This window comes from Callospermophilus lateralis, chromosome 14 (genome assembly GCF_048772815.1).
Source record: "Callospermophilus lateralis isolate mCalLat2 chromosome 14, mCalLat2.hap1, whole genome shotgun sequence".
In the NCBI taxonomy this organism is placed as follows: domain Eukaryota; kingdom Metazoa; phylum Chordata; class Mammalia; order Rodentia; family Sciuridae; genus Callospermophilus; species Callospermophilus lateralis.
Window position 1 is genome coordinate 29,853,609 of NC_135318.1, and position 121,896 is coordinate 29,975,504.

The 121,896-nt window shown below is 40.5% G+C and overlaps 1 protein-coding gene and 3 pseudogenes across 1 annotated transcript; 3 read left to right on the forward strand and 1 right to left on the reverse strand.

Moving 5' to 3' along the window:
• The first annotated feature begins 8,386 nt into the window (after positions 1 to 8,386).
• On the forward strand, positions 8,387 to 8,981 carry LOC143380144 (ganglioside GM2 activator pseudogene; annotated as a pseudogene).
• A 27,453-nt stretch (positions 8,982 to 36,434) lies between these two features.
• LOC143379956 (nucleoporin NUP35 pseudogene) lies at positions 36,435 to 37,430 on the reverse strand (annotated as a pseudogene).
• A 14,645-nt stretch (positions 37,431 to 52,075) lies between these two features.
• On the forward strand, positions 52,076 to 53,310 carry LOC143379957 (Fanconi anemia core complex-associated protein 24 pseudogene; annotated as a pseudogene).
• A 15,686-nt stretch (positions 53,311 to 68,996) lies between these two features.
• On the forward strand, positions 68,997 to 120,472 carry LOC143380151 (galactose mutarotase-like). Its single transcript, XM_076832918.1, has 7 exons — positions 68,997 to 69,227; positions 76,751 to 76,905; positions 81,249 to 81,455; positions 94,131 to 94,212; positions 116,138 to 116,279; positions 117,752 to 117,926; positions 119,288 to 120,472. Exons 1-7 carry the CDS (start codon positions 69,038 to 69,040, stop codon positions 119,363 to 119,365), a joined length of 1,029 nt encoding a protein of 342 aa, XP_076689033.1. The 5' UTR covers positions 68,997 to 69,037; the 3' UTR covers positions 119,366 to 120,472.
• The last annotated feature ends 1,424 nt before the right edge of the window (positions 120,473 to 121,896 follow it).

Here is a 121,896-nt window from a genome sequence, read left to right on the forward strand (position 1 = left end):
TTTGGTGCTTTCTTTTCTTCTCCCATGTAATTCTCAAGATTCCATCATCCAAGGAGCCTGTTCCACCTTGTTGAGCTCAAGCTCAGCTCCCAGATAAGGCTTTAGGAGAGGAATAATACGGCTTCCCACATGTCTCTGTTTTAAGCATAATGAGTTGATCTGAGAACCTAGATACCAATGGTGATAGATACCATAGAAATAAAGAGCAGAGAGGTGGAACAGAAAGGACAGACCCAAAACATCTGGGGTCTGGAAGCTGTGTTTTTGTGACACTGATATTTATTTTAAGCCAATGCTGTTATTTATCACATCATTCATAGCCTCTGTCCTCCTGGCAACATAAATGCTTTCTGCTTCCTTTTGCTATTGGGTCTTGAGAGGAGTAGAAATGCTGCCTTCAGCAAAGAAAGGTGCATATCATTGTCACTATTCCTTTTGTGTGTGTGCCACCTGATGTTTCATTGCATGTTCATGCACATTACTTTTCTGATTTGAATCTATATCAGGGGCAGATAGTATTCACCCATTTTTTTCTGATGAATTTGAGGTTCAGGAACTAAGTAACTTGTCCAGTGTCACATGGAAAGTGAATGACCAGAGCTAAACTACTGCTTCCTGCTTCCTCGAGTAGACCTCCCTTTGCTGTGACTGTACTGTGCAGTCATGGGAATTCCAGGGAGGCTGGACTGATCCTCTGGAGTGCTCAGAATGCCTGGAGAAGCAGCTGGCATATCTGCACAAAGCCCACGGGATAATGCGGTCAGCTGCAGAAGAATTTTATTAATTTTAGTACACAGATGCACTCTACTTTCTAGACTGACAGCCATTCCAAACAGCGCCTTGCCAGCCGCAGTGAACTTTAGGGCTCTCAGCTTAATCTGCCTGTGCTAACCCAAACACCAGGCTTGAGAATGGCTGCACAGCTGTCTTCATCTCCTCAAAGTATCATAGGACAGACTGAGCTCAGACTGAGTCAAATGCAATGCAAAACAGAACCCTGGGCATATTTGAGCACGTTCCCACCTCATCCCTAGGATTCTCCTTCAGGCACTTCTGATGCAGCTCAATAGCATTACCTACAGGTCCTGCCACTTCTTGACTCTGGACCTTTGCCTCTACTTCCCCCTCCCCGTCCCCTGACCATTTATCTTTACTTGGCCAAATCTGACCTACTCTTTGAGGTCAGTTCAAATATCCCTGCTGCCCCTCCACCAAATTTTCCAATTCCCTATTATTGAAAATTGGGAGTGATCTCTCCTCTGACACCTGCTAGTAACAATAGTACTAGTTTCAGTGAGGATTTAAAGGTGAGGACCCATGGTCTGTCAATTCAGAGAGCCATCAGTAAATCCCCAGACAGTAGAGTCAGCCAGATGCCTCTCCCCTTTCAGAGAGAGTCAGAACTGGCCCTCACAATACCAATCCAAGCCTCTCCCTCCAGTCAGCAGCTGGTATAGAGGATTGACAGGGAAGAGTGGACTGGTTTCCACAGAGGGGAAATTTACTTACTTTTTTGAATCCAAAGAATGGGGTGAGGGATCTCAGGGAATTTAAGACAAAAGAGAAGTGTTTGCAAGAAGGGAGCTGTGTTCAAAAGGGTTGTTTGCTTAGCCCTCTGACCTATTGATTTGGGGTGAGGGGCAGGGAGAAGAGGATGGGAGGGAGATGGTGGGGGAAGGGATATACTACCAGGAGAGAAGGTCCAGTATGGGGCTCCTGAGGGGTGTGGAAGATGGATCCATGAAACAATTTCTCATTTCTCCTTCCTCTCACCTCCCAACAAACACCATTTTGCTTTCAGTTTTAGGTAGTATTTGCCCTTTAGTGATTGGCTTATTTCACTTAGCATAATGTTAATGTCCTCAAAGTTCATCCTTGACGTAGAATGTGTCAGAATTTCCTTCTTCAGCCATAATCAGATCAATAGTCCACTGTGTGGATATACTGCATTTGGCTTATCCATTCACCTGTTGATGGACAACAGGGTTGCTTCCATCTCTAATTATGACTAGTGTTGCTACGAGAAGGAGGAATGTGCAAATACCTGTTCAGAATCCTCCTTTCAATTCTTTTGGATATATGCACCTAAGTGGAACTGCGGGCCTTTCACGGGGTGCACTAGTTCAGTTATCAAACACTGCTGGGTGCCAGGCACTGTGATTGGGGATTAGCTCCACTCCCAACAAGCACTGTCCTGCAGGGGAGGTAAAAATGATGACAACTTCAATTTGATGAGTGTGCCCTTGGCAAATGGTTACCTCCGGTAAGTAAAAAGGTAAAGAAGGGTGCCTAGCCTGGCCCAAGGGAGGAGGTGTCTTGAGGCCATTTGGCATCTAGCCTGGTCTCCCCTTAGGACAGCCTGCCCTCTTCACCTTTTCAAATCCCAGTGGTCACCATCTAGAGTCTCCTAGAAGAGGGCGCATCATTGCAGAAAGAACACTGGAAACCAGGATCTTTCGCCTTGTTATTCCTCATTAACATGTTAATGGTTTGAAGGTGCAAAAATAATTCTAAATGACTCCCAATAAACTTTATTTCTCTTGGAAAACTAAAAAAAAAAAAAAAAACCATACATGGTTCACAAATTTATTCTAAAATTAGATGCTAGTTATTGTATTTAATAACTGTGTTTCATATGTACAGGTCACTGTTCTAAGCACTTTGTATGTTTTAACTTAGACTCATAACAGTCCTATGTGGTAGGTGTTCGTATCCTTTTTTGCAGAGAGGGAAAATGAGGCATAGGGAGGTTAATAACTGGCCAGGGACTTAGGATAAGAAGTATTAGAGCTGGAATTAAATCTCTAGAACCCATGCTGTTGGCCTCCAGTGGTTTTTTACATGCCAAGAAAGTTGTTCCACTTCAACCCACTTGATCAACCAGAATATTTGTTACAAAGGTCATTACCTCTAAGGCTTCAATTCTTCACTTGTACTTTCTGAGAAACTCAGACTTAGGTGTGCCATATAAGGCTTAGTGTCCTGGCCCTAGAAATATCTGTAGGGGCTCTTAAAGTCACAACTTAGCTTCTGTTGCTAGATGCCAGGGAACCATGCTTAATGACTAACTTAAAAATTAAAAATAAATTTTAAAATCAATCAGTAGATACATAATAAACATAGAGGGAGAAACCTGACTCTAAGTGAGAAAAGGTTAAAACAAAACAAATAACTGTAATAACCAATAAAATAAATCATCATAATAAATCATAACCATAATATAAAATAAACTTTAAATAATATAACTCAATAAAATCATACTCAAAATTAATAATTTCTTGATAATCTGCTAATACTGGAATTCAATTTTCTTTGTTATTTCAAAACTCTTTTTACAGTTGCCTTTGGTTTAGGTCTTTTCTAAGCCATAAAAGAATCACTTCGTTTTAATTTTTGTACATTTTATTTGTTGAAGAAACTGGGTCACTTGTCCCATTGAATAACTAGGAAGACTAATAAAAATGGCTTTAGATTTCTTTGTGCTTCTTTTTGTCCCTAGGCTCTATCCCACTAGGGGTATTCAGTTGAAATACTATATTTTAAAGTCACTTGAAATTATTCTTCTCACTGTGATAATGAAATCAACTCGATATAGTGTTAGCTTCGTTTGTCTCCATTTGATTTTTATTGAAGGGGGCTGCCTTTTCTAAATACGATTTTGATTTTCCAGTACTCTAAAATATCCACATGGCCAAAAGTAAAGCTATAAAAAAGATAGAAGCAGAGAAATTTAACTTCCATATCTCAATCCTTCCCCATTCAGTTGTCAACCTCTTCTTCATCATAGACCTAATTAAAAAAAAATTAGTTTAGTTTTACCCTCTGGTTGTTTATATGTATACATTCTCATATTCCTCCTTCCTTTCTAATAAAGATAGCATGCTGTACTCTTCTGGCATATTTCTCACCTATCAGTCGACTCTGGGGACCATTCTTATTCTTTTTATAGCTGCACAGCAACTCATTGTGTGTATTCTCTATTATTTATTCAGTCAGTCCCCTACTGGTGAAAATTTGTTTCCAGTCTTTGCTATTACAGATAGTGTTGCAGACAACGACCTTGAACACATGTCATTTCACAATTCTGGTAGCTAAATTTGGGTTAAACTCCTAGAACTGTGGGTGTTGGATCAAAGGGAAAAGGCACATGTAGTTTTGCTAGACATTACAAAATCCTCCTCCACAGAAATTGTACCATTTTGAAATCTCATTGGCAATTTAGGAGAATGACTGTTTCCCAGAGTCTTGCCAATAGAGTATATTGTCAAGCTTTTGCATTTTTGCTTACGCAAAAGATAAGAAATGGTTTCTCAGCATACTTTAAATTTGAGACCCCTTAATGTGAGCAGTGGTGAAATTATTATCATTTGCTTTTCTTTTTCTGTGAAATGCTTCTTCATATATTTTTCTATTGGGTTACTGCAGCTTTTCTTCTGAGAAATTCTTTTTAGCCTTTGTCTATGATACAATTTACAATTATTTCTCCCATATTTTGTCTGACTTTTGATTTTACTTGGGTGTTTTTATATTACCATGGAGCCAAATTTATTAATATTTTATTACTTTATTAGTTACAGTTAGGAATGATTTTGCTTCTCTTAGGTTATAAAATATTTCACTTTTTCTTATTATTTGTATGGTGTTATTTTTACATTTATATCTTCGATTCATTCGAAATTAGCATGTTTAGTGTGAGGAATGGATCTAATTTTTTCTTTTCCATATGGCCATCCAATTGTAAAGCAAATGAATTATCTCTCAATGGAGCTTTTATAAAAATATGTCTATCTATCTATAATCTCTCCATTTAAAAGTTTGGAAAGATTTATCCTAAATTTTAAACACTGGTTGACTCTAGATGGTGAAATTATGAATTTTTTCTATGTTCAGTTTTGTTGTTTTTCCCATATAAGCAGATGTGCCCTGTGAAGGCTGGAACATTTGTTTCTGAGAGCATGTAATGCAGATATGTTGAAGTCCCACTGATGGTTTGTTTGTTTTTTGTTTTAAAGAAGATTGTCCATCATTCATACTTCGGAACTCAAACAGTAAGTGTTTGAGAATCTGCTGTGCTCTCTGAATCATGCTGTGTTGGAATTAAAAAAAAAAAAAAAAGCACGGTCATCTGGACAGACATCTATAAGGTCAAGTCAACTAAACTTGAGGGGCATGGATGTTATGGAGAAAGTTAAGAGTGGTGGCAGATTAGGAAGGGGAAAATTAACAGAAAAGAGAAATCTTGGTGAGCTGGTGACCTGAGAGGCTTCAGGGGGAATGTGTCTTTCAGTTAGTACTTGAAGTATGAATAGGATTCATTTATTTATTAAATTTTTAAAAAATTGTTTTAATTAATTCTTTATTTCTTTATTTTTTTTAGTCTATTAAAGTTTTTAAATCAATTTTTATTGGTACATTATGATTATACACAATGATGGGATCCATTATTCCATACTTGTACATGCACATAACATAATTTGATCAATTTCATTCCCTGGTACCTGTCCTTTCCCTCTGCCTGATTCCTTTCCTCTACTGGTCTCCCCTCTAATTTCATAACATCACCTCCTTCACAGTTTTTTTTTGGGGGGAGTACCAGGGATTGAACCCTGGGGCACTCAGCTACTGAGCCACATCCCTAGCCTTTTTCTATATTTTATTTAGAGACAGGGTCTCACTGAGTTGCTTAGCGCCTCAACTGTTGCTAAGGCTGGCTTTGAACTCTTGATTCAATTACTAGTTTTTAATGGATTAAAAATCATACAGACCACCGAGTCTCAGGTTAAGTTAAAAAGCTTGTTGGCAATAGAGGGAAGATAACCTTGGTTATGCTAACTGGCTCTATTAGCACTTTTTCTTTTTTTCCAATGTTGGGGATTGAACCCAAGGCTTTGAATATGCTAATCTCACACTCTTTCTGAGCCACACTCCCACCCTCTGCTCTTTTCACTAGACATACTAACATGAAGAGATAGTCATTTGTTAAAGCCAAAAGATAGTAAAACCTACTTTTCAACTCTTTCCCAAAACTAGCCCTAAAAACCCTCACTCTACTATAGCAACTAGAGGAAATAATGGACACTATTGCTACACACCTTCAAGTTATAGTATTTACCTTCAGGGGGTACACATTCTTAAGTATCCCAGTCCCCCAAAAGAGAACATAACTGGCCATGTTTGCTATTTTCGAAACTTCTATGGCAGTTAAGCCAACTAAATGATCTTATCCTATCTTCCATTCCATGTTCGTCCAATGAGGGAGCCATCATAATAGTCCTATCATTTCTGTAATATACATTATTGAAGTGTTGTAGTATATCATGAATTCAAACTGGATTCTTTATGTAATGTATAATCCTTTATTTAGAAATCCTAGGAGCTATAATTTTATCTTGGCATTTTACTTGCAAGCCTATTTATTAAAAGTTGAAAAACTTAAATTTTTACCTCATCAGCAAACAAATCACTCAATCTCTGCTGGTTAATTAGCAGAACGGAATGACCGAAAAACAGACTCCAAAATAAATTAACACCATCCCAATTTATTCAACTGGTTTTTCCATGGGAAGTCCTAACATTTGGAGGTCAAGCATTAAGCAAATATTATTAATACTTTAATTTTATAAAATTAAGAGGATACCAAAAGAGTATTCATATGATCTTGAAGTTCACATCTGCTAAATTTAAGAACACTATTTACTCCATGTTGAGAGCCACAGCCGAGTCCGAATGGCCCCTGGCATTTTGCCAGAAGTAATGGTTGCAAGGCCAGCCATTAAGATGATGCTGGATTGAAACAGGTTGTGTATTCAATTGTATATAGACCCCTGCTGTCCCACTTGGTGGCCCACTATGGAGTTCTCACAAGGGATTCCTGGGGAGTTCCTGTTGGTTGGTGTGCCTAGGAGGGCCGCCTGGGTCGCATTAGCGGGAGTTCGGAAAATAAAGTTTGTTCCTGCTTGAGTGGCTCATGATTTGTGCTCAGCCAGACTGCGGCAACTCCACAAGAATAAAATAACTGCAATAAACAGCATGAACCTCCATAATCAAGCTTGTGAATTTAAAACCTTGGGAGTTTTTGCTGTATAAAAAATAAGTACCAAAGATTCAAATTTGAAAGGTGTTTTATTTCTTGTACTTAAAATACTTACTCTTAATACACCTTCAAATATCAATTTACAAAGATTAATTCATCTTCAAGTCTTTCTTAAATATTTACTTTCCTCTTTAAATTTTGTTTACATACTATTTAAACACTCACAGAAACTGAATTATGAACAGCCAAACAATGTAAATCTTTCAGAAGTCTTCGTATTTTACAAACTTCCAACTAGAGTTGAAAAGATTGTCGATCAACATATCTAATATGCATTTACTTTAACAGTTTGACCAAGGTATTTCTTCTATAAGCTGAAGGGACCACCAAGGTTGGGCCAAACTCTCTTCAATTAGTTGAATTACCATATTTTTGCAAGATGAAGCACTAGCTAGTGAACTTCTATCCAAGGAATGCCTACTTTATAAGTTTCCAGAGATAGAATGGTAAAAAAAAAAAAAAAAAAAAAAAAAAACCTCACAGGGGAAAACAATGTTTAAAAACAGGAGAAATAAGCCTCATTATATTCCACAGTACAGAATTAGTTCTAAAGTAAAACGAAAGCAACTCAAACTTTCCTAAGAAATTTAACAGCAGTGTGATTAACAAAAACTAGAATTTATAACTCAGTCTACATAAGTTAGTTTCTGCCTGGGTAATTTAAAACCTGCATTAAGTTCATTACTTAACTAAGGCTTCAGGTGAGGAAGGCATGTAGTTCAACTTTCAATAGTTTCAGACTAAGAAAACCCAGAGCAGTAATTAACTTCTTCAAGGTCACATAAATTGTATGCTAAGACTCCTGACCCTCCTCAAGTCCTAGCTCAGTGCTATTTCCACTACTCCACCCAATTTAATATTATTCGCTTAACGCTTTATGTTTTCAAAAACAAATTTTTATAAACTGACTGAAGTGTATTCCAAGACTTAAAGACATTTTATGGCGCTGCACAAAAACCCAACCAAGACTTTTGGCAAAAGAGATATACTGATTAAATATACCTAAATATCCGTTACAACATTCCTATTTCCAACTTTCACACGAGTTGATTTTGAACGAAAACTTCCTGAGAAGAATTTCCTTTTTTCACACTACAAAGTTATACTCTGAATCTTTCAAATAGCTAGGTGCAAAATCAAAAACAAAAAAAAAAAAAAGAAAGAAAGAAAGAAAAAAGAAAAAAAGAAAGAAGAAAAAAAAAGAAAAAAGCTAAGGAAACGTTCTCAGCGGAAGAAAAAGTTCCTTTTTACAATGTGGTGCAGAGTTAACTCCGCGGGGATCCACCCTTCACAATGCATCCCTTGATGCGTACTCTGCTCCTGATCTTCCTGGGCTTGCTTCTTGCGGGCCCTGTGGCCTGGCCCGCACAGTCCTAAACTGTGCCCCGCCTCCAGCTTGGTAGCTTTTCCTGGGATAACTGTGATTAAGGGAAGGACCCTGCTGTGATCAAAAGCCTGATGTTGGAAACTGACCCCATTGTCGTTCCTGGGAATGTGACTATCAGTGTGGAGGGCAAGACCAGTGTCCCCCTCACTTTGCCTCAGAAGGTAGAATTAATGGTAGAGAAGAAAGTGGCTGACTTCTGGGTCAAGATTCCACGTGTGGAACAGCTTGGCAGCTGTACCTATGGAGACTTCTGTGATGTGCTTAACACTGTAATTCCCCCTGGGGAGCCCCTGCCCAGAGCCCCTGCACACCTGTGGACTTCACTGTCACTGTCCCTTCAAGGAAGGCACCTACTTGCTGCCCAAGAGTGACTTCACAGTGCCTGACCTGGAGCTTCCCAGCTGGCTCAGCACCGGGAACTACCGCATGGAGAGCATCCTGAGCAGTGGCGGGAAGTGTCTGGGCTGTGTCAAGATCTCTGAATCTCTAAAGGGCAAATAAAGTGGCAGCAACCATAACAGAATGAAGGGATAGAAAGGAGGCCTTTGTCTTCCTTGTCTTGTTTGCCAAGGCCCAGTTCTGACTCTCTGCCGTCTTAAAGCCCTTTTTTGTGATGATTCTGCTGCCCTCACTGAATATCCTTATGTGCCACTTACATTTCAAGCTGGGACAAGCAGCTCTGAACTGAGGGTGAGTGTGGCAGTTCCCAAGAGCCCAGGACGTCTGTGGGCTAGCCACATCATTCTCCTCCCCATCCAGATAACTTTCTAAGAGCTTCTTTTATTTCCAAAAAAAGGAAATCAACATGTTTGGGAACTTTAAGTTCAGACTGACCCAGTCTTGGCCTCCAGAAGTACCTTTTTAACTTTCTCTTTTTGTCACTAACTGAAAAGCAGAGTTCAGGGTATTAACATTTTTCATCCTACTCCAAGCCCCTCCTATAGTAAAGGGGCTGAAGTAGTTGATCTCCATCTGTTCCTCCATTAACTTCTGTAATTAATTTTGCATTCTTTTCTAGGTTTGCCTGACACTGGGGCACAGTGTATCCTGGAGAGGCAGGGTGTATGTGGTTGAGGTTTCCTTGCAGGAGTTGTTTTAGGAATGCTGTAGTTGTTTACAATCAGTCACAAATTCTGGTGACTTCAGGGCCAAGCAAGAGACATGCTGCTTCCAGGTGTGACCTTTGGATGAAGAAAATACATGCCATGGATACAATAAGCACTCCTCATACTATACTATTCTAAATAAATAAATAAATAACTGCACTGATACAAGGCAGCTGAGCTCCAGTCTGCAGTTGGAGATATGATATAATGGAGGATGTACTTCAGTCCATAAGGGCAATTGCATTCTAGCCAATGAGTGCCATATAAAAATGTTCTGGGTCTAGAAATGCCAGATAGTCACATTTTTTCCCCCTAGAGAGGCCAAAAATGCAGATTTTTAAATATGAGATTTTACAATTTTTATGTATTGGCAACTACTTATTCTTTTTTATACACTGTTGGGGCCAAATGTACTTGTCTGTGGAAATCTGGCCCATGGATGGCCAGTTTGCAACCTCCAAGATAAGACTGTCAAGACAACTCTACTAGCACCATTTCTCCCTCCATAGGGCCAAATCCATAGTGGCTGGCCCCAAGGAGATCTGCCAGTGCTGGAAGGTGGCCTCTCAGCAGTGACCTGCATGGGTCTTGAGGCTACCTGCTCCAGCATTGGAGCCCCATCAGATGAGGGACTGATGCTGAAGAATTGGCTACTCCAGCAGCTGCCTTGTGCAGCAGAGATCTGATGAAGAGAAGGTGGATTTTAGGTCAGGCTGCCTGGATTTGTCCACTACACTGTTGTGCTGTGATAGCTTTCTGAACCATGGACAGCCCCACATGCCAGGCTTATTTGAAGCCTGAATTGGCAATAAATCTTTTTTAACTTGAAAAAAAATGAATAAAATGTGGTGCAATCATATCTGTCACATTTCCGTGTATGAGAACACTAGAGACTGCTGACCAGAATTTTTTTTACACAAGCTCCAAGGAAAAAAGCTTTAAAAGACTTCCAATTTGCTTCTTACAGAGGATAAGGATAAAATCACTTTAATGTACTAAAATCACTTTAATGGACAACTTTGTAAGTTCCATTTAAAGTTTGGAATTACTCACAATTGAAACATACTAAATGTTCGAAGAACATCTAAGTCATTAACACACTATAAGTGCACCAAAAAAGGGCAGAAACGTTTGCTTCGCTTTTCTTTCCTTAATAAAGTGTCCATTCAACTGAAGCCGAGTTCCTGCTACAGATAATAAAATGGTTTGCACATTTCCTTCTGCTTCTAGTCAACATTTCCCCCATCAAAGACAAGACTCTAGGAAAAGTGCTTAATAGACTGGAGTTCAGTTCCTCCTTTTGCGGGGCAAATTTGGAGTAAATTACTAATGAAAACCTTAAAATTACTTAACAAGATTGGCTTTACTTTAAAGTAAGGGTGGACTAACACCTGCCAACACATTTTTGTAACCGAGCTATACTGAGCCATCATCACAAAACTGGGTAGCCAAGTATGCACGCCAGGCCTGCAAAGGTAAAAAAAAAAAAAAAAAAAATGTTTTAATGAAACCTTCAGGGGAAGTAAGCTTTGAGCGTGAAGGCGTAATTTGTCACTTAGTAGCTCTCTCCTCAGGACCGATGTGACGAGAGCCCTCCAGTGATGGTGCCCGGCGCGGAGATGCTGCGGCCAGAGGAGCCCCAGGGAGCACAGGTCCCAGAGGCGGCCCACGCCAGAGTTTTAAAAAACAAAGAGCAAGTCATGCTCCAAAGCCCCCCGCAGCGGAAGCGACGCCCCCCATCCCGCGACCCTCCAGGAGTTCAGAGCCTGGCAGCTGACTCCCGGCCGGGCCCGAGCTCGGGATGCGGGAAACAGGTAAAGGCAATAACACGAGTCCCAAGAGGGCCCGGCGCCGGTCCGCCGCGTCCGCGCAGCAGAAAAGGAAAACGCCGCGCGAGCGAGGCCCGGCCGGAGCCCAGCCGCACAGCCCAGCTTCCTCGGAAGCCGCCGGGCATGCAGGACACGGCGCAGCGCTTTGTTACCGGCTGCGAGAAGCTCCGGCCGCGGCCGCCACAGCCGCCACCGCCCCCGCCCCGGGGCGTCGCTTCGCGGCGATTCTCTCCTTCCTCGGCCGAGTAGTCGATCTCCCCCTCCTCGGTCTTGAGGCGCTTGGCCTGGCTCTCGTACTCCGGGTCCTCCTCGTACGTCTCCCTGGGGGAGGGGGAGGAGGAGGAGGAGGACACGGCCGCGGCCGGAGACACCAGCGGGAAAGCGGTGGGGGTGGCGCTGGGGTGCGGGCCTCAGATACTACCGGCCAGTCCCCGCCGCGGGCAGCGACTCTTCAGCTCCCCTTTATTACCGAGCCAACATTCAGCCTCTCCCTTCTACTCGGCCTCCACTCCCAGCCCCGGGGAGCGAATCTAAGGCTGGGGACGCGACCCAGCCTTCCCTCCTCCCCTAATCCGCTCCCGGCCGGTCTTCCCTCCGGTCTTCCCTCCTCCCCTAATCCGCTCCCGGCCGTCCAAGCCCCGCCCTCATTGCCGCCGCGCAGGATCGAATTCAGCCGCAGCCGTGGGAATCAACCCCCCAACCGGGTCCCGCTCCTTATTGGCAGGAGAGATAGTCGACCTGGCTTCCAATTGGCTGGAAGACCTGTTCGTCAAAAGCCATCCGCGGCCGGAATTCCTCCGGAATTCTCCGCCAGCCTGCGAGTCCTGGCAGCGCAACACCCGCCGCGCGCCTACCTGCAGCCATCGCGGCACCGCGGCCGTTGACGTTGTTACACTCTTGCTCCAGGGGAGGCGACCAGTGAATCTCGGGTGGCGACGAGGCGTGCAGTGGGGCCAGGGCTGCGGTTGTTAACCGCCCTCCCGCTAATTTAAATGCTTTTATTCTTTTTTTTTTCAAAGGAGTTTGAGGAAAACCTCTAAAATCCTGCACACATACCCTACACACAGCCCTAAAACTTAAGGGGATGAGGAGAGAAGAGGGTTTGAAAGCAAGAGTTTAGCCTTACCCTAGGTCGTGTGCAAAAACTGATAAAGTGCGTGGACTCTCAGTGCGGCTAATAGATTATTCGAGAAGAGCTGTAGACATTTACTGAGCTTCAGTCATCAGCGAGGAAGATTGCTCCTCACAGGCGCCTGTCAGTTGGATGGGTTATTTGTGATCTGAACCCGTTAATAACAGTGTCTCAGTCCTTGCCCATTTAAATGTCTTCAACTTCCCCTACAAAGTGCCATGCTCATCCTGATTCTTTTCTGGATGTTCTGTTTATGATTTTCGAAAGATAAGGAAACCCTATCAATTTTTTTCTGTTGGTCCACAGTTCTCTTCATCTGTGGACGGCCTCAAAATGAAGGCCTAATATATCTTTCAGGAGAGAAACTGGCAAAACTAAAGAAACGTAATTTCTCTTATGTTCTGTTGTCCCTCATTCCTAAATGTGGCCTTCTTTTCCTATTAGTGTGGATTGTTTCCTTCTCCAGCCTAATTCTTTCAGATACTTCAAAAAAAAAAAAAAAAAAAAAAGCTACTTATTGCTGAGAGTACTTTAACACACACTGTTTTGTACTTTATAATTTACATTGCTGATCATTTTAGAATGCAATTCCAAGCTTTTCCACAGCATTACACAGTTATAATCAAATTTGTGAGGCTACTGGTATATATTGACAAAATAGAACTAAAAAACAATTACAAATTTACTGTTTAAGATAAAGTGGGAATAAACAAAAGTATTAAAGAGGAAGCTGCAGAGCTGGCCACAGATAAGGAAATGTTGTGGGCAAAAGTGCTGCAATGGTTTGAGAAAATACCAACAAGGGATACAGTTCGGTTTAAAATCTGTCCCAGTCGGTGGCACACATCTGTAATCCCAGCAACTCCAGAGGCTGAGGCAGGAGGATCCCAAGTTCCAAGTCAGCCTCCACAATTTAGCTAGGCCCTAAGCAATTTAGTGAGACTTGTCTCTAAATAAATAAATAAGGGCTAGTAACGTAGTCTCAGCATCAAAGACCAGGAAAGAAGGATGAGTGCTTATCAAGGAAATTCCCTTGATATGGGGGTAAGGTATCTGTTCAGAAGATATTTTTATTTTGCTCAAAAAAGAAGACTAGGGGTATAGCTTAGTGGTAGAAGGTGTGCTTAGCATGGTTGAGGCCCTGGATTCAATCCTCAGCACCAAATAATAGCAGCACCCACTTAAAATGGTCTAAGCACTGACAGGGTCATGTCTATGAATTCTGACACAAACCTTCTACCAGAAACATTATTGTTACTCTGTCCATTATACAATTAAGGAAAACAACCCAGGAAAGGTTAAGAAACCTGTTTAGAGCTGAGATAGTAAACTAGAGAACCAGGATTGGAACCTACAGGATCTAATTGCAGGACCAATACTCTTCATCAAAAGAATGATGATTTAATAATTATTGTGCTTGTTGCTACCATGGGCATATTGTCCTAATTTATAGTCATTTATCCTGATACTCATTCACTAATTTCTGCCGAAGTTTCTAATTCTGGCAAGTGGTGACTAGATTATAGTTTTTACCATTTTTATTTGTATAAGGAAATTCAATTCACTTCTATAGGATATTAAAACTATAATATACTGGTTTAGTATTTTTAAATTTAATTTCTGTAGAAAAGACCCAGAAATTAAGTGAAAGTGTGACCATTTTCTGATGGATATATTATTTGAGATGCAAATTGGAGGTTTTCATACCCAAACTCAATTTCTAATATTGCTACTATGGGGGGTGGTGCTGGGGATTGAACTCAGGGCTTTGTGCATACAAGGCAAGCACTCTACCAACTGAGCTACATTCCCAGCCCCAATATTGCTACTATTTTACTGAATGTACAACACTTTTCCTGCCTTAATTTCTGTAAAAGTCAAATAAAACCTTCACACCTTACTGTGAGCCACATTTCTAAAGGATCAGAGCCACAGAGGTGTGTTATGATTAAGACTACATGTTTAACATGAAATCCAGCTATTCAGAAACAAACCAATTATTTTTATGAATTTTTGTGAAATCCAGAGTGCATTATTTCTGATGATACCACTTTCATTGTTCAACAGAAATCACCAAGAAAGAGCACAGTGGTCCATTGCTCAAAGAGTACTGTGGCTCTGTTGCCCCTTCTATTCAACCCACCTTAGGTTAGTTATGGTGAAAAACCACAGTTCCGGGAGGATGCACCCGGCAGGAAGTGCCTTGAGCACTATTAACTCAGCAGTGTAGTCAAGTGTAACCACAACTGCATAACCTTTGAGAGCTGCATATACATCTTGTTTTGGGGCCCCAACCTTCACAACATTTGGCCTATTTTTTAAAGTTTTAAATATCTAAAAAAATAAAATGGATTGTTCTTAGCAGTGCTCATACACCAGATAGTAACAGATATATTTCTTAACAGATAGGATAAATTCTTATCTGTTACCCTTAGTCTTAGTTTAGAAGTGATATTTAAATTGTTTTCACTTCTCTCCCTGACTCATGTGAATTGAGAGTACTTTTGATTTTAAAAAATAAATTGATTTAAAACTTATTCCTCTTTCCTAGTCTTTGATCCTGAGACTACTTAAAATAAAAGACAAAAGATGCTAAATGTAGCACATAACCTAGGTTATATAGATCTCAGCTTTGGACCCTTTCCTATCTGAGCAATGTCTTTGCATTCTGAATGTCAGGGGACATTGAAATGACACAGATCATATTTTACAAAATTGTATAATCGTTTCCCTTGTTCCTGTTTACTTTCCCAAACCAGTGCATAACTTTCTTCATCCTCACCCCTAAAATCAAAAAATCAATAGTCCATTTTTACTTAAAAACTGGACAAAAGCACATTACTTGTGCAGCCTGTCTTTACTAGCCACAAGTCAGCTATTGGTTTGACCTTGACCTGTGCTGTACAATATAGTGGTCACCTGTCATATGTGATTATATAAAGCAATGAAATTTAAATAAAATTTCCAGTTCCGTGTCTGGATCACACTAATGATCAAGAGCCACATATATAAGTGGTGGCCACATTGGACAGGGTTAAACTGGACTATAGCACAGGGAATGGTGTAGCTCCTTCATCTTTGTATCTTCAGCACCTAGAAAATTGCTTGGTACACACTAGGCACTGACTAGATGTTTGTTGATCTAAATTAACTTTCTTTTTATCTGGCTCCAAAAGAAACACATGAAACAAAGGATGTAAACTTAGCAAATTATGTCTCTGCAGGTGTCTTAGTTGCAAAGAACCACCCCAGTTGGTTTAAGCAAGAATTAAAGCACTTAAAGAAGAATTGAAAATGTTGATGGAGTAACTCTCAAAACCATGCCTCAGAACTAGAACCAAAAGAGTTGAACTCTTCCTCATTGAGAAGCTCATTATACAGCTGCAGCAGTATAATGCCATAGCCATAGCCTGGAAGCCACCATGGTCCAGAAGCTGCCACTTCCAAGGCCAGCTGCAGAATAATCACGTTGTACCAACTGCACAGGCAACATGGATGTACCATCCTTGCTTCCTTGTATTCACAAAGCTGGTAAGAACAAAAAATCCCTTTCACATGCCTATCAGAAGAAATATGCTGAGAGCCATTAGCCAAGTAGGTAATACAATTTCTTTGTCAGCCTACCCAATGTTGCTTAGAGGAGGGACTCTCCATATTGGACCCAGGTCATTTGCAGTGACATTGCATGTAAGGTGACCTTGCTCAAGGACCAGGGCGGATCTGGGTTTAGGGCTCTCCTTGGGTTTAGGGCAGTTCCAGGTTTAAGGTGTACCCTGCTGGGAATAGGGCGTATCCTGCTGCCTCAGGTGTGCCTGCTCCTGGAGTTCCTGTTGAGTTTTCACGGGATTCAGAGAGTATTTGGGATCCAGAACATGGAATTTGGCCAGAACATGGATTTCCCCAGAACGTGTTTGTAGAGGGCCGGTGTGAGTTCGGGAATAAAGAATTGCTGTTTGAATCTACAAAGCTGTGAGTGGCTCGTGATTTTGTGCCCAGCCAGACTGCGGCAGAAATAGCCTTCCAGACTATACATAGACTCTTATAGTTGGAACCTAAGTATTTACATAATGGAGAGCTGCAAGAGTCTGGAGGGGGTACAATTATGGCTTATCAGTCTCTATCGTGCAGGAAAGTAGTTGAAGAAGAATGAAATGGCTGTTGAGTGAATCCTCCTTATCCTCTGTATTCACCTAAAGAAACTGAGTGTTTGGTTTAAGTAGACCACACGTTCTGTTTTTGAGGTGTTTAAGACCAAGCTAGTCCAATTGACCTTGTTCCTATCTACTGTTAAGAGTGAGTTTAATCTCAGCTTGAAAGCAAAGCCTCTAAGATGGCTTCAGCTGTTCTGCCAATGACACCAGAACAACCAAAGGGAGGAGAAAGTTAAACTACGTGACTGTTTCCATAGTTGCAACTTTTCTGCAGGAAAGAAGGAAATCTTACAAAATGTTTGCAAATGTTTCTGCATGAATACCTTGTACATTTGCAGTTTAGACATAGAACTTTTGTTGTTGCTCCTGCAGATAGTAAGACAAAATCTGAACCTTTTAAACTAGATAGGGCAACAGTTCTACCTATTCAGATTTGAGTTATTTTCACACATTTCAACTACTCCTCAAATCCCTTCTCTGCCTCATGCTTCCCAGCCCCATTGATGAGCTTAGGGGACACTAAGTGAGAAGAGAGTTTTGTAGCCACATGGAGGGAAGTCCTACGTATAGTATAGAGTGGGGCTCTGAAAGGTAAAGGCACCGCAAGGCTACTTTCAGAGAAGGAAAAGAAGGAAGCCCTCAGAAGAGGGAAGAAGGAGAAAGAAAGCAGAGATTGCCAAAGACAAATTTCACCTACTTCACAACTCTGTCTGTACCTGGTGTTGTAGCAAAGAGGGAAGCTTGCCTACTGGCTCCAGATTATCCAGCCTCCATCTTAAAGATTCAAATATAAATCAGAACAGAATTGAGTTAAAGAAGACAAGAGCTCTAGAAATGAAATGAAGCACCAGGTTTCCATAAATTGCTGTTGTCTTTATTTACTTTCTGACATTTTAGAGGGATCTAGTTGTGATATGCCAGGCATCATAGTAAAGTTTGGAGACAGATTCAATGATTGATAATCCATTTAACATCATTTATACCTTATGAAATGATTCTCATTTTTAGCCTTCTACACCTATAAAATCGGACCCCCCATTCTGCTAAATCATGGAATCTCAGCTAGGCATAAAGCCAACCATCTAGAGACTACATTTCCCTACCTCCCTTGCAGCTATGTGTGGCCAACAGAGTATGAGTAGAAAAGATGGTGCATTTGCTTAAGTTGCTTGAAAAACAATTTACTTGCCCTTCACAATTTACTTGTGCTGAAATAGCTTCTACCATGCACAACACTGTAATGGCCAGGTACTTGGATGCTTTCTATGGAATGTGACCACACCCCACCTAGACCACACACTCCCAGATGTTACATAATAGAGACAAACTTCTGCCCTGCTTGTACACCTTATTTTAAGATCTCTTGGTTATGACAGTTTCTAGTGTGCAGGTAACAGTATATGGTAAGCCTCCAGGGAGTGGATCTGGATTGCTGGGAAACCACAGCTTGGCTTCTATATAGTCTCATATTTTCCATTTTTGTACCATACACACATATTCCCCAATTATTAAAAATTCATTGTCTAATTCATTAGTTTATTAATATCTTTGAATCCCTGTTAAATAAAACAACCAGTGCTTCTAGCTAAAGAAGCTAGAACAAATTTGTTCTTTTTCATTAGAACAAATCCCACCCACTCCTCTCATTGTGCATGTGTATCTGAATATGACTTTTTTACACATAACATGCAGAGAATTTAAGCATTAATTAAATAGTCTTATGGGTTAAAAAAAAAGAGTGGCTTTTTCATCCTGATTGAAAGAGCCAGACCCTGTGCCCCAGTCTCTTGTTATTTTACCACCCCTAGCAGATATTTCTATCAGAGTCTGATAGCAAAAGTAAAAGTCTTTAGATCATTAGGTATAATAAAAACTGTAAGAATCAATTTCAGTGTAGTGATTTTGGGGGAACACAAAGTTTCTTATGTTGTCATCTGCCCCAGTGAAGTCAATACATTCTGTTAGTCACTGTGTGTTTTTCTACTCCTACTCCTCTTTCCTTTCAACAAACATAATACGCGTTTTCAATCTGATCCTGAGGTGGGGACTGACACAAGGTGCTCTTATATTAAAGAAGGCTAAGGCAATTGTTACATCTTCTCCCCCTCAGGCTTACATGACATTTCAAACAGCATGGGTAACATAAATGAGGGGTAAAGATATGTCCTTCCTGTGCCTGAAATCACACTATCTATTCAAAAACTAAAACTGGCCAGGTGTGTAATCCTAGCTACTCAGGAGGCTAAGGCGGGAGTGAAAGGCCAAGGTTTGTCCTCAGATAACAGTGACAAAGATAAAGCACTTTACTGCAAGCTGGTGTTAGTTTATATAGAAAGTGAGAGTCAGTTATCTTAAAGCAGGAAGCCCCTGGGGCCAATCATAGTAAAGGTCAGGTCATCACCAATGGTGCATGCATGTCCACCCTGCATAAGATTCATGGGGATCACGAACTGTTCACAAGTGCAGAAGAGGGGAGGACCAATTAGAAGGTTTTCAAAACAACTTGTTATCCACCCACTGGCAATTTGCCTGCCACCATTGCATTAGGGGCTCCTTATCTGAAAGGCATGAGTTCTAGCTGCCCACTGGCAATTTGCCTGCTGCCCTGTTGAAAGGCCCCGGGGGAGTTCTCAGGGAGACTCCCAACAGGGAAGATCCCAAATTTGAGGCCAACCTGGGCAACGTAGACCCTGTCTCAAAACAAAAGATATAGATCAGTGGTACAGTGAATATAGTTCAGTGGTACAATGCCCCAGGGTTCAATGTCCAGTATAATATCATCATAATCAATGAAAATCAATAGCTATAATGCTCCCCCAGCACCATATTTTTTCACTTAGAAAATTATACTATTAGAAACTATAATCACAGGCAGATTTTAATTCAGATAAACTGTTTATAATTGATGTGTTTTGCCAAAGTTAGTGTTTATAAGGCCTGTGCTACACCAACTATAAGAATCATACAAATAAAAAACTTTGTCAAAGTAATTTTACTTAGAAGAATTTGTTTAATCCAGACTGTTGTCGAAACCATAAGCATAACATCATCTATGATATGAAGGGTAGAGGAATCATTAAATTATCAACTAGATTAGATGTACTAAGGAATAATTAATAATTATAAGAATCTTGTAATAAATAATAATTTTTAATAACAACACAAAAACATTTGTGTCTATGAGTGTGTGTGTGTATGTGTGTGTGTGTGTATGTCTGCATGTGTGTTTATATAAGGGTTATGGCACCACTGACATTTTGTAATCTTTTGCTAAGAGCTGTACAGTGTAGAATGTTTAACAGCCTTTGGACTATACCCCTAGTTTCCAGTAGCACCACCTACACCCCAGTAGTATCAGTCAAAAATGTTTCCACACTTCCACTTCATTTATGTAAAATGCATGTGTGTATGGACAAAGCTGGAAGGAAATTTGGAAAAATTTAAAAGAACATTTTAGCTAAGATGATAAAATTATTGGAACTTTTAAGAAGACTACTTCTATTTTTTGCAATAACAATATTAGGTGAGTTAAAATAAAACCTGAGTAATGTTATGATTCATGAACTCTTCTGAGGAGTTTTAATCTTTAAAGATTGCTACATGTTTTCATTATTAAAAATGATTTTTATCTTCCCACTATAATATCATCGAATTTTATTTAGATGATTGTGAAATCATTTTTTAAAAACCATAAAACCAAAAACTGGTATGTGATTCAGAGAGAGAAGAACAGAGTGACTCATTAATATTGGACATGATTCCCATTCTGCTGAATGCTTCTTGGAGCCTGCCCAAATTCAGAATTATCACCAATTCTGAAGGAAATTTTATGCAAGAAAATGAATTCATAATTTATTTCATCACTGATAACCAACACTAGATTTGAGTAAGCTAAATGTATGTTTGGCATCAATGAGAAAGTTACTTAAAACATTTGACAAGTCCCAATTCTATTTTTTAAAAAAAGTATTAAGGATTACAGCATGTAATATTTCCAGAACACAGTGTTCATTCTCTTCTCTAATGGATGTGAGTACAAGAATCAGAACCTCAATTATGAACATGTGCTGAGTAATAGAAGTATGTAACATAGGAAAAAAAAGAGAATGTAGGCTACTCTAACATTGTTGGAATGGGAAAGTATAAAACCATTGTTGATATATAACCTTTACGTTCCTTGCTCCATTCTAAAAGGTGAACTTGTTTTGCAAGTCTGAATTATGTTATTCTGAGAAGTGACCCAGTGGGCCTGAACCTTGGCAGAGGGGCACGTGTGAATGGTTGACACACACTGTCTTCTGTTCTGGGGCACATATTTGAATCAATAAAAAAGGACAGAGCTGTTTGATGCTTGACTTGAAGAGTTATGCCTAGAGGCATTAGGAATTTGTAGCCTAAGGAGGAAAGGAAAAGGGAGAAGATTATGAGCAGGAATCTGGAGACAGTGGAGAGGAAGTGTGGGGAGCAGGCTGTGCCCTGCCCGGAGTTACTCCATGATGTAAAGAACAGTAGTTTTCAGACTGCACCTGGCCCTGAATTGTTCCATTTTATAAAGCAGTAGTTTTCCATAAGATACTCCATTTGAGTGCAAGTGCTAAGGTAGATTGACTCTACAACTTGTCCAGGTAAAGAACCACCACCTGCCTGGAAAAACCATAAGGCACAAACTGATAAATTAATTGTGCTAATAAAAATGACCACCTGTGAACTTATGCAATTAATCAGAAGCCCATGAATGTGTGGCATATCAATCTCATAACAGAAAACCCAGGCCCATGAACTTATCAAACACAACAGACCACCAAATGAAGCCACTCCCTCATCTGAGACCCATAAAAGGAGGAGCACCCTGAGACTAGACACAGAGGTGCACTGATTCTGTTACCTGGTCACTTGTCACAAGCCTACCCAGGAAAATCACTGCAACAATGAACCTCGGATTTTCTGTTCTCTGGCTTCATGTTTCTCCACCCATGTCGACCACACACCAGCCCACTCCAATCTGACATCTCAAAGTGACATTCTGAAACTCCTGAGAGTCCAGACCCTGGCCTAGAATAAGTTCTGTGCTTTGACATCTCTGTACTCTGAACAAGTTCTTCATCTTATCTGACCACCTGCAGTGACCCTGCATTCGGTGTCTGTTCTCTGTTTTTGCTTTCAGTTCAGGCTCCTGAGCCCCTGCAGCCACCCTCATCCTTTCTTAGCCTTTCTTATCTCTCTCTCCCTTTCTTCCCCACCCACTCCACATATTTATATAAAATGTGATGTGGGACTTGAGTGTTTAGATATTCGTAGTTAAGATTAAACTGGGCTTTTGGTTATCAAGTGACCCAACTGATCAGGTTCAGTGAAATGCAACCAATAAAAGAGGTATAGACTGGAATTTATTGTTATTCAATAAATTATAACACGTGGAAAGACACAAACATGTTTGCTCCATGTTAATGGCATAGCTAGCTCATGGCTGGAGGACCTGTCCTATTACCCTTCCACCTCTATGCTAACCCCAACTAGTTTTGTTCTATGGACCCATTAAGTCTTGGAGAAAAGCAGTTAAAAGTTGAAAAAACTCTTTCATGCTTATGTTGTCAAACTCCTTGCAGACAGTGCTCTTTTGAGGCCCAGGTAGTTAAGGATAGAGAGGTCTGGGGGCATTAACTTCATTTCTGTATGGGCAGAGCAAAGCAAGTACAGCAAGAGCTGTGCAAGATGGAGAAGCAAAGTAGAAATTACATGGTCAGAAATTACAGGGTCAGTGCCTGCATCAAACATGGTTGGAACAGGGGACTCCCACCTGGACACCTGACCACCACAGAACAGTAGCAGACTTATTCTAAGAGCATGCAAAAAATCTAATCACAATTCCCAGGTGACCAGGTGAAGATTTTGTGAAGGGACATTATTGAAATCTCTGAGGTAAAACATTCATTGTTAATGTGACCTTTTGGTTCTGATGGGTTGACTAGGTAGCGGAACATTCAGATCACATCTGATTTATTAAAAACACTCCACCAATTCCCAGATTTATCTATCATAGATGTCACTACTTGATCAAATAAATATTTCAGAGAACTGGAGGGAGATCAGTAAAGTGAGGTAAAGAGACCAGGAAGAGGAAGGAGGAAAAGGAAAAGAGAAATACTGGGGAATGACATTGACCTAAGTGCATGATCATGTTGCATACACGTATGAATATGAAACAACTAACCCCACCATTATGCCCAACCGTAGTGCACTAATAAAACTATGGAAAAATATTTCAGAAAAGTTGACTAAAATGTTAAGTAAAATATAAAACAAATCCCTATTTTCTCACATATTAATTAGGTATAATTACGTAATCAGTCACCAGCCAATTCTTTTCTGATGGATGGAAAGTTCCAATAAGCTGTACTAAAATGTTCTGATATTGAAGGGCATTAAGACGAAAGATAGTACAGAGTAGGCTGGGCACTGCAGCCAACAGGGACATCCTTTACCATTATCCAAGGCCATCTTCACATCTCCCAGATTTGTTTTTTCTTTTGTGGTTCTGAGGGTCAAATCTAGGGCCTTGTACATGCTAGGCAAGCACTTTGCCGCTGAGCTACACCCCAGCCCCACAGCTATCGGATTTTCAAGCTGTTATTCATGAAGCCTAAAGAGTAAGCCTGTGGTAACACCACTTCTGCAGGTACCATGATCATTACTCCAAGAAATTTACTTACCACTGCATAGAACAAATGGTTCTGTATTGATTCTGACAGTTAAAATTGTTTTGTATTGAATGATGTGTTATTCTCTGTCAGGAACCATGCTGGCCAGCACACAAAGGCAGGATTCTAGTCCATCCACGGTAAATGAGCCTACAACAGATAACGCTCATTTTTTTAACAGCCTGATCCCTACATTGCTTAAGATAGAACTCTTCTCTCCCATGAGGAACCCAATCCCCATGTATCAAATGAGGCGGAAATCTCCGCAAGGGACACAAGGCAATCATTACAAGAGTGGGCAAGTGACCCAAGCGAACCGACCAGAGTTCCCCATTTCCTGGCTTCATTGATTACTTCAGAGATATGTATGTGGTCAAGCAGAACATTATCAGAATTACCCCCAGAAGTTTCTTGTTTGTTAGAGCTATTGGGAAAGACTGTACTCTTTATGGGTGTGCCAAGCTAGGAATATGGGACAGAAGGAAGCTTCAAGAAGGAGCTGGGGAAAAGGGAAACATACTTAATGCTATTACTTGAGACCTTTGGTCCAGCTATGTCTGAAGTCACCTCCACACTGATATCCTCTTTTTTTTTTTTCTTTTTTGCCATTTATGTTTTCCTTCTACCATCCACTCAGAAGCAGTAGGTTTAATTGTTTAAATATATACCAATTTACCCAGCTCATCATTTTCTGGGTTCCTGAGGTTTCTTCCAGGCAGCTTAGAAACAACTGATAAGACAGTAAGAATATGCAAGCACTTGACTTATTACCTTTGTTAACTTTGACCCGAAGTTAGGGAGACAGAAAATAGGTAGGAGGTACCTACAATCACTCTCAAACCAGCTGGGTCTAAATTATCTTTTTTACAGAAGAATCACAGAAATTCTTTTCCCTATGATATTACTATTTTTCTGTGATCAAAATCACTTCCAGAACTCCTTTCTGGATAGTCCCCCAAGGTTCAGTTACCTTGACTACCAATCATTTTGCCCCTAATTGTTGCTTGCTTCATTTGCATGTGGTCTTGTCATTATCTTCAAGAGGGTGTTCCATTGCCAGAACCACTAGAAGGGGGCAAACCAACTCAACGTGACTTGAATGAAATTTAAACCACACCAAGTTGATTTCCCACTGTATTCTTGCTCCCTTTGCTCTGTGTTCACATGTCCATGGACGTTTTGAAGTTCCTACCCATTTCTTTCCTTCTGTGTCTCTCTTACCAAAATTTCTGGAAGACATGTTCATTTGGCCCTAAATTTTCTAATGTAACTCAGTTTCCTTCTACAAACTAACCTAGATTGCTTTTCTTCCCTGTACATTATAGACTCCGTCTCTGAACTTCTACAGGAAGCCAGAACTGCAAAAGGTAGACATGAAGTATGACATCAAAATTAATGGGATTGAAGGACTCAGAGTGGAAAATGGTTGGACCTCCAGTCCCAAGCGCTCTCTCCAACTCTTAAGCAGCCAGATAAGTATTCCCTTCTTGGCTCACTGCTCCACAGAAGGGTGATTCATACATATTCTGACTAAACTAGACTCTGACTTTGAATACTGAGCCACAGAGAAACCAAAGACAAGTCACAGAGATGAAAACCGGAGTCTTACGTAAGAGACTACACACTGAACCAAAGAGGGTTTTGTTGTTATTCTTTTTAGATATACTGAACCATGGAGGTTTGAGGCATGTTCTTTTCATGCTCCCAGAATCCCAGTAACCAAGCATACACCTATGCCCTTCCCACCCAATCAAGGAGTGATTCCTCTCTGGAGAAACCAAACATTTCCCAGGAAAAAAGACCATTAGACTATGATATTTTAGGTTCCCCAATAATAAGGCTGGTTAACCTCCCAGTTATTCTACAGAAAAAGAAAAGTCCCTTCAGCAACACTCCTTGCCAAAGCACCTGGAGTTTCCAAGAAACATCAGTATGAGTTAGTCTTAAAAATTAATGCCATAGTCTGGCTGGGCAAAATAACCGGGGGGTGAAAAGCAACTTGTGAAGATTGAAACAGCGGGAGCCGCTTTATTATAGGACAGCAGAGGTATTTATACCTAACTGAATACACAGCTTTACCTCAATTTAGCATCATCCAGTTACAGCAATCAGTCATTAAGGAATCCTCATCATCTTAATAATTATACACAGCTTAACTTAATTATCATCTAGATACAGCAGTCAGTCAATAAGGAATCTCCATCATCTTAATGGCTCGCTGGTGTTGTAAGGGTAAAAGAAATTGAAGTTAAAGTGTAAAAGTTAAAGTGTAAAAGACCGGGCATTATAAAGTTTCTAAGCTGCAAGGCCTGAGTTAAAAAGTAAAGGACCAGGTATTGTTAAGTTCCTCTGCTACCCCCAAAACCTGAAATTCCTGTAGCTGTTAGGACAATACCCGAACTTCCCAGTAAATATTCCCACTGACTCTCTGGTTGTTTAATAACCTGGGACCCTGTGTAGCTTGTCACATAAGCATTCAGGCCCCAAAAACAATCAATTTAAATGTGTACCCCACTTAGAAGTGACCAATCACCCCCGCCCAATCTGTTCCCGCCAATGAATGTACTAATCAAGTCTAAGAATTGTTGTTCAATTTTCCCGGGCCTCATGATGATTTGTTCTGATGTATGCAAAAACCCGCCCTCCTCAAAAAGTGTACTTAAGCACTGCTTAACCTCAGCTCTGGGCTCTGGGCTGCTCTCCCTTCTTGAGTGTGCCTGGAGCCTCAGCGCACTGAATTGGATCCTCAATAAATCCCCTTCTGCTAATTGCATGAGTCAGTCTCCTGGTGGTCTCTTTCTCCGACGCTTCGCCGGACACTTACAGTGTTACTTCTAAAACCACCCCTCCTGGCAAAGTGCCAGGTGCCATCTTGACTTGTCTGTGGCCCTCATCATCTCCTCCTTTTGTTTACAACAAGTATGTGGCTTAGGGACCATGCCTGTTTTAGGTTGTCCAATACTACACATGGTGCTTACCGGTCATTGGATGGTCTGACCTCAAATAGTCAGCCTCCTGTCTTAGGTTGGTACCATTGTAATTGGATCTTACCTGTCTTTGACTGCCGGCCCAACACACTTAGCCATACTTGTGGATAACAACCATAGTGGTTTTTACACAAACATCATAAGTAATATGCTACAAGCAGAATGGGAGGATACAAAATGCCATGATACCAAGCCAATTGATGGCTCCAAGTAAGAAGCCCTTGGAAAAATTGTACCACAGATGACACCATCAGCAAAGGTACCCTGGCACCATTACAATTTGTTGTCTCAATAGATTACATCACAGTCTAGGTAAGTTCACAGTCCAGGTAAGTTCAAAGCTCAATAGATTAATTAAATCACAGTCCAGGTAAGTTCACAGTCCAGGTGAGTTCTGCAGGCAGCTAGCTTAAGCTGTAGCAGCAGAAACAGCAACAGCTATGATGATCCGAAGTCTCTCTGGTTCTCAGCAACACTGGAAATCCCTCCACCCTAGTCCTCACCGGCACTGGGATGAAGGCAGGAACTCTGACAATGATGGCTAAAGAAAATCCTGTAGCATTCCAGCAGGCACTAAGAAAACAACCTCTGAACAATTTAGTACATTATTTCAAGGTTTTTTACATTTGAAATAGGCCTTAATGGTCCTCATTATTCATTAGCCTCCAGGTGTGGGAGAACCATTGTAGATATTGACATTGGAAATGACCAAACTTCAGGGGCAGGGCTTCCTCAGCCACCAGCTGCAGCACCCTGCAGGGAAGTCCCATCAGGGGGATGGGCGGCTGGCTGGAAAGTCCCCACTGCTTGCAAACGCTGCAGCCACCTCGCTGCTTCACACACCCTCAGGTGACAAAAAGTATTTAGTAGTAGCCTTTTGTTGCAACTTTTTTCCTGATAGTCCTTCCTCCTCTGAACTTTCTTTCTCTTTCTGACTAGAGTTTCTGGGCTTTTATCAATGTATGACCTAACTGTTCTTGGTTTTACTGGGGTGCCTCCTTCCCTTAGTAATTTACTTAACACCCCTTCCATATTTTTGTAACAAAGACAATACAACACACCAAGATAAAACAAGACACAAACATACTATATCAATCCTCTCCATTTTCCTGAGATGGCCATCCTTCCTCTCACCCTATCTGCTTCCAGGGACCAGCAGATTTGCTCCTGTCCCATCTATCTCCAGGGACAGGTAGCCTACCTTGTCACTCACCCCCGAGAGTCCCGGGGCTCCCCGTATGGGCCACCATCTGTCTCAGTCTGGCTGGGCAAAATAACCAGGGGGTGACAAGCAACTTGTGAAGATTGAAACAGTGGGAGCCGCTTTATTGTAGGACAGCAGAGGTATTTATACCTAACTGAATACACAGATTGACTCAATTTAGCATCATCCAGTTACGGCAATCAGTCAAAAAGGAATCCTCATATTAATAATTATACACAGCTTAACTTAATTATCATCTAGACACAGCAGTCAATAAGGAATCTCCATCATCTTAATGGCTCACTGGCGTTACTTCTCAAACCACCCCTCCTGGCAAAGTGCCAGGCGCCATCTTGACTTGTCTGTAGCCTTCATCAAATTAATGGCTGGTCAAGCATTCCAGGTATTTGAAGAAAGTCTGCAGCACAGAAATCAGACCCCAAAGCAGAGAAAAATGAAATTCAATCTCATAAGCCAGAAAATTCTTGACATGAGAAAGAATCAACTTAGTCATAATTCCTGTTCATGAGGCTGTTTGATCAGAAGAGTTAGCCCTACAATGTGCGCACACTCATCAATTAGGATTCTATTCAACCACAAGTAACAGAAAATCAGACTATGGTTGAAATAACTAGCAGTTTATTTTTGTCATAGAACAAGAATTTGGAAGTAGCCATTGGAATTTTAGGAATTACATCCTATTCAAGTCTACAGAGGGAAAGATGGAGTCAAGGTTGGTGCCAACTATATCTGTCTCTACTGTATCGCCTTACTGGCCAGAACCATGTCACAGGGCCTCACATTTGACTGAGAAATCTGCCTGGTTAAGCCATTGCTGCCCAAACAGAATTAGGGTCATCCAACCAAAAGAAGAAGAAAACGGTCACCTAATAGTTAACTAGCAGTATTGATCACAGCTTCAAACTGTATTGCATGCTCGGATGTACACTTTCATGAAGCTTGGTACCTAGCATAAAGTCATAAATGATTTTTAGGTGGCAGTGTATCAGAGGAAAGACCTGAAAAATGTTTGTGAACCTAACAGTGGAGATTCTATTGTCTTTATCTTCCAAACTATAGAGTTTAGTCTATTTCTGACATCCCTTAATTGTTTTTCCTTTAATAATGCCTAGGAAGAATCTGTATAGCACAAAGTATGAGGTTAAGACAATTACATTCATGTAGCATTTTCCAGTCTCATTTCCCGCCTCTGACTTTAGCTTTGAATTTCTACACACTTCATTGTATAGGGGGAACAATGACTCACCAATAACATCAAGAATAGCACAACAAGTTCTTTGTCGTAAGAACTTTCAAAGATGAATCTATGCAGTTAATGTCTACGTAAATTCCAAATGTAGCTACAAGAAGCATATGTAGGTTCAAATGTTAACATTGTGCATCAATAGCTCTCATTCTCTTGTTTAACAAACATGCTGTGTGAAATCTCATTCAGCTGTATCCTGCTGGAACTCAATTGCAGAAATCTTGTTTTTTTCCTATTAATGAGTCCTAGAATAGTGCCTGGGAGATAATAGGGCCCAGTAAATATTTGTTAGTGAGTGAATCTCTTTACTACTTTTCTCTTTACCTCCCTATTCCACTTTCCATTTCTTTGCAGAAGAAAATTACAAAGTGTCAGACACATAAGGGATTTTGCCACAAAAAATAGAACTGCTCTTGTTCTATGTTATAGTATTTCCAATTTTCACAATCAATAAAAGAGTATTATTAGTCATATACAGGAAGTTGAATGTCTAGGAATTTTTAAATACCTAAAAGATATAATGAAAGAAAATAATTTGCAGAGTATTTGTTTGCTCCTCCTGCTTGTAAAAAGCATGTTTGTCATGGTTGTTTGAAAATGGACCCTGCCTGACCTCTGCCACAGGTAACTGCTTCTATATTCTTTTGATGGAAGTTTTAAGGCAGGGAGTGAGGTGGTCTTCAGACTGTGTTTAGAAGTCTAAGCGAGACACAGGTTTGAAGCAGGATGTTTTAAAGAGCCTCGCTTTTTCCCATTCTGTTTTCAGTCCCTACCAGCCACCCACTCATCTTGATCAGCTCTATTGGCTCAAGAATTATTTACTAATTGTCCTTCATGTACAACGCACGTACTAGGTATGTCAGAGAATATGAGCAAACCACAGTCCTCATTTGTCTGGTGAGAGATTATAATCTAGAATAAATAAAATATGTACATATTGTGGGGTGGCCATCACCCCGCCACGATAGTTTCCTGCTCAGAAGGTTGTGAACAGGAAAGTCTGAAATAATTAGTGAAGAAATAAGAGACAGAGCCAGAAGATAGGTTCAAAAAGGGGAGCTCCTGATAGCTCCTCCAAGTCCACACAGGAGCTGGAACTGAATGATTAGAAAATGGCTCTGTCTGGGCTGGGGTTGTGGCTCAGTGTTAGAGCACTTGCCTTGTACATGTGAGGCACTGGGTTCAATCTTCAGCACCACATAAAAATAAAGTAAAGGTATTGTGTTTATAAAACAAAACAAAATTAAAAAGAAAGAAAATGGCTTGGTCCTTTAAGGAAGAATACCTCAAAGGCAGGGATAAGGTTTCAGCGGGTGGAGTCTTGCTTCATGGTGTCTTGCAGTCAACAGGTTGATTGGTATCTCAGCAAGCCATACCTATCTCTGGTGCTGTGCGGAACTTGTGGCAGAGCTGAATAGAAAGTCACATGTACTGGGCAGTCTCAAACCAGCAGAGATGCTGCTGGGAGTTCCCAGATACCAGACTTTCCTATCCAGTGGCTTCCATTCCAACTGGGTTCACGCACATTTCACTAGTGGCTTCTGGTATGTACACTATTATGATTTTTTAAACTTGCTACAATAAAAATGTCACAAGAGTTTTAAGACAGTGAATCCAAGCTTTTATAAGGTCCTATCTCCCAAATGCTATGGAAGCATCTCTTATGTCCCAAGAGCAACTTGCATTAGGATTAGTGATTTGTTGTTTAAAGGAATATGTCAATAACCATTAAAGATACAAAGACCAAATATGGAAAAATGAAACTGATTTATTAGTTAGTTGTGGAATTACGGGTAAAATTTCCCCCAATGGTTTTAATTGACATTGCCATTATATAATGGTGTCTTGAATTTTTTTTCATGTTTAAAAGAAAAAGGTTTAAATTGTTGTCATACACAACTGAGCTCTAGGGACTGATTCCCAAGTTAGCCCAGCTGAACTCTGAATTAATCTCTTGAGGATCTAAGAACTCAGAGTCCCACAGAACATTATCAACTTTACATGATCATAGCAACATAGTTTTAAACACTCTCAGGATTTTTATATATCATATAACATGAAGACAGTTTTATACTGCTGAGAGTCAAATCTTTAAAAGGGAAGTGCTCATAGAACTGTCTTCTTGGGACTATTTGAGTTTTTTTTTCCTACCATCCTTTTGAAGTTGACAACAGTCCTGTGTGGGTCCACTGTCAGTTAACTAGATAGGAAGTTGTGTTAGTTAAACAGATGTTGTCAGTAGTATAATCTACTAATTTACCATGATCATTACCTGATTGCTTGCATTTAACACTTACCATCTGAGCCAAGGGTCCTACAATTTTGTGACTATAGTAATATCAGAATACAAGCCTCTTAGCCTTTAGCAGCCAGTAAACCTCTCCTGTTAATATGAACAGAGTGTTTCTGAGTCTATGTGGCAAGTCATGTTAAAGTGATGTTCTATGATTCTTGGTGATATCACAGAGTGTCCTTGTGTCATTCTTGGAGAAAAGGAGGACAGCAAAACACCATGTCCCTGAAGTGTTCCTCTCTGTTCCTAAGAACATGGCCAGTTAAGGGAACAATAAGAGCCAGTCGGGCCGGAATATCCAGATAAATACTATCTCAAAAGGTACTGGCTTTCCCTTATGTATGCTGGGAATTAGGGCAAGTCAGTGTTACCTGTAGAAAACTGCTGCTTTTGCATGCACACCAAGCTCCTAGGGTGCTGGTCATACAACAGGACAAGGTGAACTAATCTAATGTTATCACTGCCTCTGTAATCCAGCTAATAAAACTTCCCTCTCTGCAGTAACTGCTATTGAGCAACACACTGCAGAAAGGATAAGTGCTCATCCTGCCAGTTGCCACAGCATCATGAGGGACAGAAGTGCTACTTTCTGGCAAAGCACAAGAGGTAATGTGAGAAACACAGGTGCTACTTGTCCATCCTGTCACCACTAGACCTTCTTGGAAGCATTTTTCAATAAAGCTTGGGTCTCACATTTCATCTCCTCATTTCTTCTTTGGTCTCAGCAACCTGTCCCACTGCCGTAGCTCAACTGGGCTGTGGATACTATAGTCCTGTACTCAGCTTAGTGGCAGCCTGACTGGAAAAAATTAGTAATAATAACAGTAACATTTAAGTTTGAGAACATACTACATGCCAAGCAATCTATTAAACTGTTTACATTTGTTAACTCATATAGTTCTTACAGTAACCTTAGCAAGTAGGTTTTCTTGCTGTCCTGTTTTACCAATGAGGGCAGTGAGGCTAGGAGATTAAATAACTTGCCTAAAGTTACATTCTAATAAATTGATTGTTAGAATCAGATTTTCTTACAATGCATACAACAGAAAACCACTTGAGCTAAATTAAACTCCAACTCTAATAGAAAAAGGGAATTTTAGAACATAGGGATGTTACAAGAAACCCATGGGTCAGAAAGGAACACCAAGCATCAAGAAGGATTAGAATCAGGAAATGGAAATCCATGGGTGTCACTGTGAGTGCCTGAAATTCAAGTGTGTGAGGATACTTTTGTGGTTAAAAGTTAATTCATCTCTCTCTCTTTCTCTCTCATTCTCTTGCCTCTTTCTCTGTACAATTTCTTCTATTTAATTTTTTTCCTGTCTTCCAAGCACACAGTCTGCTTCTCCATACGTGCATGGCCAAACATAGTTGTGTCATAGCCTTCACTTGTTCTAAACCCAAGTGGTTACATTTCCAAATATTAGGAGACAGAATCTGATTAATGTTGTTTCCTCTTCTAATCTAACCAAACATGTCCAGTCAGGCATACTATACCAGCAGCATGACTGTAGGCACATTCCTGGAGGAAGTTCTCAGTGAAGGAGTCCTGCTGTCTGGGCAGATTCCTATAGGTTGTGTACTCCAGAGCTTAAGATTGAGTTAGAATCTGTGTTTTTCTGCAAAGCCAGGGTTCTTAGCCACCATATTATTCTTAAAAAGGAAAAAAAAAGAAAAAAAGAAAAAGAAATTGAACACCTATAGGATTTCCACATTGTTAAGATCACAGAAAACAGTGTATTTGTGATGTTTTATTTATTAAGCTGGGTGGAGATTCACTGTGCTACATTCTATACACTATATATCTTAAATATTAACTAATTTTAAACACAATTTAAGACATTGAGATTTTAGGTGAAAATTCAAACACTGACCAAGGACTTTCACTGTTAGCTATACAGTGGCCTGTTTAGGGTACCTCTCTGGTAGAGACCCACTTAAAAATGTTGGATAATATATTTTTTTAAAAACACGCAAACAAAGTGTTCTTTAAACGCAAGGTTGGTCTGGCTGGAATATAAAGCAAGTCCCCCGGGGAAAGGGAGAGAAGCATCTACAGAGGTAACAGGTAACTGAGTGTTTGCCCTAAGGGCATCTGCTGATCCTTGCTGATCCAGTGCTTAATCTTCAATAAATGTAAATCATGAGAGCAATAGGAGAAAAGCCTGAGTCTTTCCAAAGGTGAAGGATCAAAGCAGAGATCGCTAGGACTTGGGGTATGGCAACTTGCTTGAGACCCTCCACTCAATACCCAATGCAAAAAAAAAAAAAAAACAAAAACAAAAAAAACATAGCAGAGATCCCACATGAAGTTAGAATGTTCTAAAGATGACCCACTAATGGATGATATAGGGGAAAAAAATCACCCAGCAGAATGATGTGGAAAGATCTATCTATTTCAGCTCTGAGAAATCTTGAACACCAATAATGTACTGGCACATGGATCCTGGACATTCACACTGCTTATATGGCCTGAAACACCTCAATCTGAAAATTTAGCTGAAGGTGATCCTAGATTGTCAATGCCCCAAAGCACAGGGCAGGTACAAAAAAATTTCTTTGATAGGGCACACTTTAAAACCAGGCTTAGGGAGCAGGGTTGTGGCTCAGTTATAGATAGCTTGCCTAGCATGCACCGGCACCTCATTAAAGAAATAAAACAAATAAAATAAAGGTATTGTGTCCATCTACAACTAAAAAAATATTTTTAAAAAAAACAAGCTTAAAGAATTCCCACAGTGTTCCAAGGAACCCAACCTCACAACCAAAAATAATAGAACACATGAAGAAATGAACTACGTTATGCAATAGACATCAGAAACAAGAATCAACAAAATCAGGTTGCAAAAACTTTTGATATTGAAATCATAAATTATAGATTTATAAGTATATAAAAGATATTTACCATTGAAAATATGAACAGAATATATAAAGTGACAAAGCAGATTTAACAACTAAAAGTTAAGTATTAATGAGTTTATTAAATATTTTAATGATTGAAATTAAAAACTGTGTAGACTAATTAACACATTAAAAATAGATCAAAAGAGAAACAGTAAACTAGAAAACCACGGTTCAGATATTGTTCAGAATGTAGCACAAAGAGAAAAAAAGTTATCTTCAAAGAAAATGCTCCTGGGCAGGAGTTTTGGCTCTGTGTACGTGCCTGGCATGCACAAGACCCTGGCTTCAATCCCCAGCACTGCCAAACACACACACACACACACACACACACACACACACACACACACACCATAAACAAAAACCCTCTAGGTGTTATATTAAAATTATCTCTACTAAAATCAGAAATGAAAAATGATACCCTCACTGGTATCATATCTACCAAATATTGTTCTAGGGGTATATTCAACCCAAGAAGACAAGAAAGAATAATTGTAAAAATAGAAATAAAACTGTTGTTCCTCAGACATGATAGATGATAGACTACAGATCATCAGTTACTAGAATAAATAAAAATTTGGCAAGTTTTTTGGATACAAAATTAATTCATAGATACCAACAGCATTTCCATAAAGTGTGATAAATAATATATTTTATTTTTAAAATACCATTTAAAATAGCTATTAAAACTATAAGGAATCTAGACATAATCTAGTAAAGCATTTTGTAATAACTATATGTAAAACAATATGGTACTGTGTTTCCTATTTCTGTTATAACAAATTACTACAAACTTAATAACTGATTTATTTGTTGCAGTTCTGGAGATGGGAACCCAGGGCCTTGCACATGCTAGGCAAGCACTCTCTACCACAGGGCCATATCCCCAGCCCAAACTCAGTGTTTTCAAACAATACAAGTTTATTATCGTACTGTTGTGGAGGTCAGAGTCTGAAATGGTCCTGTGGATTAAAATGAAGTTGACATAGCTGCATTCCTTCCACAAGCTCAAGAGGAGAATCTTTTCCACTGCTTTTTCCAGATTCTTCAGGATGCCTGCATTTCTTGGCTCCTGGCTCCTCCCTCCATCTTTCAAGTGCCTCACTCTAACCCCTACTTCTTTTGTCACAACTCCTCTCTGACTTTGACCATCTTGTCCTCCCTCTTATAAGAACCTTGTGATTATCCCACCTGGATAGTTTAGTTGGAACATAATGTGCCCACAGGTGTGGGCACTAGGACGTGGATGTCTTTAGGGAGTCTTACTGTCTACCACAAATACAAATGGAAAGATATCTTTTCATAAATACAACATCATAGGGATGTCAGTTCTCTCAAGCTTATTTATAGATTCAATGCAATTCAGTGCAAATCACTATCCTGTCAGGTTTTTTCATTGAACCTACAGGTTTCTTCTAGTGTTTATATGGAAGAGCAAAGTGTCAAGTACAGCTAAGAAACATCTGCAGTAACAGTACAGAGATTTATTCTACTAAATACTAAGACTTATTATAAAACTATAAAATTTTAGACAATGTACTATTCATGAAACACAAGTTTCAACCAGTCATAGAAGCATACACAGTATGGTTACATTTACACAAAAGTTGAAGATGGGAAATATCAAGCAATATATCATTTAGGGATACATATGTATATGGTCAAGCTATAAAGAAAAGCAAAAAATGAAATTCAAGACTTTGGTAATCCTATTGTTGGGAAGGACAAGATTGGAGATATGCACACAGGCATCTTCAAAAGTATCATGATGTGCTATGTCTTAAGCTGAGTGGGGAAAATAGAGCTGTTAAGTTTATTATTGGTCATTAAGCTGTATAATATTCTATACACACAATTTTGTTTGAATAATGTTTTCATATTTTTGAGAACATGATTGACAAGTCTTATCAAGAAACTTTAGTAATTTTTTAAATAATATTTTGGTTTTAGAATACTGAAATGTGACAATTCACAAAGAAAATTAAACTACTAAATACTCTCTAAATTAAAAGACTATAATTCAAATTGCTAATTCTAATCTTTGTGTCTTGGCAGAAGTAGCTGGAGTTCCTCTTCATAGAATTCACCCACCATCTCATGATGATTACAAAGCCTCCCCACCAATTCAATTATTTAATTTATAGTAATCAATGCTCAGTTTTTTTGTGCTTAAACTTACATGGAAATCCTACTTACAGGAATTTTTTTAGATTTCTTCAAAATGTATCACAAGTATCGTTTACAGTGTAAGCTACAAATAAGATGTATTCTTAAATGAAGCATGAGATAGTACTGCCAAGAATGGTTATACAACTACCCAGGATATCCAGCAGTACTCTGATAACTCTGTTTTAATGTACCAACCTTCTCCTTGGTAATTGAGTTCTTAGATCTTACTATACCACCAGCCAAATATGTACTTCATTACTTTGGATATAAGACTTTCATCTTTTTGGATGTTCATCAGAAATTACTAAATGCTGTAGCAAGAGGTTTCATGGTAGAAATCCTGGGCTACTTATGATTGTAGTGGTGTGCCTAAGGTTTTGATGGGTGATACAAAGGCTAGAGAGGGAGATGACAAAGCACATCTATCCCTGTTTTCTGTAACACTTTTATTTATTCATCATTTTGCATCAATCATGACAGATTTTCCAAAGTTTCTCCCATCTTTGCCTAAAGCTTTCTGGACCTGCAGTTTAGATTGGTAACAAATATGCATCCAATTTCCTATTCTAGACATCACATGTTTTAAGATAGTCCCATAATATACAAATTGTAATAATATATAGAAAGCAGATACTTGTGGAAACCAAAACACAGTCACCTGAATGTCATCCAGGTCGTCTTCTGAAGTCAGGGAATTTCTGGAATATAAATAGAATCCAACTTGGCAGGAGTCAATGTCATCTTTTGTGAATGATCAATATTTGATGGACTAAACATACTTTGCCCTGTTCCAGAAGTAGTTTTTGTAACTCCAACCAGATTATTCTGCATTACTGAAATGTTTGGATGTCTTTTAAATTTCAAGGTGTTGGTATGAGCCCTGGGAAGGAAATGTCATCGTAGGTACTTCTAACTAGTAGAATTCCACTCTTTATGAGCTGGTACAACTGGTCATGGTGATGACCCACATGCAAGTAAAGGCAATCTCATTTCCATTACTCCTGCTGAAGAGCTACTAATTGATGGAGGTTGTGGAGTCACTGGACATGGAAAATCCCCCGTTACAATTCTAGATAAGAACTGGGAATCAACTCCAGACTTTGGAGACATTGGTGATGGGAACCCTCTCTGAATAAGGGAACTCTTACTGCTCCAGTACCATTGGTTCAGCTCCCAACATGGTTACCTGGGGTTCTATGATAAATGCTACCATCATGGCCACTACTAAACATCCTGGGATTTGGAGAGCAGGCTGTGCCCTGCTCAGTTACTTCATGATGTTTAGAGCAGCAGTTTTCAGGCTGCGCCTAAACCTGTGTTACTCCAGTGTATAAAGCAGTAGTTTGCCATAACCCACTCTATTTTGAGTTTAGGTGCTGAGGTGGAGTGACTCTACAACTTGTGTGTACAAGTAAAAGAACACTATCTGCCTGGTACAAACATAAGGCACAAACTGATAAATTAATCATGCTAATAAAAATGACTACCTGTGAATTTATCAAATTAATCAGAAGCACATGAATACATGGGCATATCCAACTCAGACTGGAAAAACCAGACCTATGCACTTATAGAACACACTAGACCATTGAATGAAGCAACCCCCTCACTCCAGGTCTATAAAAGGAGAAGCACCCCAAAATGAGACATGGTGGTACCCTAACCTTATCACCTGGTCACTCCCATGAGCTTTGCCCAGGAAAATCACCACAATGAACTTTCAAATCTCTGTCCTTGAGTTTCAGCAGAGTGCAATTTCTGCAGCATAAGCCACAAAAAACTGCCTTCCCAAGCAGATACACTTGAGACTGCAATCAGTCCAGATCTTGGCCTAGAGTAAGTTCTTTGATTTTGACAGCTCTGTGCCCTGGACAAGTTTTTTAAATGGTTCTTAATCTTATCTGACCACCTACAATTACTCTTTGCATTCATAATTGCCTGCCTTTGCTCTCAGGTCAGACTCCTGAATTCCTGTGGTTGCCTCAACCCTTTCTAAGCCTTCCTGCAACTTATATATATCATTGTGTAAAGTATGATTTGTGATGTGTTATAGATATTAGAAATTAAGATTGGAATAAAAGAACTTGTACTTGCCTGGCTTATGACGACCAGGTGACCCACAAATATTTAGTGAACTGCCACTGATGAAAGTGGTGTAGCCCATGAATTTATTGTTATTCAATAAGTTGACATTGTGGAAAGACACAAACCTGTTTGGTTTATGTTACTGACATAGATTGCACTCATGACAGGGACTTTCCCAATTTTCAAAAATGATGGAAACTCCTATATTTGTAATTAAAAGGTACTCTGAGTTTATTTCTAAACACATGTTCAAAAACAAGTTGGAAATGCATAAATAGTATAGAGTCAAGGTTCAGTATTATTTTTAATTCACATAAGTTGATTCAGTAAATAATATTTACTGAATAAAATTTTGTCTGGTTAATATGGAGTATTCGCAAGCTTGATTTAGTGCTGAGGTTTGAACAACTTAAGTCTGTGTCTTAAAAATGAAGCCACCACATCCAAAGCAAGAAGCCCTGTACGTTGCTATTCCTTTTCTGAAGACTAGACTGAATGTAGTTTAATCTGCCAACTCCCTGTCTTTCCTCCTACATCTTCACTGCACAATGCAGGTTTACTTGGGTTTTTCAAACTGATATCTAACTTGTGTAATTAAAAAAAAAAATTAAAGACTTTTGCCTTGGGAAAATCTGGCCCAATGTTGTGACCAATAACTCTGTGGAAGGAAATACAATAGAAATTCTACACTTCCAGGAAAGGTGTTCCATTGAAAAGGTAAAGTGTGGTAAAGGTCAGGAAGTAAGTCAGGCAAGGATACATAGGCTTCTGGAATCTACAAAGGAAGAATAAGTCTGCAAGTTGTAAAAAGAAAACAAAATTCAAATGTAATCTCAGAATAACCAATCACTTTTCAAAGTAATAAGATTTAGCAACTGGACACAGTGGCTCACCAGTAATCCCAGTTAAATCAGAAGGATTCCAAATTCAACAAGACCCTGTTTCATAGAATAAATAAATAAAAAGGGCTGGGGATGTAGCTCAGTAATAGAGGATTGAAGCCGGTCTTGAAAATCAGGATAGGGTCCTGTTCCCTCAGTATTGAAGATTGCTCTTGAACACCCAAAAAATGCAGGATCAAGAGCAAAAAGTTTTATTTAAAGAATAGGAGAGAGAGAGAGAGAGAGAGAGAGAGAGAGAGAGAGACTGAGACTCTTCTGGAAAAGGGAGTTGTCCAGAGCTGATGCCACGAGAAAGTGAGGTTATCTTGCCCCTTTTATAGATTTCAGTTTTTCTTTCTTCTTCGTCCCCTCTCCTCTTATTTTGCCTACATGACCAAAGGGACAGGAAGAGAGTCATACAGGGAATATCTCTGTATTTTCCATATTCGACTAGAAAGGCAGAAAGGGGGTACTCATTAAAAATTTCTTGTTGGGAGGGACAATTCCCTGGAGGCAGGTGACCTTGGCAACAGATGATGAGGAGGAGGAAGTGTTCTGGTATTCTGTTTCCTTTTGAATCAACCCCCATCTTCCTGATACAATACTTCATTATCTATACTTTTTGGAGGGGTGTACAGGGATTGAACTCAAGGGCCCTTGACCACTGAGCCACAACCCCAGCAAATAATACAAAATAATATTTTGTATTATTTAGAGACAGGGTCTCATAGAGTTGCTTAGCACCTTGATTTTGCTGAGGCTGGCTTTGAACTTGCGATCTTTCTGCCTCAGCCTCCTGAGCCACTGGTATTACAGGCATGTGCCACTGTGCCCAGCCTCATTATCTACACTGACTGTCTTTTGCCCTGGTCATAATCCCCTCTCTGAATAAGGGAACCCTTACTGCTCTAAGAGGAAATGGGTAATAACCACTTTGGCTGCTTCAGGATGAGAGGGGGCCATGTGGGGCAAGCAGTTTGGGTTTCCCTTTTAGAAATGCTGTGGGTGGGTCAGTTGAGGGGTCCGTGGTGAGAGTCTGGTTTGGAAAGAACAAGTTGTAAAGTCATCTAAGAGGTGGGTGCTTCTATGAGAGAAACAAAAAGACCTGAGTATTGGAATGCATTTAATACAAAATAAATGACAAAGAGTCTGGGACACATCAATGAATATCATGATGAGGATAGAAACCAGGAATTTTTACCAGGAGGTGCAAGAGCTAAAAAATTGTTCCCATGACAAAGTTAGTGAGGAAATGACCTATTTGGGGATATTAAGGATATTGTTCTCATAGTTTGTCAGGAATGGAAACACAATACAGTCTTAATAATGTCCCAGATGCCCCATAAGATGTAGGTAAGATATCTAATATCATCTGATTTTTGTAAAATACATTTTTATTGGCATATCTTCTATGTTTAGTAAAGATCCCTTTATTTACTGTCACTTAGGGCTAGCAAACAGATCAAGTCTGTCTATGTAGGAGGTTAGGAAGATTTGTAGGCCCTAAATTGATTTAAAAAAGCTTTTGACTCTGATAGTTTCTTGATAGTTATTAGGCACTCCTGTCTAGGAATCCCTCATTTATAGCCTCTAATCTTACTTACTCTTGGTGGGGCTGACACAAGTATTTATCTTAAGTTACGTTAGAAGAACTATTGTCTTTCCTCTTAAATGCCCAGGTATGGCTGCTCTTTGGATATAACTTATTTTGCTAGGTGTTTAAGACCAAGCTGGTCAAATTGACCTTGTTCCTATCTATTGTTAAGAGTCATCTGAGTTTCCTCAGGGGGCACTCTTGGGAACTTGTGAGCAGCCTCTTGGCTCCTCTAGTGCCATATTCCAGGATAGGTCAGGGTCTTGTTGACCACATGGCTTCCCTTGGAAGCATCAGGAACATTTCCTTCTCCAATGACCCTCCTCTTTGCAGCATGTGCACTGGTCAGCTTTCTGTTCTCCAGGGTCTCGTTGATTCCCCTGATCCAGGAGATCATGTGACCCAGAATTACAAAGTACTTAGAGAAGTCCCCTTGTGCCCTGAGTCCAAGCTGACTCAGGAGGCAAGAGCCAAACATTGGCTATTTTCTTCTTGGACTTTTCACTTCCTTTAGTCTCTAAGTTTTGGTTTTAAACATCCAGCAAACCAGTTTCATCAGTTTTAAACCAAGAGTACTGGGTTTTACCTTTAATGTCTATAACTTTGTAGTTATTTCCCCTTTCATTTATTGGGAATCAGTATTAGTACTGGAAGTTAACCTTACATCCTATAGGTGTCTTTCCTATAGGTGATGTCCTATTGTTCCAACATAACTCAGGTTGTTATATTAGAAGTTACACTTTTTTTGAGCTGGGGCTATAGCTCAGTGGCAGAGCACTTGCCTAGCATGTGTGAGGCACTGGGGTTCAATCCTTAGCACTACATAAAAATAAATAAAATAAAGGCATTCTGTCCATCTACAACTACAATTTTTTAAAAAGTTATACTTTTGCAATATAATAATGGTTCTAAAATTTATAAGGAAAATACAAAATGAAATTAATGAGAGCAAAAACATTGAGTTTGTATAATAGCTATGAACTAAGATAATTTTTATAATCCCAAATCTTTACTTCAAACTTCAGTTTGAAGAACACCAGCTTGATAATATATTCTTCTGAATCTTATGTTTTGAAGACTCGCATACTTGGAAGACAAGAATACATTTAGTAGACAAAGATACATTTAGTATACAAAGAAGCCAATTATACTGATGTTCTTATATTAACCAAGTTTAGCATAGTATAGTTTTATACTCTAAAATATCAGTTGTTGTTTAACCCGTCATACAAATCCTAATTCCTTTAAGACTAGTTTCTCTTAAATGATAAATTTAACAGATACAAGAAATTATCTTGATAGATAAAAGCAGATTAAGCTACTTCAAAACATAGAGGATTAAACTTTGGCTTATATGAGTTCTTTAGGAAATATTTGACCTTAGGAAAAAGCTTTAAAGCTTTAAATAACTTTAATTGGTTGCATTAATTATGTATAACCAACTTAGTTACATACAAACTTTTTGAGATTTACCCTCCACAAACCCTTTGCAATTTAGACATTCTACAACTTTTTGCTTTACCATCCAGAAACATTTCTCATCCAGAAACATTTCTTTTTCCGTCTATTTTCCATACTAAAATATATTTCCATATCTAGAATCTTCTTATATCTCTTTCTTAGCTATTGACTCCTTTTAAAATTTATTTTCAGAAACAATCCTTATATAAAATTTCTCAATTTAGACAAATTATTCCACCTTAATAAGATGAAATACCTTGTTTTTATGGTACTTTAATTGAAACCCAGTGTTCTTAGTATATGAAATTACTAAAATTACATCTGATAGACTCTTAACTCTTAAGCACCTTGTTTTTTTGAGAAACACAGAAACAAAGTGATATTAAATCTTTTTCATTTATCCATTTATGAAAACACACATAATATTTAAATATATTACCTATGGAATTTAAGAAGTCAAAGTACTTGATTTTATATTTAGCAGTTGTTGTTTTAGCATTTTACTTTGCAAATTAATCATATATCTCCTTTAACAAACACATTTATGAAGATTAATCCCATTTATGTTAAATCTAATTTACTCATTATTAACTGCAAAAACCAAGATATCAGACAAATACAGTTAACAACATTAGCCATCTCTTCCCTGTTGAAGAAAAATCCTAGAAGCAATGGGTATTACAGTCTGGATATTTTATAGAAACCAACACTATTAATTGTCTGACCACCTAGAAGAACTTGAGTTAGTAATTTTAAAGACATCTTTACTCTCATCTATTTACCTAATTTAAATTGAACCTTTTTTTAAGGCATGTGGACTAAAAGGTATTTGGATTCATTTCTTATTTAAATTTTTATATGAGTGCTCATTTATGTCAATTTTGATACCGTGTTCAATATATATTGATACAAGCACATATGTGACACAATAATACAATACACAGGTGTATACACATACAAAAAATGGACAGGAAACAAAGATCTTGTAACTTTTTGTAAGTAGATCTCCACAGGTAGGAGAAAATTCTACAGATGTTTAATTATTTTAGCCTCTATTAGATTTAACCTGTTAGAAATTAAATTAAAATAGATAGAGCTTATCAGACTTTTACATTATGACTTAAATATAGGGCAGGCCTATACAGTTGGAAATGCTAGGTGTAAAGTCTGCCATTGTGGTCAGTAAAATCAAAGGCTATGAGATTTATTCCCAACATCACCAAGTTTATGGCCTTAGGACTTTTTTGTTGTTGTTGGGGAGGTTTAATGAGGATTAAACTCAGGGGCACTCAGCCATATCCCCAGCCCTATTTTGCATTTTATTTAGAGTCAGGGTTTCATTGAGTTGCTTAGTTTCTTCACCGTTGCTAAGACTGGCTTTGACCTCTCGGTCCTCCTGCGTCAACCTCCCAAGCTTCTGGGATTACAGGTGTGCACCACCGATTTAGGACTATTTTTAAAGGAGATTTTCCAATGCATTTGAGAGCTAACCCTTGAAAAGTGGACCTCTGAACAAAGACAGTGTAAAAATCCTCTATAGTTACATAAAATAAGCTGATCAGAAAAATATATTAATTAATGTATTATGAATATACCATAAAATTGTGAGCGCAAAAATATAGAATTTTTAAAAACAGGAGTCCTAAAAAATGATATAAATGTAATTACTCTAGAAAAGGAGCATATAGAACATCTCTATTAGATCAGCGTTTACTCAGATTTGAATCAGTTGAGGCATTCAAAGAATATAAGAGTCCTGAAATCCTCAAGCAAAGATTTTCAAGGTAAAGAAGACTTGTCTTATGAGATCATTCCATTTTCCCTCCCTGTGCTGTATTAAGAAAGTAGGTGGTAGAATGGAGAGCAGGTAAGATAGCCAACTATTTAGGTCCCACAGTGACTTTTAAAAGTGACTCCTTTCTTTCCTTTGGCTCAAACTGGTCCTCTGCAAGCCTTGGAAATCTTGCAAGCTTTGTAAGCCTCTGCAATTTACCTTTCAAATGCAAGCCTTGGAGAGATAGAAATCTGCAGAAGCTAAGTAAGGGAAGCTGCTTGTTTTGAGCAGAATCTCATGTGTAGGGCATTTTAACCATTATTTTTCCATTTCCCCAGTCGGTAATTAGACCAGGTTTGGATGCAGAAAATTATGAGACATAATCTCCCATCAATACACTTTTGAGGACGAGGCTCCCCTTTGAACAACAACATGAACTGCACAAAAAAGAACAGAACCCATAAGTGCCTGCACCAAGGAACTGTCTCTTTGGCTAGAGGATGTCTCCCCAGTGCTGGAGCCACTAGTGGCCACCAGTTTCCATCCCTCCTTCCATGGATGAACTCTGGATTTAACTGCTACATCACCAGTGTGGTCTTAACCCGTGGGCTTTTCCATGGGTGGCCATGAAACTGATGCAAACCTCAGATTATCCATCCTTACCGTGTGATTTGTAATCCCTGGGAGAACATGGGACCCCTTTTTATAATGAATCTTGATCTGTGTTAATGAACTTTTTGGGGGAGTGTAGAATTTGGCCTCACTTAGAATCGAGGCTCATAGTTGAATTTAATTTACATGTTTGGCACAATTTGAGTTTTTTAAACAAGGAAGTCCTTAGGCCTGCACGTAGAAGCCTCGGATTATTTCCTTCCTTTTTACAGAACAGGCTGAGCATATTAAAATTTATATTTCCTCTGATGGCCATGATTCTCTATCAGAGAGTTTGTATGAAGACCATGTTTGGCAGCAGCAAAACACTAGGGGGAAAAGGCTGGAAAAAGAGAAAAAGAGTTTATGCTCTCTGTGGGCCAAAGGAATGTTCAGAAGGCTGAGGGCATAAATTTCCCTTTTTGCATTCAAAGAAGCTTGGGGAGCACACAGGATCAGAGAAACAGCTATGGGAATCCTTTTGGTAAAGGCTTAATATGCAAACAAAGGGAACCTAGGCATTTCCTTACTTCTCTATGGCTGGAGTCTGATCAGTGAGTGGAGGGGAGAAATGAACATGGGAAAGTGTAGTTTGGCTTCTACAGAGGTATATGAAACGGGGGCTTTTGCTCGGGGCCACTTGATCAACCACCCATAAGGGCAGTCAGAGAAGAGGTCCAGGGAGAAATCTTTACGATTCATTGGAGAGTGGCCCTGGCCAGAATCTCGCAGTTGTTCCAACCCTTTGTCCATCTCCTTGCATCCAAATGCAGACCAGCATTAGAGACACTGTGTCAGGACAGATATGCTCCAAGCCTGGATTGGATAGCGAGAAATGGCTTTGGCAAAACTCAACATGCCTGATGCGCGGGACAGGGATTGGGAGCCACGTAGGCCATGAACTCTGTCACCCTAGTTTTGTAGAATGGCAGCTTGCATGAACTGCACTTAATTAGCCAACAGATACCTATTATTGTCCTCCAGAAAGAAAAGAAAGTGGCAAAAGGTGCACCTCAGAAAGATGCACAGTATAGGGGAGCTTACCTCCAGGCCTCCAAGACAAACCCAGAGAGGCCCCCAAGAAATGCAAAGGCAAGAGCAAAAAGTTTTATTTAAAGCATAGAGAGAATGGGGGCTCCTCTGGAGAGGAGGGGGTCCAGAGCTGGTGCCCCGAGAGTGTGGGGGGTGTCCTGCCCCTTTTATAGACGTCAGGTTTCCTTTCTTCTCCTGTCCCCTCCTCCCCTGCCTACATGACCAAAAGTTCAGGGGGTACCACTCCCTATTTTCCATATCTGCCCAGAAAGGCAGGAAGAGGGTACTCTTTAACAACCCCGTCTTGGGAGGAACAATTCCCTGGAGACAGAGGACCTTGACAACAGGTGAAGAGGAGGGGGATGTGCTCTAGAAGTATTAGCATTCTATTTCCTTGACCCATCTTCTTGACCCAGTCATTCATTGTCTACACTGACTGTCTTTTTGCCCGGTCTCAGTACCACTGAGTTCAATCCCCAGTAAGGCAAATTTTTTTTTTAATTTAGCATCAACCAATCAGTAAGAAAAGAATAGAAATAATTGGCCCAAAGGATTAGGTACTTTAAGATGAAATTGTAAAATCTCAAGATAAAACAATTTCCCCTTTGACCTCATTACATCCTTTATCAGGTGAAAAGCTTGTAAAAGACCAATAAAGAAAGTAGGTGGTAGAATGGAGAGCAGGTAAGATAGCCAACTATTTAGGTCCCACAGTGACTTTTAAAAGTGACTCCTTTCTTTCCTTTGGCTCAAACTGGTCCTCTGCAAGCCTTGGAAATCTTGCAAGCTTTGTAAGCCTCTGAGTTTGACCTTTCTCAAAGCAGAATGTGGTTTTGCTAAAATAAGAAAAGCATCAAGTTCATTCTATATTTGATTGTTATCTTACAAAATTTGGCAGGAGTTTTGCCCTGAACCTTCAAGCAACGCAGGACAATCCATGGAGAGTTTGTTTAAGCGGGTGCCACTGCTAGTGAGACATAATATCATTTTAGGAAACTTCATTGCTTAGTGAAACCACAGTTTAGTAATGTTTTTTTAAATAGGGTAATTCAACTAGTTTCCAAAGGGCATTTTTTTTTTCCTAACATAAAGACTCACTAAAGGAAAATTTTACTGAAAAAATTCTGTTAGAGGAAATTTCCTACGTGGTGTAAGTGACTTTCCCCTCATTTGGCAATTCTTTATTATTTTTTTTACAGACCAAAACCTTTTGAGCTTTATACATTGGGAAGAAGGAAAGAAGGAAGAATAGAAAGTAAGGTTTAAAAAATTCTGGGATTGGGAGAGGGAGGGCACATAAAGACTGCCCTTAATTATGGTAGGGGTTCATCTAGGCAAAAGTGCAGGGAAGTTCCTTTCCTTCTGCCATCAGATCTCCCAGTATCCTTTCTAACTTATCTGTGTCATAATTTTTAAAACTCTTCTTCCCTGCCAGATGTCAAACATGGAAAATTATCTAATAAGTCATCATTTTGATGATTTACGTTTCCAAGGAATATTCTGATTTCTGAAAACCAACATGAACATAAATACTGATATTTTAGAGACTATGAGAAGCTGGTGGGAGCCCCTTATTAGGACCTCTAGCCCACAAAACCCAGGCAAGTCAAATGTGCCACATACTCGTGGTCAGTCCCAGAACCTCAAAAGAATTTTGAGGAAAAGAATTTTGAATATTTCTACCTTTGATGATTTCCTTGGGATGGTCTAAAACTAATAATGGAGGAAGAAAGAGAGGGATAAAGAGAGGGCAGGTGAAAGACAAAATTAAGGAGGGAAGAGGAGAGAGGGAAAAAACAGGAAAGAGAGACCAATGGGTGTCCAGGTAATGGGTAGACTGTTGTGCATCCTAGAAAAGAAGGGTGTTCAGAAAAAAAAAATAATAATATCACCTTAGAAAATACCAGATTTTTTAGGGACAAAAGCAAAGATTATCTTAAAAGAATACATGGCAAATATCTGGCCATGTGATTAAAATATCCCTGAACATTTTTGGCTTAGATATTTTTATGAGTGTATAGTTTCATCAAAAATTCTCCTCCTTGATGTTTCTCAATCCTGTTTGTATCCACTTAAGTTCTTGGTGTTAGTTTTGTGTCTGAGTCCTTTTCTTTGGGAGGATACTTCACTATCTTGGGATCCCTGAGTCAATAATAGCATAAGCCCCAGGAACACAGGGCAATCGATGCTGCCAGCACAGTTAAAGAACTCACCTATGCTGTAAAACTGTACCTAAATTTGTTCTTTTAGAATTTAAGTCAGCATACTATAGTAATATATGCATATCTAAATATATAGCTGCACAATTCACAATACCAAATCACGGAACCAGCCTAGGTGTCCTTCAATGGATTAATGGATTAAAAGAAAACATGGCATTATACACAATGACATTTTTTTAAAAAAATTTTTTAATACTTGTAGATGGACAGACAGCATGCCTTTATTTTATTTATTTATTATTTTTTTATGTGGTGCTGAGGATCAAACCTAGTGCCTCACACATGCTAGGCAAGTGCTCTGAGCTACAGCCCCAGCCCCACACAATGACATTTTAATCAGCCATAAAGATAAATAAGATTAGATCATTTGAAGGAAAATGGGTAGAACTTGAGAACATTATATTAAGTGAAATAAGCCAAATTCCGAAAGTCAAGCGTCATATGTTTTCTCTCATATGTGGAAGTTAGTGAGGAAAAAGAAAAATAAAAATTGGGGACAGGCGAGATCTCATGAAAATCAAAGGGAAATCAGTAGAGGAAAGGCACAAGGGGGAGGGAGAGGAAGAGAGGAAGGGGAAATACTGGGGAAGGATATTGATTAAATTATATTACTATATTGTATGCATGCATGAATAGGTAAAACAAATCCCATCATTATTAATAATTATAATGTACCAATATAAAATACAGAAAAAATAAATTTGTCTAAATTTTAGAGTTTGAGTGATGTATTGTTGCATGATGATGTCATTGAACACATCTATATTATAAGCATTCACAAATACCTCCTCCATGGTAAGCAGTTCAATTGCCCTTTTTTCCTGAACTCTTGGAAGATTGAGGTCTGTTGCCTGGTTTAAAAGATCCTAAAATGTGAATCCAGTGTCAGATGTCTTATGACTTACAGGCCAAAAACAATAGAAAACACATCCAGGATTTTCTTTGGAGGAGAATGAATATAATTCCACTATTATCCTTAATGAGGTATGTTTTTTTTTGTCCCCAAGAAAAGATAAAAAAAGGAATTCTGATATAGATAAAATGTTTAAATGAGAGGGGAAAGTGAAAGCATTCAAATCACTCTGAAACTAAATAATGGTAAATTATAACAGTTTCAAACAATTACTTAGTTCTTAGGAAAAACATTTACCATGGCAACGACTGCATCAAATGGCTCTTAAACAGGTCCCAAGCCATATACATACACACACACACACACAAAATTTTTTTCTTTTCTTTTTTTTTTATCTCCTAGATTCACCAATATCTGTTCAGTCTGTAGGCAAGGAGGTAGTCAACAGCAGCATGGTTACACAAACATTATTACATGCACCCCACACTTTCCTCCTGACACCACAATACATACCATTTTATAGATGTGCTCATGATGGTGGGACCAGTTTGATTGCCTTCATCTCCTTTCTGACATTACAATTGGGGCTTGGGGACTATTTGACCATGAAATAGGTCTTTAGCAAATAGCATGCAGGGATTCTTCCTTCCAGAGGATCACTCAAATAGTGTTACTTTCCGTTTAATCAACCTGTATTGATAGTACATATTAATGGAGTTTAAAGTGATATTTCCATACCTGCATATAACACTCACTGATCAAATCCAACCACCCAGAGTTGGGAATGTAGCTTGGTCAGTGGTACAGCACTTGCCTAACATGAACAAGGCCCAGGGCTCCATCCCAAATAACACACACACACACACACACACACACACACACAATTAATAAATTAATAAACTGTCCTCCCACCCTTTCCACCCCTTTCTCCTTTTCCCCAATCATTATTGTACTTTCAGGTCAACTTATTTTAACTTCCACATCTGAGAGAACATGCAGTACTTGTTCTCCCATGTCTGGCTTATTTCAGTAACATGCTTTCTTAAATCCATCTATTTGCACAAAGCACATCATTTCACTTTGTTTCACATCATTTCATATACCAGGTTTTCTTTATTCATTCATCTATTGATAGATCAATAGTGTCAACATTCTTATTTTCCATACTTTGATTTGATATTATAAATGAAAATATGCAAGGATCTTAAGAAAATAATCTTACATGCAGACAAAGATACAAGAATGAAGATAAACAGCACAGCATATAATAGCCAAAGAACTAGAACATGCTCTGACTCTTTTATTTTTATTAGAACAGCATAAAAATAATCAGAATAATGGGGTAAGACTCTGAACTGGGGAGCCAGGCTAACTGGCTTTAAGTTCTGGCTCTGTCAGCTTCTAGTTGAGTAACCTCTTTTTCTGTTTCTCAACTGTAAAATGGGGATCATAATACCCATATGTAGGCATTATATAAGATGTTTCAGGAATCAAATAATCATTTATTTATCTCCTTCTTGGACAGGATAAGTGTGCAGTGGTAGTGGCATATTTTCAGTTTTCCTTCGTAGAATATTTACACAGCAGATGGAGAAAGAAGTCAGATGTGTGGGAGACAGGATAAAACTGGAGTTATAGATTTGGGAGTCATCAGTTGAAATGCAAACTTTTGAGTTCATAAAAATTGATAAGCACTTGCAGGCAAAGCATAATAAGAAAAAAATAGCATTGTTTGAACCAGCATGTCACTTCCACTCCAAGTAGAAATGTTAGAGAAGCACTCACAACATGAAGTACAAATGTATATAGCAACATTGTAACTGTAAAATGTTTTTTAATTGATTTTTTAAAAAAGAAAATGACAGCAGAATGCATTACAATTCTTATTACACATATACAGCACAATTTTTCATATCTCTGGTTGTATATGAAGTATGTTGACATCAATTCGTGTCTTCATACATGTACTTTGGATAATGATGTCTATCACATTCCACCATCCTTGCTAATCCCCTGCCCCTTCCCTTTCCCTCCCACCCCTCTGCCCTAAGAGTTTGTCTCTTCCTCCCATGCTCCCCCTCCCTACCCCACTATGAGTCAGCCTCCTTATATCAGAGAAAACATTCGGCATTTGTTTTTTTGGGATTGGCTAACTTCACTTAGCATTATACTGTAAAATTTTTTAAATCACCGTATTTCCATCAACAGGAAAAGGGATGAATATATATGATGTATATAGGATCCATGCTGAACTACACACCACCAGAGAAACTAAACTTACATGAGCCAATCTCACAAATAAAAATTCAAGCAAAGAATCGGGTTGTAGATGACTATTTCAATTATGTAGCACTAATCGAACTGAGGGAAAGAATGGCTTCTGAGATACAAGAATAAACCTGAAATTATATTTAAAATATTATTGATTGCTAGTTTGTTATTAATTTTAGTGGTATTTATGGCATAATGCATAAAGGATTATTTTTTTATGATTTGCTGATTGGGTTTTAAGAGTGAACCAATTTTTAATTTGTTGGTTGTCAACATTAAGCTATCATATTATCATTCCTTGATTTCAGGAAATACAAGTGTTTAGGAGTACAATGTCATCCTGTCTACTACTCACAAGAGATTCAGGGAGAAAGCACTTAGTTATTTATTTATCTACATTGATATTACTCTGAGAAATGGGGAAGGCAGACAGGATGAAGAAAATATAGTAAAATATTCACAACTACAGACAGGTATCCAAGATATTATGTATGCGATTCTTACAGATTTTCTCCATCCTGAAGTTATTAAAATAAAAGCTTCCAAAGAGAAATATAATTTTCCAGAAATAATAATATAAAATTATCATCCACTAAGTGAATTCAACCACGGATCCATACTAATACGATGAATAAAGAAATGGAAATTTCGATGAGGAAAGCAGATAGCTATATAGTCTCCAATTGTCTCCCCACAAAACACTCAAGAATTAGAAAGCAAAGGATCAACATTTCAGAAGAGAAACCCAGCAGACACCACCTCCATTGATCAATGTTAACATCATCAAAAAAGGGGAAATCAAAATTATAGGTCACATGAGAGGATGCAATGAAAAAAATTGCTGAATCTCTTCTGGGAGGCTTTTCTCCCCAAACATAATGTCTGATCATGATGAAACATACCAGAAAAATACAACTGAGGGGCATTTTACATTTATCTTAGAAGATTGAAGGTAGTAAAAACCGAAGGTTGTTCCACACTGAGACAGACTAACAAAAGATCAAACTGTTGTCTAAATGTTTAGGTCCGGCTGGATGTGCTGGCTCAGGACTGTATTCCCAGCACTTCAGAAGCTGCGGCAGGAAGATTTCAAGTGCAAAGTAATCATGGGTCACACAGTAAGATCCTGTTGCAAATTAATCAAGTAATCAATTCACTAACTTATAATTCAACAGTGGAGCCATTTGTAACAATAAAAATTAGAAATACATATAAGACATCACCAAAGTTGTATTTAACTCCACCAAAGAATTAATGGTGACTAGGGCAGAAGTAGGGTCCCTGCCAGCTAGGTCCTAGCCCTAGACTGGACTGAGTAGCTATAGCACAGGTGGAGCTGGGCCACCAGGGGCCAGGCGGTGCTGAAAATGAGGGACACAGCCCTGAGGACAAAAATCTCTTGGGTTCTTAAGACTTTTAGAGACCACTCTGCAGACAAGATCCTGCTAAAGAGGCCCTTGGCTTCAGAGTGGAATGTGGGGCCCTGTGCAGGAGAGCCTGCCCAGGTGTCATTTTGCATTTCCCTCTTTAGGGTCCAGATCACTGATGGAAAAGGCACAGGGCTCCCTGAAGGCATAGGCCCCTGTGCGCATGACTTTGGGGCATGTTGTAGCTAATGAGAAGTGGCACATATCTCAGCTGGTACAGGGGATGCAAGGGAAAATTAATCTCGTTTTTGAGGATGGCCTAACACCTGTAGATTTTTACCTGTCCAGAAAATCCTGCATTCTTTGTCACTGAAGCTGATTTGGTGGCAGAAAATGGCTACAGAAAAAGACTTGTTCAAGTTAGAAATTCTGGTAAGTTTCAAGGGATCATAGTAGTTGTAAAAACACAGATAAATGAACAGTACTTCCCAGCTATACAAAGGTGTACTGTGCTGGACCTTGGGATGATGTTTCTTCCAGTGGCCAACCAGATGGAAGCATCCTGCCCCATTGTTCAGTTGGTACATGAGCAATCCAAAGAACCCACCAAGAACCCTTTCCTCAGGAGGAAACTGGTTCTGCTCTCTGACCCAGATCTCCTTCAAACTGTGCAGCAGATCTCAGAAGTTGGAAAAGTTAGAGCTTCCCTTCTGCTTCAGAAGTTTCCAAGTATCCAGCAACTAAGCAATGCTTCTATTCAAGAGCTTGAGCCAGCAGTAGGTCAAGTGGTAGCACAGCTAATCCACACCTTCTTCACCCAGTCCAGGATTACAGCTGCCCTTACATCTGCTATGTTTTTTCCTTTTGACCACAAACTACAGGATCTGGTTTTCATATTTTAAAAGAAGAAGAAGAAGAGAAGAAGAGGAATAAAGAAGGAGGAGGAGGAGGAGGAGGAGGAGGAAAGAAAGAAAGAAAGAAAGAAAGAGAGGTGCAGTGGCACACACCTCTAATCCCAGTGGCTGGGGAGGCTGAGGTAGGAGGATCACAAGTTCAAAGCCAGTTTCAGCAATGTAGCAAGACACTGTCTCAAAATTTAAAAAAGGTCTGGGAATGTGACTTAATGGTCAAGGTTCCCTGGGTTCAATCTCTGGAAGAAAACAAAACAAAACACCCTCCCGCCTTCTGCCCCCGCCTCAAAACCTAAGAAAATAGAGTATTTTACAACATTTAGTGAAAGCTGAGGTAGGCCCAATGGAGCCTGTGGTTGTGCAGCTTCACTGTTCCGACATTTAAGTGATTCTCAGGTGGCAATGCCCTCATTCTACAAAGATGGAAAAAGACAGCCTGAATCTTCCCAAGAGTCAGGGACTCGCAGTAAAAAGCCAGTTGGGGTAGATTTTTATGAGTGACCCTGACCTGTAACTGTCATGGAATAGACTTTCAGGTGGTGGATATAGCAATCTAAAGGAAACTGACCCACAATTAAGCACTGCTATCATAAACCTCTTCCTTCTTCTTGGACTCAGATCTGTTGTTTCGGTCTTGTCCCCAAATTCCTGCACTGCCAATAACTGGGTGCACAACGACAACAGCAAAGATCGAACGGCTGTACAGTTGTTCAGAGCTTGTTGAACACTACATTTGGGCAGTCTGAGTACATAGAATACAACAGTACTTTTAGTTATACATGCCAAGAGACAGTTTTAAATACATCAAACTGTTGTATGAATTCCATCAAACACTTTTCATATCAGTTTCCCTATCATTAGTGAGAAACAAAATTCCCTATAAAAAGACAAATAAATTATGTTACTATACTATTCAAATCATATATTCTTGTCTCCAAACTTCTGCTGTCTTCTTGAAATGCTTCCAAAAGCACATCTTTACTTTAGGTCCCAGAATAGAAAGAAGCTCTAATGGTTCTAGATCCAAACTCAGTAGAATCCGCTGTTAGGGTTCTGCTTGCTGCTAGTTAAAGACGGTGGGTGTGGCTTATGACCCCTGAGATTTTGCTGACCCTTCAACTTCTGCTCAGTACAAAACTGTCACTACTATTTCCAATAGAAGCGTGGTCTGGGACCGGCCTTGTTTGAACTGCGGTCTTGGTAATGCTCTTTCTCTAGAACAGTTCATCACTGACCTCTTCTAGCCTCTCCTTGGTCCGTGGAAGGTCCGCGGGATCAGCAGAGACGCGTCTGTCAAGGCGATGGCCAGATGCCTAGCCTAGCAGTGTTGGGGGGCAGCGCCGCTGGCGGGGAAGGCAGCGGCTGGGAGCTAGCCCGAACTTGCCAAGGAGTGAAATGGGCGGGCCCTGGGTGGAGGCGACAAAGTGGGCAACCGGGTGGCATGGAGAAGATGAGGCCGGAGGTGGTGGGTTGCAGTCTCTACAGATCACCTGTGTCGCGAGCTGCAGCAGGGCGAGGTCCCTGTCTAAGTGAAGTCAGGGGTGAGGCGTTCCCCACATCCCGGTAGCAGCTCCTCCAACCACCCTGTCCCTGTTCTGGGGGTCCCATTCCCAAAACCAGGACTATTTCTTGAGCAGTATCAGGTAACTCTTTTGCTTTTGCTGTCACCATCTGCCCCTGCATGTTACTAAATTAACATTCACTTTCAACTGAGGTCTGCGGAGAAGCAACTTACTTGTGGGTCATCTAGTTTTTCCCTATTTTTTTCTTCATATATATTATGTTTGAATCAAAAAGTAATTTATTTAGATAGGTGTATATGATTTTGGAGTTTTTCCTTGTTTAAATTTTAAGAAGGAATATTGATATTCTACTTTAAATTTAAAAAGAAAAGGATTCCTTCATGTTAGATCCCATCAATAGATGAACAGATAAGGAAAAGTTGGTATTCATACACAGTGGAGTATTATTCAGTCAAAAAGAAGAATGAAAACATGCCATTTGCATGGATATGGACAGAATCCCAAGATCCTTTTGTTAATCGAAACAAGTCAGACTCAAAAGAGAAAAATAATCACGTTTTCTCTCATTTTAAGTGAAATCTAGGGAGGAAAAAGAGTAGCAGAGAGACTATTAGAGAAGAAGGGGATGGAGGGGAGGGGAATATGAGAGCAGAAATGGCCAAACTGTGATGTGCATGTACAACATGCCACAACAAACCTCATTGTTCTGTATAATTGGTCTGCACTTAATAAAATTCCAAAAATCAAAAAATTAATTACTCATTGAAAAAGAAAAAGATTCTCAAGTAATAAATTTCCTTGAATAATTCATGATAGAGGTGGAATATAAAAACTGAAAATTAGAATGAAACTTGAAAGCATATTATGGTTAAGGAAAATAAACCAAACTCAGAAAGTCAAGGATGGTATGTTTTCCCATGTATGTGAAAGCTAACAGAAAAAAAAAAGAGAAAAAAAGAGGGAAAGGGACCTCATCACAATTGAAGGAAGATCAGTAGAGTAGAGGAAAAGGGTCAGAGGAAGGGAGGCAGGGATGGAAAGGGGAAATACTAGGGAAAAATATTGACCCAATCATATGGTCATATACATGCATGTACGAATACATGACACTGAATCCCACTATTATGTATAAGTATAATACATCGATAAAAAAGATGGGAAACAGAGCTCTTCATTTGTTTTGGATGCTAGTATCCACAATTATACAATGATCTAAAATGTGATATAATCTAACCTCTATTATTCTAAGTTGTATTGTTATTTTATAAGAATTTATTGACTTGATAAAAATCAACTGTTCTCCCTTAAATTGTCTAGCTAATGCCCTCTTAATATTTGTATTAACTGTCCATCTATTTACTTATTTAACAATTGCTGAAGTCTGGCTGGGCACAATTCAGGAGCCACTTGTCAAAAGAAATGAACTTTATTTTTAAAACACACACACCACACTGCACAGCTCCTCAGGAAAAACCCTCAGAGCCCAACTGCCCAACCACCGCTTCCCACAAGCCTCTCAACCTCCTCCACTCCTCCTGCTCTTGAGGCTGATTGGCTGGGTCACGTGGGCAGAGCCAAAAAAAGTCCCCCAATGAGCAGCTCTGTGGGGAAAGGGTGGGGAAACAGCCCAATGAGCATCACCGCAAAGGAGCCAATCAGTTGGCAGCTAGAAGTTTGCTGGGGAAGCTGTGAGCCAATCATCAGCTGGCAGCTGGAAGTTTCCTGGCAGCTGGAAGTTTGATGGGGCCCCTTCAGCTGTGGCTCTCAACAAACAATTAAGATTTTTTTTAATTATATACATAAAATTCACAGCTTTCACAATAGTAGTTAATTATAACATATTCTTCTTGTATAAATAAATTTGTATTTGCACTTCAACCTAGGGATAGAATTTCAACATACAAAGGCAAAGATTTTTCACTCCAAATCACATCTAGAATGCTTAACTGCATTTGAAAATGACCTACCAAGGTATCCAAACAATGTGCTTTATTTGTGTAACTGATATTGCAGCACTGAATAACTATGATTTGCCTATAAATCACATGAGCCTTACTGGCATCTTGATTCCTGAACCAGGTGCCACAGATGACACTTAAGTAGCTGTTCCGATGTTTAACTTCCCAAAGAGGCAAAGCAGTAGTATTTCCCTCATTTTTAAAAGTTAAAAATATGCAAACAAACAATTTTGTTTAGGCATTATATGAATTTGTGTGTCACAATTACAAAAGCATGTCTGAGAACAGGCATGAACCAAAAGCATGAATCTGGTATTTGGGGGGAAAGGTAGGAACACAGTAAAAGACAGATACGCAGAAAGGCCAATTGTGTCTCTGATGTTTGTTTTATTTATTTATGGTACTGAGGATTGAACCCAGGTGTGCTTCACCACTGAACTACACCCCCAACTTTTTTTGTGTGTGTGTGGTGCTGAGGATTGAACCCAGGGTTTTGTGCATGTGAGGCAAGCACTCTACCAACTGAGTTATATTTCCAGCCCCTTATTTTATTTTATTTATTTATTTATTTTTTTGAGACAGGGACTTACTAAGTTGCCAAGGCTGGCCTCCAACTTTCAATCCTCCTGCCTCAGCCTCTGAAGTAGCTGAGGTTATAGGCATCATCACCATACCTGATCATAGATTATTTTTAATGGGAAACAGGTACAACGTGTCTTTCTGTCACAGCAAAAGAGAAAAATATATAGCTAAATGTAAAGAAAACAGTAGTTTGTGATTGAAACCAAATGAATGACAATCAAAATCTCTAATTCTCAAGGTAAAATCTCCACTTTAAGTAGTATGTTAACTCAATCCCCCAAACCAGCTTGATTTGATGTTCCCTTACTTCTGTTTAGGCACAGTTTTCTTTTTTGGTATTACCTGGCAGGATTTTTCCCCCCTCCACAGCTTCTCAAAACTCTGATGAGGCCTTGGACTGGGAAGCCTTTGGTTCTAGTTGTTTGATGTAATTTGATGCCTCATTTCCTGCTTTATCTTTTATCTAGATACACTCACAGGTACAAAGCAGAACAGGATATGACAGTTAGAGGGAATGTTGCAACAATGAAAACAATCACTCTGGGTCTTAGGCGTATTTGTTGAATTTTATTTCAGCAGATTTTCTCTTGCAATAACACTCAGAATGAGCCTGGGCTGTAGAGATAGAGCAGTCAACTGACACCAGTTGACACTGTCACTTAGCAGCTTGTATGAACCTGCTGAGTTTGTTTTGTTTTACATTAAAGCCTTCCCTCTAATCAGACCTTGGATTTGATTTTGAAGTTTTTGTAACTTTAGACCTACTTCATATCTCTATCAATCTCACCTTATAGGAAGGCTGAAACATAAGACAGCCAAGATTTAGAAAACAGCATGATTCAATCTGTATTTGGGGTAAAAATGGGAGTTCATAACCCACTTGAATCTAATGTATGAAATATGATATGTCAAGAGCTTTGTAATGTTTTGAACAACCAATTAAAAAAAACCAGCATGATTATTGAGGACAAAATGAAGAAAGGAATAAGGTGTCTAGAAGTTCTGCTTCCAGGGAATACAATATGAAATCAGCCCCTTCACAGAAAATTCTACGAGTAGAGATGAATCACCTTTCACGACACATGTAAATCAAGTATCCACTCTGAAGCTCAGTGGTGTCATGTTTTCTATTAGCCTCCCAGCAGAAAGTCAGGCTTTTAAAAATATTGTTCTCCAGCAGAAATAAAATCAATGGTTGTCTAGGCCTGGGGAGGTGGTGTGGGGATGGGAGTGTTTCTTATGGGTTAAGGGGTTACTTTGGGGAAGATAAAAATGTTCTACTCTGTGAATACATTAAAACCTTTGAATTGTACACTTTAAATGGGCAAATTTTATGGTATGTAAATTATATCTCAACAAAGATGTTTTTAAAGTCTATTATGAAGGAGAGATTTAAAAGGAGAAGAGTGCCATAAAGAACAGAGGTCTCTTGGATTTGAGCAGTCTGTTAGCTGAAGCATTTAGGCAGGAAACCACGGACAGACTTTGAGTTTTTTAATCTAGAATATTCTATCATTCTCTCTCCCCACATCCCATCAAAGTCCTTCTTTGCTATTTGCCTAATGATTAATCTAACCCAATACTGCCCTGTGATGGACATTGGAGTTTGGCAACCCAAGCCATTTACATTGCCTTGTTTTCTGTCTCCTCTCTCTCTCCCTGCACCCCCCACTATAGAGCAAAATACTCAATTTCCTTTCTGACTGTAAGAGGTGGCTGTAGGCTTCTGTCCTGGCCCAGGTAGTGAAGCAGAACTCTCCTAGGTATCCCTTTGTGGATGAAGAAGATTAGATACATCCACAGGACCCTTCTGTTCCTTTTTCCCCTGTTGCTTCTCCCCCTTCTTCTTTTTTTGTTTTTTAAGTGGAAATTGATTAAGAGAGAGAGAGAGAGAGAGAGAGAGAGAGAGAGAGAGAGAGAGAGAATTTTTTAATTTTTTTTTTTTTTTTGTTTAGTTTTTGGCGGACACAACATCTTTGTATGTGGTGCTGAGGATTGAACCCGGGCCACACGCACATCAGGCGAGTGCGCTACCGCTTGAGCTACATCTCCAGCCCTCCCCCTTCTTCTTACCTAGAAAACCTATGTAAGGCCTAGAAATGCAACAACCAATTGGTGACATGAGGTGACAAGTATGAGGATAAAAGCCATAAAGTTCAGAAGGGCAAAGCAGAAAGACTGAAAGAGCCCTGGTCCTTATGAGCATTTCTCAATAATTGTATACCAATGCTGGACTTTGGGATTTCCTACTGTGCCAGTGCTGGACTTCTGGATTTCCCATCACATAAAACTTTGTCCCATTATGTAAGAAAATAGAACTCTTTTGTTAACCTCCTGCTACTTGCTGTTGTGAACAGGTATCCCAGTTACTTGCAACCAAAAGCACTCCAACAAGCCAATTATAACACTTTCATATTTTAAAATTATTAAAATATGCCAATGCCCATGGGGATTTATTTTAAGGTTCAGGGACTGCTTCTTGTGCAAGAAGAGACCGCTTATAGCTAATTGGGTTTTTAATTACAGTTTATTGAAGAAAGTTTTTCTTGAATTTTAAATTTACAGTATTTTACATTACTTACAATCTGCACCATACCAGAGATTTGTGCGTAGAGGGGAAAAAAAGAAAAAAATTGTTTCACAGAAAAGCATTTCACAGAGTTAGGACTGAAAGAATGCAAAGAGAAGAAATCCAGGCAGATAAAATAGCACACAGACTCAGAAGCATCAGAGAGCATTTGTGTTGGATGGGTGTGGAAGGCAGGAGAAATGAAGATGACGCTGGAAAGGCAATTGATGCCAAGTTGTTTAAAGTCATATATAACCAGACTCAGCAGGTTCCAGTTTATCCTATACAACACAGGAAGCCCTGAGAGGCTTATAATGAAAAGAGTCACATGATTATATAGGTATTTTAGGAAGAGGCTCTGCAACTGTGAGAAATAGAGATTGAAGGAGCTCATAGGTAGAGTGGCTATTTGAAGACTACTGCAGTGTAATAGAGAAGATAAAGTCTAAACAAAAAGAAGATCCCATTACAGATGCTGTGACTGACCACCAGGACAGGGAATCAGTGGAGGACAAAGAGGCTCAGGGTCCACCGTCAGGGCTGACAGGAAGCCAGATGTTGAAGGGACATAGAAACATGGCCAAGGATGTTAGGGATCATGTGAGAACCGCTGCTGGCTGTGGGTCAGAAAAGCCAGCAGAGCACACAGTGGAGAAGGGAGCAGAGAAGGCAGAGGACCACACTCTTCCTGCTGTGACAAATACTCACAAGCTACCCTCTCCTTCCTTCCTCCATACATCTGCTCACTATGTTAGGAAAAGGATCAGGAAGAGGGAAGGGATTATTTGAAAGTTACAGTACTTTCATTCAAAAGAAACTGAAAACCTTAAAAGAATCATTCCAGTTACCAGATTATCATGATTTAACCCATTATGGACATTTAACTAGCCTCCACTATCTTCAACCCCAACTAACCAAGTGAATAGGGGCTCAAGAGAAAACTGAATTAGTTGAGGACAAAATAATAGGAAAATCCACTTTTTCTGTACTAAAAAATTGTAGCACAAGAAAATTTATATATAACTGATACAGAAGCTTAGAAAAAGCAGCGTTGAAAATACAAACATCAGCTGATTATATCCAGCACTGTCCAGGGGAGGCTCTGAATCCTGTGGGCATTAGCAATCTGGTCATCAGAGAACTCCCACTTGTGAGACACATCCAGTTCCTTGGGCCTGCTTCTTGCCTGCTCTTGGCTCCAACCCATGCTTGTCAAATGTCCCTAGATTGTTAATTCATTTAATTCATGATCATCTGTTTTTCAACATTAGAAAGGGGAGGTAAGATTATTCCAGAACCTGGAAGAGGACAATCCCTTTTAAAGAAATACAAGCAGCCTTCCTTAGCAGCCTGTTCTGCATTGTGGATTCAACCAATTGTGTATCAAAAATATTTGGAAAAAAATTCTGCATTAGAAAGGGGAGGTATTCTGTATCTGTATTGAACATGTATAGACTTTTTTTTCATTTCCATTATTCCCTAAACAATCTAGTATAACAATTGTTTACATAGAATTTATATTGTGTTGGATGTGTTAAGTAATCTAGGAGTGATTAAAAATATAAGGGAACATTGCATAGGTTAAAAGCAAATACTATACCATTTTATATGAGAGACTTGAGTGTGGAGGGGTTTTGACACAGTAAGTCCAGTCCCCCATGGATACTAAAGAAAGGCTAAAGAAAATGTTTTATTTTATTTCTTAGTTTCTTAAGAAAATGACTAATATTAGTCTCCCTAAGCAGGACAAATCCTGGCATAAAGACAAAACTGAGTTTCCTGCTTCAAAGGCAAAAGACCAGGCCATGCATGAACTCAAGGGCACACTATCACCCTGGTGATGGCTTGGCCAGTTTCCTCTGGCAACACCACTACCTTCCTGTGCTGTCCTGTCCAGCAATGTCATGTCACACTGCCAGCTCCACCTGGGATGGACAAAGAACCTATGTGGAAGCGGAACACAGTCCTGCCAAGTGCACGTTTCCCTGAGCTCTGGTACTTGCTCCATGACACACTCCAGGTGTGCTGGTCAAGCTGTTCACTCAGTGACTCATCTCCGAACCACTTTCCATCACCTGTTCAACTTCCCTCTGACGGACTCTCAATGTTCTCACTGCTGATTGTTGTATTCCTCTCCTATTTGTTTCCTCAGTGTTCCCATTGGATCTGATCTTGACTGACTCAAAAAGTCCTGGCTGACATCTTTTTTCAGTCACTCTCCCTCCACCCCAACTCTAAACAAAAGGGCTATTGTCCCACTAGGGAGACCTGCACTAGACTTGTAAGCCGGACTTAGAATCATAGAATGATTTGTGACACACTGCCCATGTGACAGTCAAAAAAACAAAACAACAAAAACTTCTAAATTCTAGCTGCAGTGACACAGGCCTGTAATTTCGGCTACTTAGGAGGCAGAGGCAGGAGGATGGCAAGTTTAAGGCCAGCCTGGACAATTTAGTGAAACCCTATCTCAAAAAATAAAAAAGGCTGGGGAATAGCTCACTGGGAGAGCTACCCCTGGGTTCCATCTTCTTCACAGTAAAAAAGAAAAGAAAAATAGAAAGGATCAGCAAGGTAGACGCAGCATAAGATATAAAGAAGCTTTGGCTGGACTCTACCTCAGGGATCTAAGATCAGCACACTTTGCAATATGGCAAAGGAACATGGGGCAGAATTGGTGATTTCCGGGGGGCAGGGGATGCTCTGAGAAAGAGCTCAGTGAGTGGGGCCTGTGAGCTGACGCTTTCCACTTTTAGCCTCACACAGTTACCTGCCAGCATGGCTATTCTGGTGGCAATGCTGGTGGAAGGATCGACACCACACTGTGGCTGCAGCAACTCAGCTCACAACCAAGTCACAGCAGCTCAATATGTTCCCATTTCATTATGTACTATTTTGAGGTAGGTGTTGAAGCCAGACTGGCCTGACTTTGAGTGCCAGCTGTGTCTCTCAGCTATGAAATGACAAGCATTGTTACCCCCACAGATAAACCACAAGTGTCAGTCAGCTTTTCGTTGCTGTGGCAGATACCTGAGAAAAACAACTCGTTGGAGATTTATTTCATTTCACAGTGTCTGAGGTTTTGGTCCATGGTAGTTGGCTCCATGGCTTTGGGCCTGAGGCCTAGAAGAACATCATGGCAGAAGGAAGTAGCAAATGAAACCTGCTCAGCTCATGGCAGCCCAGCTGAGAGAGACAAAGGGGTTCAGGACAAGATAGATAGTCCCCAACGCTATGTCCCAGTGACCTACTTTCTCCATGCCCCACCTACCTTCCGTTTTCACACACCCCCAGTAGTCCATCAGCTATCAGTGCATAATCAACTGATGAAGTGACAGCCCTCAGGATCCAATCACTTCCCAAGAGCCCACCTCTGAACACTGCTGCACTGGGGACGAGGTAGGCCTTCAACACATGAGCTTTGGGGGACATTCCAGATCCAAACCGTAAGACCACATAAAAATAAGCAACACGCATGTCACCTGACACACAGTAGACACTAGTCCATGTGAATTCTGATTCCTTTTCCTGAGAGTACAACCTGAGGCAGAATCTTCAGGATCCCAAAGAAGATCTGCTTCTCTTAACACTGCTCAGTGATAAAAGTGTCTTTTACATGCCAATAGGATGATTTATAATGAAGGAGGGGAGCAGTATCTTTAGGATGGAGGCTGATCACCAGAAAAAACAACTTTGTGCTCACAGTGTTAAGTATTTTCAGGTAACCTTTGCTGGGAGTATAGTTATAAAACATTTGTTCATATTGTTTTGGTTACCTTTATATTATTATCAGATGACAATAAATGCTGTGGGACTTTTTATTAAAAGATAAAAAAGAAGTATGATCGAAGTGGGGAAACCCAGCAAGGCCTGTCTGTTAGATTCTTAGGCATTTCTTCCATCTGGGCATGGGGTAGAACCCCTTCTGAAATGTCTGATCTACCATCAGATAACTTTGTCAGAGTTTCTTTCTGACCAGTTCCAAGACAGAAAGGTAAGGGAAGATTGGAGTAATATTTTCAGGCTTTATGGATTATTTTGGGGAAAAGAGGTTCTGGTTTCCATGCCTTACCTTGAGGAAAAGAGGAGAGTGGGAGACAGAGCAGAAGTAGGTCAAAGAGAGAGATTTTGCTTTTTTGAGATCTGCTTCTGATATCCAAACGATATTCCATACTTTGGAATATTATTTTCTGAGCCCTAACAAATGACTGGACACACAATTGGTTCGTAGAATTGGTTAGTGTAACGAGAAATGACACACAATTGATGTCAGAAAAGATAAAGCACTCCACAGAGGCCCTGTCACATTTCCTCTCCTCCTGACCTCACCTGGCCTTTGTAAAAGCATGTTTAACTTTATAGAATGTGGTTAAGCCGAGAAATGGTAATTCCGCTGCAATTCTCTGACCTAAATTCAGTACAAGCCTTTTGAAGAGGAGTAGAAATGGGGCTTCCATTTCTGTGTTTAAGCCTACCTCAGGGAGGACCAGATTTGCCCGCCTTCTGACCCAGACTTTGAATTATAATCCATACCATGCTTGGTGAAAGGATCTTGACTGTAGAAGAGGGTGCAGCCCCTTTACTAGTCTAATTTTATACACTGACTGACGGCCTTGACTCTGGCTAGACTTTGCCTGAGCTGCCTGTTGGCCTTTGAGCTTGTCTACCAGACCTCACTTATCTAACTAGATTCTTTATCCTAGTTCCTCTTAGCTGTTTATCAGTAGTCAAGCCTTTCCTAGAGCCCCTCAACATTGCTACAATAAACTCACTCATCCATTTTCACTCAAATGTGCCCGAGAAGCCCAGGCCCTAGGAGCCCAGGAAAACAAGTCAAAAAGGCTCGTTATCCTGACCCTTGTGCTTGGTGTTGCAGCCATGCTGCTGTTCTGGTGTTTATTGTTAAATTCTATCTCCTCACTCTTTACTATCACTCTCCTTTCTTTCCTTCTAAAGAGGACACACAATCTCACCAATCAATGCTACCTGACTTAGTCCATTAATGCTGCTATAACAAAAATACTGGAGACTGCATAACTCCTAAACAACAGAAATTTACTCCTCATACTTTTGGAAATTGGGAAGTCCAAAGATCTAGGTGCCTATAAGTTTTGGGTCTGGTGAGGGCTAGGTCTCTGCTTTACATTACAGAATGTATTCTCAACATTACAGAAGAGATCAAAGGGCAAAATGGCCTAAGATATTCTCTTCGGCTCTCTTGTAAGGCACTTATCCTCAGTTATCTCTCCAAAGATCCCATCTCTTAATACTACCACACATGAATTGTGGAGAGACACATTAAAACCATCTTGGAGCTGGGCGGGGTGGAGCACACCTATAATCCCAGCTGCTCACAAGGCTGAGGCAGGAGAATCACTAGTTCAAAGTCAACTTCAGCAAAAGTAAGACACTAAGCAACTCAGTGAGACTCTGTTTCTAAATGAGATACAAAATAGGGCTGGGGATGTGGCTCAATGGTTGAGTGCACCTGAGTTCAATCCCTGGTAGCCCCCCGGCAAAAAAAAAACAAAAAAACATTCTGGGATCCCTAATGACATAACCGAAGCCATTCAAATAGGTCTCCTTCCTTTTCTGTTTTTATATGTGGTGTATCTTAGTAGGAACTCCCACTGCTTGGATCCCACTTAGAACAAAGTTAACCTGGTTGTATTAGTCAGCTTCTTACCAGTATAATAAATACTTGAGATAATTAACTTATAAAGAGAAAAGTTTTATTTTGGCTCATAGTTTTGGAGATTTCAAAACTATACTGTTGCTTTTGGGTCTGTGGCAGGGAAGTACATCATGGCTGAAGTGCATGGTGGCACAAAACTGCTCACTTTATGACCAGAAAGCAAAACAGAGGAAGAGGAAGGAGCAAGCCCCCCCCCCATATCCCTTCAAGGGTGTACCCTCAGTGACCCGAAGACCTCCCACTAGGCCCCACCTCTTAAAAGTTCCACTGTCTCCCAATAGTACCTCACTGGGGACCAAACCTTTACCACATGAACACTTGGGAGACACGTAAAATCCAGACTATAGAAGTGGATTGAATGATTGTCTCACCTCCCTGCAGGGAGAGAGATGTGGTTAACTTGGTAGAAGATGGCACAAATCAAGGGATATACCTGAGGCTCAATGTGCTTAGAAGTTCAAGTGGGATTAGCCAGTCAAGTGCTTCTACTTTGAGCAGAGTTTGTTTCACAGGGAAAAGTTTCCCTGGGAGTAGAAAGCTATACTACAGAACTCCCATGCACTAGTGGAAAGCACCTGCCAGCTGCAAGTTCATCCCTGAAGACCTGAGCTACATAATACTTGGGTGGTATCCCAGGTTGCTCCCAGTCACTCTGGATAAGGAAATTCCTTACTGTACCTATGCTGGGTGAGAGATGACTCCTTGGAAGCCCTTCCTCCATTTCAGGCTCAATCTCTCCTTCCAAGACACAGACAGCCAAATTCTGGGCGGACCACCTTGGGTTTTCCATGTCCTTCATGGTATCCAATTCTGTGGAGGTTGGGGACAAATCTCATGTGGCTTGGATTTTTCTGTTGACAGGCTCATCACTAAAGTGGTTCCCACACTGTACTACCACCTTCTAGGCATAATGACTCTATCTAGGTTCTTTCAGGCTTTCCCTCTTTGATTCTCCAAGTCTCTAGCCCAACATGCAGAAGTGAATCATCATCTGTCCCAGGTTCTCATTATGTATGAAGGAGAGAAGGAATGTCAATTCTCCAAGTTTCCAAGAAAACATGTATTTAAATACTCTCAATTTTTGATAGAGTGTAGCAGAGTACTGCTTATTCTCCTTCATACTATATTAATAGAATGCCTAAAATAAATATTATACATTTTCAACCTTACTCTGCAGTTTAAAATGATCATTTTAACAAGTTCTGGCCAACAAGTATGAGGGGGAATGATGTATGGAACTCTCAGGATATATCCTTAAGGAGGGGTCGTGCCCTTTCTCCAACATTCCTTCTCCCTGTGTCCTCTCTTTCCATTCTGCTGCTCTGACTGTAGACATGGAGTTACACTTTGTCAACCAAATGTACTTCAGATTATATTCTATGGATGGTTATACAACAAGTTAGAAGGAACTTAAATGACATCCCAGATGACATTAAGCAGAGCTGCCATACCAGTCTTGGACCACCTGCAGAGAGAGCTGATCTGCCAGGGTCCTGGATATCCCTGAACAACTTTTTGGATATACCAAAAAAATGAAAAATTTTGACCACTCTTTAGTCAGCCATTTATCAGGGTTATGTTTGCAATGAGCAGCCATGAGGTATGAGGTAACATCTTTTACTAGACAAAGAACTGGCTTTCTTACCACTCACCATAAAAATGGTAGATTACAACTGTAATGCTAACCTATTATGTGTTCCACCTTAGCCCTTCCACATGGATCTTGGGGGACAAGGGGAGATAGTACTAATATGATGAGTATATTTCTCACTATGCATTGAGTTATTGTATGAGTGTGATTCGGTCTGTAATTTGACTTGTTTGGTTGGGTCTTCTTGTTATTATAGGTTGTGCTTGACTTAAGCCTGTTGAAAAGTCTTTTTTCTTTTTTTTTTCCCTTTGCTATTATAATTCTTGTTTAGTGATGAAGAATTGAGACTTTGCAGCAAGAATGCTAAATACTCCTTCAAGCTACACAGGCAGAAAAGGATGTGAGACAATTATGTTTTATTAGCATCTGATTACAGGAACCTCATCCCAGTTCCCCTGATTTCCTGATCACAGATGATTTCTACACTCACCACAGTGTAGCTGGACACTGTCTGAAGTACCCAGGAACCAGGTCAAATGCAGGGCGAAGCACAAGGGATAGGTATGCAGAGGGATTGAACCTAGATTGATACTCTAGGCTCCTAGTATTCCCCTCCTTTCCAGGGCCAACACTCTTCTGAAGTTGCTACATTTAGCAAAGAAATACAGACATGCCTGTATTTCATCTCACAGTCCTTTAGGATTTAGTCCTCTGCCATCAGATCCTAATTTGGGAGAAAATATCTGAGTTAGTTATCAGACCTTAAAGCAATATTGCAAGTCTGGACCCAGATAATCTGCATTAGCATAACCGGAGGGTTGGGAAAAAATGAGAATTCCTGAATCTTGTCCTAGGTTCCCAGAATCAGAAATTGCAGGAGTGGGGCTAGGAATCTGCCTTTAATTATGAGGCCCACTAAAGCAAGAAAAGAATTCACTGACCTCAGTGTCTTTCCTCTCCCATCTGAATATACTAGACAACAAAGGTACAGTACTTGACCTTTATAGGGACTACAATAATTACATGTTCCCTTAATCCTTTCCTAAAGGAACTTTGGACTTCAGAAACAAAATGGGTATCTACCCATGGCTCCTCCTTGAAGAAAAGAAAGTCTGAAGCTATCTCTGATCACCTCCAAAGGAGGGCCAGCCCCTCTACCACTCCATGTCTAGGTTGCCAGCAGTCTGAGGAGGTTCCTCAGCAGTGACTCCATCAGGACCATGTCTAGGGCTTCATCCTGTGCTACAAAAAGGGCAGATCTTCAATCAGTGTGCTAAGAAGCCTGCAATGATCTATCCCCTCTCTAAATTACCTCTGTACTCTTTGTTCTGCATCAGAGTGTTAACCAGAATTTTCCCCCAAGATCTGCCTCTTTGTCCCTAAGTCTGCTCTCTACATTTTCCAGTACTTTGTCTGACAATCAGCCATCAACAATGATGACCAGATCATTGCTCGCTGAAAAAGTGTGCAGGAGAAGGGGATGGGACACAGCGAACTCAAGATTTGGGTTTGAAAGACTACAGGCTCCAAAATGCAATTTCACCTCCCAAAGATTACCATTCCCAACATACAGTGCAGCCAGGGTCAGTAAACTCTTGGCTTGCCTTTCTGTCACCTCAGGCAAAGGAAGGATATGGAAAAGCCCCAGAGGATATTCTTGGCAGGAGGTGTCACTCACTAAATCCAGGCAAGGAAGGGGAGGAGCTTGAGCGGAGCCCCGCCCCCTCCTGCAGTAACCTCCTAAATTTGGCTGCTGGAGTTCTAAGAGCACAGAGTAGCTGCTCGCCCCGAACTTTCACCATGGTTTCGGTGACCACAACAGTGTTTGGAGAGCTGCCCTCCGGAGGAGGGACCGTGGAGAAGTTCCAGCTACAATCAGACCTGTTGAAAGTGGACATCATTTCCTGGGGCTGCACCATCACCGCTCTGGAGGTCAAAGACAGGCAGGGGAAAGCCTCCGACGTGGTTCTTGGCTTTGCCGAGTTGGAAGGTGGGTTCCACCAATCCCGGGCCGAGGGGATGATCAGGACCACCCTTCACGCACCCCGAACGTTCGGCCGCCCGTGAGCGAGGGACTGAGGTCAAAGTCCCTGAGTGATCTTGGGAGATCTAACTGGGGAGTGCGCGGGTTGGCTAACAGGGCAGTGTGGCGATCCGGAGCTTGGGGGGGGGGGGATGAAAACCCAGAATGATTCCAAGTCGAGTAGCTAAAGGACTTGGTTTCTTGGCTGCTGGTTATCCATTCAGGCTTTGCCTCAGTTAACGCAAAAAGTAAGACCAAACTCCAGCAATCCTGAAGCAAACTGAACTGCTGGCAACAGCGGGGCGTGGCTCCATCTTCTTCTGGTTCTGCTCTTTTCAGAAGGAGGAAAATCAAAGACTTGCGTCTACTACTTACTCTTCATCAGATTCTCTTTGAAGACTGATTGCCCCAGAAATGCTCCATAACTTAAGCTGAGTGTAGGCTCAGCAGAGAGCTTGGCTGTTTTGGTTATGATGCCCAGCCCAGCCCACCCTGCTTGCCGCTCAATAAGCATGTACTGACGGAAAGGGAGAAGACCACCTCTAACTAGATGGACTTCCTCCCTATGGGGTCTATGGGCAATTAGGATCATGTGTTAATTCATGCATTTTAAAACTCTGGTAACACATTCGACAACACAGACAAGCCCCCACGCCCACCCCCTTCACAGAGCTTGCCATTTAGCTAAGGAGATGGTTTTTAACCCAAATAACTCCATAAATGTATAATTACAACTGCAGTTGGATTGTAGCCAGAGAATGGGTACATGGTTCTATCTCTTGGCACTGCGGTGTAACTAAACAGAAAATGGGGTCTGAAATAAAATTGGCCAACGGAAACTGAGAATTAATAAGCTCTGCTGGCTGTTGGGTGTGGACAAATTCTGCATGAGAAGAGGTGAGGTTTCCCTTTTGGTGTGTCTCTCTATCCGTTAGGTTATTTAGATGTTTAACTTGGCTCATGGTTTGGGATCAACAGAAAAACTCTTGAGAGTTTTGTTTTCCACTTAGCATAAAACTTTACTCTCAGTTTCCTTAACAAAATTTATTGTAAGAATATTGCTGAAGGTCCTGTTGATCACCTCTGCTTGTCTTCACCAGCCCTGGAGCCCCACAGTTTTCTTTATGTGATCTTTTAGGTATGACCTAGAAAAAACCAGTAATGCCTTTTGTGAGTTTTGCATACCATTTCTTATCTTTAAAAATCTTTTTTTACTTGTGTCCCACCTACAGTTCTTACAGCTTCTTTCAAGCCTGTTATGAGAATATTTGCTGGTAAGCCACATGGATAAACAACTTACCCATAAAATCCGTGAGATTCCTTTCTTTCATTTCCCCCCAGTTACTACCAAACAGCCATCTATTGTTGCCATGAGTCATTATGGCACTTGCCCACCACATGTGAGACCCTGGGTTAGATCCCCAGAACCTCAAATAAACAAACAAAAATGCTTCTTTAGCAGCAACTTAAGTGAGGAGGCTGGTACAGGAGGCTGACTGCAGAAAGGTAGGGGATGTGAGAAAGATCAGCATCACTTCCCTTCCACACATCTTCAGAATTAGAAGGCAAGAGGACAGGCAAGTGACCAAAGAGGATTCTCTAAAATCACTTTGCTGAGTCACTTGTCTCTGCTATAGGCTGCAGATAAAACCACAAAAGATTGCGTCTGTTTTTTGTTTGTTTGTTTCAGTACTAGGCCTCACACATTCTAGGCAAGAGCTATACCACTGAGCTATATCTCTGACCCTTTTTATTTTAATTTTGAGATAGGATCTCCTTAAATTGTCCAAGTCAGCTTCAAACTCCAAATCTTCATGTCTCAGCCTCCCAGGTAGCTGGGATCACAGTTTGCCCACCACATGCAACTCAAAGAGTTTACTTGACTCATGCAAAATTATTCAGGGGAGTCAAAGGAGAATTGGATATTTAACCTGGAATTCCTGATCCATGGAAAAAAATTGGGGATAAAAAGATGTGGGCACCATCCCTTATCACCATTCAGAAAGGTACTGTCCACCCCCTGCAGACATATGCACACCTCTCTTATTTCCTGCAATTTTTAGTTCTAAGAGTCACATGAATATAAAAGCAGAAAGATCTTTGGAATTCATATGGAATGTGAACTGTGATGACAAGCTTCCGGATGACATGACACCCAGGAAGCACCAGTTTCTTGATAGGTGTGGAAGTGCAAAGACATTCACATAATCCTGTGTGAGACTGTAAACCTTGTGGGAGTCTCGGTGAAAGAATCCTTCCCAAATGTTCTCAAATGTTCTTGAAAGGAAGAAAACACGTTAGCTCCCCTAGATTATAGTGATCTAGCTGGTATTTTATTGCCCTCCCTGGTACCAACATATGTTGAGAATGTTCAGTGGCGTTTTCTCAGCAGAAGGCACCACAGCTTCACAGAATGCCAATTTAAATCAAAGCATTTCAAATATTCTTCTTGGTGCTGGTCCAAGATGGACATTTTCACTCCTGTGCTATAATTCAGATAATTTATTATAAAAGGAAAGAAAACTATTTTCAAAAGACAATATAAAGGGAAAACACCCTCAGTATATTAAATTATACTTTCTGATATGTTGAGCCATCTTCAAGGTTACCATAAGTGGACGCTAGTTTCCTTTTATAAGGCCTTGTCTTTTAGTATTGCCAAAGATAAGACTTCACATACATCATAATAGGAAGCATATTGCCTCAATCAGAAAGTAAGAAATGGCTCTCTGCTACTACTTTGGTTAATTCTAATTTATTAAAACCCATATTAGGAAACTACTAACCTCAGCATAGTGATGCATTCTTGTAATCCCAGCTACACGGGAGGCTAAGGCAAGAGGATCTCAAGTTCATGGACAGCCTAGGGAATTTAGTGAGACCCTGTCTCAAAGTAAAAATTAAAAAGGGATTTCAATTTAGTTTAGTGGTAGAGCATCCTTAAAAGAAAACTAGCCACAGTGGTTGTCCTTAAGAAAGGATCCTGGATAGTTAAGGTTCAGTTTTTTCCTCATCTGACCAAAGACAGTCATTCAAGTAATAAATGTTGTTTGAGGTTTTAAAAAATTAATTAAATACATATGCATATATGCATATATATTTAATATATGTATATATAATAATTAAATTATATACTATGCAATATTATGTTATTATACATATTATTATACTAATATTTATAATATTATAAATAAATAATATTTATAGTAATGATGTTATAATATGTAATATATTCTATATTACTTGTTATGATATATGCATGTATGCATATATAATTAAATGCATGTATATATTTATATGTTATATATATGTGTATATAGATATGGATATAGATGTACTTTTTTTTGAGATAGGTTTTACTATGTTGGCCAGACTGGCCTTGAATTTGCAATACTCCTGACTCAGCCTTCTGAGCAGATGGGATTATAGGTTTTGCACCACCATGCTGGGCTGTTTTGAGGGAGAGTAGTGAATAATTTATTTCAGACTTTAGAGCACTCTGGTGAAGGTTTGGGCTTTTTGAGGTGGGTGTCATAGTTGGGGATCTTGGGAGGTTAGAGGAGTGGAAAGGGCGATATACCATGGTTAAGCATTTATTGATTTATTCTGGCCAGTGCCTTGCCCAGGAAAAGGAGCAGACTTTCCCAGTCCTCTTTCTCCCACGTCAGCAGCTGATTTGATTAAATCAGTATTCGTGGCTTGACCTAGGAACTTTGAACTTTTCACATAAAACAGAATTTTCTGCAATGCAAAATAACTTTTTAGTCATTCCTTATTCAGAATTTGGGGATTTTCATTTTTCCATAAGACTGATTTGATACAAATGCTTAATTACATTTGAAAATAGTATGAAATCTATTTGTTCTGTTAAGGTTTTTTCAGAGACAGCTTGGATAAGTGGTTTCTCCGTCCTCATGGATCAATCCTTTTTTTTTTTTTTTTTAGTATTTATTTTTTAGTTGTAGTTGGACACAATACCTTTACTTTATTTTTATGTGGTGCTGAGGATAGAACCCAGGGCCCCCTATCTGCATAGATGAGCACCCTACTGCTGAGCCACAACCTTAGTGCCCTAATGGATTAATTCTTAAAAACTATTAATCTAAACCAAGGAACTGGCAGGTACTTTTCATCTCCACGGGCTGAGGGACTGTTGCCAGGAGTCGTGGCTTCTGAGGGAATTCTTGCCAGCCAGTGTGGCAGGAGCTTTACTGTCAGATTGTCTCCAAAGCCTAGTATACCTCTGGTGGAGGATGGGGCCCTGGGTACACTTGCGGAAAAAAATGATATCAGACTAAAAATGGCCACAGTCAGTTGTGGTATGTTTGTTTGTTTGTTTAGACAATCTGCTTTTCTTTACATTTTTAAACTTTACTGGGTTCAGACATCCCAAATTAATGTCTGCAGAAGCAACCTCAAAGCAGTTTCCTCTGGCCTTCTCTTGCCCTCCTGTCAGTCACTCCTCATTCTCCCCTGAGGCAAGCAATAGAAGGTAGGATTGCTCTTCCCCAAGGCAGGTCATAAAAACTAGAACCCCCTTTTCCCCAAAGTCAAGATAAAAGCTAGAAATATTACTCTAACCCTCCCCTGCGCGCGCACACACACACACACACACACACACACACACACACTTTCTCTCTAAGAGTCAGCCATAAAAAAAAATTCTCTGACCTCTTGTTCAATTGTAGGTCCTAGGACCCCTGTTCTAGAAAGGGTCTTGGTTCATAGTTGGGGAAGGATTGCTTTCCAGACAGGCCAAGAAGAATCTGAGCAGACAGACCTTGCAGGGTCTGCCACGATTATACCCTTTTTGTTCAGTTCTATTTCTAAATGGCTGTCCGTGCTTCATCTCTCCTAAGAATAAAAATGGTTAGTTCACCCTGGATCTCTGAGTCTTCAATCTGAAGGTTCCTGTGTCATGTGAAACTATAATCAAATATGCTTTTCTCTTGTCAACCTGTCTTTTGTTATAGAGGGGTCAGCCATGACCCCTGATGGTGGGCAGGAGAGGGATTATCCCCTTTTCTGTCTAAAGAGAAGATGAAACAAAACCAAGAAGAGGTTGTTTGCCTTTTGGGACTCCTTTTGTTTAACCACTGTTAAGGGGTTTGAAAGCTACAGCTTCAGAAAGTGGAAGCAGGGAGAAGGTGGGAACTGACTGAGCAATGAACCTCACCAGTGCCTAGAGATGGTGGTTAGATGGGCCAACCAGGATGCCTGGTGCTTGCTAAATACAGTTGGCCCTCTATATCTATGGATTTGCATCAGTGAATTCAACCAACCACTGATCAAAAATATTTGAGGGAAAACTGCAATAGTACTAAATGTGTTTAGACTTTTTTTCTTGTCATTCCCTAAATAATAGTAAAGTACAAAAACTATTTATATGGCATTTGCATTGTATTAGGGATTATATATAACCTAGAGATGATTTAAAGTATGTGGAGGGAGCTGGGTGCAGTAGCACACACCTGTAATCCAAGATATTCAGGAGGCTGAGGCAGGAGAATTGCAAGTTCTAGGCCAGCCTCTGCAAATTAGTGACACCTTGTCTCAAAATAAAAATAAAAAGGGTTGAGGATATAACTCAATCCCCAGTACTGAGGAAAGAAGAAAGAAAGAGGATGTGCATAGGTTTTATGCAAATGCTACCCCATCTTATATGAGGAATTGAGCATTTATATACTTTGGTACTTTGTTGGGGGGAAGGGACCACTGGTAGGCAAAGCTTAAGAGTATGTATTAGGAGCCAGACTACTTAGATTCAAGTCTTGATTCCTCTGCTAACTAGTGTTTTAGAGCAAGTTACTAAACTTTTCTGTCCTCAGTTTCCACATCAGTAAACTGGGGCAATAATAGTATCTACTTAAGAGGAATGTTCTGAGGATGAAATGAATTAAATGTAGAGCCCTGAGAAAGTGTCTAGGACTTAGAAAGGACTAAGTGTCCGCTGTTATAATAGTTCATTTACAAGATTCTGAGGCACCATGGATTAATGAGGAAGGAACCAGGACCTGGAAGAGAATAATTAACTTGTGCCCAACCAGTTGTGTAATGGGAACAGTGACCAGCCACTGGCTGATTCAGGGTCTGTATCTTGAGAGCCCCTCCAGCTGTGGAAAAATAGGTCATATGTGTGAATTCCATTCTTTGCTAATCCTAACTAGACATGGAGGATACAGAGTACCCCAGGGAAGGAGAATGGAATCCAGAGTGCATTTGAGTGACAAAAAGGAATTTTGGCGAAAATGCAAAAACAAACTATCTCCAAATCTTAATCTGTTCCATGGAAAACCACAGAAGAACTTTAAAAAACTGTAAGAATAGTAAACTTTAAGAAGAGAAAAACTTTAAGAAGAGTACTTTAAGTACTTTTACTGGAATATGCCCTTGTTTAGAGTTTTAACTACAACAATGGTGCTTTGCTTTTTATAACCCCTACCACCAAAAAAAGAAAAAAGAAAAGCCCAGCAACATTTGATTCTCATCAATTTGCCCTGTAGCAATCAAAAGGAATATGGTAGATAGGTAGTAACAGGGAGAAACCTTAAGATATTTGATAAATGAAAAGTTACAGAACAATGTGTATAACTCAATTATATCTGTATAGAATATACATGTGTTTGTCTTCTTGCATGTATGCTTATATGTAGTTAATTCAATTTTTGAAAAAACTGTACATTCCCAACTGTTAACAATGATTGACATTAAGAAGGAAGAGAAATGAAGAAAGGCTTTTAAGATGTTTTACACTATTAAGTTTGCCAGATTTAGCAAATGAAAATATAAGAAGTCTGATTTAAATTTCAGGTAAACAACTTATACTGTCTCCTCCATACTAATACTATGAACATACTTAAATACTGTTAAATGATTATTCATTTTTTATTTGAAATTCAAATTTAACTAGGCATCCTGTATTTCCTCTGGCAATCCTACTCTATGTCCTTGGGTATTATTTAACTCTCATTAAAGATATTTACATGTACTAATTATATGATTTTACAAAAACATGAAAAGAGAAAGAAGAATTAGATAGTTTTCTCTCAAGACTACACAAAAGTCTAATTTTTAGTTAAGAAAGTTGATTGACTCAGAAAAATAGCAGATTATGAAGCAACATTCCCACTAAGATCCCAGTTTATAAAAAGAAGCAAATGCATATGTACACTACACTGAAAGACAGAAGGATATATATAAGAATATTAATAGTGGTTCTCTCTCGAGTGATAAGATTAAGGAGGATTTAAATTTCTTCTTTGTGTGTTATAAAATTCTTTAAAACTTTTTGTAATGAATATGTATTACTTCTGGAACAGGAAAATGTCAGGTGTGAAAAAAAATACCATTTTTCTGTGCTTTCATGAACACTTTGATATGGCCAACTTGTAGGTAGTTGCGGCTTCCTCAAGAAGAAAGTGACAGGCAGCAGTGTAAGACACCTCTTCTGTTTGAAGTTTTAAAAAACACTGTCATCCTTGTCTTTTCAGGGTACCTCCCAAACCTGCCCTACTTTGGAGCAGTGATTGGAAGGGTGGCTAACCAAATTGGCAAAGGAACATTCAAGTTGGATGGGAAGGAGTATCACCTGGCCATTAACTATGGGCCCAACAGTATCCATGGAGGACTCAAAGGGTTTGACAAGGTGAGTCCAGGGCATGTGGCAGAGTCCTTTCTGGGTCCACTTCCCAGAGTACCCACAAGCATGTCTTCTGTTGCCAAGCAGAATCCTAGGCCCTGGGATATGTGCATGGTAAAGCAATCCAGGAAAAAGGCTGTTCCCAGGGTTTGGGGGAGCAGATGCAAATGGCCATATCCAGGATCTGTCCTTCTCTAGTTCATCTGACTGTCACAAGCAGGGATCCTTGAGTGAAAGGACCATGACCCCTGACTTAGGAAAGATGTGGAACAACTTTCTCATGTTGTTGGGATCAGGGAATCAGGTTGAAGAAATGTGGGTTAATGATAAATACCCACCCCCTACTGCATAGGCCTTCACATATGTTGTCTCCAACCTTTCCAAGAGACCTGTATCATCACTCAAATGAGAAATCTGAGATTGTGAAAGGCACACGATTCCTAAAGGGGACAGCCAGGTCTGCCTGGCTCCAAGCCCTCATTGCTATACTAGAGCTGCTGGTGTCCTTCATGGCCACTGTGGGGACCCCCAATCCAATACACCTCCCTGTTCCTCTTGTTTGCACCCTTCCTGTGCAGTGTGGCACCACACCCGGAAATGCCCTTCCACTGAAGTGCTTTGTGCCTTGAAATTACCTTAGGCTCCTCCAGATCCCCCTTTCTAAATAACAACTCCATTCCCTAAATAAAAACTCCAATCCTTGGAAAGCAAAGGGATCAAGCTACTCCCTGAGATCAGGGTTCCTGGCCTCCTGCTTCAGAGTCCTGCCAGTCTCATTTTAGTCTCTGAGGGAAAAAATTTCAGAGAGCTCTCCTTTAAATTATACCACCCAGGTTGTTTGCTAGAGTGGAGACAGAGAAGATAGGAAGTAAGATGTGTGGTAACTAAAGGCCATAATTTCCTTTTTTCTGCCTCTGGCCTCCACTTCTCCTGCTGAAGGAAGTTGGTTGCTCTAGGTTTTCCCCTCTCCCTCCAGCTTCCTCTCTGTAGCCAAGAACCAGACTATCCCATTGGCTTCCCTTTCTTCAGTGATGGACTCCTCACCCTAGGGAGAGCAAAAGGCTTTCCCTAGTAGCATCTGCTGTGCCCAAGAGCAGAGGGCAGAGGTCCTCTAGAACATGCCAGGTCCACGAGTAAACCCCATCTAGAAGAAGCTGGGCCGAGTTCCTACAGGAATCTTTAGAGGACCCTCAGAACAGCACCTTGCTCTTCTCCTTCTGTTCCACTGTGGTATTTTCTGCAGTGTTGCTTCATATGTATTCCCTTTATTAACACAGGAGAAGAGTAAGAATGCATATCTGTCTTACTTTGCTATGACTAAATACATAGACTGGGTCATGTATAAAGACAAAGGGCTTTTTCCCCTCACAGTTCTGGAAACTGGGGAGTCCAAGAGTATGGTGCCAGCTTCTAGTGAGGGCCTTCTTGCTGCGTCTTAACATGGAAGAGGGCATCTCATGGCAAGAATGAGCAACTGTACCAGTTTGGGTCTTTCTTCCTTTTGCAGCAAAACCATTGATGCCATCGGAGGTTACCTCTCTCATGACCTCCTCTAATCCTAACTACCTGCCAAAGGCTGCATCTCCAAATATCATTAGCATGAGTTTGGGAATTACATTTTAAACACATGAACTTTTGGAAGACACATTCAAACCATAGCCCAAACCCGTGCAGTGGGCCCCTTTTGTGAACCACGGAGCATAACAGACTGGGGATTCCTGAGGTTCACAGTATAATGAGGCAGATGGACCCTTACATAACTATTAACAGCTGAGCTTCCACAGGCACCATAACATAGATGCTAACGGTATACTAGAAGAGCTGAACATGAACAAATGAACAGTTATGGAGGTGGGACTTGAACAGCTTTTGAAGAACAGGTAACATTTCATTCAATCTGGGGTATTAGACAGAATGGCTATACTGGGGCCCCCGAGATGGGTGGAGAAAAGCTGAGAATACTTATGGAGCCACTGAAAGTTTCTCAGCAGTAAGTTTTTAGATAGGTATCGTTAGCAGTATCAGATGGACTTTATTTTAAGTGTATTGGATTTCAACAATTACTAAATGAATAGTTTAGGTTGGGGGGTATTTTTCTGTGCAGATCAGCACAATTCTTTAAAAGATGAAAATTAAATAACCTGACAGGATTTGAAATAGTATAAGAAAGTCTGCAGATTTAGAGTTTCTGGAGAGTTAGAAACTATAATGTCAGAGAAATTCTTCCATGAATGGGAATTACACGTAACTGAAAATATTTGTTTACACCAAAATCTTTCCATTCTTTCCTTTCCCTAAAGAAGAAAATCTGGGTAGAAAGGTAAGAACACTTTATTTCAGATATTTAATTCCTACAATTTTCCATTTGGGGAATTCTTTTTTTCTTTTTTAATTACACATATAACAGTCTTCCTATTTTAAGTGTCTTGAAAGTTCAATATTTCTGAGAGATAATTAGGATGTAAATTAAATTTTTTACTGAGCTCAGTGAATTTGGGTCAACGCCAGCTGCTCTCATGGTAGTTGAAGGTAGAGACCTCCATCCCTGCTGGGCTCCCCTTCCTGGCAGACAGAACACCTGTGAGAGCCAGACCCAGGCTGGAGTGAATGGGCAGAGCCTGGGCTGCAGGGCCATTCCTCCGACTCAGAAGGTCATTGTCTTTTAACTGTGTTTGGAGTGAGAGTTTGACTCTTCTGTTGAAAATGGAGATTTGAATAAAGCTGTTCACTGAAACTAAGATGTGAAATCATGTAGATAGCCAGACCTGAGTTGGAACCCTAGCTCTGTCACTAATTACATGTATGATTTTAAACAATATTTTTTCTTTTTAAACTATGCTGTATTAAAGGGTTCTATTCTAGACCTCCGGAATGTATGGGGAGAAACAGGCAGGTTAACTCCATTGAACTGAATTTGTTCATCTGTAAAGTGGGGATAATATTAGTTGGAACTATAAGAGATTGCCAGTGTTCAACAGTTTTGACCTACAGGGACGGTCATTTCGTTTAGTTCAACCAAAAAGTTCCTTGTAAGGTGATTTATGTAAGGCATCAGTGACTGGTGAATACTCCACAGATTGGAGGTCTCATGTGTGCAATAAGCTCTTTACTAGTGATCCCAGAGCTCCCTAAAGGACCAGGACTCTGGTCAACTCATGCTGCTATTGTAACATAAGGGAACAGGCTGGGGCTGGGTCAAATCCACTATCACTTACCAGCTGCATGACCTGGGGCCAGCAGTTTACCCTTCCTGAGCCTCAGTGTGTGGTCACTCAATGAGAATGATGGCACTACTTGAAGTAGACAGATGAGATAATGTCTGTAAAGTTTCTGGCTAGGTGCCTTTCTTCATAACGAACACTTGATAAATGCTGGTTTTCCCTTCCCTGAAAGTGTGATCTTGGGGCCTTTCAGGCAAAGTGAAGAGGAACCTCTATGTTAATTCAAGATTCTTTTTTTTCTCTTCATATTTTTCTTGCCATTCTTAGAATTTTCTAGAACACAGAGAAAAGCTTCAAGGTAATTTTTCTAGCTCTTTAATTTTATGGAAGTGATAGATGCCTAAATTTACACAGTGAACTAGGAACAGATCTGGCTCCAAAACCATGACTCCTGACTTGTGGGCTGGAACTGATCCTAATGGAACAAGTGGCCAATTTGTTATAAACTCTGTCCAGGGAATAAGAGAAACTTGGAGTGTTCTTCATTAATATTTGTATACAGTACACCAGAGAGAGGGGTTGATTTATTAAGGTTATTTTTTAGTGCTATAAAAAGGTATTGCTACACAACACCAGAATGGAGCACCAAGATTAAAATAAATATATATCCAAGAAAAATTCAAAGAGGAAAATATAGTAGATACATACATGTAAGGTTAAGAGGAAAGAGTATAAGGAATGGAGCCAGGCAAGGTGGCACATGCCTGTGATCCTAGCAGCTCTGGAGGCTGAGGCAGGAGGACTGTGAGTTCAAAGCCAGCCTCAGCAAAAGTGAGGTGCTAAGCAACTCAGTGAGACCCTGTCTCTAAATAAAAAATATGAAAAATAGGGTGGGGATGTGGCTTAGTGATCAAGTGCTCCTGAGTTCAATCCCTGATAACCCTCCCCACCCGCCGCCAAAAAAAAAAGAGTATAAGGAATGGGAGTAGGTAAACAGGAAAAAAAAAAAAATGCCTCTTTTCTGTACAAATCAGAGATTTAGATTAGTTCAAATCCAGGCCACTAATTAATCCAAGCCTTAATGATTGATGAACTCCCTTTCTGGAATCAGTTATCCTTAAGTATTGAAGTGTGGCATTTAACTTGGGATTGAAGCAAATAAGCAGCTTTGAAAACACTTTTTTCTAGGTCCTCTGGACCCCTCAGGTGCTCTCAAATGGCGTCCAATTCTCCCGCATCAGTCCAGCTGGTGAGGAAGGCTACCCTGGAGAGTTACAAGTCTGGGTGACATACACCCTGGATGGCGGGGAGCTCGTGGTCAACTATAGAGCACAAGCCAGTCAGACCACACCAGTCAGTCTGACCAACCATGCTTACTTCAACCTGGCCGGCCAGGTAAGTGAACTCGCTCCTTCTCTCCTGCTGTAACTTGCTTCGTGGAATAACCAGGGACTGTGACTGGAGAGACCAACCCAGTAGGGACTTACTCTGGTCCTGACAATGATGAAAAGAGCCCAGGAGAGCATCTGGCTCCTAGTAGGTGTTCAATAAATGGAAGTCCTAGAGGAAGAAGATGGAATGAATACATTGTACTGTGTCAAGGAGGGTATCTGTTCTCGTGGCTATTTCAAGAAATTACTTTCATCTGATTCCAGCATGTGCTCACATCTGCTTCCCTTATTGTACTCCTACATCCCCCTCCAGTTACTTCCATTTAAGGAAGCAGATATAATCCTCCCAATTATACTTAAACCAGCCCCTTTAATATTAGTGTACTTCCACTGTGCAGCCCACCAGCTCCTTCCAGGGATTCTGGTGGCCAGTCATGCCCTGCACAGGACAGTAGAAAGAGCATTAGACCTGGATTTAGAAGACCTGGAGGTTTTCTTGTTTTTGTTTGTTTGTTTTAGAATAAGAGGCATGTTCTTAATTTCGTAATAATAGCTACCTATTATTTATCAGCTCCTGTCAGAAGCACTTTATGAAGTTGTCAGCACTTTATGAAGTTGTCAGCCCAGGGATAAGCCCCAGGAGGAGGACTCTTAAAATGTCTCCCTACAGGTGGTAGAGAGCCACTGACAGTGCCCTTGAGGGATCCCCTCTAAGCCACCTCATTCCCTTCAAAAGGGAACATTTCAGCTTATTGAGGAGGCTATCACAGGAGGCAGAAAACAGGCTGAGCCCAGCTCTGTAGATTCTATCTATTACTTCCTCATTATCTGAAGAAATCATGGTCCACTCAACTTGAATCATGTGGGCATGATTTCCTTCAAGCCTATGTACAGCCAACAAGCATTAGCTTACATTTTTGTCCTCCCCAACTTTTAGGAATTTGCTGATTTTTAGAGGGGGGAGTGGATAATTTTCTTAAATAACAGAGGTAATTGATTCTGATAAAATTTCCAAAGTTTTCCCTTTAAAAATAAGAAATATGGCTCTTCCCTTGTTTGATCTTATCTCTAGAACATCCATCATCCTTCCTGAAATCTGAAAACTAAACCAAAAGCTAAGAAGAAAACAAAAACACCCATTCGTAAGAGGATCTACTTTTTAAAATGGGTTCAGAAAGGGCAGAAATAGAGAAAGAAAAACAAAACAAAACACATTATGTCGTTTTAGGTAGATAGCAAATTGTGATGATTTTTCTGTTTTCTGAATTTTGATAGGCTTAGGACATATTATTTTACAACTTTGGGAATGATCTAAATGAATTGATTCAGAAATAGAAAGAGAAATTACACATGAAGTATTACATCTGCCAGTGTTCTTCCAGTGAAGGAGATAAAATGGGAATTTAAGGTTTACTAAGGCTCTTTGCATTTGTCACCTTTCTAATCCTGCAGGGACTTGGAGTGACAGATATTTCTGAATCTCTTTGCAGAGGATGAATACTTTCCTAGATCAGACCCCACCCAGAAGAGCAGTCAATATAAACCTCCCTTCTTAGACTGTCTTAGTAAGTGCAGCTCAAATCTACAACCACTAGCCTCAGCATTAAGGGCACCAGCCTTTGGGGTCATTTGGGTAGGAATGGATGGTCACCAGGCCTGGGGTCAAGAGCCGCTGCATATTCAGAACATCCTTTGCCCTATCCTGGGAAGCATTATCATATGTCAAGCCCTCTCCAGGGAAATAATTCAAAACATAATATTTAAAGTAATTAGCTGGGATGTGGTTCACTGGTAGAGCACTTGCCTAGCATGGACAGGCTCTGGGTTCAATTCCTAGCACCTAGCACAAAAATAATAAATGAATAAAGTAGCCAGCTCATGTTACATCTGTTCACTTTTTTTGTTTTCTAAATCTAACAAATGGTATCTTTGTTCTATTTTGGGGCCCAAGCATTGGCTTGCTACTTCTAGTTTGTGTGTTGGGGGGTCTGAGAGGTAGGATGTGAGAACTGTTTGAAACTTAACCTAAAGACCTCTGAAAACAGGCCTAGTGGAATTTGAGATGAAAAGCAATAGCTGTGGTTCTGGTATGATTAGGTAGATATCATCATCAAGGGACCAAGTTTTTCCATTTTTCCGTTCTACTTCCTCAGTGTCTTGGCTTTTTTTTTTTTTTTTTTAGTTGTTGTTGGACCTTTATTTACTTATATGTGGTGCTGAGAATAGAACCCAATACTAGTCAACAGTGTCTGTTACTCCTGCTAGACACATTAAAAGATGACTTAAGGCAGAAACTGTGGCAATGAACAGAAAAGGTTTTAAAATCTCTATGCAAGTTGTAATGGGCTTTGTAAATGGCTAATGTTGAAACTGGTATTAATCGAGCAAAGTTCACCAAAACACTGAACTCAGAGATGGATCTCAAGATCTGTTTGTGAGTCAACATTTCTTGCCAAGTGTTCATCAACCTTGAACGGAAATGGGTCTAACAGTAATATTCCACCAGAGTAGATCATTGGAGTTTTCCAGACCAGAAGAGGCGTGAACTGAATCATGCTTCTCTTTCAGGAAGGGATATTAGTGCTACTTGGTGACCCAGAGGCCACTGGGAGCGCAGTAAGCATTCTTTTCCTGCTCCTCCCAGCCTCTTCCTATAAAGTCAGACTCATCCATTTTTTTGCAATGTGACTTTTTTTGTTAATTCATTTTCCTCCTGCCCATTACTTTAAAAACAACAAAAAAGAAAAAGAGAAAAGGAAACTCCTAAGCAGCTTGTTCATGATAGTGAAACACTGTAAACAATCCACAAGTCCATCTACCCATCAGGAGGATGGGTAAACAAATGGTGACATAATGGTATAGTAGAATATTATCAACAGTAAAAAGGACCAAATTACTGATCCAATGACATGGGTGATCTCAAAAACCTTATGAGACACAAAAGAATATCTACCATAGGATTCTATTTATGGGAGGTTCTAGAACACGTACAACTCAGCTATGCTCATAGAAATCAGAATAGCATCCTGGATAAAAATGGGCATTTATCTTAAAAAAAAAGAATGGAAGGAGGCAGGCACCTGTGGAAATTGAGTGAAGACCTGATAAATGCTAGGCCAGGAGTCATCTCCTGCAGGCTTTGCTCACTGGATGGTGTAGGCGAGGTTGTGTCTCTCAAGCCTCATATATGCAAAGAAAGGATGGAGGTGTTCTTTTGGTCTGGCTGTCCTTTCCTGGGACTCTTCAGTCCTCTATGTGGGCTGTAGATGTCAATCTAATACCATCATGGTTTTGTACTCAACCTTCCTTGCTGCTGCCTGGACTGAATAAAGCCTTCCAAATTAGGGCTGGGGGTAGCTCAGTGGTAGAGTGCTTGTTTGGCATATGCAAGGCCCTGGTTTCAAACCCGGGCACTGAAAAACGAAGCAAAATAAAACCCTCCTGTTGAACTGAGCATTGAACAAATAGAGCTGGGGAAATAGTTCTAAATTCCTGCCGCAGTCTGGCTGGGCACAATTCAGGAGCCACTTGTCAAAAGAAACTAACTTTATTTTTAGAACCACACAGGCCAAACAAAACAGCTCCTCAGGAAAAAACCCTCAGAGCCCAACTGCCACCACCGGCTTCCCACAAGCCACACTCCCCGACCCAGCCTCTTCCTCCCACAATCCTCCCTCTCTTGGGGCCAATTGGCTGGGTCGCATGGGTGGAGCCAAAAAAGTCCCCCAGTGAGCAGCTCCGTGGTCTGAAAGGGCAGGGAAACAGCCCAATGAGCATCACCACAGAGGAGCCAATCAGCTAGATGTTGCTAGATGTTGCTGGGGCCGCTGTGAGCCAATCATCAGCTGATAATCTGAAAGGGCAGGGAAACAGCTCAACGAGCATCTCCACAGAGGAGCCAATCAGCTAGATGTTGCTGGGGCCGCTGTGAGCCAATCTCAGCTGGCAGTCTGAAAGTTTGCTGGGGCCCCTTCGGCTGTGGCTCTCAACATCTCCCCCTTTCTGTTTAAACAATAAGCATGTGGCTTAGGTACCGTGCCTGCCTTAGGTTGTCCAATAGTACATATGGTCCTTACCCGTTATCTTAAGTTGGTACCATTGTAATTGGATCTTACCCGTCACTGACTACCGGTCCAGTATACAGCCACACCTGTGTAGAGGTCTTTGTACCAGCGGGGGGGTGAGGTTCTTTGCCTCACCTCTGTTGGCCCCCAAATTTTAGCTGAACAATCATGACAAGCAGAAGGGAGGAAGATACACCAAGCCAATTGACGGCTCCTTTTGGAAAAATTGTACCACCGATGACATCATCAGCAAAAATACCCCAACACTACCACAAGTCGCTGCACTAACAGATAGTTCCCAATGCATACAGGTGAGTTCACGATGCATACAAGTGATACATAGTCCAGGCAAGTTCTGTAAGTAGTTCAGTGATGGCTATTGCAGAAGCTGTAGATTGGTTTTATCTTTGTCTTCATGCACTGGGATGAAGATAGGAATTCTGGCAATAATGGCTAAAGAAAAAAATATGTAATATTCCAGAAGGCACTAAAAGAAAACAATTTACTTAACAATTTACATTATTTTGAAGAGAATTATTAAATATAATGAAAAGGAAAGGTGAAAGTAAACAAACAGATCTGTTAACCTCCTTTTTTGTTCACATTTTAAAACAATCCTCAACAGCTGTTTACCCAATTTAAATTAAACCATTTAAATCACGTGAATAATAAAAAAAATTATTTGGATCACATTTTTTCATGAGCACTCATCATATATGATATATGGACATACTTACATTCAAACATATAACACAAAACACAAGTGTGCACACATAATACATACGACACATAACATAATAGTAAAGGCCTTATAACTTTTTACAGGTGAAATCTCCATTGCAATGTTTAAAAACTCTATAGTCAAAAAATAGAACTGATCAGCAAAACATTAACCTAGGTCTGTATGAGCTCAAAAAACAAAATAGAACTTCATGATATGGGAAAGGGCAATAATAAAATAGATATTGAAAAAAGCATTCTGGTTCTGTCGCAGATGTAAGAATAACCAAACTGGAGTTCTGGATATCAGCTGTTATGGATTTGAGCCAAATCATCTTCTTTTTGATCTGTAGAAATCGCTTTAGTTAATCTCTCTGGAATCCAAATCGGCTGCTGTTCTCCCTGTGGAAACACACAAACAGACCCCCGACTCCAGACAATTACTGGGTCAGGACCTTTCCATTGTCCTCTTAGAATATCCTTCCAAAGTACCTTGGGCTTATGTACATTTTTTGGACACATATGCCTTTCCGCAGCACTAAGCCCTGATGAATCCAAATTTTAAAAGTTTAGAGTAAAAAGGGTTATTTTAAGTTTATCTTTGGGGAATATATACCCCCCCTTCCCAATTCCTTCTTTTTGCTTTAATAAGTACATTTTAATAGTTTGATGAGCTCTTTCAACTATGCCTTGTCCCTGTGGATTGTATGGGATTCCTGTTATATGAGTAATGCCAAATGATGAGCAAAATTGTTTAAAAGAGGTAGAAGTATAACCAGGAGCATTATCTGTTTTTAACTGTTTTGGAACGCCCACAGTGGCAAAATTTTGTAAGCAATGAGCTATAACATCTTTAGTTTTTTCTCCGGCATGAAGGGAGCCCATCAAAAATCCAGAAGAAGTATCAACTGTAACATGTAAATATTTTAATTTTCCAAATTCTGGAAAGTGTGTGACGTCCATCTGCCAAATATGGTTAGGTATCAATCCTCTAGGATTGATTCCAAGGTTAACTTGTGGTAAAAAGGTCACACAATTTTGACATTGTTTTATTATTTGTCTAGCTTGTTCCTTAGTTATTTTAAAACGCTTTTGTAAAGTATTAGCATTGACATGGAACTTTTTATGAAAATTTATAGCTTCTTCTAGTGTATAGAAAATATGTATGTCATGTGTAGTTTTATCTGCTAAATCATTGCCCAAACTAAGGGCTCCAGGCAATCCTGTGTGTGTCCTGATATGTCCTATAAAGAATGGATCTTTTCTGTCCCAGATTAGACTTTGTATAGTGGAAAGCAAAAAGAAAACAGTAGAGGAAGGGGAAATCCTACCAGCATCTTCATATACTATATGTATTAACTATATACTGACTATCAGAAAATAAATTAAATATAGAATCTTTAAACATCACAAAAGCTTGTAATACTGCATTAAGCTCTACCTTTTGAGCTGATTGTTTGGGTACTAAAAATGTAAAAGTTTGATCAGGTGTAACTATTGCTGCTGTACCATTATTTGACCCATCAGTGAATATATTTGGAGCATTCATGATAGGTGTTTTTCTTGTCATTTTTGGAAAAATTATAGGATGCGATGGCAAAAAAGACAATAAAGGATTAGATGGTAAGTGGTTATCAAATGAAACATTAGATTTGCACATGATTATTGCCCAAGTATTTAACTCATTAGCTAACTCATCAATTTGATTCATAGTATATGGAGTAATAATTTTATTGGGAGAAATTCCAAACACTCCCTTTGCTGCTTTTATTCCTTTGAGTATTAATTGTCCTACAGCCTCAGGATACCTAGTAAGAATAGTGTTAGGAGAATAAGATAAATGTATCCATAATAATGGACCTTCTTGCCAAAATACTCCTGTAGGAATATTTTTTGTTGGTAGTACAATAAATAATAAAGGCAAACTTATATCAATTCTATCCAAATGCATATTTTCCATATATGTTTCAATGATTTTTAATGCCTTTCTTGCTTCAGGCGTTAACATTCGGGGTGAATTTGGATCTGATGGACCTTTTAGGATATCAAATAAAGGTCCCAACTCTCCTGTTGGTATACCTAGATAAGGCCTTATCCAATTTATGTCTCCTAATAACTTTTGAAAGTCATTAAGTGATTTGAGTTGATCTACTCATATTTGAATTTTTAGTGGACGGACCATGGTTGAGGATAATAGAACTCCTAAATAATTAATTGGAAAATTTAATTGTACTTTATCTATTGCTATCTCTAGATTATAATTTTTTAATAAGTTTGTAAGTGTGGCATAACATTCTAGCAATGTGTTTTTAGCTTTGTGTGCTAATAAAACATCATCCATATAGTGAAATATTTGTAGTTCAGGATTTTGATTTCTAAGTGGCTGGATTGCTTTGTTAACATAAATTTGACACATAGTTGGGCTGTTAGCCATCCCTTGAGGGAGTACTTTCCATTCATATCTCTGATCAGGACCTTCATGATTCAGTGCAGGGATAGTAAATGCAAAATGTGGACTATCCTCAGGATGAATTGGAATTGAAAAAAAAACAATCTTTAATATCTATAACTAAAACATACCAAGTTTTTGGCAAAGCAGACAATTGAGGAATCCCCGATTGAGCAGGTCCCATAATAACCATCTCATTATTAATGGCTCTTAAATCTTGCAATAATCTCCATTTACCAGATTTCTTTTTGATGACAAAAATGGGAGTATTATGGGGAGATACAGAAGGTTGTATATGTCCTTCCACTAATTGTTGTTTCACCAGATCATGGGCTGCTTGTATCTTTTCTTTAGTCAGGGGCCACTGAGGAACCCATACTGGTCTTTCTGATTTCCAAGTAATTTTTACTGTCTCAGTGGCCCTTTCTGAAAATCCAACCCATGTCTGTCTGTTCCTTGATCTATTTGTATTGGTGCTGCTATACCTTGTTCTTGTTTTCCTAATCTTTTTCCTTTCCTAAAACCTTGTCTAGTCATAATAGTGGGTGCATTTTGGTTGATGTTATTTGTTAATGTCAAACCTAATTGATCTAGGACATCTCGTCCCCATAAATTTATAGGAAGATGATCCAATACATATGGCTGTATAGTTCCTTCACATCCTTCAGGATCCTTCCAATCTAATACCATTGCACTTCTATGGGGATTAGTCGCTACTCCTAGGCCTCGAAGCGTTTGAGTGGCTTGTTGTAATGGCCAAAGTTTTGGCCATTCTTGACGAGAGATGATGCTAAGGTCTGCACCTGTATCCAGTAGCCCATTAAATTCATGACCTTGAATATTTAGTTTTAGCATGGGGCGAGAATCTAAATTTAAAGACAGCATAGCCCAATCTACACCTGTGGAGCCTAATCCCTTGGAACCTCTTTCTACAGCATGACTGGAAAATTTATCATGTAGGCTTGGTATTATTAGTAACTGTGCTATTCTATCTCCTGGTGAAATTACTGATATACCATTTGGAGAACTGCCTATAATTTTTATTTCACCTTCATAATCGGGATCAATTACCCCCGGACTTATCATAAGTCCTTTTAGAGTAGAAGAGCTGCGTCCCAATAATAAGCCTACTGTTCCTTTGGGAAGAGGTCCTTTCACCCCTGTGGGAATGATTTGAACTCCCATCTCTGGAGTTAGTACTGATCTGGCGGAGGCGCAGATGTCCAACCCTGCGCTCCCTCTGGTTTGTCTGATGAGGGATCTGATGGACAATGTGTCCTGGGCACTACCCTGATGGGGTTGCTGGGTTCCTCCAGTGTTCTGTATATTTGTGGTTTTGGGCCCCGGAGCATTGGGCCCCCCTGTCCATTTTTTGGCAATGGAGCCCGATGCCCTTCTCCACAATATCGTGGATAAACACTTGGTCCTTGTTCGGTTTTTGATAATGGAGTACCCTCTATGGTGGTTTGAGAATGGCATTCATTAGCCCAATGTCTCCCTCTACGGCATCGTGGGCAAATACCCGGTATTCTACTCCTTTGATACCTAATTTTGTTAAACCCTCCTCCTATGGGGCAATTCCTTTTAAAATGTCCTGTTTGTTCACAATTGTAGCATGTTCTTGGCCTGGCATCTAAAGCCTGTTTTACTGCAGCTGCCACAATTTGCCCTAGTTCATTAATGTCTCTGGCATCTAAAGCCTGTTTTACTGCAGTTGCCACGACTTGCTCTTGTTCATTAATGTCTCTACATAATTTAATATATGTGTCTAAATCTTCATGTTTCCATGGTCTAATGATATCTCTGCACCAACAATTTGCTTGGTCATAAGCCAGTTGTTTTATTAATGGCATTGCTTTTTCTATATTCCCAAAAACTCTGGTAGCTATTTGAATAAGCCTATCTACAAATTCAGCGTAAGATTCATTAGCTCCTTGTATTATCTTAGATAATTGACCTTGTAAACCTCCATGTTCTTGTAAAGTCTTCCATGCCTTAACTGCATCTACAGCAATTTGTAAATATACACCAGGATCATATGCAATTTGTTGCTGCTGATCCTCATAAGGTCCCTTTCCTAACAACATATCTAGATTTCTCTGAGGATAACCAGGTGCTGCATTTCGCCTAGCCGTCTCCTTGCAAAATTCCTCATTGACAACCTTCCATAACAGGTATTGTCCTCCATTTAGCACAGCTTTACACATATTAGCCCAATCTGCTGGCATCATGTTCAAGTTGGTAATGGATTCGACCAAGCTTACAGTGAAGGGTGCTTGAAGACCATAGGTTGTTACAGCCTCTTTTAGCTGCTTCACTGTTTTGAAATTTAAAGGATGGTAAATTCACTGCCCTCCTACCTCAAATACAGGGCATGTTAATACTTGAAATCCTGTCTCAGAATCCCAACTATCAACTGCGGGGGTTGGGAGCCTCCCAGCATATGGAGGTGGTGCTGTTGATTGGACACTTACGCCCTCTGGTGATAGAAAGGTGTTAGTAGCAGTCTCCTGTAGAGATGGTGCTGTTGGTTGGACATTTATACCCTCTGGTGATAGAAAGGTGTTAGTAGCAGTCTTCTGTTGTAACTTTTCCCCTGATGGCTTTTCTGCTCTAAACTTCCTTCCTCTGTCTGACTAGCTCGAAAGACCTTCTCTTTTACTTGAATCTTTTCCTCTTTCTGACTAACTTGAGAGACCTTCTCTTTTACTTGAATCAATATGTCTTCTCCTTCCTCTACCTTTGTCTGAATTGAAGGCTTTGGACTAAGCAAACCAGATACGAACGTCCACAATGGCAATGTGCCAACTGGCAGAGTTCCTGGGCTGTTCTTTTCTATTCTTCTTAAATCTTCACCATGATGGTTCCATTGTGATATACTTAACAACTCCTCCTTAAAAAGCCATGGGCTACATTTTTGTATTGTATCAACGTATGCCCTGACTGCTCTTGATTTTACTGGAATGCCTCCTTCCTCTAACAATTTACTTAACACTCTTTCAGTTTGTTTTTTATTAATTTCTGATCCCATATTTCTATTATAATACAACCCAACAAGATAACGCCTAACAAAACTGAAACAGAGTGAAACAAAATTGGAACAACACAAAGTCATTATAATAGCCTCCTGAAATGTCCATCCGTCCTTTCTCCCTATCTGTTCCTCAGATGTGAGTGGTTATACTTCCATCTTACACATCTCCAGGGACAGGCAACTTAAAACAGAAGTGAAGCAAAACAAAAGAAGAATCTTAAAATGGCTACCAACCCTCTCGCCCTGCCCTCAGGGGCAAGCAGTTTACTTACCCTCAGTCACTCCCCATGCGAGCCACCAAATGCCACAGTCTGGCTGGGCACAATTCAGGAGCCACTTGTCAAAAGAAACTAACTTTATTTTTAGAACCACACACGCCAAACAAAACAGCTCCTCAGGAAAAAACCCTCAGAGCCCAACTGCCACCACCGGCTTCCCACAAGCCACACTCCCCGACCCAGCCTCTTCCTCCCATAATCCTCCTGCTCTTGAGGCCGATTGGCTGGGTTGCATGGGCGGAGCCAAAAAAGTCCCCCAATGAGCAGCTCCGTGGTCTGAAAGGGCAGGGAAACAGCTCAATGAGCATCTCCACAGAGGAGCCAATCAGCTAGATGTTGCTGGGGCCGCTGTGAGCCAATCATCAGCTGGCAGTCTGAAAGTTTGCTGGGGCCCCTTTGGCTATGGCTCTCAACAAATTCCCCTTCTCATCTTTCCTCCCTTTAGTCCTAAAGGCCTCCTGGGTGCCAGCACCACCCTGATAAAAGAGGATGGCAGTAGGGAGGAGCCTCTATCCAGGAGAGACACCCTGATGTCTTGAGCTACACTGGACCTGGGTGCACGCCACTTCAAATTTTGGACCTGCCTTCTCAAGTCAGGACAGGAACCAAAAAAGTGGCTAAGAGAGGAAGCATGAGCAGCGGAGAGCTCTCTGTCCTCATATTGTCCCCATTTCCTCCTACCCCAGCCCAGCACAAACCCATTTTCTCTCTCAGGGGATATCAGTTCTGCAGCAGCGGAACCTTCTAGCAGTGTCATTAAACCAGTTTTGCCACATTTCAACATGGAATCTCATGGTCCCTAAATCTTGTTCTTTCGCCTTAAAATGACTCCATTTGATTGTGTGGCCTGAATCTTTCTCGCCATAGAATCTGCATGCCGTCAGCCTGCAGCCCTCCGCCCTCTGCCCCTCTGCTTACCTCTCTGCAGCTCAGCAGCAGCTTCAGTTTAGCTTTGCTCAGGGTTTCTCAGCCACTGACATTTTGGGCCAGATAATTGTTTGTTGTGGTGGAGAGAGGGTGGGAGGGCTGATTGTTGAGCTTCACTAAGCAAAAGCCCTCTCTTGGTTCCTCTTTCCCATCTTGTGTTGTGAAGCTTTAAAATATGTTACTATGGATAATAAAAAATAATCCTTTGCATTAAAAACATGCATGTATAAATTTATTTTCTGATTTGCAAGTAGCCCTTACTAAACTGTGCCTCACAAAAATCCTAGAAAAAGTGGGATCATCATAATCCCAATTTTACAGAGAGAGAGAGAGAGAGAGAGAGAGAGAGAGAGAGAAGAGTATTCCAGAGATTATATGAATTCCCTAGTGAGTGGAAACTAGATTCCAAGCCTTCTGAGAACTGACTCAGATTTCCTGTACTAGCTTTTTTTTTTTTTTTTTTTTTTTTTGCAGTACTAGGGATCAAACCCAGGGCCTTGCACCCTGAGCTACTTCTGCAGCCATTTTAATTATTTATTTATTATTATTATTTTTTATTTGGAGACAGGTTCTCAGAAGTTGCTCAGGCTGGTCTTAAATTTATGATTCTCCTGCCTCAGACTCTGGAGTAGCTGGGATTACAGGTGTGCACCACCTTGCCTGGCCTGTACTAGTTTTTGACTCTCTCAAGAAGGCAACACAATTTTGATTCTTGGGCTTCTGTCATGTGGCAAGGAGTGGAGCCTCTAGATGGGAGCTGGGAGAGGGGTGACAGGTGTCCCCCTCTAGTGGGCCTGGAGGCAGTGCCTTGACCACCCAGGACTTGCGTTCTGGGTGAGTGATCCTTTCTCCTCCCTGTGCCTGCTATCTGACGGAGTAGCAGAAACCCCTCCATTAAAAAGCGGGAGCCAAAAGGCTTCCTAGCCACTGTGGTCTCCCTGACTTCTCACCTTCACATTCCACTTAGAAAGGAAAGTGCATGCTGGGGTCACACGTTGAAAGCTTCTCTCACATGTGTCAGTGGTGGTTTGGGGCCCCAGTCTACCTACACTAAGATGACCCTGCTTAGTCAGTATCATTGGTCAACTGGATTTCTAAAGTTTTTGTCAATGCCTGAAAACATTTTTACAAGAAATGTTACGAAGCAAATATGTAAAAGACTAAACAGTAAGTCTTTTTTTTTTTTCTTTTTCCTTTTCCCTCCCAGGGGTCCCCAAATATATATGACCATGAAATCACCATAGAAGCTGATGCTTACTTGCCTTTGAATGAATCCATGCTTCCTACAGGTTAGTGAATTTAAACATTTTTATGTAACATGGTGTCACAGATTAGATTCCGAGACCAAGACAGAACATTAGTAGAGAAACTGGTAAAATCCTAACAAATCCTATCGTTCAGTTAATAAACTTATTCCAGTGTTAATTTCTTAGTTTTTGATATTTGTATAATGTTTATGCACGATAGGTTTCCCTCAATGAACTATTTTTACCACATTTCTGTGAATTAAAATTCTCTCAAAATTTAAGTTAAAAAAATCAGTGTAAGAAAGTACTTCAAGTTTATAGAATACCTGCCCTACAGCAGGCAGGGACTTTTGTTTTAGTTTAGGCACTTTAAAACAAAGAAGTTGTATTTATGGCTGCTGGTTTAACATTTTTATAAGGAAAAAGATAAACATGTGAGCCTGTGTACTCAACAGTGACTTAACAGCACCAGTTAGAAACTTCCATAAATACAGTGACCATAAAACTAATTGGAATAATAATGAGAAATTGAGATAGATGAGTTAAAATTTTTGTCATCACAGTTTTGAGTGTTTTCCTGCTCCAAGACAGGATTTAAAGGCTTTTATGTTTGTCTTGGTAATATGTGTCATCTTTTGATATTTAAATGACTCAATAGATGAGCATGAGTAAGCTGGCCCATCTTTTTAAAAAAATTGGTGCATTATAATTATACATAATAGTGAGATTTATTATGCATAATTTGATCAATTTGATTCCCCAGTAAAGTTTTCCCATTTTGTCCTGGATGCAGAATTATTGCATTACAACTGTATATCGTCAATTATAAGGAAAAAATAACCTGACTGCTATAATGGACTGATAAGGAAGAAAGTGAACTAAGTAGCTTATAAATGCAGGTTTTGAAATAAGTGCATATTTATTTGTCTATATTTATAAAATCTTCTTATGCTCTATCCTATTGTTTTGATCATATGAAAAGTACAAAATGCACAATTCATGCTATGTAAAGATTATCTGCCAGGGTTTTAAAAGATCATTGTGGGGGCTACAGTTGAGCCTTACAGTCCATTGGAGTTCTATCATGATAACAAATAAGTTGCAGTAACTTCAGAGCTCATGAAAAATTATAATTCTCTGCTACCTGTCCATATGTTTACAAGTTCTACATGTTACGTCTGCTTGCCCCATAATACTCAAACGAAATTTATATGATTCCTTTGGAATAGCCTCCAAAAATGGGTGGTAACTGCTACTTGGCACCTCAGTGATGAAAGAATTCACATCTAGCCCATTTTCAGTTGAGAACAAAATATCTAGGAGTCCAGATTTCATCTGACTCTTAACATTGACCAAAAACCCTGAGCAAGTGGTTTAATTCTTTTTTTTTAGTTGGGGGGATTGAACCCACGGGCACTCTATCACTGAGCTACATCCCCAGTCCTTTTTTTTTTCTTCTTAGGTATACATGACAATGAGTATATTTTGACATATCATACATACATTGATATAACTTATTCTAATTAGGATCCCGGTCCTTTTTATTTTTTATTTTGAGATGTGATAAGGCTCACTTTGAATCTACAATCCTCCTGCCTTAGCCTCCCAAGCCCCTGGGATTACAGGCATGCACTCTTGTGCCCAGGTGCAATTTACTAATTCTAAAATCACTACAAAGGGCCTGTCCATCATTTGGGCATTCAAAAATGCCTTTCCAGGGCTGGGTTGTGGCTCAGGGGTCGAGGCCCTGGGTTTGATCCCCAGTACTGCAAAACAAAACAAACAAAAACCAGAAGTGCCTTCCCTGTGCTCCTGGGAGAGTTAATACAATCTGGAAGGTCAAGTGAGAGTTTGTTAGGCAGTGAGGAAAGAAAGGTATTCTGGGTAAAGAGGAGTAGATCGGGAAGTTCAGGAAACAGCAGGCCTCTCCCAGGGAAGTGCTGCTTCTGAAGCACCAGGCTGCACCATGCTCAGCATGGCATAGATTAGATGGACCACATCAGATCTGCTGAAGTACCTGCTGAAGGTTGGCCCATGGTGACCCCAGGCTGGCCTGGAATTCAAGGTCAACCTACCCAGAACAGACTGAAAGGTGGGACCAAATGCACTGTCAAACTTCCTGGTATTCAGCCAGACGTGGACTGAACACACAAGGCCACTTTCTTGTGATGCACTGTAGGAACCTGTTAGACCAGCCACACTCCATTAAGACTTCTGGATCGACATGCAGTATCTAGCGATGTAGAGATTGTAGTTTTGTTGAATTGAGATAACTTGTGAGATGAGATGAAGGTTTATGACACTAATAGCTAGTATTTCAAAGGAACACTATAAATAATTCCTACTGCAATCCTGTTGGGTGGATTGTGTTCATTTTCTTATTTAACAGATGTGTAAACTGTTGAACAAGGAATTTAAATAAGTCAGTGAGGCTATGGTTAGGGTATGGTTTGACTGTGTTCCCCAAAGGCTCATGTGCTAAAGGTTTGGTCCCCGGAAGGCAGGGTATAGGAGGTGGGGCCTCATGCAAGATAATGAGGTCATAGGACACCACCCTCAGAAGGGACAAATAGCAGTCTCTCAGAATGAGTTTGTTCTCCTGAAAGAGAATTGTTGTATAGGGAAGTCACCTCATCAACTGGCCTCTTCTGCATGCAGCCAGTTTCCTTCCTGCTTCTCTGCCATGTTGTGAGATAGCCAAGGAGGCCCTCACCAGAGGCCAAACAGATGGGTCCACTGATCTTGGACTTTGAGCCTCCCAAACTGAGCTAAATGATCCTCTTTTCTTTGTAAGTACAAAGCCTCAGGGTATTTTGTTATAACAATAGGAAACTGGACTAATGCAGAGAATCACCCAGTTAACAAATGGTGGAAAACTGAGATTCACACCAAGTAGTCTGTTATTAGATCTTGGGCTCTTGGGCTAGGGGCATAGCCCAGTGATACAATCCTTGCCTAGCATGCACAAGACTCTAAATCTAATCCTTAGCACAGCAAAACAAACAAACACCCAAAAAACATACTCCCATGTTAAATGTCAAGAAGGTTTGGGTCAGGTGTGGTGGTGCACGTCTATAATTACCAGCTACTTGGAAGGCTGTAGCAGGAAGATTGTAAGTTTGAGGCCAGTCTGGGCAGTTTAGTAAAACCCTGTCTTAAAATTAAAAAAAAATAATAAAAACTGAAAGTGCTGGGGAGGTAGCTCAGAGGTAGAACCCTTACCTAACTTAAGCCAGGCCATAGGTTCAATCCCCAGGAAAGAAAGAAAGAAAGAAAGAAAGAAAGAAAGGAAGGAAGGAAGGAAGGAAGGAAGGAAGGAAGAAAGGAAGAAAGAAAGAAAGAAAGAAAGGAAGGAAGGAAGGAAGGAAGGAAGAAAGGAAGAAAGAAAGATAGATTTGGGATGATGAGGAAGGGTAAGAAAGGAAAGAAAGAAAATAAATTAACTTCTTGACTCTATAGATACCCAAGACCACCATATAGTCAAGAAATGAGAAATAAGCAAAAACAAAAACCAAGACTTTTAATAGTTGTCAATTCTGATTTCTTTTGTCACCTTTGTACAAGAAATTCACAGCTTCTCTCCCAATTGTTCCGTTTTTCCTTCTGTTCAACTTATTTCTAGTTTGCTGCAAAGAGAACAAAACACACTTGTTTGTTCACATTTTATTTTAAAGAGGGAAAGAGGGGGAGGGAAGAATTTTCCTGAAGTTAAAAGCATGAGTTTAAATGTCTGGCTTTGTCAGCCCGACAAGGAGGGAATCAGAAAAAGAACAACTCCAAGGCAGGTAAATGGAAGCTCAAAATTCTTCTCTGTGCCCCTCAGTAGCCTCAGAGCTGCAACCAACTGTGTTTGGCAATGCATCCCTGGTCTTGCTGGTTCCTGGTTTTCTTATCTGCAGAATCTTACTATGATCATATTGAAAGTTTACTTTCTTAAGTATGTGGTGTGTGTGTGTGTGTGTGTGTGTGTCATTTCTGTTGAAGATGACAGGAAAATCATTTGATAGACAATTCACAAACATAGTAAAAGAAAAGCTTTACCAGTTACAGGATAGCCTTCAGCTATCTGGAGAATTCACTTACTGGGGGACTTATTTGCCCAGCAGGGACACCGGGTAACAAGTTCACTTCAGACCCTCTGCTCTCCCTGGCTTTCCTGGGGCTGCTGATCTGTTCTGGTGAAGCCCTTAGAAGTCAGCAGTAAAAAAAAATCATTAACAACTTTGGTCTTCTTGCATATGAGTGGCTCTTATTCACAAATCGGTTATTTTGCTCACTCTCCTAATCCTCTGCTCTGCACCCCAGATCCTTGCTTGGATGTTTGTTTTTCTCTCTTCCTGGGCCATAAAAATTCGCATTAATTTTACCCAGAACTCCTGGAGAGAAAACTCTATTATCATTGTAGCAGAAAAGAGGCTGAGCACCAAGAACTCTTTAACAGGTAACAACCAAATCTGGAAAAGTGGCACATGCAGAAGAATTTGTAGTGGATGTGAGGGAAGCTGGGGGCAATCTTTTAATCATCAGATCATCTACATTTCTTGAATTTAGTGTGATGTAATCTGACAAATAACAATGTCTATAGACTCATCTGATTTGATCCTACTGACTGTTTGCAAGTCCTCTGGGGATCCTCCTAAGATTGTGCTTCACACAAAAATGTTTTAATAGCTCCCCCCATACACACACACACACACACACACACACACACACACACCATCCTTTCCCCTTTGTGGCTATTAATTTATACTTATGTTTTAACTCTTTATTTTTGGTTGCCCTTTATAAAAGGTGTAACCTGAGCTGCTAGTCTTGTGGGAGATGCTGATGCAGATCTAAACTCAGAAGGTGATTTTACCCTGGTTAGTACACTGAGGCGCTCAGTACATGATTTTTCAGGTGATGGGAAAACCCATCATCATAAGAATGTAGCTTCTTGTATTTTACAATTAACTATAATACCAAACCAGGGTATTCAGTAAAAGGGGACTAGCCTCCTGCTGCGTGTTTTTGAGGAGGGGTGAAGTCCTGTTCTTCCTTTTGTTTGTTACCTGCTTACTAATTGAGTTGTCATCACACAGAAAGGAAAGGGACATGGTAGCAATGAGTGGCTTCTTCCTTCTCTCCTTATTCTACTCTTCTGTATTAAAAAGCTACCCTTTTCCCCAAGCCCCATGGAAAAGCCTCCACAAGGGTAGAGCTATCTGCAGCCTTCAAAGGGACTCAGCCAAGTAATTTAGAGTCCCCTGTTTCCCCACAGGGAACTCCTGCCATCTTGTCAGCCCTGGAGGCTCCAATCCTTCATACTGAGGCAGGGGGAAGGGATCAAAATAAGAACAAAAAATATTTTGAATGAAATTCATCACCTTCTAAAGCTACTTCTCTGGATGACATTCCTGGCACTTTGGAGTCTGCAGTGAACACGTGGTCCTTGCTCACAGGTGCCTCTGATATGGCCCAGAGCAGCACCAGCTGAAGGCCTCTCCAAGGCCGAGAACTCATTTTAACCCTAGACCAGGAGCAAAGCCTGCTGCTAAATTGTCAGTTCAGCTTTACTTCTTCAGAGCCAGTGTTTTTAGCTATTTAACGAAACACAAAAGCATTGCTGCTCATAAAGCATTTGCTCCTGTGCAGGACAAGGGCCACAGATGAGGACAGGCTCCCACTGGGGCATCTCAGGTCCACTTCAGTGTGTTTGTTGTGTTTCTTGTAATCAGGGCTCTCCCTATGGGTTCCCAGAAGTGGAACTCCTAGACGCCGTTACCAGAAAGACAGATGTACAATGGACGGTCAGGACAGAACACTCAGCGCCAGGTCTCTGAGCCATGTGCCAGGCATCCCACTCCGGACCTGATTCTCACGCTTGCCCTGTGGCAACAGCAGAAACCAAAGTGAACAGGTGAGAAACATCGATCCAGATTTCTCCAGGGATTAGTTTGTTCCCAGGTTTGTAAATATTACTTTTCACCCTTTCACCTTACAGAATGGTGAGAGCAAGAGGTAGGCTGGGCAATCTGCCCAGCAAGATGTAGCCACGTATATAACACAGTGCAGGGTTAAAAAAAAAAAAAAGATTTTTTGTTTGAGGCGTGCACCACCACACCTGCCTCTTTAAAGCATATCACTTTTTGTTTAATCTTGCTGCTCTTTATTTATAGATGAGGAATCAAAAAACCGAAAATGCCTATAATCCCAGCAACTCAGGAGGTTAAGGCAGGAGGATGACAAGTTCGAGGCCAGCCTCAGTGATTCAGCAAGGTCCTATCCATCTTTCTGAGACCCTGGCTCAAATTTTTAAAAAAATTAAAAAGTGTTAGGGATGTGGCTCGGTGGTTAAGCACCCCTGGGTTCAATTCCTGGTGCCCAAAACAATAACAACAAAAAAATGCTTTGATCAGGTCTTTGGCCTCTTACAGTAACATTAGTAAAATCTTCTCTTACTCTTTTTTTTTAAGAAAAGATACCTTGTATTTTTATAAAAATTTGCCCAATCCACTCTGTCCCCCAACCCATCTGTGTTCACCTGCTATTCTTGCTGCTCTCCATTTTTCAAAACTCACTCTAAAATTACATGAAAGCAACCCCATTTTAACAAAATTAGAATTCTGGTAGGAAAGGCTTACCGCGAGTCTGTGGAGACAGACCCAGCAAGAGTTTTCTATTTTATTTCAGCCTCTCTCAGTTCCGCCTAGAATTTGGTCGATGATATATATAATTACTTCCCTAGAGCAGGTCTACGTCTCTACCCTGGAGAAATAACAAACTCCAAAGTATTCTCCTGTTTCAAAGATGCTGCAGATGAAGATTGTTTTGATCTTCGTGCATTAGCATGTGGGCTCCTGACAGACAATTCCTTTCGATATTATATAATCCTAAAATATTGGACACAGTATTCATTTCAACCATCCATGGATATGCTTCTCTTTCCTTTTTACCCTCCTCCACATCATTAGTCATCACGTCCTGCTGATTTTTAACTCCTGCGTATTTCTCAAATGTCGCCTCAGTATGTCTTATTGATTATATGATTCCACCTCCATTGACACCATCTTGGTTGATAAGATCTTTTCTTGTCTAGATCAGTGGGCTTCATAAATTTGGATGAATAAATGAATGAATGAATCTAAATGATCACTCTCTAACTGAAAAAAAAAAATCTCAAGATCTATCTTCCATCTGGTTCCTAAAGATATCTATCTAAAATGCAAATCTGACTCTGATAATCAGCAGCTTAGAACCTTTTAGATGATTTTTCAGGCCAGACCCCAGCTGCTGAGGCATTTCTCACCATGCCTCACTCACAACCCCCCAATCCCCATCCTAGAGGGACCACAATTATTCCCTTCTTTTTTTTTTTTTTAATATCTTTGTTTTATTTATTTTTGCATGTGGTGCGGCGGATCTAACCCGGTGCCTCACACATGTGAAGCGAGTGCTCAGCCACTGAGCCCCAGCCCCAGCCCCAATTATCCCCTTCTTTGCTGCATAAACCCCCACTTGTCCTTCAAGACTCATACCTTCTCCTTGGAAATCTTTCCCACACTTACTGTAAACAATAGTTTTGTTTTGTTTTTAAGAATTTGATCTTTGTTTTATTTATTTGGTTTTTTTTATGTGATGCTGAGGATCAGAGCCCCAGGCCTCACCTGTGCTAGGCAAGTGCTTTAATGCTGAGCTGTAACCCCAGTCTGGAAACAGTAGATTCTTGTCTAGGGAATTTGTTTTGTCAGGGCCTCGTGCATTAGAGACAAGCACTTTACCACTGAGCTACATCCCCAGCCCTTATGCTTGGTTTATGATGACATAAGCCATTTACATTCATCACACGCCCAAGCTTCCCTCCCTGCCGCTCTACAAGTTTTCCTTGGATGATCTATCAGGATTTAGTTGCAGATCCAAAGAGGAGCTTTGGTCACTTTTGATGTTGGAAAACACAAAAATGCTAAACACAAAAATGACACCAAGAGCAAGCAAATCTACGTATCTTAGAAACAGCTACTGCTTCCTCCCCTCATGGCTACTCGCTCCACTCTTCCCCTTCATTTACAGTTATTTTAAATACAATATATTAATGCGATATGGTTTGAGAGATGGGATTCAGAAACCCAGGTACAATTTTTAGTTCTGTTCTCTACCAGCCATGCCCTCCAATCATTCATAAAAACTCTTTGGGCCTTATCAACTGAATCTGTAAAATTTGATTAGATGGGAATTGCATGAGTTGGACTTTAGATCCTGTCCATTTCTAACAATGACTCAAAAGACCACATGGAACCTGTAACCAGGGCCCTGACCAGGAAACATGATGAAAGAGTTTTAGGGACCCGGGAAGGGAGAGGAGAAGGGCTCAGTGGTAGAGCATTTACCTAGCATCCATGTGGCCCAGGGTTCAGTCCTAGTAGCTCTCCAAGAAAGGGGGTGCCCAGGCACTCCTAAGTTCTATGGAAAACCCTGTGTGAGTTGGCCACATCATCTTGGTCTGCACAGGGGTTTTCTTGTCCTTTTTCCTATCAAGTAATGACAGTCTATGGCTGCATTATATATACTATGCATTAGCATATATAAAAGCATCATCTTTTTTGAGAAGAACAATAGTGTTTTACTTTGGGGGAGTTTCAGGGTGGATTTGGTGTTTTATTTCGTTTGCTGATTCATCATCACTGAATTTCCTGAAGGGAACTAGAAGGTTAGCTAGAGGAGAACGGCAAACCAAGAAAAGCAGCTTCCCCAAGTCCCACCAAGAGGAGTGACAGTAGTTCTCAGTTTGGAGTTAGAGGCCAGCTTTTCTGTTTCTACTTGATTCAGTTCATGAGATGGCCTCCACATGTCCACCAGCAGTTGGTTTGGACATCAGTATGTGGGTATAGGGCAAGCAGGCACACCAGGGCCTCTCTGCAAGTGACGTGTTCTGGTTGTCACCCCCATCTCTGCAGTTCTGGGGACAAGCCCTTCCAGCTCCAATCTGCCCCCAACTACTTCATTTTCCAGTCTGTACCTACAGGATGTCACAGTACCTACTGTGTGCCGGTACAATGCCAGCCCTGGGGAAGAAATACTGAAAAAACTGAGTAAGTTTTGCCTGAGTGAAAAATATACAGCCATGTATATAGTACAGGTCCTATCCTCATCCAAATTTTAGGCTACAAGATGTGCGTGATTGGCCCTAAAAAGATTAAACTGTGACATTGGATTTTATTCAAAGCTGCTTATTCTATGACAGGTCCCTCCTAAATAGTATTCAAAGAGGTTTGGTGTAGAAACTCCACATCTCCCTCCTGGTAATGATGATACTCTCCAACGGGATACACTACTGAGTTCTTCTCATAAAATGGTCCCAAGAACAGTTTTATGAACTCCTAGAATAACTCCCAAAGCTACTCATGACCCTGTTAGAGAACATATCACTGCTACAAAATTGGCAAACATGAACCAGCATGGTGGCGATTTGGCAGAAGGAAAGCTCGGAAATTAGCACTTGTCCAGGCTGTTAGAATTCCTGTGAAAATTGCAGGCTCACATCGAATGAATTTGTCAGGAGGGGAATTATTTGCTAGTGTTCTGACCACCATCCTGGAGAACTGATTTAACATCTACCCCTTCCTTACCCCAGCTCTGGACAAGTGCTGGCTCTGCTTAGTGCATCACAATCCTCAGAGGTCACCCCATTCTAAAGGGGCTGAGTGGTAGCTGGGGGCCTTGGATGATGGATCTGCCTCAAGGGAGTTCCAGAGCAGACTTTTCCAGTTTAGATAACATTTACAGGATACCTGTTGACTGTTACATGCTGCCTGAAGCGCTGGACACACCTAAAAAGAAAATGGAACACTCTCTCTGCCCTGGAGAAGCTTCCAGGGAGCAGCAGGATCTAGGTGGTCAGATCTGTAGTAGAGATACACCTCTATGCCCACAGGGCTTGGAGGCATAGAGGTGATGTTAGGAGGAGGCTCTCTCAAGATGTTGTGAGAAGCTTCTTAGTGTCTGTGAAGATACTGCAACAAGGAAACTGAAAGCACCAAAGCATGGAATGTGGAAGGGGGTGGACTGTGAAGCCAGAATGTTGGGGGGCAGTAGGGCAGTGCAGGCACTTGGGTACAGAATTTAAGGTGGCACCCCTTTTCAAGGTCGGCACCTGAGAGCATTTGTCTCCTTAACATTTGCACCTGGCGCCTCGCTTGCTCAGCCCTGCAGAGGGTGGTCTCCATTGGCCTGTGTCTTGCTAAGGAACTGGGACTTTATCTTTAGATCATGGAGGTCTTTGAAGGGTTTGAAGCCAGGGGACTGACTTGGCAGGACTGGCCTTTTAGAAATACCACTCCAGCAGCTGTTAGGGTGGGGCTGGACTGCAGACAGATAAGAGGTTGTGCTCACAGTCCAAGCATGAACTGGGAAAGATGGAAACATGGTGTTTGGGGGCGGGGGGCGGTGTTATAAAATCCAGGAGGTAAAAACCAGACCTGAGTTGAATGTTGTAGATGAGGAAGGAGGAAAGCTCTCTGATCACTGCTGGTTTCTAGGGCAGCCCCTGCGCAAGAGAGATAAAGAAATCAAGTGGTAAATGGAGAAGGAAGAAGAGGAGGTGACATCGGGTCAGTGGGCAGGCTGGGGAGAGGTGTTGGGAGAGCTGTGGATTTGGCCTCAAGAACACGGAAGGTTAAGGAAGCCATGGGGCGCCCAGGTGGTGACATACAGCTGGTGGCTGGACAGGTGACTGTGATGGTGGGAGAGAAAAGAGAACTGGAGATACAAATGGGCAGAGTGCACTCTGTAGACTGAGCCACGTGGCTTTCTCAAAAAGGAAATGTCGATCCAGGAAAGCAGCAATCTACGGACCAAGCCCAGGGGAACCCTAGGAAACCACTTCCAAGATTTAAGGTGCAAGGAAGCCCCCAGTAAAGGTACTGCTGAGGGATGGGTGAGGGGCTGCAGGTCATCAAGCTAAGAGAAAGGTGTGTAGAAGACTTGGAGTGACCAACACTGTCAAGACTCTAGAAAGGTCAAGTCCCAGGAGGCCTGGGAAAAGTTTGTGATTGTAGTCTGACCCCATTTGACAGTGTGGTCAGGGCAGAAGCTAGATGGGGACAGTTTGAGGAATGACAGAAAGTGAGGAGAGAGAGGATACAGACCAACTAAGACAACTTTCTCGAATACCGAGGCCTGGGCCCAGGTATTCTGGTTCATGTGCTTGAACCTGATCCAGAGACCTGAGTTAATGGAAGGGATTGGTGTTGAACCTGCTCTCGGGTAGCTGGGACAGGAAGAAAAGAGAGTGTTGCCTTGTATAAGAATGCAGATGCAAGTTAAGAGATTTTCCTTTAAGGACAGAGGGCAAGCAAAATGGTTGAGTGGGCTGAGAATCCACTTAAATACTGAGACCATGGATTTGTGATGGCCCTGTCAGTGCTTCTGAGAGTTTTCTCCAGTGTCTCTCAGCAGCACGGAGTCAGAACTGAGAAGGTGAGTCAGGGTAATAGGAAGGGCAAGAGTCAGCGTGTAAGGCTGATCAGTGAGTGCCACTACCCGTGGCTCAGGTCATAGACAGTGCACCCTTAGAAGGTAGTGAAGGGGGTGAGAGACAGAAGGACATGTGGCAGGGGAATGACACCAGGGGCCTGACAGTCTCCAAGAGGAGCAGACCTGGTAGCAATAAGCATGAAGGCCAGGAGGCCACAGACGTTGGCAACAGAAGGGTGAACCTCTTAGTGGATGGCAAATTTCCGATGCCATCTGAAGAGGAAATATGATGGAAAAAATACTGTCACGAAAATGCCTTACGTGGGTCAAACTGTGAAGTGTAAAATGGCCTTTTTGCCTGAAGATGAATAACCTGTGGTTCGGTTTAGCAGTTTATGCTTTGGATATCATGTCATATCCAGAAACAATACCTTCCCCCACTGCAAGTCAAAATAAAATCAGAAAGTGCTTAGTGGAAAGAAAGAAAAAAAAAAAAAAAAAAAAAAAACAGTAGTAGAATAAAGCTACAAAACTCAAAGCACCGGCAGAGGAAAGGCGGGGAAAAACTGCAGACAAGCTTTGAGGTTGTGTGAACTATGAAAATTTATAGAAATGTTATCTTTACAAAAAAAAAAAAAAAAAAAAATCCCAAGGTGCTTTACTTGCCAACCCCTGGAATGAAGTAAAAATTCCCATCCAGAGTGCTACTTTTAATTATCATTCTCTTTATGTTGTTTCCTAAAATAATAACGGGCATTCTAGAGATGATTTACCAAGATGGCTTAATTAGATGTCAGATGAGTACCTGTGCCCACGAGCCCCATTACCGCAGGCTTCTTTATGCAAATCGGACTGACTGTTCTGAACCTGACTAGATAAAGAGACAGACATAATTGGAGCAGCTGGGCTGGAAGCACAGCTGGGCCGTCCCCATGGAGACCAGACTCCAGCGCCTGGTGCTTCCTGTTGTCCCAGTGTCCTGCCCACTCTTCTTTTTCAGAGAGGAACATAGCAGCCCATCTGAGCCTGGGTCTCCCTTGGATGATCTCCATATTGGTGCTCTTCAGTTTTGATGTGCACACCAATCTCCTGGGGAACTTGTTAAACTGCAGATTTCGCCTCCTTGCTCTCCAGTGGAGCCCCTGGGTTCTTGTTTCTGACAAGCACCCAGGTGATGCAAGTACTGGTGAACTTCAGTTCCCACTCAGAGTAGCTATAAATAGGCTCTAAAAAGCTCCAACTAGCCTTCAGAGACCTTCCTTGGCATTCCCATTTTAGCACCTGTTTCTCCCCTTTTGCTCCTTTCCCCAACCACCCTGCCTTCTATCCTTGCCTCCTTAGAGGGAGGAGGGGAATTAGTAGTGAATTAAGGTACTAATTCCCCTCCTCCCTCCAGTACTTCACACTCTGGGCTCTCTCAGAAGCTCTCTCAAAAGCTGTTCTGTAAATCAGGTGTGGTGACACACCCCGTGGACTCCAGGTACTCGCTACTGGAGAGGCTGAGGTAGGAGAATCACAAGTTCAAGGCCATTCTGGGCAGTTTAGCATGACTATGTCTCAAGATAAAAAGAGTTGGGGGGTAGCTCCGTGGTAGCTCAGTAAGTCATTCTGCAAAGAGCTGCTCTCAGCCAGTAGTCTCCTTAAATAAGAGAAGCTGAAATTTTTATTTTTAAAAAGAGAGAGAAGAGAAATAGCCAAAATATCACAGAGTTCCCCAAAGGGAACAGCCTGCTTTATTATTTTTGTCACCTGAGCCAAGAGACTACTTCCTGGAATGTGGTAGTTGGTAGCTACCACCCATCTTTCCAGAATCTGAACTGCAGACCTCTGGGTTCCACAGACACTTGGGTGCCTCTGGGACAGAATGTTCATGGTCCATCAGCATGGAGGAAGGCTTTTCTAATATTAAGATGAAATCCATCTACCTAGAGCTGATCCCAGTGGCCTCATTCTGGGAACCGGTCCTTAGATCCCTGCAGAAGAGGCTTGAGAGCCTAGAGGCGGCTGTCATGTCATTCCTGCATCTTTTCTTCAGGCAAAACATCTCAGGTCCATTGGCTATTATTCTTCTTATGCCATGGTTTGACACTTCTAGACATTTTCCTCTGGTTCTGCTATATGTCCCTCTCTCACTGCATTTGTCACATTCTCCTATAAATTTTTATTTTAAATCTGGCTCTTCCGCCAGATTCCAGGCTTCCTGACCTAAGCTGAACCCTAGACATAGAAGATACTAAAAAAACTGATGGATTAACAAATTTGTCTTTGTTTTTTCCCATCCAAAAGTAATCTCAAGGAGTAGGGTTTTTAAAGCACAATTGCTTAAAGGCAATTCTGACCATGTGAAAAGGGGAGGAGGGGAGAGATTTGCTTCTGTCAGGATTGTTACTTCAGTAATAAGAGGTGATCATGAAACTACTCACTTCATTTAGAAACTTCATTTAGAACAGGGATTGGAATCATGAGAAGACTCCTTCACTCTCATGTTTGGCAGCTGGCGTTGGCTGTTGGTTGAGGGCCTAGTTGGGACTTTCAGCCAGCCACATGTGTTGTCTGGACTCCAAGGGCAAATGTCTTTGAAAGAGGGCTGACACCACTTTGTGTTCTATAATCTCTTTTCAGAAACCACTTGTGCCACATTCTGTTGAGGCAATTTCTAACCTTCACTTTACAAGAGAGGAAAGACTCCATCTCTCAGTGAAGGAGGGTTGGGATTGCAATTGTAAGGAGTGCGTGCATATGGGATGGGATATAGACTGGTGTGGCTCTCTTCAAAAAAATGCAATCTGCCACAAGCAGTCATGGAAAAAGGGGCCAAATTCCTCATAATAGAATGTGTGTCTGAATCCCTTATGTGGGATAAGAGATAAGAATCAAGGCAGAAGGGTTTCACGAAAGCACTGAGTTTTTCCTTCACTTTGAGAAGAGGTAATTTGAACTCAAGAACACAAATGGTGGGCTGGGGATGTGATTCAAGCGGTAGCGCTCGCCTGGCATGCGTGTGGCCCAGGTTCGATCCTTAGCACCACATACAAACAAAAATGTTGTGTCCGCCAAAAACTAAAAAATAAATATTAAAAAATTCTCTCTCTCTTAAAAAAAAAAAAAAAAATGGCTACCCTTAGAAAGTCCTGATCAGAGCCACTTCCTCTTTTTGCAAAAATGAGGCAGCTGGCTGTAGTCACCAGAGTGTCATTCAAGTGAACTCTCTTCATTGAGGTGACCTATAGATGCCCCTGCCCCATCACTTCCTCTCATTTCTTGTCATAATTTTAATCACTTCATTAACCATATTGGTGACACCCTGACTTCTCAGCCTCCTGAGATCCTGTCTTCCAACCAGCTTGTCCTCCATCCTGCTCGTCGACTCACCCCATCTGTGGTCCTAGGGCCAGACCTCTGATTTGTCATCACCTCTCATTGCAAGCAGCCCTCCACGGTCACTATGTTAGGTATCTTTCAACTCCAGTAACTCTTCAATGCCAGAAGACCCTGTGGTCCTTTGATCCTTCCACCCCTTCCACTCTCCCTCACCTCTTCGTGACCTCACTTCCCTCCCCGCACCCAGCCTGGATCAGGAATCCATCACAGAACCACCCTTTTGCATATGCTCAGTGTTCTTGCCCCATCCCTCGAGTTCTCCTAACAAACCCAACCCCAACACCCACCTGCCATGAAAATAACCTCCAGTGGGTCCTTACTGCTGCCTGCAATCAGACTCTCCCTAAAACACGGAAGCAGAAATGCTGCCTTTAGCCCTCCCCACCGCTGCGCTGTACCCCGACATCTTTGGGCCAGGGCCTACTATCTGCCAGGCTTGCTGCTCAGACCTTGCACACCAGCCAACCTTCAGAAAGATAAGAAGTCCTCCTGCGAAAACAATACCTCTTGGCCAACATCCTGGCTTTCTAGTGGTTTCCAAACTAGAGTCTAACGATGTGACATCCTCTCTGAGGGCACCCTTTCCATTTCCGCCTCCTTTTCTGTACACTCAGCCTTGCTCAGAGAGCTATGTTGACATCTCTTTCTATTCTTAGCACAAAGCACAAACTCACATATACAGATTAACCAAAAAGTTAGAAGGGGGCTGGGGTTGTGGCTCAGTGGTAGAGTGCTTGCCTAGCACACGTGAGGTCCTGGGTTCGATCCTCAGCACCACATAAAAATGAAGTAAAAGATATTGTGTTCACCTACAATTAAAAATAAATAAATAAAATAAATATTTTTTAAAAAAAACAAACAAAAAGTTAGAAGAACTGCACATCCATTTTCCAATATCTTAGAAAACTCAAGAGAGATTAGGGGCTTAGAAATAGAAGGGGCTGTCACAGGGCAGATACTGTGGGGTAGAAAGGCCTGGAGGCTTCCGTGTGCTGGAGATGTGTGACCTCTGGCAAGTCCCTTTTGCTGCCTGGGGTCTCAGCCTCTTCATCTGCAGAGTGAAGAGTCAGGATGAGGCAATTTCCAAGGACCTTTCTAGATCTTTCATTCTGACTTTGTCACAGAATGTTACCACTTCATAATTGCCTGTTTTTTCTTCCTCTGAATTATTCATTTATCAGTTTTTCAATCAAGGAAAGGGCTCTGCTTCATGCCCAGAGGGAACAAAGTTAAATAGCCCACAATGCCCTCCCTTTAGGAATTCAGATTTCTTATAGACAGAGCTTGCTCTAATCCTATCATTTTACCACAATGTGATGAATGTTTGGGGAAAGTGTATCGTAAGGCTGATGGGAACAAAATAAAAAAAAGGATTAGTTCTGACCATGGAGGTTAGAATCCTTCACTGAGGAGATACTGTTATAGACTACCCCTAAGTGAACAATTGGACTCTGCCAGAATATGGGTAAGGACACAGAAAGGACACTCTAATTATGATAAAGGGCCCAAAGACATGGTGAATCTGAGGGACAAATTCAACATTTTCCACATAACCTGACCATTAAGCACAAGAGGGAGTGTAACTGAAGAAAATAAATGGAGACTATCTATTTTTTTCTTCTCATTTAGCAAAAATTTTATTTTAGAATTAGCCAGAGTTTCTAATTTTAAGTCAGGACTTCTCTAAAGTTTTCTTTTTTAACTTGTTTTTATTTTTATGTAATGCTGGGGTTTGAACCCAGTGCCTCATGCATGCTAAGCAAGCACTCTACCACTGAGCCACAACCGTGGCCCCATTCTGTAAAGTTTTAGGTTTTGCCCTCTCTAGCCTCTGTTGTGTAATATATATGTTACCTGACATCTGGCTGGTTTATTTATTTATTTTTTTATTTTTTAATAGTTGCTCAAGACAATACAATGATCTTGACATATCATACATTTGATTCAAATAGGGTATGAATTTTCATTTTTCCACGTGTACAGATTGCAGGATCACATTGGTTATACATCCATGTGTATACATACAGCAATCCTAGTGTCAGTTGTATCATTTATTCATTTATGCTACTTTCCTGAAGATGTGCAAGAACAATATGTATCAAATATTTCCTTGTAATGTGAAAGGTAGCCAGTAATAGCAGCTTTGTTTTAAGGGGGAGAAGCTGAGGCAAACAGTGATTGGTAGATTTAACATGGGTAAATATGCCCTGTGTCTTCCTTCATGAAAATTCCATGACTTTCTTTGTTCCTTATAGCCTTCTACTTATAGTCATACCTGAAAGGGAAATATTCATAAGCAATATAACTGACCTGGGATAGCCACACTAGGTCAGTCTCAAGGGTGAGATCTTGACTCAAGTATGGTTCAGAAGAATCAGATATTATGAACACCATATAAGGTTAGGGAATAAAGCCTAACATAAGTTACTACTCAAAATATGGGTAGGTAAAATTCAAATCTCCTAAGCCCTTGAGAATAGCTGTTCCCTTCTCCAAATCTAATTGTTTCACAGTCATTGTTGCCTTTTGTCAATCTGGAAGGTGCTGGTCGCACGCTTTATAGGACAAAAGCACCCATGTGGATCACTGCCATATAGGATTTGTCCTTTGGCCTTAGAGATCCAAAAAGAGAACCCCATCTCCCAGAACTGATCAGGGTTTAGAGGACAGACAACTCAGCTGTGTCTTTTTCTCGTGTCTCTAGTGCCATCTACTGGGAAGCAAGTGGCCTTCATTCCAATACCTTCAGTTCAGTGTCAAAAACCTAGCTGGGGTAGCAAAGAGGAGAAAAGGGGAGGAAGGAGAAGCCAGAGCAGATTCTAACAAAAAAGATTAGGTGCATTATACTGAAGCCACTGCTATACAGTGTACAATTGAAACCACAAAACAAAAATAAAAACCTTCTAAATTATCAGAAACACAGATACAAGTAAACACAGACCATATAACAAGCTTTTAAAGCAACAACTGGAAATCATAAACACAGGAAGCATACTATACAGTAAGACAAAACTAAGAATACTTAGAACAAATGTATGTTGTGTTAATTCCACTAAATGTCCCTATTAAACAGGATCATGGATTGAATCCCAAAGCAAAACCCAATAGAATGCTGTATACAAACCAAGTGAAGGCTGAAAATAAAATATGAAAGTAAACAGGCAAATGAAAGTCTGAATAGTGTGTATGTATACATGTATGTATGTATGTATGTATTGCAGTGCTGGGTATCAAATCCAGGGCTTGGGAAAGGCTGTGGTTTTGATTCCCAGCACCACTAAAAAAAAAAAAAAAAAATTGGCCTGGGGTTGTGGCTCAGTGACGGAGTGCTTGCCTCGCATATGTGAGGCACTGGGTTCGATCCTCAGCACCACATAAAAACAAATAAACGAAATAAAGGTATTGTGCCCATATATAACTGAAAAAAAAAATATTTTTTAAAAAAAAATTGATAAAGTATTAGCTAACCTATTCAATACACAAAACAAGAAATGAATATAGGAAAATTACTACAGATGAGATTAAAAGAACCATAAATTATAACTATGCTAAACTCTTTATGAATAAGTATCAGAGTAATATAGATGAAATAGATACTTTTCTAGGAAAATCAAATTTGCAGTTGTGGCCCCTGAAAAGAAATATTAAGTAGACAAATTATGATAGCAAAAATAGAGAAAAATATGGGTGCATAGTTATCTAATAAAATAGATATAAAATAATTGGAATAACTTTAGAAACAACCTCTAAAATATATTGAATTAAAAGATCAAGGTGGAAATGGGCTACCACGTGTGTCAGTGTGTATGTGTGTGTCTGTGTACACTAAAATATCTTGTTTTGGATATCTTTTTTTTTTTTCTTTTTCAAACATTGATGGACCTTTATTTTATTCATTTATTTATATGTGGTGCTGAGAATCAAACCCAGTGCCTCACACATGCTAGGCAAGCGCTCTACCACTGACTACAACCCCAGCCCCTTGTTTTGGATATCTTGTTTGGATATCTTGTTTTCTGGAAGGGTGCATAAAAAACAGTAACAGTAATTGCTTCTGTGGAAGGAGTGGGATATGTGGGAAATAAAGATGAGAATTTTTCATTATATAATATTTTATGTTTGTATCTTTTACATTTAAGTTGATCACACATGTAAATATTACTTATCCAAAATTTTTTTTTTGTAAAAGAAGAATCTAGGCAAGGAAATAGATGCTTTTTACGTTACCCCAAATAATTCTATATCCCTTAATTTTTTCCTGAAGCTGATTGTGATAGAAAAGATTCTTTTATATGCTTCCCAAATTTACTTGGTTGAACAGTGGACCCATATGCCACGATGTATCACCTGAGCATCAGTGTCTCACTCAGTTGCTTGGTACCCTGGGTATTCCCAAAGCTGTGAACTGCAAGACTCCAATCGTCACACACCAGAAAGCTTGCATCTCTGAGTTGAAGTATGTCTTCTTTTGCTCAAAGATTAGTGTTTCCTCACAGCAATTAGGAATCTTCAAAACCAGAATCAAAAGCTAAGTCTAATTTTACTTACTTAAGTAAATAAAGAGTAAGGTACAAGCTCCTGATTTTTCTAGGCCTTCTAAGATTATGGCCTCACTTTGCATGCTAAATCTTTCTCCTAAATATAGTAGGCACCAAGTTCCTAAAGTATCCCCATCTGAACACATGAAAGGAAAAAGTAATCCTCACCCCAAAAGATTATGTCAATCACCTAACGTCTGTAATTACCTTTAGTGTATATAATACAAGTCTGGGACAATAAAATTTTAAAAGGGACTAAACTGTATCATTGTTTAAGGATCAGAAATGGAGCCCTTTCTTTTCTCCTCTTCAAGAATGGCCAGAGTACCAGGCGTAGTGACGCATGCCCATAATCTCAGTGGCTCCAGAGGCTGAGGCAGGAGAATCTTAACTTCAAAGGTAGCCTCAGCACTTACTGAACAACTTGATGAGACCCTGTCTTAAAATAAAATATAGAAAAGGCTAGTGATATAGCTCAGTGGTTTAGTGCCCCTGGGATCAATCCCGGTACCACCCCCCCCACACACACACACACAAAAAAAAATGTCTGGAGTGTTTGGCTGGCTGAAGAGAAATTAGGGATTCTTTGTGCTGGATGCAATATTCTAGGACCTAACCGTGGGCTACTCCAGGGTGGGCTATGATTTTATGGGACAAGGTGGACCTCTGCTGTCATTTTGTCCTGGTTTTTTTCCCCTACACTATTCAGAGCCTGCCTTGGCTTCAGTTAGAACTCTGGCACATAAATATACACATATGTATACCTGGACATAAAAAAATGTGTTTAGTATATTGAGTGACCTACAAAGATTCTCTCTGAAATAAAGAATTCTGCAGGAAGAGAAGGTGGGTAGTTGAAAGTCAGTGGTCCAATTTCATTGCATTGATGAAATGCCCGGACTCAGGGCTGTTTGAGATGGCTCAGTCTCGCATCTGGGGAGAACCAAAAGTTAGAAAAAGGGGCTGAGGATACAACTCAGTTAGCAGAGTGCTTGCTTTGCATGCACAAGGCCCTGGGTTCCAATTCCCAGCACCACAAAAACATTTTTTAAGAAGTTAGGAAGAGAATGAAAGGTTAAAAAGTAAAATGTATTTTCAGAAGAATGTACAAACCCATACTGCTGTTTTGGCAAACGTGTATAGAGGACTTTGTGTTGAGAAATTATCTCTCCCTTGAATCTCCCATTGAAATGACTTTTTAATCTCACTTTCTCTTTCTTTCCTCAAATCCCTGATTACTTGTTTAGTGCTTTTAGTAGGATGGAAGATATGACAAACAACTTTTACATATTATCAATTCTAAGATGCCATTGTTTATAAAGTTGCCATTATTTTATGTATCATAAAGAAAGAAAATCTCTGCCTTAAACCAGGGCATGACTGAAAATTTTAAAATATGAATGTAAGAGTCTTAAATTGAGGAACTGTGTTGTATCAACATCTAGGTTGTTGATAATGATATCAGGTTGTAGGAGTCTCGGTTTCCTTATCTGTTACCTGAGCAGTTTAGACCAAATGAGCTGAGAACCTACAGGTTCCAATGCTATTGAGTTGTGGAACACCATGAAGGGGTGTTCTGGGCATTGGTCATGTGACAATCACCAAAACTGGAGTCCTGTCCCAGTCCCTTCTATGCTTTCTCCTTTAGGAGTTGAAGATCCCTACATAGCAGTATCCTCCCTCAGGACTGTCCACCCACTCACATCATTGTGAAGAGGCTCCAGGATGGCCCACCTTCATAAGAAAAACTCCAGTGTGCTGACAGTTGGAGGAACCTGGCTCACACACACTGAGGCAGTGCTTGCCAGACTGACTGCCCCAGGAATCACTCCTGGAGAAAAGCTTCCATCAAAGTACTGAATTTAAATTGGCAGATGATAGAGTGGTCATACATCCCAGTTTGCCTTGGACTATCCTACTTGATCCATTTGCTCCAGGTTTATTAACATCTTCTGCTCCAGTTTAGAGTGTCTACAGACTGATCAGGGAGGTGATTTGGACAAGGTAATTGCCAGTGTCCCTTTAACCAATAATGGCCCCAAATGGTTTGAAAATCACTATTGCAGGATTTTTTTTAGTGTCTGGTCTGCCCTGCCAGGTGCTAATGCTTGGTTAGGAGACTGGAGATATTTTAGCAGTAAAGAAACATCATCTGGAGGTGTGGCTCAGTGGTACAGTGCTTGCTAGCCCTGTATTTGATCTCTAGTACCACACAAAAAGGAAGGAAAGGGAAAAGAAAAAGGAAAAAAGAGAAAAAGAGAGAAGGAAGAAAAAAGAAAGAATCAATGAGGTGATTGGGTGAAAGGTTAACACAGCCATCACCTTTATGTAACTTAACCTTTCATGGAAATTAACGTGTTTCCTTATTTCTTGTACATTTCATACTTGAATGACTCTGAATATTGTATCTATTGCATTTTATAATCAATAGCATATTCTAATCAAGGAAATCGAATAATTCAATCTCCTTGGGATCTGGGCTTTCATCTCCTTTACGAATTGAAAAGAAGCCTGAGAGGGTAGAGCCAGTAGGTCTTTTGGGTGCTGTATATAAGGCTTGATCTGAGCATTAATCACCTTTGTTCTCTTTCTACCAGGAGATGTTGCTCCAGTGCAAGGAACTGCATTCGACCTAAGAAAGCCAGTGCAGCTTGGAAAACACCTGCAAGAGTTCCATCTCGGTGGTTTTGACCATAATTTCTGTCTGAAGAACTCTAAAGAAAAGCATTTCTGCGCAAGGTCAGGTCCTTTTCACTTCCTGCCTCTGAGGGAAGAAGAGACACCAATTCTTTGAGGAGCCTTTTGCCAGACCTTATTGATAGCATTTACAACATGACAGAGGACCAAATACCACATCCCCCATCTTTTCAAAGTTCCCATGAATTTGGTGAATTCATCCTCCCTGGCCAGTCATCATCCCTGTATCCCCTATTTGGGTGGCAGATCATCTCTCCCCTTCTCTGCCTGTTCTTTAAGGCCCATTTTCTGTTAGAAGCCCTAGTGCTTCCTGATTGAAGTCCCCATTGCCTTCCTTGACCTTCCAGAGCCCTTTGTACTTGATCATCTGTGACTCATGTCCTGCCCACCCCTGTGTATACTTGGAGGCTCCCCTTTTCTTACCACCTCAGTCTCCAGTCTGCTAAGATGCCTGTGTGCATACTCTTTCCTTCTCACTGAATTCCCAGTTCCTTGTACCATTTCACTGGCAATAATCCATACAAGTTTGTAGAATCAATGGGTTTTAAAGAAAGCAGAGAAAATGATTCAAATTCTATAATACAGACAGAAAGAACTACACAAATCTTCTCCACCTCCAAGCCCCAGCACCAACGCCCCCTGTGTTCTATTTGAACCACCTTCTTCCTGGGTATGTCTTTCCTCACTGCCCCCACCCAAAGAATCCCCTTGCCTTCTCCCTGTTGATTCAAATCTTGCCCCCCTTTTTCCCAAACATGTTTCCCTGAGCCTCTTGTTTGACAGCATGTTGTCTGGATGTCTTAACTATTTCATGCATGTATTGTGCCTTAAGACCCAAGCTTTTATCTATAATCCATCAACAGCAAGTATAGAACCAGAAAGGAGCTCACCCCTATAGAGGCCTGGTTGTTGATTTTAAAGGACACAGTTTATCAGAAGAAACCCACAGCCCCTAACAAAACTGTTACAGAAGAGACCTAAAACCAGCCTGCTCCAGCTCCTGGGAAGGGAATAGTTTAATTCATAAAAACATCTCTTCTCTTTTATAAAAGACATGGCTGGTTGTCTCTCCAGGCCAAGCAGAGAGCCTGATTCCATGAAAAAGAATCTCAGCCTTATGTGCTGGAGATATAGTTCAGAGGGAGAGCACTTGTCCAACATGCATGAGGTCCTAGGTCTGGCCCCTTCTGGAGCCCTTACTGCTTCTTTCCAGCCTGGTTCCTCTCTTTCCACCCTACCTCAGTTGGCTGGGGTCAATCCGTTTTGCCATTCTCCAAAGAAGCCAAGATCAGAGTGAAAAGTTGCCATGGAGGATCCTTAAAACCACCTTCTCATGCCCCACCTAGGAGGCTGTAAGAATTTCCATCATGTTCTTCCTTCCTACCTCTCTCTCCTCCATACATCTTGCCCCTCTGTGGCTAGGTCTGATTCCTGTCCCAAAGAGGATTCCATAACTACCCCTCCCTGTCTGGTTTTCTGCTCTGGACTCACATGTGGTTTGTCTTTATCCCCAGGGTGTATCATGCTGGAAGCGGGAGGGTACTAGAAGTATACACCACCCAGCCTGGTGTCCAGTTTTACACAGGCAACTTCCTGAATGGCACGCTGAAGGGCAAGAATGGAGCCATCTATCCTAAGCATTCTGGCTTCTGTCTTGAGACCCAGAATTGGCCTGATGCAATCAACCAGGTAAAGCCCCAGGCTGCCTTGATAGAGTGGTATTGAATCCAAGGTCACAGCCCTCAAATCAAGCTGTATGATTCAAAAGTCCATATTTGTTTTCTTCTCCGTCATTCCAAACAGAAAACCCAAAGCAAAGCTACTGATGTGGCATTTTCATGTTTTTAAAAAGCTTAAACTTTTTATCTTTGAAACCTTTATTCAGTATAATGTTTCTTTTTGTATTAAATATTTTTTTAGTAGTAGATGGACATGATCTCTTTATTTTTATGTGGTGCTGAGGATTGAACCCAGTGCCTCATATGTGCAAGGCAAGTGCTCTGCCACTGAGCCACAACCCCAGCCCCCTCATATGTTTGTCAATAACCACACATTCTGCAACCACACTTTTAAGCAGAGCCTTCTTTTCATCCTATTAGACTCTTTATAACTTTTTTTTCTATCACTTGAAGCAGTTCTCCTCAAAGTGCCAGCCTATAATAAGGAGCTTTCACCTTGCATCAGAATTTTTTTTTTTTTTTTTTGGTTATCAGGGATTGAGCTCAGGGGCCTTTAAATACTAAGCCACATCCCAACCCTTTTTTGTAGTTTACTTAGAGATAGCATCTCACTGAGTTGTTTAGGGCCTCGCTAAGTTGCAGGTGCTGGCTTTGAACTCATGGTCTCCTGTTTCAGCCTCCCGTGCCACTGGGATTACAGGCATGTGCCACCCTGCCTGGCTATAAACTGTTTTAGTCAGCTTTTTGTTGTTGCTGTGACTAAAAGAATCAGACCAGAAAAACTGTAGAGGAAGAAAAGTTTATTTAGGGTCTCATGGTTTCAGAGGCCTCAATCCATAGACATCAGGCTCCATTCCTTGGCTCAAGGTGAGGTAGGATATCATGGTGGAAGAGTGTGGCAGATCAGGAAGCAGAGAGAAAGAGCTCCACTTGCCAAATACAGATATATACCACCCCAAAGCCATATCCCCAATTCCCACCTCCTCCAGCCACACCCTACCACTTCAGTTGCCACTCAGTTAATCCTTATCAGGGGATTAATTTACTGATTGGATTAAGACTCTCACAACCCAGTCATTTCTCCTCTGAACCTTCTTGCATTGTCACACATGAGCTTTGGGGAACACATTACATGCAAACCATAACATAAACCAACTACTTCCTCCAGCAAGAAAGTCTTGCTTTGAAAAATTGTGCTTGGGATTTAGATTTTCATTCTGGTTCAGAATGGTTCTTTATCTCATCACAACCCAATACTACTGTTTCCACACTGGCACTGACCCACAGAGCCCTGGTCTAGAGGCACACCCTGAATGGCTAATGGCATGACCCTGGCTAGTAAAGTGTAACTGTGTTGTCTTCCCTTCACAGCCCCACTTCCCTCCTGTGCTGCTGAGTCCTGGGGAGGAGTACAACCATACCACCTGGTTCAAGTTTTCTGTGGCTTGAGGAAGTGTGAAGATACATCCTAGTCCATGGCCAGGCCTGGGCCCCCTCAGCAGCCTGTCTCCTGTCCAGAGACAAGGTGAAGATTTAGAGGATTTAAAAGTGATCATGTGCTAAATCATACAAATGGTAGCTGTCACAATAATTGGTCTGAATATTGATTTCCTTTTCCAGTGACTGGCTCTGGACCATGTCTAATGACAAGCTTTATTCTCTGTGCAGTTCAAAGGGCAAGTGAACCCAAACATCAAAGTCATCATCTAAGGCCTGAACTTAGCCCAGAAGTGGTGTCCAGGGACTCTTATACACTGTTGTAGGTTTCATCTCTCATCTTTGTTTCTGTGATGTTGCTCTCATTGCTTTTGTCTCCTCCTCCTCCTTTACTTCAAATCGCTTTACTCTTGGGTAGCACTCTACAGTTTTCCAAAGTCATATGAGCTGGTTCACCATGCCAGCAGATGGAGCCTCTGTAGCAGGTAATTGACAAGGGAGGGAGCTGAGGTGCAGAGGTTGAGTGACCCACCACAAGCTGGTAAAATGTTTAAGAAGGACTTGAGTTTAGGTCATGCAAATTAAACTCCCCTTCTTTACCTATCCCAGTCGGCCAGAGCATTCCAGGAGTCACTGAAGGGTTAAAAAGGGATCTGGTCCCTGCTCTGTTAGGAGCCAGCCTTTCTTCTCAGATTCCCTTTTGTAAGAAGCCATTCAAATACCCATAAAGAATCCATCATTTAGACTCCCTGCCTTTGGAGTTAACATTTATACTGGAAGCAGTGTTGTGTGTATGTAGATGAGGCTGGAGATTCTTTTCCTGAATAATCAAATCATTAATGACGGGTGTGGGCTGGTGCTTTTTAAAGAAATATATTTTATACTATTGTTTACTACAATCAGTTGAAATAAAATCATCCCCAGAAGAGTCCAGTTCTTTCATTCTTCTTGTCAGGCATGGACTTTGGGGAATGGAACAAGTATATGGTGTGTGTTCTGGATTCTATGATCTCCAATAGGCGCCCCAGCATTTTCCCAGAGAAAGCTGGCAAACTATTGAGCTTTCCATACCTCCTCTTTCTCTGAAACCAATAATAAATCAAAGATACAATTTTTAAATTCATTTCAGCATGGATTTTCTGAATACCTACTCTGTATGCTAGGTCTTTTAAAGCATTCATGATGCCTGACATGCATGAGGCACTAGGTTCGATTTTCAGCACCACATATTAATAAATAAATAAATAAAGGTCTATCAACAACTCAAATATATATATATATATATATATATATATATATATATATATACAAACACACACACACACACACACACACACACACACACATACATGTATATATTTTGTTGAAACCTTTGGCTGGGGCTGGGGCTGGGGCTCAGGGGCAAAATGCTGGCCTTGAATATGTGAGGCACTGTGTTCTTTCTCGAGAGAGACTAATAAATGTGTAATTTAAAATTGCACCATGAAAATTGAAAGCATTCCCTCTAAAAACTGGAACAAGACAGGATGCCCTCTTTCACCACTTCTATTTAACATAGTTTTTAAAATACTAGCCAGAGCAAAAAGACAGATTAAAGAAATTAAAGGGATATGGATAGGAAAAGAACTCAAATTAGCACTATTTGCCAAAAATATGTTTGAAGACCCAAAATTCCACCAGAAAACTTTTAGAACTAATAAATGAATTCAGTAAAGTAACAGGATATAAAATCAACACCCATAAATCAAAGGCATTTCTGTATATCAGTGACAAATCCTTTGAAAAAGAAACGAGGAAAATTACCCCATTTATAACAGCCTCAAAGAAAAATAAAATACTTGGGGATCAACTTAATGAAAGAAATAAAAGACTTGTAAAATGAAAAGTACAGAATGCTAAAGAAAGAAACTAAAGAAGAACCTTAGAAGATGGAAAGATCTCCCTTGTTCTTGGATAGGCAGAATTAATATTGTCAAAAAGACCATACTACCAAAAGCACTATGCAGATTTAATGCAATTTCAATCAAAATCCCAATGATATTCCTCATGGAAAATGCAGTCACGAAATTCATCTGGAAAACTAAGAGAACCAGAATAGCTAAAGCAATCCTTATCAAGAAGAGTGAAGCAGGTGGCATCACTATACCAGACCTTAAACTATACTATAGAGCTAAAGTAGCAAAAATGGCATGGTATTGGCACCAAAATAAACGTGTAGACCAATGGTACAGAATAGAGGACACAGAAACAAACCTACGTAAATACATAATCTTATATTAAACAAAAGCACCAAAAATATATTGGAGAAAAGATAGCCTCTTCAACAAATGGTGCTGGGAAAACTGAAAATCCATATGCAACAAAATGAAATTAAACCCCTATCTCTCACCATGCACAAAACTCAAGGGGATCAAGGACCTAGGAATTAAACCAGAGACCATACACCTAATAAAAGAAAACATAGGCCCAAATCTCCATCATGTTGGATTAGGCCCTGACTTCCTAAATAAGACTCTTATAGCTTAAGAATTAAAACCAAGAAT

What these genes read in the sequence shown, in the direction of transcription:
- LOC143380151 (XM_076832918.1), top strand. Translation starts at nt 69,038, where the DNA reads ATGGTTTCGGTGACCACAACAGTGTTTGGAGAGCTGCCCTCCGGAGGA. An exon ending in TGGCTTTGCCGAGTTGGAAG is followed by an intron (nt 69,228 to 76,750) that starts GTGGGTTCCACC and finishes TTGTCTTTTCAG; the next exon opens with GGTACCTCCCAAACCTGCCC. An exon ending in GACTCAAAGGGTTTGACAAG is followed by an intron (nt 76,906 to 81,248) that starts GTGAGTCCAGGG and finishes ACTTTTTTCTAG; the next exon opens with GTCCTCTGGACCCCTCAGGT.